This window comes from Bos grunniens, chromosome X, assembly GCF_055505025.1.
Source record: "Bos grunniens cultivar Pamir isolate PY7600 chromosome X, Bosgru_T2T1.0, whole genome shotgun sequence".
Classification (NCBI taxonomy): Eukaryota; Metazoa; Chordata; class Mammalia; order Artiodactyla; family Bovidae; genus Bos; species Bos grunniens.
Window position 1 is genome coordinate 144,374,597 of NC_141194.1, and position 144,179 is coordinate 144,518,775.

Here is a 144,179-nt window from a genome sequence, read left to right on the forward strand (position 1 = left end):
TGTCAATATTTTCTTTATGGCCTCTAGATTTTGTGTCCTGTTTAGAAAAAGTCTTTTCTTCACTTTGGGATATTTAAAAAAAACTCCCACTTTTTTGTCATTAAAAAAATGTTTAAATCTTTGATCAATTTAGAATTATTTTGAGGTAAGGAGCAACTGGTCCCATTACTTCATGGCAAATAGATGGGGGAAAAAATGGAAACAGTGATAGATTTTATTTTCTTGGGCTCCACAATCACTGCGGACAGTGACTGCAGTCATGAAATTGAAAGATGCTTGCTCCTTGTAAGGAAAGCTATGACAAACCTAGACAACGTATTAAAAAGCAGAGACATCACTTTACCAACAAAGATCTGTATGGTCAAAGCTATGGTTTTTCCAGTAGTCATTTACAGATGTGAGAGTTGGACCATAAAGAACGCTGAGTGTCAAAGAATTGATGCTTTCAAACTGTTGTGTTGCAGAAGACTGTTGAGAGTCCCTTGGACTTCAGGGAGATCAAACAAGTCAATCCTAAAGGAAATCAATCCTGAACATTCATTGGAAGGACTAATGCTGAAGCTGAAGCTTTCTTAAAAACTAATTCTCTCTGCAATACCATAATGTTAAGTAAATATATATATATATATATCCTTAAATATATATAAGTATATATATATATCCTTAAATATATATAAGTATATATATATATATATATATCCTTAAATATATAAGTAAATATATACTTATATAGTTTATTAAGAATATTTTAAATCAGCAGTGGATGTTGAATTTTGTCAAATGCCTTTTTGGCATGTGTGAAATGATCTTATTCTTTTTCTCCCTTGATCTGTTAACATAGTGAATTATATTGATGGATTTCCTAACGTTAAAAAAAAATCCCTGCCCCCAGAAGTAAATCAGCTTGGTCACTGGTGTGTTATTCTTTCAATGGGCTAATTTTGTTTTTTTGTATTTTGTATAGTATTTTTGCATTGAGATTCATAAGTGTGATTGAGCTCAAGCTTTCTTAAAATTTGAAGAAGATACTTTGGATTCTTTTCTGTGCTATTAAACAGGTGATATAACTTGGAGTTATTCAGTATTTGGAGATTTGGTAGAATTTATCCGAGATTTCTTGGCTTCATACATTTGACAACATTTTCAATTTCTTTTATAGTAACTGGTTTGTTTTCATTCTGTTCAGAGTTAATTTTGGTGATTCCTAGGAAATAGGCCATTGACCCAAGTTTTCAAGTTGACCTGTAGAGAGTTGAGTAAACTACTGTACAATAATTCTTTTTACTTAATCCATCTGTGGTTGCTTCTCTATTTTCAGTTTTGTAACTTTCCTCTTGATTTGTATAAAATGACTTTTTAAAAATGTCTTTCATGATATACTTCGCATTACAATTCACCCATTTAAAGTGTACACTTTAGTAGGTTTAGTATGTTCACAGAGATCTACACCCAGCACCACAATTCATTTTAGGACACATTCTACATTCTCAGAAGAAACTTTGTAGTCATTAGTAGTCATTTCTAATTTCCCTCCAAGAACTTAGAGGCCTAGGCAGTCACTTATCTCTATCTGTATAGATTTTCCTAATCTGGACATTTCATATAAATAGAATCGTATAGTATGGTCACACATATGGTCTTTTGTAACTGACGCTTCCCTGGTGGCTCAGTTGGTAAAGCGTCTGCCTACAATGTGGGAGACCCGGGTTCAAACCCTGGGTCAGGAAGATCTCCTGGAGAAGGAAATGACAACCCACTCTAGTACTCTTGCCTGGAAAATCCCATGGATGGAGAAGTCTGGTAGGCTACAGTCCATGGGGTCGCAAAGAGTCGGACACGACTGAGTGACTTCACTTTCACTTTATTTCACTTAGCATGTTTTCAAGGGTCATCCATGTTGTTGTAAAGTAAAATTTAAAATATAGATCTATACTGGTTTTACAATTTTCCTTATGAGTTTACCATCTGTATTAATTAGCTGGGGCTGCCACAACAAAATACGACTTATTGGGTGGTATTTTAAACAATAGGAATTTATTTTCTCACAAATCAGGAAGATCAAGAATTTCAAGATCAAGGGTATTGGGTGGTATTTTAAACAATAGGAATTTATTTTCTCACAAATCAGGAAGATCAAGAATTTCAAGATCAAGGGTCAGCAGGATTGGTTTCTTCTGAGCATCTCTCCTTGGCTTGTACATAGCCATCTTCTGTTGTTGTTAGTTGCTAAGTAATGTCTGACTCTTTGCGACCCCATGGACTACAGCATGCCAGGCTTCCCTGTCCTTCACCATCTCCTGGAGCTTGCTCCAACTCATGTCCATTGAGTAGGTGATGCCATCCAACCATCTCATCCTCTGTCACCCCCTTCTTTTCCTGCCACCTTCTGGCTGTATCTTAATATGGTCATTCTGTGTCTATGTTCTAATCTCTTCTTATAAAGACATCAAGTACACAGGATGTACTTACCCTAATGACCTCATTTTAACTTAATTAGCTCTTTAAAGGCCCTATCTCAAAACATAGTCTCATTTTGAATTACTGGGGATTAGGGCTTCAAAATATTAGTTCTGACAGGACACAATTTAGTGCATAACACCATCTTAAAGAGAAAAATCAAGTCTGTATAGCCTAGCCTGTTTCTACATCTATTTTTGATCAATTTGACCTAAGTCAGTCAAAATGCTCAGTTTCTGTGTGTGTGTGTGTGTGTATTTGTGTGTGTGCAAAATCTAAGTGTCTTAAAAATAATTTAGAAATCATTTTCCTCATTATGAAATTAATATATGTACACTATATGAGATTCAAATGCTGTAGAAATACATAAACTGAAAAGTGAAAGTCTTCTTTAGCTTCCACTGTCGCTAGCTTACAGCTTATTCCTCTAATTTTTTTTCCTGACATACTGATACCAACTGTGAAAATGGATCATATTCAACATAGCATTTAAAAAATTTTTTATTGGAGTATAGTTGATTTACAATATTGTGTTAGTTTCAGGTATAGAGCAAAGTGAATCAGTCTGACTCTTTGCAACCCCATGAACTGCAGTATTCCAGGCTTCCTTATCCTTTACTGTCTCCCAGAGTTTGTTCAGACTCATGTCCATTGAGTTGATCATGCCATCCAACCATCTCATCTTCTGTTGTCACCTTCTGTTCCTGCCCTCAATCTTTCCCAGCATCAGTGTCTTTTCCAGTCAGTCAGCTCTTCGCATCAGGTGGCCAAAGTATTGGAGTTTCAGCTTCAGCATCAGTTCTTCCAATGAATATTCAGGACTGATTTCCTTTAGGACTGACTGGTTTGATCTTGCTGTCCAAGAGACTCTCAAGAGTCTTGTCCAACACAACAGTTTGAAAGCATCTATTTTTCAGCGCTCAGATTTCTTTATGGTCCAACTCTTACATCCATATATGACTACTGGAAAAACCATAGCTTTGACCATACAGACCTTTGTTGGCAAAGTGATGTCTCTGCTTTTTAACATGCTGTCTAGGTTTGTCATAATTTTCCTTCCAAGGAGCAAGCATCTTTGAATTTCATGGCTGTAGTTGCAGTCCACAGTGATTTTGTAGCCTAAGAAAATAAAATCTGTCACTGCTTCCAGTTTTTCTCCTTCTGTTTGCCATGAAGTGATGGGACTGGATGCCATGATCTTGGTTTTTTTAATGTTGAGTTTCAAAACAGCTTTTTCACTCTCCTCTTTCACCCTCATCAAGAGGCTCTGTAGTTCCTCTTCACTTTTAGTTATACATATATGTACTCTTTTTTTCGATTCTTTTCCCATAGAGTTCATTACAGAGTACTGAGTCAAGTTTCCCATGCTATACAGTAGGTCCTTATTAGTTATCTATGTTTATATATAGCAGTGTGCAACGCAGCATTTTACAGAATACTTTTTTTCAATTAATATCCATGTACATCTTCCCATGGTGATACTGATGAATCTGTCATTAACACACACACACACACACACACATATATATATATTGCATTTTGTGTGCATATAATGATTTATTTAAATATGTCTCTATTGTTGAACATTGGGATTGGTATCAACTTTTAGTTATTGCACAAATCATGAACAATAGTGCAATGAATATCCTTGTACATTCATCTTTGTACTCTTACAAGATTCTGCAGGATAATTTTCTAGAAGCTGAAAAACTATATTCAAAGGTTATGAACATTTGTTCATAGCACTTTTTGACCTAGAGGCAATTCCTGTAGGTGAATCAAAAAGGTGTTTAGAGGTCCATGGTGGACCCTGTTCTGTCTGGTCTTTTTGAGGGGCCCATTTTGGGTAATTTCCATATCCATTTTTTGGAAATGCTGATATAAAATTATCTTTTAAACTTTGGCCACTAGGCTTAAAATTTTTTTAAAAGAGAAGTGTACTTACTTGAAAACCTATAGAATTAACATTGCATTGTTTGATGCATGTTCTTTTTTTTTTTCCTTTTTGGTCTTATAGCAATTAGCATATGACTCATTTCCATCTCAGTAATAGGATTATGAATTATGATTATGGCAATCCCCCTTATCCATTAAAGATAATGTACCCACTCGTGGGTACATTTTATAAAACACATTCACAATGATGTTGCCACATAGTGCTGAAAGAGTATAATTATTCTATATCTCTGTTATGTATGATATATATTATGTTTAAAATATGTTCACATAGCTTACATCTCAGAACTCTGATTTATGTTTAAAATTAGCCTTCACATACAATATGCATGTAGTCATATATTCATTCATGATCTATGCTAACGTTTTTATCCTTGCAAACATAACAATATGTATATTAAATATGAGCATACTTGCAAACCAATGTATAGTAAATGATACCTGCCACTGGCATAAGACACAGGCAAGAGAACTATTCCAGTCTCTCATTACATTTTGTTTTTTTCTTTTCCTGTTACCATGCCAGCAATCTAACAGTTTTGTTGTCGCTGTAAACTCCCTAGATTAGCCTTCCACTTCAAATCACCCAAGCCAGCATTATCCAATTACAGCCGAAGAATGGCCTAATCTTCCAGGCCAGCTGCCACAGGATGGCATAAGCATCTCTTTCCTCTAATTTATAGCATCTTATTCTTTCATTTTTGCCCATTGCAGTAATGAAATTGCTGAGCAAGAATACACGAAAATATCTACATTTTTCATTGATTGGTTAATCGTTTCTCCCAGCATTTCGGCACAATGTAGCATAACACTCCATTCAGAGAAGGCTTGCTTGAAAACAGCATTTTCTGCAATATTCTTTTTCTTTTGTTTTAATTCTTGTTGCATTGAGTTTTCCTAATGAAGACTAAAGGTGTGTTCAGATTCCCTTGATTACTTTTTTTTATTGTTTCTACCTAAAAAAAATATTTCTACTGCTTACAGTAGTAATATCTGCTTATTGTAAAACAAAGTAAACAATTGCAATATATAACAGATAGTGAAAGTAGGTTGCAATCCTCTCCTCTAGAGACACTCTGAAGAGTTAAGCATATAGTTTTTGCATGCTTCTTCCAACATATGTTATTTTAATTATTCATAAATATATACATATGAATGATTTTTAAACCATTTTTTTTCAATTTTATTTTTTTTTATTTTTAAACTTTACAATATTGTATTGGTTTTGCCAAATATCAAAATGAATCCGTCACAGGTATACATGTGTTCCCCATTCTGAACCCTCCTCCCTCCTCCCTCCCCATACCATCCCTCTGGGTCGTCCCAGTGCACCAGCCCCAAGCATCCAGTATCGTGCATCGAACCTGGACTGGCGACTCGTTTCATATATGATTATACATGTTTCAATGCCATTCTCCCAAATCTTCCCACCCTCTCCCTCTCCCACAGAGTCCAAAGACTATTCTATACATCAGTGTCTCTTTTGCTGTCTCGTATACAGGGTTATTGTTACCATCTTTCTAAATTCCATATATATGTGTTAGTATACTGTATTGGTGTTTTTCTTTCTGGCTTACTTCACTCTGTATAATAGGCTCCAGTTTCATCCACCTCATTAGAACTGATTCAAATGTATTTTTTTTAATGGCTGAGTAATACTCCACCATTTTTTAAAATTGAAGTATAGTTGATTTACAATGTTGTGTTAGCTTCAGATATACAGGAAAGTGATTCAGAGACTGAACCTGCGTCTCCTAAATTGGCAAGCATATTCTCTACCACTGAGCCACCTAGGAAGCCTGTATATGTTATTCCCAAAGTCCTAATTTCTCTCTCTCCTCTCCGCTGTTACCCCCTTTTATAACCATAAGGTTTTTTTCCCCTACATATGTGTTTTTTTATGTCTTGCTCTTCTTTTTAAACCTATTTTTTAAGGTAGGAATTATTTCTAACATAAAGACAAGAATAAATAATTAAATAATGAATGCCTGGGCACCCACCACCCACATTCATAAAATCTTGATATTATGTTTTAATATTTAAAAATATTTATAAAATAGAAATAAAAATGTAAAAGAATTGAGAGACCCTATGTATCTATCCTTTCTTGATTTCATTCTTTTTTATAGAGATAATTGCTATCACAAATTTTGAATATATCATTTAGGTACCCAGAAACAATAAGCAGTATTGTTTTCTGGGCTTTTAAAACTTCATATGAATTGTATTATTATATATATATAAATTATATATATATTATGATATATATATTATATGTATATATATATATGGATTATATTTTTTTTGGAACTTGCTTCATTTCACTTAGTTTAGGTTCTGCTTACCAACAGTTTTTTTCTTGCTTCTTTTATTCCCTCCACCTCCACTTTCCAATCTTCTGGTGGATTATTAAGTTTTCCTTGTTCCCTTTATTTCTTCTTCTGGTTTAAAAGCTATATATTATATTTTTGTCTCTTTAAGATATTTCAGCATTTTATGATGCATACTTAAATATACTTTTTAAAATAAAGTCAACAAATTATTCTGTCCTTCTTACTATTAATACCACAAGGATCTTATTTCACAATACCCTCTGCATTTACTATTTCCCCTATATTGTTACTGTTTCAACTACTTTCCCACACATGCACAGCCTCCTCCACTGTAAACATCCCCAACCAGAGTGGCATACTTGTTACAACTGATGGACTTATATTGATGCCTCATAATCACCCAAAGTTCAGTTTATCAGTACATTTGGGTTCACTCTTGGTGTTGTACATTCTGTGCTTTTGGCAAAATGTATAATGACATGTATCCATCATTATAGTGTCATACAGAATATCTGTTTTACTGCCTTAGAAATTGTTCATGCTCTGACTATTTGTCCCACTCTCTCCCCTAACACCTGGAAATCACCGATCTTTTTACTGTCCCCATAATTTTGCCTTTTTCAGAATGTCACATAGTTGGAAAGGTACAATATGTTTCCTTTTCAGGTAAGCTTTCACTTAATGAATTTAAGGCTATCCATCTTTTCATGGCTTGTTATCTTTTTTTTTTTTAAAGTGGTGAATAATTTTTCATCGTCTGAATGTATGACAGTTTATCCATTCAACTACTGAAGGATATCTCGGTTACTTAAAAGTTTTGGCAATTATAAACAAAGCAGCTATAAACATCCGTGTGCAGGTTTGTGTGTGTGTAAGCTTTTGACTCCTTTGGATAAATACCAACGAGCACAACTGTTGGATCATATGGTAAGAGTATGTTTAATTTTGTAGGAAACTGCCAAAAATTTTTACAAAGTACTATAGCTTTTTGCATTCCCACCAGCAATGAATGAGAATTCTTATTGCTTCATGTTCTAGCCAGCATTTAGTATTGTCAGTATTTTGGATTTTGACCCATTCTAAAGGTGTATAGTGAAATCTCATTGTTGTTTTAATTTGCAGTTCCCTAAGCTATATGATGGGCTTCCCTGGTGGCCTATACGGTAAAGAATCTGCCTGTAATGCAGGAGGCCTGGGTTCAATCCCTGGGTTGGGACAATCCCCTGGAGAAGGGAATGACAACTCACTCCAGTATTCTTGCCTAGAGAATCCCATGGACAGAGGAACCTGGCAGGCTACTGTCCATGGGGTTGCAAAGAGTCAAACATGACATAACACTTTCACTTTGAAGATATATGGTATTGAGCATCTTTTCATATGATTATTTGGATATATATGGTATATCTTTGTTCCTTTACTTTTTACCTATATGTGTCTTTTTATCATTATTAATTTTAATTTTTTTGCCTGCACTGGGTCGTCTTGCTGCACGTGAGCTTTCTCTACTTGTAGTGAGTGAGGGCTACTCTCTAGTTGCAGTGTGAAGGCGTCTCATTGCAGTGACTTCTCTTGTTGCAGAGCACAGCCTCTGGGCATGCAGGCTTTAGTAGTTGGGGCACACAGGCTTAGTTGCTTCATGGCATGTGGGATTGTCCCAGACCAGGGATGGAACCTGTGCCCTCTGCATTGGCAGGTGGATTCCTAACCACTGGACCACCAGGGAAATTCCCTGTATGTATCTTTATATGTAACCTGGGTTTCTTGTAGACAACATATACTTAGGTCTTGTTTTTTATTCCTTTGACAATTTCTGCCTTCTATTAATTATTTTACCTTTAGACACTGATATTTAAGGTGATTATTCATATAGTTGGATTAATATCTACCATATTTATTCATGTTTTCTCTTTTTCCCTGTGCCTGTTTTTGTCTTCTATGTTTTATATGCCTTCTGTGGTTCTGATAATTTTATATGATTCTGTTTTCTCTTCTTTTTTAGCATATTAGTTATACTTTCTTTACATTTTTCTTAGATATTTTCTTTTATAGTTTTATTTATATTATCCTAGAGTTTGCAGTATACTTTTACAACTAATCCAAGTTCACTTTCAAATAATACTATACCACTTCATGGGTAATATGAGTACTTTCCAATAGCAAAATAATTAATTTTTGATTAATAGGTTTTAGTGGTATGGTGGTAGGTGTAGGGGTATAGCAAGTGTTCTATGGAACTATGATTAGGTCTCAGGCTTCTAGTGAGCCTATATTGTGGGCTGTGAACTTCACAAGCGCTTCACAGTTTTGTTCCCCCTTAAGTGGTACAGGATGTCTAGAAAGTGGGGTTAGTTACTAGGGCACTAACAATAATAAAAGGATGACTATTTCCTAGATTGCCCATTTCTTGTTTTGCAAATTGCCCTTCATTAGGCTCTCATTTTAGAATCAAATTATAAGATTTTTTTTTCAAAATTCTCTTTAAAGGCTCATATAGCTTTCACAGGTCTAGCCCTGGTTGGGGGGTGGGGAGTGTAGAAAGAGGGTGTTAATTAGCTATATCTCTAGATCTGACAAAAGCTAGTATGAAACCTAGCTTGTTATGTATATGAAACCTATACATACTGTTTTCCTTCCCTGGGTTGGTTAGACTCTTATTATCAAAGACTCCAGTAAGTTATGTGCTGGTGCTAAGTTGCTTCAGTTGTGTCCAACTATGTGTGACCCCATGGACTGTAGCCCACCAGGCTCTCTGTCCATGGGATTTTCCAGGCACAAATACTGGAGTGGGTAGCCATTCCCTTCTCTAGGGGATCTTCCCAACCCAGAGACTGAACTTGTGTCTCTTGCATCTCCTGCATTAGCAGGCAGGTTCTTTACCTGGGAATAGTGCCACCTGGGAAGCCCTGTGTGCTGGTGAAACAGTTTATTTTGAAGGCAGGCCTTGTTAAGAAGAACAGAGTTACCTTGGTATATTTCAAATGGTTACTTTCCTGCCCTAAGTCCTGGAGGATTTTTCTGAGATATTCACTGTGAGAACCTGCTAATGTTTCTGGAAGTAAAATTCACAAAGTGTGGGGACTCCCCTATGACCAGGCCCCTCTGGATTTTTAACTTTTAGACTAGTCCACACTTAAACTAGCCTCCAGCAATTTGTCAGTTGTAGTACAGGTTTTTCTTTCCTGGCACTACTTCCTATAGAGGTTTCTGTTTATAGGTTCTTGCCCCAGTAAGTTGTGATTCTCTATATTCGCCTATTAGTCTCTAATTTGGGGGCATCAGTTTGGCCTGTGACCTCATTTCTCTGATGGATCTAAAAGAGTTGTTGATTTTTTAGTTTGATCAGCATTTTACTTAGAATGGAGTGATGCCTTCCAAGTTCCTTATGTTCCTGACTGGAAACTGGAAGTGTCTCATCCCATTTTAATATGGGATTATTTGTCTTGATTATTCAGTAGAAGAATCATCCATATATTATGGCTTTAAGTTCTAGTTTATTTTTGATTTTGTGGTTCTTTTAGCCTTGTAAATTGGTTTCTTTATTTTGGGATGGTCATTTATAATTCTTTTATGTTATGGCTTCATGTTTTGTGCCATGTTTAGAAAGACCTTTCCAACTTAAAAATATGAAAAATAATCACCCACATGTTCTTCTTGTACACATATTATTTCATTTTTATTTTTTATAAATTTATTTATTTTAATTGGAGGCTAATTACTTTACAATATTGTAGTGGTTTTGCCATACATTGACAAGAATCCACCACAGGTGTACACGTGTTCCCCATCCTGAAGCCCCCTCCCACCTCCTTCCCCATCCCATCCCTCTGGATCATCCCAGTGCACCAGCCCTGAGCACCCTGTCTCATGCATTGAACCTGGACTGGCAATCTGTTTCACATATGATAATATACATGTTTCAATGCTATTCTCCCAAATCATCCCACCCTCACCCTCTCCCACAGAGTCCAAAAGACTGTTCTATACATCTGTGTCTCTTTTGCTGTCTCGCATAGAGGGTTATCGTTACCATCTTTCTGAATTCCATATATATGTGTTGCTGCTGCTGCTGCTAAGTCACTTCAGTCATTTCCGACTCTGTGTGACCCCATAGACAGCAGCCCACCAGGCCCCCCGTCCCTGGGATTCTCCAGGCAAGAACACTGGAGTGGGTTGCCATTGCCTTCTCCAATGCATGAAAGTGAAAAGTGAAACTGAAGTCGCTCAGTCATGTCCAACTCTTAGCGACCCCATGGACTGGAGCCTACCAGGCTCCTCCATCTGTGGGATTTTCCAGGCAAGAGTACTGGAGTGGGGTGCCATTGCCTTCTCCGATATATATGCATTCAGTTCAGTTCAGTTGCTCAGTCGTGTCCAACTCTTCGCGACCCCATGAATCGCAGCACGCTAGGCCTCCCTGTCCATCACCAACTCCCGGAGTTCACTCAGACTCAAGTCCATCGAGTCAGTGATGCCATCCAGCCATATCATCCTCTGTTGTCCCCTTCTCCTCCTGCCCCCAATCCCTCCCAGCATCAGAGTCTTTTCCAATGAGTCAACTCTTCGCATGAGGTGGCCAAAGTACTGGAGTTTCAGCTTTAGCATCAGTCCTTCCAAAGAAATCCCAGGGCTGATCTCCTTCAGAATGGACTGATTGGATCTCCGTGAGTCCAAGGGACTCTCAAGAGTCTTCTCCAACACCACAGTTCAAAAGCATCAATTCTTCGGCACTCAGCTTTCTTCACAGTCCAACACTCACACCCATACATGACCACTGGAAAAACCATAGCCTTGACTAGACGGACCTTTGTTGGCAAAGTAATGTCTCTGCTTTTGAATATGCTGTCTAGGTTGGTCATAACTTTCCTTCCAAGGAGTAAGCGTCTTTTAATTTCATGGCTGCAGTCACCATCTGCAGTGATTTTGGAGCCTAGAAAAATAAAGTCTGACACTGTTTCCACTGTTTCCCCATCTATTTCCCATGAAGTGATGGGACCGGATGCCATGATCTTCGTTTTCTGAATGTTGAGCTTTAAGCCAACTTTTTCACTCTCCTCTTTCACTTTCATCAAGAGGCTTTTTAGTTCCTCTTCACTTTCTGCCATAAGGGTGGTGTCATCTGTTAGTATACTGTATTGGTGTTTTCCTTTCTGGCTTACTTCACTCTGTATAATAGGCTCCAGTTTCATCCACCTCATTATAACTGATTCAAATGTATTCTTTTTAATGGATGAATAATATTCCATTGTGTATATGTACCACAGCTCTCTTATCCATTCATCTGCTGATGGACATCTAGGTTGTTTCCATGTCCTGGCTATTATAAACAGTGCTGCGATGAACATTGGGGTACACATGTCCCTTTTGATTTTGGTTTCCTCGGTGTATATGCCCAGCAGTGGGATATCTCCAATTGATATCTCCAGTTTTCTTGAAGAGATCTCTAGTGTTCCCCATTCTATTGTTTTCCTCCATTTCTTTGCATTGTTCACTTAGGAAGGCTTTCTTATCTCTCCTTGGTATTGTCTAGAACTCTGCATTCATTCATTTGGGTATATCTTTCCCTTTTTTGCTTGCCTTTTGCTTCTCTTCTTTTCTCAGCTATTTGTAAAGCCTCCTCAGACAACCAGTTTGCCATCTTCATTTCTTTTTCTTTGGGATGGTTTTGGTCACTGCCTCCTGTACAGTGTTACAAACCTCTGTCCATAGTTATTCAGGCACTCTGTCTACCAGATCTAATCCCTTGAAACTATTTGTCACCTCTTCTGTATGATCTTAACGGATTTGATTTAGGTCATACCTGAATGGCCAGCCTAGTGGTTTTCCCTGCTTTCTTCAAGCCTGAATTTTGCTATATAGAGCTGATGATCTGAGCCACAGTCAGCTCCAGGTCTTATTTTTCCTGACTGATAGACCTTCCCCATCTTATAGGCTTGGTATAGGCTTGATTATAGGCTGCAAAGACTATAATCAATCTGATTTCAGTATTGACCATCTAGTGATGTCCACGTTTAGAATCATCTCTTGTGTTGTTGGAAGAGAGTGTTTGCTACGACTGTCCTTTGTTTGTTCCTTTAATAGAGTATATTGATGTACTTTAAAGTTTTTGTATTTTCAGTGGCATGTCATGTTATTTTTCAGATAGCAGTCAGTGACTTCCATTGTGAAATCTAATGGAACTTTTACTTCTTATGGCACTTATTTTGTATTGTAGTCATCTGGAGAAATGGGAGAAGGGACTGTGTTTTTTTCCCCTCAACTTATAGCACTAAGCATAGTCTGGCCCCTCAGTACATTTTTTTAATTGATAAAAAAAAAAGATCAAACAATCATTAAGAAACATCTGATCTTACTTTGCCCATTCTGACATCACCTATTATTTTGACTTTGTTTTGGTCACCCCAAAATGAAAGTCAAATGACTGAGTTTCTTTTTTTTACAGGACACAAGCACATGAAATGGAAAGTTGCTTACCATGAGACACAGGTATATGGTTTATCCACCACTCAAGTTACTTGTCACATTAGTTCAGTTCAGTCACTCAGTCGTGTCTGACTCTTTGTGACCCCATGAATCGCAGCACACCAGGCCTCCCTGTCCATCACCAACTCCCAGAGTTCACCCAGACTCATGTCCATTGAGTCAGTGATGCCATCCAGCCATCTCATCCTCTGTTGTCCCCTTCTCCTCCTGCCCCAATCCCTCCCAGCATCAGGGTCTTTTCCAATGAGTCAACTCTTTGCATGAGGTGGCCAAAGTATTGGAGTTTCAGCTTTAGCATCAGTCCTTCCAATGAACACCCAGGACTGATCTCCTTTAGAATGGACTGGTTGGATCTCCTTGTTACATCAGTTAGTTGACCTAAAAATTTCAAACATTGAAAACAATGTCAGCAACCTGAGATCAAAATGCACCACTGACCTCTTAGTGGCAGGATAAATTTATATGCAGCTCATCTTGAAGAAATCTCATAAAACTGATAAGAAACAGGTTCACTAGGGCTCAATGTTCAGAGATGCACCAAACTATTGGCTTGGCCAAGAAGTTCATTCAGGATTGTTCCATCTGATGTTATGGAAGAATCCATGCAATTTTTTTTTGCCAGCCCAATAGTGGATAATATGCATTGCTGCTGCTGCTGCTAAGTCGCTTCAGTCGTGTCTGACTCTGTGCGACCCCATAGACCGCAACCCACCAGGCTCCCCCGTCCCTGGGATTTTCCAGGCAAGAACACAGGAGTGGGCTGCCATTTCCTTCTCCAGTGCATGAAAGTGAAAAGTGAAAAGTGAAGTCGCCCAGTCATGTCCAACTCTTAGCGACCCCATTAGCATGGACAAAAAAATAATCATAGGTCATGATTTGGATATTGATATGCTCTTTACTGTTCTATTAATTTAATGATTTTCTGATCATCCCAGACTCCATTTTTGTAACTCTTTATTTTAAATAGCATTTGATTACAAACTTCTTTTGTTGGATTGGGCACAGCTTGACTCTATTGTGCAGTGTTGGGAAATGTGCTTGCTGATCTTAGGTTTTTAAAATTTTTTTTTTTTTTTCTAATGGGAGTTCCCTTGTATATTATTTGCCATTTTCCCCTTGTTGCTTTTAATAGTTTATCTCTGTCTTTATTTTTTTTTTAATTTTATTTTATTTTTATGTTTTTGTTTTTTTTTTTACCATGAGGTACTTCAGTTATTTTCAGTATTCATCCCACTTGCATAATATCTAAGACAGAACTATGTCATACCATATTCTTTTTTTTTTTTTCTGAAAAATTTCACAATATAATGTTGATAGTTTACCATGAAGAAATTAAGAAAAGAGAATAGTTTCTAATGTTTATCCATGTATTGACTGTTCGTAGTGCTCTTTACTCCTTCCTGTATTTCCCAGTTTTGTTTTGATATTATCATCATTCATAAAGGACTTTATCATTTTTTATAGCTCGTGCATGCTTCCTTAGCTTTCATTTCTCTGAAGGTGTTTTCACCCCCATTTCAAAAGATACTTTCAATGAATATCTATTACAGAATTGACAGCTTTAATTTTTCAGCACTTTATTTATTTTTTTTATTTGATAAATTTAATGCCTTTTATTGCCATACCTCATTTTACTGTGCTTTGCTTTAGTGAGCTTTATAGATACATGTTTTTTTTTTTTTTTTCCTTGTTAATTTTCTGTTTAGTTGATCTATCCATAAGTGTGAGTGGGGTACTAAAGTCTCCCACTATTATTGTGTTATTGTTAATTTCTCCTTTCATACTTGTTAGGATTTGTCTTACATACTGCGGTGCTCCCATGTTGGGTGGATATATATTTATAATTGTTATATCTTCTTCTTGGATTGATCCTTTGATCATTATGTAGTGACCTTCTTTATCTCTTTTCACAGCCTTTGTTTTAAAGTCTAATTTATCTGATACAAGTATTGTGACTCCTGCTTTCTTTTGGTCCCTATTTGCATGGAAAATCTTTTTCCAGCCCTTCACTTTCAGTCTGTATGTGTCCCCTGTTTTGAGGTGGGTCTCTTGTAGACAACATATGTAGGGGTCTTGTTTTTGTATCCATTCAGCCAGTCTTTGTCTTTTGGTTGGGGCATTCAACCATTTACGTTTAAGGTAATTACTAATAAGTATGATCCCGTTGCCATTTACTTTATTGTTTTGGGTTCGAGTTTATACACCATTTTTGTGTTTCCTGTCTACAGAATATCCTTTAGTATTTGTTGGAGAGCTGGTTTGGTGGTGCAGAATTCTCTCAGCTTTTGCTTGTCTGAAAAGCTTTTGATTTCTCCTTCATACTTGAATGAGATCCTTGCTGGGTACAATAATCTGGGCTGTAGGTTATTTTCTTTCATCATTTTAAGTATGTCTTGCCATTCCCTCCTGGCTTGAAGAGTTTCTATTGAAAGATCAGCTGTTATCCTTATGGGAATTCCCTTGTGTGTTATTTGTTGTTTTTCCCTTGCTGCTTTTAATATTTGTTCTTTGTGTTTGATCTTTGTTAATTTGATTAATATGTGTCTTGGGGTGTTTCTCCTTGGGTTTATCCTGTTTGGGACTCTCTGGGTTTCTTGGACTTGGGTGATTATTTCCTTCCCCATTTTAGGGAAGTTTTCAACTATTATCTCCTCAAGTATTTTCTCATGGTCTTTCTTTTTGTCTTCTTCTTCTGGAACCCCTATGATTCGAATGTTGTAGCGTTTAATATTGTCCTGGAGGTCTCTGAGATTGTCCTCATTTCTTTTAATTCGTTTTTCTTTTATCCTCTCTGATTCATTTATTTCTACCATTCTATCTTCTAATTCACTAATCCTATCTTCTGCCTCTGTTATTCTACTATTTGTTGGCTCCAGAGTGTTTTTAATGTCATTTATTGCATTATTCATTATATATTGACTCTTTTTTATTTCTTCTAGGTCCTTGTTAAACCTTTCTTGCATCTTCTCAATCCTTGTCTCCAGGCTATTTATCTGTGATTCCATTTTAATTTCAAGATTTTGGATCAATTTCACTATCATTATTTGGAATTCTTTATCAGGTAGATTCCCTATCTCTTCCTCTTTTGTTTGGTTTGGTGGGCATTTATCCTGTTCCTTTATCTGCTGGGTATTCCTCTGTCTCTTCATCTTGTTTAAATTGCTGAGTTTGGGAGTCCTTTCTGTATTCTGGCAGTTTGTGGAGTTCTCTTTACTGTGGCGTTTCCTCGCTGTGTGTGGGTATGTAGAGGTGGCTTGTCAAGGTTTCCTGGTTAGGGAAGCTTGTGTCGGTGTTCTGGTGGGTGGAGCTGTATTTCTTCTCTTTGTTCAGTCGCGCTATGGGGAGGGAGGGAGGGATGCTGCAAACAAATGACACTGGCGTGCGCTCGCAGTGCCTCAGCCACACTGGGTCTGCCCCCGCTCACGGCGCGTGTAGCCTCCCTGCCCACACTGCTCAGGCTCTAGGTTGTTCCGCCGGGAACAATCCGAGGCTGGCCCTGGGTTGCATGCACCTCCCAGGTCCAAGCCGCTCAGGTTCAGGCACTCAGGTAGTCCTCAGAGGCGCAGACTCAGTTGGGGCTGTGTTTTGTGCTCTTCCCAGGTCCGAGCAGCTCAGGTGATGAGGTGTTTGGCGAGCGCCAATGCTGCGACTTATCGCCTCCCCGCCACTTGGTTATCTGGGTGTAAAACCGGCGCACCTTCTCAGGCAGATGTTGACTGTCCAGACCCCCAATAAGTTTTAGTTAGCAAAGAAGCCAGTTTTATAGATAATGTCTCTCTGGGGCTGCGATTGCCCCCTTCCGGCTCTGGCTGCCTGTCACTGGAGGGGGAAGGTTTGCAGCCGGCTACCTCTGTTTAGTCCTTTGTTCCGTGCACGGGCTGGCGGTGTCTTAGGTTAGGGCTGGCTTTTCGCATGGTAGATATCCTGCAGTCTGGTTTGCTAGCCCAAATTATTTCGCTCAGATAGCGCTCAGGGTATTCAGGCCAGATTCTTACTCTCAGTGATGCAGCCCGCGCCGCGCCTCCCTGCCCAGCCCCCGCTTGCTAATGGCGGATGCAGGCGTCTGCGCTGCTTCTCCGCTGGAGGAGTTACCGTAGGGCTCGCAATCTGTGAGTTTTAATTGTTTATTTATTTTTTCTCCCTGTTATGTTGTCCTCTGTGCTTCCAAAGCTCGGCACGGATTCGGCAGTGAGAAGGTTTCCTGGTGTTTGGAAACTTCTCTCTTTTTAAGACTCCCTTCCCGGGACGGAACTCCGTCCCTCCCTCTTTTGTCTCTTTTATTGTCTTTAATATTTTTTCCTACCTCCTTTTGAGGAGTTGGGTTGCTTTTCTGGGTGCCTGATGTCCTCTGCCGGCATTCAGAAGTTGTTTTGTGGAATTTACTCGATGTTTAAATGCTCTTTTGATGAATTTGTGGGGGAGAAAGTGTTTTCCCCATCCTACTCCTCCGCCATCTTGGCGCCTTCCCCGGTTTTTAAAATTTGAATTGAAATTATTTCTATCCATATCTAGGTGTTATTAAACTGAATCTCATACTAATTTATTGTAGCTAATATAAAGTATCTCTTAGGCTTTTAGATGCCTTGTATAGTGTATACATTACAGCTGAAGTTAAAAAAAATGTGCTCCATTTAGTTTTGGTGTATTATGGGTATCTTTCCTAATTCTAATCATGTTCTCAGTCTTACTCGGTTTATTGAATTGATTTCCCTGTAACTGTTAAAATAAAAGCTTATAATCTTGGGCTGTGAGATTATCTATCACTCTTGCTTTGTACCACTACATGTTATATTTTTATTACAGTTGCTTCGGTGGTAGGATTCAAATGAGAAAGTTATATATAGGGACAAACGAGTACAATTTCTTTCCTTGTTTAAGTAACTAAAGCTGGAGTTCATCGGCCAAAGATCATTACACAGTTTTCATACTAGCTTTTCTCAGATCTAGAGATATAGCTAATTAACACCCCCTCTCCCCCACCCCTCCGCCCAGGGCTAGACCTGTGAAAAGCTATATGAACCTTTAAAGAGAATTTTGAAAAAAAAAATTTTGTAATTCGATTGTAAAATAAGAGCCTAATGAGGGGCAGTTTGCAAAACAAGAAATGGGCAATCTAGGAAATAGTCATCCTTTTATTATTGGCAGTGCCCTAGTAAATAACCCAAATTTTAGTGCTCAAAGCAATGCGGACACTTTAGACACTTATGTTGAAGTGGCAAAGGACCTCTCTTTGAACATTTAAACCATCAAAAGAGTGACCTGTAGTGATACCGGTTTCATTACTGGTCATTGTGATGTTCTGAACTAATTCCAAATATGGCCATTGTGCCTCCAATGCTGCTTAAAGGTTGCCCCATTTAGATTTGATTTGACAAGGGATTAAATGTGAAGAGATGAGGCAGGTGAGGTTGACAGAGCTGGACTGATTACCTCATTTCTGGATTCCTGGAACATGCTTCTAATAGATTTCCATGCTTCCGGTTTTCCTCCTTAGTCAATTTTCTCTACTACTACTCCCATTCTACCAGAATCTACAACATGGCTTTTGTTTTCATCCTCTTGCTTTCCTGCTTAGAAACTTCACAGACTTCCCACTTTCTGTAAATTTGAGTCCCTAGTTCATAATCTGATATTCAAGGCCCTTCATCATCTTGCCTAACCACCCATTTCATGCACATGTTCTTGAGTGTCCCCCATTGGGCCAGAACACCTAGGTCAGAACATTGCCAGAGCAGAGTAGAATTTTAACTGGGAAGTACCAAAACCATGACCTGGGATTCAACTATGTGTATCCAATTCCAAGACATACTTAGAGGCAAAGACTATTTGAAATCTCTTTGTGGAAGACTGAAGAGAGATAGAATGGGGTGGAAGGTGTGTGTCAGGCTGGGAAGGGAAGTTCAGAAAATAGTAACTGAACTAAAACTTTGATATTAATTATTGGCAACACATTTTATATAGTGCGTGCTGTGTGCTCAGTTGTGACTGACTATTTGTGACCCATGGACTGTAGCCCACCAGGCTCCTCTGTTCACGGGATATCCCAGACAAGAATATTAAAATGGTTTTCCATTTCCTCCTCCAGTGGATCTTCCTGATCAAGAGATTGAACCCACATTTCCTGCATCTCCTGCATTGGTAGGTGGATTCTTTACCACTGAGCTACCTGGGAAGCCAATGATAGTAATTATTGGCAACACATTTTATGTAGCACCTAGAACCTATTGGTAGGAATAGGTAGAGCATGTGTTTTTTTTTCTTTTTAAATAAATTTTTATTGGCGTATAGCTGCTTTACAGTGTTAGTTTCTGTGCTGTGCTAAGTCACTTCAGTCGTGACCAACTCTTTGTGAACCCATGGGCTGTAGCCCACCAGGCTCCTCTGTCCATGGGATTCTTTCTTTATGCAAGAATACAGGAGTGGGTTGCCATGCCCTCCTCCAGGGGATCTTCCCAACCCAGAGATCGAACCCACATCTCTTAAGTCTCCTGTATTGGCAGGCGGCTCTGTACAGCAAAATGAATCAATCATACATATTCATATACCCCCTCCCTTTTGGCCCTCCTTGCTATTCAGGTCACCACAGTGCATTAAGTGGTAGGTAGAGCATGTTAAAGGAACCACATTGAGCGAGTCGCTACTTCTTATCCCTCGTCTGCACCCTGCCCCCTCCATGCCCTGTGCTACAGAGTGTGTGCTCCTTGGGCTGTGCCTCTACTCAGGTCAAGATACTTCAACTGACCTTAGTAGTGACAGGAAGATTATCAGAGTTATGGATAGGAACAATGGTGGTTTGCTGGACATAGGCAGCTACTTGGAGGCATTTCCAAAATGAGTGTAGAGGGAGAGGTCTGGCTGGAGATGAGCTGGGAAGTTACCCACATGTGCTTGTAATCCAGGGAATGGGTGATATCCTCCATGGAGAATGTGTGGGATAAAAGGAGAAAAGAACTCTGGGGAATACTAACACTTAAGGGATGGATAGAGGCTGAGAGAAAAAGAAGCCAGTAAGAGCAATAGGAGAAGTGGCTAATAACAGTGGTGTGGTGACTGGACTGAGAATGTGTTTCAGTAACGAGGAAGGCATCCACAGATCCAACGGTTACAGAGAGACCAAGATAGATGTGGCTGGAATTGTGTCTACCAGATACGGCCATACAGAGGTCAGTGGCAGCCTCGGAGAAAGTGTTTGGGTAGTGATGAGATCAGTGCATGTGGTGAGCAAGTTGACAGAGGAAATCTGGATTATTCATTTCAGGTATTTTCCAGAGAAGGACGAGAAAGAGAAAAAGGAAGTGGCTAGAAGCCTGTGTGAGGAAAAGGAAGGATCTTTAAAGGAAAGGAAAGCCTTAAGCAGGTATATTGGTAGAGGGGGATGGATCAGAGGAGTGAGAGAGTTGAAAGTAAAAAAAACAACCGAGGGTAGGTGGGCTGGAGGAGATAGGAGGGATGGAAGTTTGAGTACAGGGTGGGTGGGGAGGCTGGATAGCCATGTCCCTTCCTCTGGCCAAAAGAAAGAGTGGGTTCCAGGTACAGGAAAGTTTGCACAGTGAAAGGAAATCGAGACTGGGCACATCTCCTATCAGCTACCTCTTCCTCACCAGTTCAGATCCTCTGGGCCTGATTGTCTCAGGGGCCTTTGGCTATTGCTTTGTTTCAGCCCATTCTCTCAATGGGCTCAGACACACTGACAAGGTGTAACCCTGCAGCTTCTTAGCTCTGGGCCCTGGCACTTTTCCTGCAGACATTGAGGCTTGAGACAGGGCGGGACAGCCTGGAGCACCCATGCATGGTGTAGCCTGGAAGAGCCTGGAAATGTGGAGGAGTTAATGCAGCCCAGGGGTGCAAACTTTTAACAAAGAAAACCTTTGTATTGACTCTCATTCCTTTGTGCTAAGTTGCTTTAGTTGTGTCAGACTCTTGAGACCCCATGCACTGTAGCCCACCAGGCTCCTCTGTCCATGGGATTCTCCAGGCAAGAATACTGGAGTGGGTTGACATGCCCTCCTCCAGGGATCTTCCTGACCTGAGGACTGAACCCACATCTCTTTTGTCTCCTGCATTGGCGGGGAAATTCTTTACCACTAGCACCACCTGGGAACCTTCCCTGGGAGTGCTCTCTAATAACTTACCAGGCTGAATCTTATGGCTTCTGTCTGTCAGAATGGCTGAATTTCAGCACTTTCTTATGATTCAACCAAATAGCACATAAAGCATTGTTCTGCCTTTTGGGGACCTCAGTTAAGAAACACTTAATGGTCTTATCAAAGTAGGAGGTATAGTCACCTACTGAACAGGAGCTCTCATTTTGTTTTTTTAAAGATCATGTTTAAGCATTTTTATGTTCTATTTTTTGGCCATGCCATGTGGCATGCAGGATATTAGTTCCCTGACCTGGGATTGAACCCATGCCCCGTGTAGTGGAAGCATGTTGTGTTAACCACTGGACCGCCAGGAAGTCCCATAAGCTTATCAATAGCTCTCATCTATTCAGCAATTCGTGAGTATCAGACAGTATGTTAATTGTTTTACATACATAATCTTATTAAGATATAAAGTAGGTATTATTTTTCCCATTTTACTCATGAGGGAACTGAGACAAAAAGAATTTAAATAACTTGTTCATGACCATACAGCTAGTAAATGGTGGATCCAGATATCAAACCCAAGTCTGTCTGGATTCTAAGCCTGCAATCTCTGTACAGAATTATGTTGTCTTGCCTAATATAAATGTGATAGACAGTTACAGGAAGACTGTTAAAAGGGATATACTAGAAGTTGTGAGGGCCCAGCTGGATTTAAAATTATGAGTTCATAGTGGCTCAAATATATATAGTGGTACAGGGCTTCCCTGTAGCTCAGATGGTAAAGAATCTGCCTGCAATGCAGAAGACCCAGATTCAATCCCTGGGTCGGGAAGATCCCCTGGAGAAGAAAATGGCAACCCACTCCAGTAGTCTTGCCTGGAGAATTCCATGGACAGAGGAGCCTGGCGGGCTACAGTCCATGGAGTTGCAAAAAGTCGACATGACTGAGCGATTAACACAGACAGACAGTGTTCTGCAGCTGTGTTCAGCCATTTGGCCATAGGATCAGAGAAGGCTGGTAATTAAATTTATTCAGAAATGGTGTATGGTTTTGATAGTGAACAATGTACAGTGGAAAGAACAGGGAGCAAGGGGATTGAGGATAAAAGAGAGTGCAGTGACTGACCATGGCATCCAGACTGGGTAAGTGAAAAGTGAGGCTCAGTGGAGGCAAACTAATAGGGAGGCAATGGAGGGGTTGTGAGTTTAAAGATCAGATTTATTGGGGAACAAACAGTTGGAAAGTCTGCAGGATAAGAGTTGTGGGGAGAGTGGCAAATTGGTTTGAAGGTGTTAAAGGTGGAGTGAAAATCCTTGGGCATGAGAAAGTCATGGCACTGCGAGGCCATGGCAGTGTATTGATCATCCTTATGGTCAAGTCTGGCCTCGCTGCCTGTTTTGTCCATAAAGTTGTATTGGAACACAGCCATGTCTATTTGTTTGCATATTGTTGATGGCTGCTTTCAAGCTACAACAGTAGAGGCAGGTAGTTGCAAAAGAGCCAGTGTATCCTACAAAGCCTAAAATATTTACTGTATGGTACTTAAAGATGTTCGGTGACCATGGTTTCAAAAATGCAATGGGGGAGTAAGGTGAACGGTGACATAGCTCTCCCTAACCCTCACCTTCACCCCGCATGTAGGCTGTGGAAGAGAATACAGCCTTGAGATGGCTTTATGGGACATGGTGCTGTAGGTGGGGAACCACCTTTCAATCAGCAACAGGAGATGGAGTGAATGTTCAGGGAAAAAGTGGACACATAGAAGTGGACTTTGTTTACCATGGTTAGAATTCCAGACTGTGCAGTGGAAATGTTGCGAGAGAGAGGAGGAGTTAAGACATTGGATAGAAAAGGGAGGAAGAGAGGATTGGCATTGAGATAACTGTTGGATTGTTGATGTCTAGCCAGAGCTTGCAATTTGGGTGGTGCCCAAGGATCACAGGCATAAAAAGGGAAGGAGGAATTTACCCAAGGTTCTCATTTGGGTCAGGCTGAGCTACTTCCAGATTGCCTCTAGTTAGTTACGAATTCCAAATTCCAAAGGCAAGCTGCCCATGGCATGGTGGCTTCCAGGACAGCCCTAGGCCTCTCTAATTTCCTTGTTTTGGCGGTCTGAGAGAAATGTCATCTGGTAATTTTTGAATATAGAATAAAATCCTGTTTTTCCCCTAATGGAATATTCATGGATTTTGCTTTCTGTCAGTGGAATTAGAAAAATTGTAAATTAACTTTTTGGTCACCTAGTCAGAGAATGTGCATGCTGATAACTTTTGTTTTAAAGTAGTAAACTATTTTTTAAATATATATTAAATTTTAAAAATGTATATCTATATATATAGAAGGCATTCCTAGGTCAGAGTCATCTCCTTTCTCTTTTCTATCTTGAATAGTGTTCAGAACCATAAGTTCCATCAAGGCAGGGATCATATTTGGCGTTTTCATTGTTGTGTCCTTACAGCCTAGGAATAGTAAAAACTCAATAAATTTTTGTTAGGTAAATAAGAAAAATGGTTTTTCCCTTAATGGAGTATGACTTAGGTGTTAATGCTGAAAATATTGGAAAATATGGTTTATGATTTTCCATGAAACCTAGTGCTTGCTCAAACTGCACAGAAAAAAAAAAAAAACGTATAGATTCTACCAGGTTTTAAAAAAGTACCACATGAGACATTTTTAAAGAAATAAATGCTTTAGGAAAAATTCTGGTTTGAATTATATTAGCATTGGTAAATTTTTATGTATGTGTCCTTTTCAAAATGTTATTGTAGTATAGTTGATTTACAGTGTGTTAATTTCTACTGTACACCAAAGTGATTCAGTTATACATGTATATATTCTTTTCCGTTGTGTTTTATCACAGGCTATTAAATATAGTTTCCTGTGCCCTATAGTAGGACCTTGTTTATGGAAATACATCATTTTCAACATGATTTTAAATGAAAGATGTTTGAGGGACCTGAGGTAAAATAGGAGGAAAAGACAGAAAATCTAAGTTTTCCGTGTCTCAGTCCTTTGGGGCTGCTATCATAGAAAAATCATAGACTGGGTGGCTTAAACAACAAACATTTATTTCTCACAGTTCTGGGGGCTGCTGGCAAGTCCAAGATCAGGTGCTGAAAGATTCAATATCTTCTGGGCACCTGCTTCCTGGTCCATAGATAGCCAACCTCTGGCCATGTCCTCACACAGTGGAAGGGGCAGAGAGAGAGTGCATTTTATAAGTGCACTAATCTGATTCATGAGGGCTCCACCCTTATGACCTAAGTACCTCCCAAGGTCGGTCCCCACTTCCTAATACCATCGCATGGGAGATTAGGTTTCAACATGTGAATTTTGGAGGGATGCAAACGTTCAGTGTATAGCGCTCTACTACAATACTTTATAGTCAAAATCACAAATAGAATCATTGCGAAAGTTGGGAAGGAACATAGGTGATAAGCCAAAGAATTACAAATCTGGACCACCATGAGAGGAATAGAAATTGAACCAGGGATCTTGTCTTGCCTTCATCTATGAATATTTTGAGAAAGAATGCGTAAGAGAATGGCTTCAAGTTGTTTGAGAGAGACCTTACTGAATTTGAGCTTTAGAAAGAGGCAGTATGGCATGGTGGTTTAGAATCTGGGCTAGTGTGTCTCGGCTCTACCACTTAGTAGCTGTGTGGCCTTGAGAAATTTATGTACCTTCTCTAGGCCTCAGTTTCTTCATCTGGATACTGGAGTTTATAATTTTACCTCTCTTATAGGGTTGTGTGAGTATTAAATTAGTGTGTATATATATATTGGAGAAGGGCATGGCAACCCCCTCCAGTATTCTTGCCTAGAGAATCCCATGGACAGAAGAGCCTGGTGGGCTACAGTCCATGGGGTCACAAAGACTCGAACATGACTGAAGCAACTTAGCATATATATATATATATACACACACACATACATATATAATATTATATTTATTATATATTTATTGCAAATTTTAATATAATAAATATTAATATAATATTTAACATTAATAAAAATTTAATTATTTATTATATAAATTATATTATTTATATATAAATATATAAATGTTTTTATATTTAAAATGTTTAAATAAAAAGTTTACAAAATTTAAAAACTTTTAATAAATATTTTAATACATATATAATATATAAATATATTATTGTATACACATTTATTAATATTGATAATAAAATATTTAATAAATATTTAACATGATAAATAGTATATATTTATTATATATTTATAATATATCACATATATATTATATATATATATATATATATATATACCATAATCTGGTTCATAATAGGAACTCAAGAATCATTATGATGATAATGATAATGTTTGGTATCAAGTAAAAAGGACTCTTGTTTTACCAATTTAGTACCCAGTTCAATAGCCAAGTGAAAGATTTTGCTTAATTTTAACTTGGCCTTGGCCATTTTGGCACTTTGAGCATATCATGGAAGAGGATTTACAATTTGTTGGGGGAGGTGGTCTGTATTTTTTAATCCTTTTCCCCTCTGAGTTTCTAAGTGAAGTGAAGTGAAAGTCATTCAGTCCTAGTCTTTGCGATCCCATGGACTATACAGTCCGTGGAATTCTCTAGGCCAGAATACTGGAGTGGGTAGCCTTTCCCTTCTCCAGGGGATCTTCCCAACCCAGGGATCGAACCCAGGTCGTCTGAGCCACCAGGGAAACCCAAGAATACTGGAGTGGGTAGCCTATCCCTTCTCCAGCAGATCTTCCCGACCCAGGAATGGAACCAGGGTCTCCTGCATTGCAGGCGGATTCTTTACCAACTGAGCTATCAGGGAAGCCTGTCTTGAGTTTCTGCTGCTGCTGCTAAGTCACTTCAGTGGTGTCCGACTCTGTGCGACCCCATATACGGCAGCCCACCAGGCTCCCCCGTCCCTGGGATTCTCCAGGCAAGAACACTGGAGTGGGTTGCCATTTCCTTCTCCAATGCATGAAAGTAAAAAGTAAAAGCGAACTCGCTCAGTCGTGTCCGACTCCTAGCGACCCCATGGACTGCAGCCTACCAGCCTCCTCCGTCCATGGGATTTGCCAGGCAAGAGTACATTTGAATCAGTTCTAATGAGATGGATGAAACTGGAGCCTATTATACAGAGTGAAGTAAGCCAGAAAGAAAAACACCAATACAGTATACTAACGCATATATATGGAATTTAGAAAGATGGTAACAATAACCCTGTGTACGAGACAGCAAAAGAGACACTGATGTATATATCAGTCTTATGGACTCTGTGGGAGAGGGAGAGGGTGGGGAGATTTGGGAGAATAGCAGTGAAACATGTATAATATCATGTATGAAACGAGTCGCCAGTCCAGGTTCGATGCACGATACTGGATGCTTGGGGCTGGTGCACTGGGACGACCCAGAGGGAGGGTATGGGGAGGGAGGAGGGAGGAGGGTTCAGGCTGGGGAACACACATATACCTGTGGCGGATTCATTTCGATATTTGGCAAAACTAATACAATATTGTGAAGTTTAAAACTAAAATAAAAAACAAGAGGACTGGAGTGGGTTGCCTCTAGGACAATTCTACAAGCCGTGGCCTTTCCTTGGCGCACTTCAAAATAGTGCCGTAAGGTGGAGCTCTTCCCGTACTCTAGAATCCCGAATGGCGGGACTAAGACTGGACTCTAGAGAGAGTAACGGAAGCCGCTTAAAATTATGGTCTTGGTACACCAAAAGTGCTCCTGTATTTTAAAACAATAACATTATAAAAGTTCAAACTTTAACTATCGCACAATAGACAAGTACTTGCTTCTAGAAAAATCAAAACATGCATTTGAAGATTTTACATTCAAATCAGAGACATGAGAAATTCTAAAATATTAGGCAATCTAAAATGAAATGCATAATATAAAGCACTTTACATAGTGAATGCCTAATGTATGTGTGTGTGTTACACATCTCAATCTCCTAAAGACTGTTAAAAGGTCTCAAATTGATGTCTGAATGTGCTTGCTCTTGTGAGGACTGGGTAAATCCAGGTCAGTTGTCTGAAGTCATTTGCTTTCATATTGCAGGTGTCTATCCCGGGTGTCTAGCATGGCTGTAGGCCTTCAGTGCTGATGAGGATGATGGATCCACCTATATACCTTGTGACCAGCACATGGTGAGAGATAGAATGCCAAATATTCTCACCCTGTTTATGACAAAAGTTCTGGATCCTCATTCAGGTTCAAGCAAACCAAATCTAATCACAGGGAACATCAGAGGCTGGTACAACTTGGATGGATGGGGTTCCTCAGGGCTTAATCAGGAAATCTTAGTTCAGTCAGAAGAGGGTATCAACTGGGTAGTGGGATTGTGAATAATTTTTTTGTATATATGCCAGTGCAGGAGATGCAAGAGACCTGGGTTCAGTCCCTGGGTTGGGGAGATCCCATGGAGGAGGTAATGGCAACCCACTCCACTATTCTTGCTTAGGAAGTCCAATGGACAGACGAGCCTGGCATGCTACAGTACATGGGGTCGCAAAGAGTCAGGCACAACTGAGGACACACACACTCGGTTTGTCATTGCTTGCCTTCCAAGGAGCAAGCGTCTTTTAATTTTATGATGGCAGTCACCATCCACAGTGATTTCGGAGTCCAGGGAAATAAAGTCTGTCACTGCTTCCACTTTTTCCCCTTCTATTTGTCATGAAATGATGGGACCAGATGTTGTGATCTTGGATTTTTTAATGTTGAGTTTCAACCAGCATTATTGTCACTCTCCTCTTTCACCCTCATCAAGAAGTTCTTTAGTTCCATATGTATATATTCTGATATGAACTGAAAATCTTTTATAAAATTGGCGGATATTTTAGAAAAATTCTTGGTGTTGACGCCCGAGAATCGGAGACAGTCCCAGCTGCGGGGTCGCAGCTCTTCCAGCCACCTGACAATGTCGTCTCACTTAGTAGAACAGCTGCCGCCCCCGCACAACAACAACAATAACTGTGAGGAAGGTGAACAGTCTTTGCCACCGCCTGCTGGCCTCAACAGTTCCTGGGTGGAGCTGCCCATGAACAGCAGCAATGGCGATGCGAAGAATGGGGGACTAGAGCTGTACCCTCCTCATCCTCCATCCACAATGGAGACATGAAGATTCTTTTGGATGCACAGAATGAATCCAGACAGAGCAGTTCAAGAGGCAGTTCTCACTGTGACAGCCCTTCCCCACAAGAAGATGGGCAGATCATGCTTGATGTGGAAATGCACACCAGCAAGGACCATAGCTCTCAGTCAGAAGAAGTTGCAGAAGGAGAGAAAGAGGTGGATGCTCTGAAGAAAAGTGTAGACTGGGTGTCCGATTAGTCCAATAGACCTGAAAATATTCCACCCAAGGAGTTCCACTTCAGGCACCCTAAATGTTCTGTTTCCTTAAGCATGAGAAAAAGTGAAGCCATGAAGAAAGGGGGGATCTTCTCCACAGAGTTTCTTAAGGTGTTCATTCCATCTCTCTTCCTCTCCCATGTTTTGGCTTTGGGGCTAGGTATCTACATTGCAAAATGACTAAGCATGCCTTCTGCCAGCACCTACTGAGGGAAGAGAAGAGCCCCTGGGCCAGCATGAGACTTGTGAAGTGGTGTCTTGTCACAGTAGTTTATTTGAACTTGAGACCATTGTAAGCATGTCCCAATCTCCTCCCTCTTTTTACATATCCAAGTTCCAGTAACTCTCAAATTCAGTATTTTATTCCAACTCTGTTGAGGCTTTTTACTAACCTCCTTCCCTTTTTGGCCTGTAAAACACTTCTGCTGCTTCTACTGCTGCTAAGTCGCTTCAGTCGTGTCCGACCCTGTGCGACCCCGTAGACAGCAGCCCACCAGGCTCCCCCATCCCTGGGATTCTCTAGGCAAGAATACTGGAGTGGGTTGCCATTTCCTTCTCCAGTGCATGAAAGTGAAAAGTGAAAGTGAAGTCGCTCAGTCATGCCCGACTCTTCACGACCCCATGGACTGCAGCCTACCAGGCTCCTCCATCCATGGGATTTTCTAGGCAAGAGTACTGGAGTGGGGTGCCATTGCCTTCTCCATAAAACACTTCAGAATTTCCTAATAAGAGTTTACTGGTGTTTAGAAATTTGGAAGGGCTTCTTTACCGCAAACGCCACCAGCAGATTTAACTTTGTCAAGAATGCCGTTGTCTCCTCTCAGTACCACCAGACCTAGACCTGCACCATTCATGGTATAAATCTTACTCTTTCAAGATAACTCCCACCTGTCTCTTCCAATGAGACCATGTTGCAAATGATAAGAAAGCTACATGTTGTTTTGTTTTTCAAGACAAAGGGACACTTGAATTTATAGTTATGAAAAGAGAAAACAAAAACAAATAAAACAGACAAAGTACGACACAAGGAAAAAAAATATCCTGGGCAATAAAAAGTTATTTTAAACCAAAAAAAGAAAATGAAAAATTCTTAAAAATGAATATATAGTATTTTCGTAATCAAAATAAAGTAACCCAATCTCATTCTGGAAGAATGAACAAACAAAATAAACAAAGGTGAAAACTAGATGATATCCAAAGCTCTGGTCTTGGAGGGGAGCCCATAGTATCACCAAAACTAAAATATGGGCTAAATATGGGTGTTAACACTGGGGTATGGAGCCAAGAGTCCAGGTTCTACGTGATGAGAACAAACATAAGTTGATTTGACAACAACGCATATAGTGGTGGTGAGTGATTGTGAATAAGTGCTTAGAGAGAAAGGAATCCACCCCTTCAGGATGAGCAAAGCCAAGCCTTCCCAAGATTATCTGGGTGCCTGACAAGTTCTGTGGTGTGCGTGAGGTGGGAGACAAGCTCCATGACTTGGGTCCTGGTCCATTGCCTCTGAATTGTGGTTGGGAGGCCAGTAGAGTTAGCCTTCTGTGTGTGCGGTTTATTCATCCTAACTGTGTATTGAAAATGTTTGGGGGGAAAAAATTCCAGAAAGTTCCAAAAAGCAAAATTTGAATTTACCATGCACTGGCAACTATTTACATAGCATTGACATTATATTATATATTATATTTAATCTAGAGATGATTTAAAGCATACAGGAATATGTGTATAGGTATATGCCAATACTGAGCCATTTTATATAAGGGACTTGGGCATCCATTTGGTGGGGATGGGGTTGTCCTGGATCCAATCCCCACACAAGCTGAGGGATATCTGTACTCAGTTTCCTGGTCTGAGGTTGTTGGGGTAGCTCAGGGTTGGGGAGTGGCAGGTTAGGTTTTGATGGGCCAAATGCAGGCCCCTTCCTTTTCTTGGATTTCTGGACCATTCTCAACAGGTGACACTCTAGAGTTATAAATGTATCGGCAGCACTCCTGTCCTGGCATGCAGTGTTATATTCATGAAATATAACAGCGAGGAAGGCTGCATAGTGCTCCAATGGGAAACTGATTGGTGAAGAAGCATCACTTTGGTTAAAGGAGAACCTGAGAATGTTCATCTGCCTCCTTAAGCCCAGACCAGCTGTGAGTCCTGTTAGTTTTGCCTTAAGTAAAGCTACTTGGTCCCATCACTGCCTTTTTCCTCACAGTGCTTTTGTCCCAGGAATAAGAAAAAAGGTGCTTCTACCATATTCCCCAGGTGCTTGATGGAAAGCACTGGAGGCTGCCAAACCCGCTGGAGTTCCCCCTTTTCCTGTGTGTGTGTGTGTGTGTATGAGAAAGAGAGAAAGAGGGAGAGAAAGAAAGAATGAGTAATAAACACAAAAGAGCCAGCAAAATTGATATGTAGGCCAGAAAGGCAAGATTCAAAAAATTACTATGAACGAGACACCATGATTTATGGGATTAGAGGCAGCTATCAAAGCTGAAGTACACATTTAGGATTCTAAAGTTAAGGAAACAAGAGAAAATTGGTGGGAAACAATCTCGATGACCAGGAATCTAAAGGACAGATACTAGCAATTGTTATTTTATACATCTGTTTTTGGTGTTAGTTATATAAGCATATACCCCTTTGTTAATTAATTGTATCTTTATAGCTGTGTTATATTAGGCAATTACTTGACCTATTTGTTTTCCCAACTCTACTAAAATTTTGCAAGAAATGGAGTGTCATCAGATAAAAGAATTGACCATAAAGGTAGATCCATCATTTTGCCTTTCTCACCACTGAACAGTGCCTCTGTGTTTGCATCAGAAAAGAAAGATATTAAGGCCCCAGCTTGTTTTTCTGTTTAGATGAGAAATATCATGTCTTTGTGTAATTGGCTTTGTTTTGAAACACAGATTTTTTTCAGGCCAGATTTTTTCTCTGACCCAATTTTTCCCTCTCTTCTGTCACTTGGCTTATTTAAAATATGAAACTGGGAATCAGGCACTTGAGGCCTCATGATGACTGTGTCACTGATTTGGTATGTGATCTTGGCCAACATACTTAACAAATGAGGCACAGAAAGGTTAAATGGGGTTCGAAGGACTGTAAATACTGACCTGCCTCATTATGATATTGTTTAGGTCTAGTACTTTTTTTAAACCAAAACCCAAAGCAAAGCAATTTAAAGCAAAGCACACAAGTTTTTTCTACATTTTTCCTACTCCCTTTCCCTTTCTTACTCCCTGCTCCCCTCCTTTCCCATATCTGTTGATTGAGTCCAGAGTAGAGATGGTCCCTTTTCAGAATGTCTCTCATCCCTCTTTGTCTGGGCTGTTAAGCAATCCAGCAGCATCTTTTGGGTGTGCTTTTGGGTATTTGGTCTTTGCAAATGGGGAAAGAGTTCTATTTGGGGAAACATAAAAATTTGTTTTGAATCATATGGCCCTTGCAAATCAATACTGGGTATGTTGAGGGATCTAGGCTTAACCTCAGTTCCATCCATGATTAACTGTGCACTCAGGCCCCATTTGAGGGGTAATAGAAGGGAAACCTGGGGTCACCAATCTGTCTGGGAAAAACATACTTACTTGCTAGAAAGCCCAATAGAGGACTTTGTGTTTGAAGCCATCTGAGAAACCCTATGACCATGAGCATTAATTTGTTCTTGACCTTATCAAAGGCTCAGTGGTAAAGAACCCAATTGCCAATGCAGGAGATATGGGTTCAATTCCTGGGTTAGGAAGATCCTCTGGAGGAGGAAATGGTAACCCACTCCAGTATTCTTGCCTGAAGAGGAGCTTGGTGGGCTACAGTCCATGGGGTTGCAAAAGTCGGACATGACTTAGTGACTAAACAACAGTCAATAAAATAACTACTAAGTTATTTACGTACTGTATAGTTCATATGTATATCATGTATATTAGATTAAAAATGATAAGGACAGTCATGTATTTTAATTTCTTGGAAATATAATTTCAAAGCATAGTCATAATAAAACAGGGCTTTATAACATCTATTTGAGGATCTGGTGATATAGACTGTGATTCCTGATAATGCAGTCTGTAATGGGACTCCAAATGGCTCTTTTCTAATTCTCATTTCTATGTTTGCATGTATGCATGCTAAGTTGCTTCAGTTGTGTCTGACTCTTTGCGACCCCATGGACTATAGCCTGCCAGGCTCCTCTGTCCATGGGATTCTCCAGGCAAGAATACTGGATTGGGTTGCCACGCCCTCCTCTAGGGGATCTTGCAGACCCAGGGATCGAACCCACATCTCTTATGTCTCCTGCATTGGCAGGCAGGTTCTTTACCACTACTTCCACCTTGGAAACCCCAATTTCTATGTGTAGCTATAACCAACTCTACTAGTAGGACTATATTAGTATCTTCTGAATTGTACCAAATGGGTAAACTACTTTAAAATGCTTCTGGGTTCAATCCCTGGGTTGGGAAGATCCCCTGGAGAAGGAAATGGCACCCCACTCCAGTATTCTTGCCTAGAGAATTCCATGGATAGAGGAGCCTGGTGGGCTACAGTCCATGGGGTCGCAAAGAGTCAGACATGACTTAGTGACTAAACAACAACTTAGAATGCAGAAATCTACACTGGAGTATATTGGTTCAGTTGCAAATAAAAGAATAATTTCTCTCTCAACCATACATGCTGGAAAACTTGCCTTTCTTGACACCTTTTCCTTTCCTTTTCTCTCCTTCTCCACCTTATGACATTTTTTTTTTTTTTTTGGCAGCACCATGCTGTTTGTAGGATCTTAGTTCGCAGACCAGGGATCAAACCTGAGTCGTTGGCAGTGAGAGCATGAGTCCTAACCACTGGACACCAGGGAATTCCCTCTCCTTTTCAGTCTTATGGATTTCACCTTCTGTGGTAGACCTTGCCAATTACCTCCCAAATCCATTCTTCCTTTTTTTTTTTTTTTTAAATAAGAGAAACTGGACTTTTAGCTGAACACATGTTAATTCAGTTTTCCTTGTATGTGTCCATGTGACTAAGTTCTGGCTGATGAGGTACACGTGGGTGTGTTGTGTGATCATTTCAGCAAGTCGAAAAGGTAGAGATCACACATTTCTTCTCGTCTTCCTCCAGCACACAGTCTGGAACAAGGATGTTATGGCTAGAATTCTAGCATTCATTTTCATACTCCTGGCAGAATGTATACAACTAGGAGTCTTGATTCCTGAAGATTTCCTGGTGCTGTCATACTAGTCCTGGCCTGCCTACTTCTGAAGTTCTTATTTAAGCTACCCTTGTTTTGTGGTGATATGCACAGAAAATAGTTTTCAGGACAAAGATAATGGGTTTGATTTGGGGTATGTGAAATATGAAGCATTGGCAGGTTACTCAGGGAAAAATGTACAAGAGTCAGGGCTGTGGAGAGATGGTAGGACTGAATGAAACCATGCAGCTTTCTCTGCTTCTGTTCTCCTGCTATCTGGTATACTTGTTAAAATCCAGAGGAAATAGCATTAGTTCCACAGAGCTACGTTGGAAAATGTTGGCTTATACTACAAGGCCAGTGAGCATCTAACTGGTCTTTCAGTCACTCCCAGTTCTTGCCTTTTGAAAGTATTTTATACATTTTTCCCAAGGAACTTCTTTTTTTAAAAAAGAAAACTTCTTAAAAAATAATTAGTTGTTTTTTTTTTTTTTTTTTGCCACACTGCATAGTGTGTGGAATCTTAGTTTCCTGACCAAGGATCGAACCCGCACCCCCTGCATTGGAAGCATAGAGTCTTAACCCCAGGACCACCCGGGGAAGTCCTCCAAGGTAACTTCTTGAAACTATTTTGACCTGTGCCTACTGACTAGAGTTTGATTTACTTATGGTGACACTCACGGCCCTCCACAATCTGGACTGAATCTACTTTTCCAATTTGTTTTCATTGTGTCTTTTCATGCACCCCAAGCTTTTGTCAGACTGATGTTGACAGTCTGTCCAAATAGACTCCCTGTCCTATTTATGCTCCAAATTTTCTCTATTATGCCTTTGTACACACTCAGGATCATCTCTAGCCCATTTTGGTATGAAGCAGAAAAAGATGTCTCTTCCTCAGACACTTACTTCCATCTGTCAAAAAATTGTTGTTGTGTACTGATTGGTAGAAAATGACATTTTCCTGTGATCTAGTAGAAAATTTTTGTAATAAATGTACAAATCACTCACCTTTGAAGTAACAAGAAAGTTATTAAAATATGAACATTTTCAACTAATAGGGGTATTAACAAGGTGGACAGTGCCCTCTTAGGTGTAGTACTTTTGCAGCACGCAGACTGAAGAACCATGAGGGAGGCCCTACTTGTATTGTTCCCTCCACCTGAAATTTTACCCACCATCTTCGCATGTCCAAGGGCTACTCAAATGCCACTATCACAAAGCTTTTCCTGATTCTTCAAGGTGAAAATAAGTCTCCTCTCATCCTGAAAACTTGAGAAGGCAATGGCAATCCACTCCAGTACTCTGGCCTGGAAAATCCCATGGACAGAGGAGCCTGGTAGGCTGCTGTCCATGGGGTCACCAAGAGTTGGACACGACTGAGTGACTTCACTTTCATGCATTGGAGAAGGAACTGGCAACCCACTCCAGTGTTCTTGCCTAGAGAATCCCAGGGATGGGGGAGCCTGGTGGGCTGCTGTCTATGGGGTCGCACAAAGTCGAACATGACTGAAGTGACTTAGCAGCAGCAGCAGCATCCTGAAAACGCAGTATGTTTTATCTGGACCTCTCTTAGGGTATTTATCACTTTCTATTAGTATTCTGTTTATGTTGGTGTCTCCTCACTCTACTAGACTTAATGCTCTTTGGGGACAGGATGCATTTATGATTTACTTTTTAACTTCATAATACTTGGCAAAGTGTCTTATACTTAGGGTTACCATATGTCTCAATTTGCTTGGCCAATCTGGTTTATGTCTAGTGCTCTGACATAAGCATTAATAGTGATCCCCTTTCATACTCAAAATGTCCTAGTTAGAATGACAAATTGTATAGTCACTCTGCATGCATGCTGAGTAGCTTCAGTCATGTCCAACTCTTTGCCACCCTATGGACTGCAGCCCACCAGGCTCTGTCCCATGGGATTCTCCAAGTGAGAATACTGGAATGGGTTGCTATTTCGTCCTCCAGGGGATCTTCCCAACTCAGGGATCGAACCCACATCTCCTGCTGACTCCTGCATTGCAGGCAGATTCTTTACTGCTGAGCCACCAGGGAAGTCCAAAGTCACTCTACATATGTGGTATTCATTCAGTAAGTAATTAATGAATGAAGACATGAATAAATGACAGTGATTGAGGAGCCATTCACATAGAGAAGATAAGTGAATATGTGCAATTGGTAAGCTCATCAAAACAGAGAGAATACGAAAGATAAGGGCCAAGGACAGGGCCAATGTGGAATGTTTACATTGAAGGGATAGAGGAAGAGTCAACCAAGGATTCAAAGCAAAAGAAGTTGGGACTTCCCTGGTAGTCCAGTGGCTAAAACTCCGCACTCTCAATTCAGGAGAGCTGAATTTGATCCCTGGTCAAGGCAATAGATCCCATGTACTACAAATGATACCATATAATTTAAAAAGGAGTAAAGTAGATAGGAGAAAAATCAGGGTCATGTAACAGAAGCCAGAGAGAGAGTTTTAGGAGGGATGAAGTGGTCAGCATTGGTAAAAAGCTGTGGCTAGATCAAGCAAGGTGAGTTTTAAGAAAAAGCCAGCCAATCTGCCAGTTATTAGGCCATTGCTGACTTTCAAGACAGCAGTTTCAATACAGTGTCTTTAAGGTGGGGTGGAAGCTTGGTTGTGAGGAGTTAGTGGTGAGAAAGAAGTCAGTAAGCGTTGACTACATTTGTTAGAAGTTTGACTTGTGAAAGGAAGGTGATTGATAGGGTGGTAACTTGGGTCCAAGTCAGAGGAGCTCTGAGTGGGATTATAGACCGTAGGGAAGGAGCCATTAAAATAGCTGATGGAACAATTTCTTCCTGGGGTGGAGAGGGAACAAGATCAAGTATCCAAATAGACAGCATAGCCTAGGCAAAAAAAAAAAAAATAGACGTGGTTTTCTTTGAGACTCAAGCATTGTGATGCAGGCAAAAGCACCATGCATCATGCAGTTTGAAGAAAAGGGGGATGAAGGAGCCTACACGGTCAGTCTTTGTGGTGAAGCGGGAGGTGAGATCATCTTTGAGAGGACGGACAGCTGGGGTAGGACTGGGGACTGGAGAGCAGTGGAAACAGTTTGGATTTTGAACAACTGTTCTAAGAAATTCTCGAGGGAGTCAACAAGAGGCCTGCCAAGCTGCAGTGCAAGCCCAGCTGAGGTTCAACTTCCCAGAGTGAGTGAGATAATTTATTTCCACAGAATCCAGAGAAAATGTATTTCTCAAGCTTATTATCAAAATAGGCTTTTTGTTTCCACCAGGAAGAGAATAAAGGAAAACACGCTGGCAGTTTACAATGTGACAGAGGGTTATGAGCATTTAGTCTTTCCCAAAAGTTGCTCAGCCATCTGGAAGACTTACAGCACCCCAAGTGAAAGCGAACACTCCTACAGGTTGTTAGTGGGCGGTTAAGAACAGAGACCTAAAATCAAGCATCTTCTATTTTCAGAGCTACTCCGGGATAAACCTTGAGTTGCTATGCCCAGTCCTGAGCAAAGGCAAACACTGACATTTCTGTGAGATGGAGCATGAAGTTGCAAATAGCCTCTGCAATAAAACCCACTTTAACCAGGCAAAACCTTTAAGCTTACAAGCGGCCTGTTAAATCTACCAAAGACCAAATGTCAGGAGTTGCCCTTTAAAGCCCAAGTAAATGACCACAGTACTGGTGGCTTAAAATGAGAAAAGTTAAACATCTCACATGCCCACAGGTAATCTTTCCAAATGTCGTTTCATCATATATTCATAGTTATTACCGTGTTCTTGAAGGAGGTTAACATTTGGAGACAACTGTTTGGCCAAAGTGTTAGGCGTTATTTTCTTGAAAACAGAGTTTGCTTCCTTTGTTTCAGTGGGGAATCAAGGTGGCATTGGTCCAACAGCACAGCTGCCCAAGTGCATAAACAAGTGACTCCAATTCTTTTTCATCCACCTCTCTAACCAAAGTGTGCGATCTACGCATATGCACTTGATTAAGGCTACTTTCGTGTTTGTGTTGCCAGGCTCGTCCAGAGACACGCATTTGAGAGATGAGCAGTAAACCAGAATACAGGTCTTAAGACATCTATGCATAAGGCACCATAAGCAATTTCACTTAGATGCCTGTAAATTACTCACAGTTTCCCTCTTTTGTTTACTCAGTGAAAGGATTGTTTATTAAGCACCACCTGCATTAAATTATATGAGTATTCATTTCCTTTGGAAATAATTAGCTTGTTGTTTTTGCATCATTTTTTTTCTCACCAATTGTGGTACCATTTCAGGGGCACTATGGTGGGGGGAGGGTAATAGCATCTCTCCATCTGAAGAGTATGGCTGTCTCACTTCAGCCTGAAAGAGTTCCCTTTACTAGCTCTGCCATGTACTTCTTTTTTTTTTTTAATTTATTTTAATTGGAGGCTAATTACTTTAAAATTTTGTGGTGGTTTTTTGCCATATATTCACATGAATCAGCCATGGGTGTACATGCGTTCCCCATCCTGACCCTCCCTCCCATCTCCTTCCCCATCCCATCCTGCAAGGTCATCCCAGTGCACCAGCCCTGAGCACCCTGTCTCATGCATTGAACCTGGACTGGTGATCTGTTTCCCATATGATAATATACATCTTTCAATGCTATTCTCTTAAATCATCCCACCCTGGCCTTCTCCCACAGAGTCCAAAAGTCTGTTCTTTATATCTCTTTGGCTGTCTTGCATATAGGGTCATTGTTACCATCTTTCTAAATTCCATATATATGCATTAATATACTGTATTGATGTTTTTCTTTTTCTTTTTTTTTAAGTTTTCTTCTTCAGTGTTTTTTTTTCCTCTCAGTTTTATTTATGTATTTATTTTTACTTTACAATATTGTATTGGTTTTGACATACATTGACATGAATCCACCATGGGTGTACGTGTGTTCCACATCCTGAACCTCCCTCCCACCTCCCTCCCCATACCATCCCTCTGGGTCATCCCAGTGCACCAGCCCTGAGCACCCTGTATCATGCATTGAAACTGGACTGGCGATTCGTTTCACATATGATAATATACATGTTTCAATGTCATTCTCCCGTATCATCCCGCCCTCACCCTCTCCCATAGAGTCCAAAAGACTGTTCTATACATCTGTGTCTCTTTTGCTGTCTCGTACACAGGGTTATTGTTACCATCTTTCTAAATTCCATATATATGCGTTAGTATACTGTATTGGTGTATTCCTTTCTGGCTTACTTCACTCTGTATAATAGGCTCCAGTTTCATCCACCTCATTAGAACTGATTCAGATGCATTCTTTTTAATGGCTGAGTAATATTCCATTGTGTACAGGTACCACAGGTTTCTTATCCATTCATCTGCTGATAGACATCTATGTTGCTTCCATGTCCTGGCTATTGTAAACAGTGCTGCAATGAACATTGGGGTACACGTGTCTCTTTCAATTCTGGTTTCCTTGGTTTATATGCCCAGCAGTGGGATTGCTGGGTCATATGGCAGTTCTATTTCCACTTTTTTAAGGAGTCTCCACACTATTCTCCATAGTGGCTGTACTAGTTTGCATTCCCACCAACAGTGTAAGAGGGTTCCCTTTTCTCCACACCTGCTCCAGCATTTATTGCTTGTAGACTTTTGGATAGCAGCCATTCTGATTGGCGTGAAATGGTACCTCATTGTGGTTTTGATTTGCATTTCTCTGATAATGAGTGATGTTGAGCATCTTTTCATGTGTTTGTTAGCCATCTGTATGTCTTCTTTGGAGAAATATCTGTTTAGTTCTTTGGCCTATTTTTTGATTGGGTCATTTATTTTTCTGGAATTGAGCTGCAGGAGTTGCTTGTATATTTTTGAGATTAATTCTTTGTCTGTTGCTTCGTTTGCTGTTATTTTCTCCCATTCTGAAGACTGTCTTTTCACCTTGCTTATAGTTTCCTTTGTTGTGCAGAAGCTGTTAATTTTAATTAGGTCTCCTTTCTTTATTTTTGCTTTTATTTCCAATATTCTGGGAGGTGGGTCATAGAGGATCCTGCTGTGGTTTATGTCGGAGAGTGTTTTGCCTATATTTTCCTCTAGGAGTTCTATAGTTTCTGGTCTTACGTTTATATCTTTAATCCATTTTGAGTTTATTCTTGTGTATGGTGTTAGAAAGTGTTCTAGTTTCATTCTTTTACAAGTGGTTGACCAGTTTTCTCAGCACCACTTGTTAAAGAGATTGTCTTTTCTCCATTGTATACTCTTGCCTCCTTTGTCAAAGATAAGGTGTCCATAGGTGCGTGGACTTATCTCTGGGCTTTCTATTTTGTTCCATTGATCTATATTTCTGTCTTTGTGCCAGTACCATACTGTCTTGATGACTGTGGCTTTGTAGTAGAGCCTGAAGTCAGGCAGGTTGATTCCTACAGTTCCATTCTTCTTTGTCAAGATTGCTTTGGCTATTCGTGGTTTTTTGTATTTCCATACAAATTGTGAAATTATTTGTGCTAGTTCTGTGAAAAATACCGTTGGTAGCTTGATAGGGATTGCATTGAATCTATAGATTGCTTTGGGTAGTATACTCATTTTCACTATAGTGATTCTTCCAATCCACGAACACGGTATATTTCTCCATCTATTTGTGTCCTCTTTAATTTCTTTCACCTGTGTTTTATAGTCCTCTATATATAGGTCTTTAGTTTCTTTAGGTAGGTATATTCCTAAGTATTTTATTCTTTTCATTGCAATGGTAAATGGAATTGTTTCCTTAATTTCTCTTTCTGTTTTCTCTTTGTTAGTGTATAGGAATGCAAGGGATTTCTGTGTGTTGATTTTATATCCTGCAACTTTACTATATTTATTGATTAGCTCTATTAATTTTCTGGTGGAGTCTTTAGGGTTTTCTATGTAGAGGATCATGTCATCTGCAAACAGTGAGAGTTTTACTTCTTTTCCAATCTGGATTCCTTTTATTTCTTTTTCTGCTCTGATTGCTGTGGCCAAAACTTTGAAAACTATGTTGAATAGTAGTGGTGAGAGTGGACACCCTTGTCTTGTTCCTGACTTTAAGGGAAATGCTTTCAATTTTTCACCACTGAGGATAATGTTTGCTATGGGTTTTTCATATATAGCTTTTATTATGTTGAGGTGTGTTCCTTCTATTCCTGCTTTCTGGAGGTTTTTTTTTTTTATCATAAATGGATGTTGAATTTTGTAAAAGCTTTCTTTGCATCTATTGAGATAATCATATGGCTTTTATCTTTCAATTTGTTAATATGGTGTATTACATTGATTGATTTGCAGATATTAAAGAATCTGTGCATCCCTGGGATAAAGACCACTTGGTCGTTTTTGTATGATTTTTTTAATATGTTGTTGGATTCTGTTTGCTAGAATTTTGTTAAGGATTTTTGCATCTATGTTCATCAGTGATATTGACCTGTAGTTTTCTTTTTTTGTGGCATCTTTATCAGGTTTTGGTATTAGGCTGATGGTGGCCTCATAGAATGAGTTTGGAAGTTTACCTTCCACTGCACTTTTCTGGAAGAGTTTGAGTAGGATAGGTGTTAGCTCTTCTCTGAATTTTTGGTAGAATTCAGCTGTGAAGCTGTCTGGTCTTAGGCTTTTGTTTGCTGGAAGATTTCTGATTACAGTTTCAGTTTCCGTGTTTGTGATGGGTCTCTTAAGATTTTCTATTTCTTCCGGGTTCAATTTTGGAAAGTTGTACTTTTCTAAGAATTTGTCCATTTCTTCCACGTTGTCCATTTTATTTGCATATAATTGCTGATAGTAGTCTCTTATGATCCTTTGTATTTCTGTGTTGTCTGTTGTGATTTCTCCATTTTCATTTCTAATTTTGTTAATTTGATTTTTCTCCGTTTGTTTCTTGATGAGTCTGGCTAATGGTTTGTCATTTTTATTTATCTTCTCAAAGAACTGGCATTTGGCTTTGTTGATTTTTGCTATGGTCTCTTTTGTTTCTTTTGCATTTATTTCTGCCCTATTTTTAAGATTTCGTTCCTTCTACTAACGCTGGGGTTCTTCACTTCTTCCTTTTCTAGTTGCTTTAGGTGTAGAGTTAGGTTATTTATTTGACTTTTTTCTTGTTTCTTGAGGTAAGCCTGTATTGCTATGAACCTTCCCCTTAGCACTGCTTTTACAGTATCCCATAGGTTTTGGGTTGTGTTTTTATTTTCATTCGTTTCAATGCATATTTTAATTTCTTTTTTTATTTCTTCTATGATTTGTTGGTTATTCAGCAGCGTGTTGTTCAGCCTCCATATGTTGGAATTTTAAATAGTTTTTCTCCTGTAATTGACATCTAATCTTACTGCATTGTGGTCAGAAAAGGTGCTTGGAATGATTTCAATTTTTTTGAATTTACCAAGGCTAGATTTATGGCCCAGGATGTGATCTATCCTGGAGAAGGTTCCATGTGTACTTGAGAAAAAGGTGAAATTATTGTTTTGGGATGAAATGTCCTATAGATATCAATTATGTCTAACTGGTCCATTATATCATTTAAAGTTTGTGTTTCCTTGTTAATTTTCTCTTTAGTTGATCTATCCATAGGTGTGAGTGGGGTATTAAATTCTCCCACTATTATTGTGTTATTGTTAATTTCCCCTTTCATACTTGTTAGCATTTGTCTTACATATTGTGGTGCTCCTATGTTGGGTGCATATATATTTATAATTGTTATATCTTCTTGGATTGATCCTTTGATCATTATGTAGCGTCTATCTTTCTCTTTTCATAGCCTTTGTTTTAAAGTCTATTTTATCTGATATGAGTATTGCTACTCCTGCTTTCTTTTGGTCTCTATTTGCATGGAAAATCTTTTTCTAGCCCTTCACTTCCAGTCTGTATGTGTCCCTTGTTTCGAGGTGGGTCTCTTGTAGACAACATTTATAGGGGTCTTGTTTTTGTATCCATTCAGCCAGTCTTTGTCTTTTGGTTGGGGCATTCAACCCATTTACATTTAAGGTAATTATTGATAAGTATGATCCTGTTGCCATTTACTTTATTGTTTGGGGTTCGAGTTTATATACCCTTTCTGTGTTTCCTGTCTAGAGAAGATCCTTTAGCATTTTCTGGAGAGCTGGTTTGGTGGTGCTGAATTCTCTCAGCTTTTGCTTGTCTGTAAAGCTTTTGATTTCTCCTTCATATTGAATGAGATCCTTGATGGGTACAGTAATCTGGGCTGTAGGTGATTTTCTTTCATCACTTTAAGTATGTCCTGCCATTCCCTCCTGGCCTGAAGAGTTTCTATTGAAAGATAAGCTGTTATCCTTATGGGAATCTCCTTGTGTGTTATTTGTTGTTTTTCCCTTGCTGCTTTTAATATTTGTTCTTTGTGTTTGATCTTTGTTAATTTGATTAATATGTGTCTTGGGGCGTTTCACCTTGGGTTTATCCTGTTTGGGACTCTCTGGGTTTCTTGGACTTGGGTGATTATTTCCTTCCCCATTTTAGGAAAGTTTTCAACTATTATCTCCTCAAGTATTTTCTCATGGTCTTTCTTTTTGTCTTCTTCTTCTGGGACTCCTATGATTCGAATGTTGGGGCATTTAACATTGTCCCAGAGGTCTCTGAGGTTGTCTTCATTTCTTTTAATTCTTTTTTCCTCTCTGTTTCATTTATTTCTACAATTCTATCTTCTACCTCACTTATCCTATATTCTGCCTCCATTATTCTACTGTAGGTTCCCTCCAGAGTGTTTTTGATCTAATTTGTTGCATTATTCATTATATATTGAGTCTTCTTTTATTTCTTCTAGGTCCTTGTTAAACCTTTTTTGCACCTTCTCCATCCTTGTCTCCAGGCTATTTATCTGTAACTCCAGTTTGTTTTCAAGATTTTGGATCATTTTCACTATCATTATTCAGAATTCTTTATCAGATAGATTCCCTATCTCTTCCTCTTTGGTTTGGTTTGGTGGGCATTTATCCTGTTCCTTTACCTGCTGGGTATTTCTCTGCCTTTTCATCTTGTTTATAATGCTGTGTTTGGAGTGGTCTTTCTGTATTCTGGCAGTTTGTGGAGTTATCTTTATTGTGGAGGTTCCTCACTGTGGGTGGGGTTGGACAGGTGGCTTGTCAAGGTTTCCTGGTTAGGAAAGCTTGTGTCGGTGTTCTGGTGGGTGGAGCTGGATTTCTTCTCTCTGGAGTGCAATGAAGTGTCCAGTAATGAGTTTTGAGATGTCAGTGGGTTTGGTGTGACTTTGGGCAGCCTGTATATTGAAGCTCAGGGCTATGTTCCTATGTTGCTGGAGAATTTGCATGGTATGTCTTGCTCTGGAACTTGTTGGCCCTTGGGTGGTGCTTGGTTTTAGTGTAGGTATGGAGGCATTTGATGAGTTCCTATCAGTTAATGTTCCCTGGATTCAGGAGTTCTCTGGTGTTCTCAGGATTTGGACTTAAGCCTCCTGCCTCTGGTTTTCAGTCTTATTCTTACAGTAGCCTCAAGACTTCTCCATCTCCTTTTGAAGACAATGGCCTGCCTTTCTGGGTGCCTGATGTCTTCTGCCAGCATTCAGAAGTTGTTTTTTGGAATTTGCTCAGTGTTCAAATGTTCTTTCGATGAATTTGGGGGGAGAAAGTGGTCTCCCTGTCTTATTCCTCTGCTATCTTCTGGTGTTTTTCTCTCTGACTTACTTTGCTCTGTATAATAGGCTCCAGTTTCATCCACCTCATTAGAACTGATTCAAATGCATTATTTTTAATAGCTAAGTAATATTCCATTGTGTGTATATATATACCACAGCTTTCTTATCCATTCATCTGCCAATGGACATCTAGGTTGCTTTCATGTCCTGGCTATTGTAAGCAGTGCTGTGATGAACATTGGGGTACACGTGTCTCTTTCAATTTTGGTTTCCTCTGTGTGTATGCCCAGCAGTGGGATTGCTGGGTCATATAGCAGTTCTGTTTCCAGTTTTTTAAGGAATCTCCACACTAATGGGACCTAATTAAACTTAAAATCTTTTGCACAATGAAGGAAACTATAAGCAAGGTTAAAAGGCAGCCTTCAGAATGGGAGAAAATAATAGCAAACGAAGCAACTGACAAAGAATTAATTTCAAAAATATATAAGCAACTCCTGCAGCTCAATTCCAGAAAAATAAGCGACCCAATCAAAAAATGGGCCAAAGAACTAAACAGACATTTCTCCAAAGAAGACATACAGATGCCACATGCTTCTAATTGGCAGTTGGATGGGGATGACAGAGCCTGTAGGCAAAGGAATCACCCTTTACTCCTAGAGAGCCCAGACACCTACTTACCTCAATAACAGGAATTATGATTATTATTACCAAGCATGTATTAAATGCCGTGACTACCAATGGTGGTGCTAAATGTTCTTTCTGTTATTTCATGTGATTTTCACTATAGCCATGTGGAGTGATTAGAAAGGTTTTTTTTGTGTTTTTTTTTTTTTAATGAGAAACTTGATATTCACAGAGGTTAAATGATTTCTATCCCTCACCTAATATTCTCAGTGGTTAATTGAGGGAACACATTTTAAAGTTTTGGTATTCCAGAATCAGAAGTGCCCCTGAAGGCATGTCCTTTTTCCTCATGAAAGGTTACTGAGCAAGTGCATACTTCTCTCTATGGTGGACTCTCCTTTTTCTGCCTGTAGCTAGAACTGTCTTCATTTTGTGCCTTTTTTACATTCACTGACAAATTTGCTTTTCCTTAACTATTACTTGTTCATCTCTGAGTTCTCATAGAAGTGTAAAAGGACAAGTTTACAGTCTAAAACTATTGATGCAGTTTACACAAATGGCTACTAAATTCCAGAAGCGCTCTGATTTAACCAGATAGTAATTATAGACTTAGCTATGCCCTGAGCCTAATCACAGTTGCTGAAACAGAACTTCCTACTGCATAAGCCTGATCAAAGATAATTAGAGACGAGCACAGGTGGTAAGTCTGTCGCCTGGGAGAAGAATTAGAGCTAGTTTCCACCATACAGTACCCAGAAAAATTTATACGCTGGCATGCTCCAGGCCAAACTCGCAAAGGCCCCAAGTCTCTTTCTTAGCATCAAGCTGCTGCTGTCTCTGCCTTACTTTTTAATTTTAGTTCTGCCATTATCTATGCAGTGGAGGGCAGCACTCCTCAGTGGGTTAGGGTGAGACAACAGGCAAAGACTGAGGGGTACCTGACACATTCTTCATCAGCTTGCTTGATTCTCCCCATGGCTGACTCAGTGCATCCAGCATTCTCCAGGATGTTTCTGGGTCCCTGGCCATGTTATTGATACAGAGGATGTATTGACGTGATTGTTCCACATGTGTTCCTGCTGGATTGTATTTACCCATGTAGGTATTAAGCTTTTAGATCTCTGCATCCATTTGGTAGCTCCAAATCCTAATAGATTTCCCATGGAATATGGACCTAACATGTAGTCTGATCTATGAAAAAAAAACTTTGCTGGAGGCATGAATCTAATACCAAATCTGTGAACTCTAGACCTACATGTGATTGGCATACAGAGACCTTAAAGTGATGCAAGACCAAGAATAACAAACCAATGCCCTTTCTAAAATTATACTATTACTTACAAACTGTGGAAAATTAACAAATGTGGGGCCAAGTCATTTAAACAAAGGGCAGCCTTGGAAAAGACTGTGGAACCAAAAATTCACAGTTCTGGAGCACACATCTGGTCCTCAACAATTGAAACATAGAGCACAGGTTTCTCTTCCTTCTGATTTCCCATTCATCCACTAGTGATGGTTTCATTTTTTGTTTTCCTCCATTGTAATGTATTAAATGAAAAGAATAGCCATATTTTAAACCTATCACTAAATACCAATTTTATGCTGATTTATACTGACATAAAGCCAGACAAAATGCAAAGACTAAAAGGGCCACTTCAAGTCTAATAATCACAATTACCTAGATATGGGAAAGTGTCTGAATTTACATCCTCATAAGAATTGAGACAACACAAATACTGGGGCTAAGTGTATGCATTTTAATTATGATCAATCAAAAGGAACATTAGGAGTCCAATTCAAGTGTTACTTTATACATAATAGAGAATACAAACATGCTTGGAAATGAATATGAGAGAAAAAATGTGCTAAAGTGAAGAATTGCAATTTGATACATGTACATCAATTACATTTATGTTGCAAAAAGCAATGTTCACCTAAAAAAATCTTATTTTTTTTTAGTTGCTTCTATTTCTAGATAAGATGGATACTTAATTGTTGAGAAGATTGACTATTTAAACATTGGATTTAATTACTATTTATGAAAATCCCATTGGTAACAATTTGATTATGCTTTTTGTGTATTTTATTCCCCAAGTTACAGCCCTTTTCCTACTTCTTTACATATATTTTAAGTTTTATTATTGGAATATTAATGCATGTGCAAAAGGAAAAAAAAAATCAGAGCAGGATTTCAAACAGATATTTACATCTCTGTTGGGGTCCTTTAATGGACCGGGACCTGGCGGTCCGGAGGCAACGATAAGAAAGTGAAAGAGAGAAAGAGGCTGATACTCCCTGGTTTACGCAGAAAACCAAAAAAGTCCTTGACACAGGACTTGCATCTCTCATGAAGGCACCAGGCGCCCTCTCGAGGGGGGTGAAGGCACAGGGTGCCTTCTCAAGAGAGTCTTAGAAGCCCAGGCAGGAGAGTGAGCAAGACGGGTCTCTGCACTCCAAGGAATCAGCTCAGAAGAGTGAGAGAGAGAGAGAGAAAGAAAGACAGACACAGGGACCCAAGCTCTTATGGAGCAAAGGTGCTTTAATTATTTTTCTGTGAGTATATATAGGCTGTGGTACAAGAAGTTTCTTACAACTATGATAAAGATCAGAAAACCAAGTGTATAGCAACTGTTACCAAGGGAACAAGGGATTAATAATGGTCACAAGGTCAGAAGACCATCCATATCTCAAGAAAGCAGATTGGGACTAAGCAGTTTTGTCATAAAGAGAATGTTTACTAAAGGAGATTCAAGCCTGTCTCACACAATGACCTTGGTTCCTGGGAGCAGCGTGCTGCTCTGCTTAAAAAGAAACAAAGGACTTGTGAGAAACACCACGTAGGAATCCTGTTAAACACTCCCCAACACATCTCCATGTTCATTACAGCATTATTGACAGTAGCCAAGAGGTGGAAGCAACCCAATGTCCATGGATGGATGAATGGATAAACCATATATGGTAATAGATGCAATGGAATATTATTCAGCCTTAAAAAGAAGGAAATCCTGTCACATGCTACAACATGGATGAACCCTGAGGATATTATGCCAAGTGAATCAAGCCAGTCATAAAAAAGACAAATATTATATGATTTCACTCATGAGAAAGGAAAAGTAGTCAAACTCATAGATAATGAAGTTAAAATGATAGTTTCCAAGGGCTGAGGGGAAGAGAAAATGGGTATGGAGTTTCAGTTTTACAAGATGGAAAGTTCTAGAGATCTGTTACACAATAAGGTGAATATACTTAACACTACTGAACAATATACTTTAAAGCGGGTAAGATGGCAAGTTTTATGTTATGTTTTTTTAACCACAATTTAAAATTTTTTAAAAGTTTAAAAATGAATACTAATACTAGAGTAGGGTGGGCCCCTAATCCAATATAACTGGTGTCCTTATGAGAAAATGGCCATGTGAAGACACAGGCACCAAGAATCTGTGTGAGGATGGAAGCAAACCAAAGAACACCAGGTTGCCAGGCAACCACCATCGGAAGCTAGGAAGAGGCAAGAAAGGATTCCTCTACAGGTTTCAGAAGGAACATGGCCCTGCCAGCATCTTGATTTTGGATTCCTAGCTTTTGGAACTGTGAAATAAATCTCTATTGTTTCAAGCTACCCAGTTGATGGTAGTTTGTTACAGAAGCTCTAGGAAATTAATACAAACAGGGATGATGTCTTTTTGTTCACTGCTGTATGTTCAGCATCTAACCCAGGGTCTGGAACATAGTAAGTGCTCAGTAAATATATTTGTTGAATTTAAAAAGCACATACAAAAGTAGAATAGCAGTGGTGTGCTCATAAGCATTTTAACATCCAACTCTTGGGGGAGGGAGCTGATGTGTGGCATGTACTGATTTTCATGATGGAAATACTTCCACCATGGCCAATTTCAAGATACCAGTGTGGTGTCAGAATTTCTGAAAATTAAAAAATAGGCTCCCCTGAGTAGGTCTTAGCCAGTTTCAGCACACCACTACTAGTATAATAGGCCCTCATTACCTGCTTCAACAATTATCAACTCATGGCCAATCTTGTTTCATTTCTACACTCACCCATTTCTCTCCGCTTATATAATTTCAAGGCAAATAATATTTTGATGAGTCAAATTTGACTAAAGAAAGTTCATCAGTGACATCTCATTATATGTCTCTAAAATATAAGGACACTTAAAATCACAATACTGTTATTGTACCTATGGTGTTATAGTTTCTTAATATAATCAAATATCAGATTAGTGTTCATATATCCAGTTGTCTCATAAGTACCCTTTTCTTGCATTGCTTGTTTGCCTCAGGATTTAAAAGAGGACCATACAGTGCGATTATTTCCTAGGTGTCTTCATTGACTTAATTTTTAGGTTTCCTCTTTATTTCTTAATTTATTGTTACTTATTTGTTGAAGAAACTGAATCCTTTGTTCTGAAGAGTTTCCCACTGTGTGATTTTGTTGATTTTTTTTTTATCGGAAAGCACCTAAGGTCTGGTTCTCTCTTTTAGAGTATTAGCCACCCACCACTTATGATCAATACCTAGATATATTAACTCACTGTGGGTTGCAAAATGATGACGTCCTGACATTCATTCTTCATTTATTAGCTGGAATATTTTTATAGAGAATACAAGTCCCTTCTATCTACTCTTTGGTTATGCTGAGCTCCAGTGTTTATGGGAAAAGCTGGATAAAATGCATGAATTCTTCCCTTTGTTTACCATTTTTCAAAATAATGAATTGGTTTACTAGCATCCTTCAACAATGACCAGTTGTTTTTTCTTTAACCTAATCATGAACCCCTGGATTTAAATATATTTGATGGATTTCAGTCTACTGCAGCTAATATTTTCACTGACTGTAATTATCCCATCTTTGTAGATTGAGACCATTCAATCTGACAAGATCTCAGTAATCTTTTTCTTTTTTTATATTCTTTTTTTCTTTTTTTTTAATTTAATTTTAGTTTTAAACTTTACAATATTGTATTGGTTCTGCCATATATTGAAATGAATCCGCCACAGGCATACATGTGTTCCCCATGTAGCTGCTTTTCAATGATCCTGGTAGTCTTAGATAGATGCCTTAGTGTCTAGTAGGACAAGTTGTTCCATTCTCAAGCTTCTAGACAGGATGTTAATGTCTTCTATCTTCTATCTTTTTACTTTGCTTATGTGTTTTTTTTTTTTTTTTTGACATGCAAGTTTTAAATGTTTCTATGTCATTAAATTTATCTTCCCTTTTTGCTTTTGGATTTTGAGTCGTAGGAGAGATTTCCTCATTCTTGGGTTATAGAGGAAATCACCAATATTTTCTGTACTGATAAATGTTTGCTTGCTTGCTTCATTTAAATTTCTGATTCAGTTGGAAGTTATCTTGTTTATGGCATGAAGAATAGATCCAATTTTATCTTTTTTCCTTATGGCTCTCTAGTTATCCCAATATAATTTATTAGTAAGCCCAGTAGTCATGTACAGATGTGAGAGTTAGACTACAGAGAAGGCTGAGCACTGAAGAACTGATGCTTTCGAATTGTGGTGCTGGAGAAGACTCTTGAGAGTCCCTTGGACTGCAAGGAGATTAAACTAATCAATCCTAAAGGAAATCAACCCTGAATATTCATTGGAAGGACTGATGCTGGAGCTGAAGCTCTAGTACTTTGGTCAGCTGATGCGAAGAGCAGACTCATTAGAAAAGACCCTGATGCTGGGAAAGATTGAAGGTAAAATGAGAAGGGGGCAACAAAGGATGAAATGGTTGGTTGGCATCACTGACTCAGTGGACATGAATTTGAGTAAATTCTGGGAGATAGTGGAGGGCAGAGGAGTCTGGCGTGCTGCATGGACACAAAGAGTGTCCATTAGGTCACAAAGAGTCAGACATAACTTGACAACTGAACAACAAAGCCCATGTTTTCCTCTCTGATTTGAAGATTTGCCACTTTTATTTTAAACTAAATTTGCATATGAAATTGGGTCTCTTTCTGGATTTTATATTCTGTTATTGGTCTGTCTTATCATTCTATTTTATTTATAGAGGCTTTATAGTATATTTTATTATCAGATGAGTCTAGTGGCTCCTCTCAGGAGCTCTTATTTTTCAGGTTTTTAAAATATTCTTACTTGTTTGTTCTTCCTGATTAACTTTGTAATTATTAATTACAGTTTTTAATAAAGTATGTTTAACCATCTTACAAGCAACCTAACGTTACTATTTTTTATTAGAAAAAGAAGCTAAAGTTATAACCCACTTTCAGCTAAGGGGGTGAGAAAGAATTTACTTTAAATAAATAATTTCAATTTTTACATTGCAATCTTCAATCTATTTAGAATTTATCCTGGTTTGTGGTGTGAGGAATGAATCCAATTTTATCTTCTGTTTGGAATATTGAAAGGCAAGGTAGGCTGTAGGAAAGAGGCTTCAAACAATTGCTGGAGATATGAGTCAATAGAATCATTGTGAAATTTCATTCACAGAAAACACAATTAGACCTACTACTGCTGTACCATCATTATACCACCGCTATTTATGCTCTGTACTCTACCCTCATTGGCAGGAAATACTGCTCAACAGGAAGCCCTATAATCTAGTCACTTCTGGAGGTCAAGCTGAATGTATATTACTAAGGCAGGGCATGTTGACCCAAAGACTCGTTGATAGTACTTTTACTGTGTGGTAATGCATTGGATGTGCATAGCTCTCACTTTCTGGAGATACTGATTAATAGTTATCCATTTGAATCTTTATTGGACAACTAAGACTACTTATATACGATAAGTGTTAATAAGCAGAATTGTACTAACAGAAATAGAACAGTTCTGGAGAACAGAGTCCTGGGGCACACACAGTCTTGACTTGGGAGGTTCCAGCTTCTATTAACATTTTGAGCAAAATCACTAGTCTTGCTGTAAAAGCAAAAAATATACATACATGCACACAAGTTGCCCCTTCCAACCAGCAGCATCAAGTGATAAAATGTATATCATGTTCCTTAATTTTCATCACCCTGGCCCTCACCTTTCTGTTAGATAAAGCATACCATCATCCCCAACTCTATACCAATATTGTGTTTAAGGCCCTCGCCAGAGAACTCCATCTTGAAATGACTCCTAGTCAGCTTGTGTCAAAGAATAGTTGAAGATATTTAAGAGCTAGCCACTAAAATGTTAAGCATACATTCCCTCATGTTCTCTAAATACAGTTAGATATAGTACCTGTGACCTGCTTTTGAGAGATAGTATTAAGAAATGGTCACATGAAGCAATTCTGTATCTTTCAGAGAATTATTTGTTGAAAATTATTGCAATACTCATTGTCTTTTAACTAAGAACGCTTAAGAAAACTGCCGTCTAGAATGTAGTACCAGGCAAAAGCTTGTTTCTATGAAAGAAGTGGAGTTGAGATACTAGGAGCTATACATTTTTTTTTTTTTTGACTTGATTTGGCTGGTCTTGGTCTCAGAGTACTCAGAAGAAAACTGGATGCTCAATTATGGTCATTATTTCACCCCTGGTTCCTAGTAAATTCTCTTTTCCTATCTCTCGAGTTTTAATATATGTAATTTATATCTTTATTTTCACCACCTGTGGCACATAAATCCTTACATTTATTTATTTTTACTCTACATTATATAAAATTCTTTAGAAGCAAGTAGGCTATAAATGGGGCTTCCCAGGTGGCGCAGTTGTAAAAAGTCCACCTGCCAATAATGCAAGAGACTGGAGAGATGTGGGTTCGATCCCTGGGTTGGGAAAATCCCTGAGGAAATGGCAACTCACTCCAGTAATCTTGCCTGGGAAAGCATGGACAGAGGAGCCTGGTGGGCTACAGTTCATGGGGTCAAAAAGAGTCGGATATGACTGAGCACACACAGCATACAAGGCTATAAATAGGAAATAAATAAATGTAAAATAAACAAATGTAAAATAAACAGTCCAGACCTCTTCTAGTGTGACATGAGATTTGAAAGAAAGTGAAAGTCCCTCAGTCGTGTCTGACTCTTTGCGACCCTGTGGACTATACAGTTCATGGAATTCTCCAGGCCAGAATACTGGAGTGGTTAGCCATTCCCTTCTCCAGGGGATCTTTCCAACCCAGGGATCAAACCCAGGTCTGCTGCATTCCAGGCAGATTCTTTACCACCTGAGCCACTAGCGAACCAATTATCACATGTATTTGGTACTTGGCTGGACTGCTACTCTTATTAAACTCTTGACTTGGGCATCGCAATCTGCAGAAGGATATTTTTATGCTTACTCAATTTATAGGCTTCTAAATCTAGAATGGAGCAAAGACTTTTCCTGTTTTTGGTGGGGGGGATGGAGTGGGATGGTAGATTGTTATTGCATCTTTAAAGTTGGTCTCTTTCATGATCAATTTACCTTCAGTTATAGAAAATTTGTATGATGCAAGAAGACCGAGATAGTGTCAGAGGGAATTGCTGAGTGTTCATATAAGCAGCTTGCATCATGTACCATTCTAATGTGGCAAAGAGTTAGTATTGCAACAGGTGATTTTAAGCATCAAGAAAAAGATAGGAAAGGTGTGAGGGGGGTGAGAGCAAGAACACTGGCAGTAATAGTTAGCAGGTGGGAACAGATTAAGAGGAGAATTGAAGGCCCTAGGCATGGTGCATGGCAGAGTGACCCAGGTGTGAGAATACATGCACTGAAGTAAGCAAGTAAAATAACAAAAGAGCATTAATAAACCCTATTCACATAGAGTACTCCCACCTTTCATATTCCAGCTCCAAACAACCTCCTCCTGAGTTAAGCATCTCCTCCTCTCTTTCCACAGGCATTTAGAAATAATCTCTTCTTTGTCTGACATTGTGTAGTACATCATTCATACTGATTTTATGGCTCTTAGCACTTTTTACTGTGTTTGTGGGTTTCTGTCCTTCCCTCCTTGAGGGAAATTTGTTCATCTTTACTTCTTAGATGCCTGGCTATGCTCCTCGGCTGTATATAGAGTCGTTAGCAGTTTGTTGAATAATGAATGTCATGATGAGTAACAGTGCAGACTGAATCCATACTGTCTGTTCAGTGTTGATTGTTGTCTTAAACACTAATGGCCCTGACTGTTGGCCTATAAAAAAGTTGGATGCTTTGAAACCACAGCTCTCTCATTTAAATTGAACTTCATGGAGCCCCTTTGGTGTAGTTAAAGATCTCTTGATGCTTTGAAAGCGGTAACCCTTGTGTGTTGGTGAGCATCAGGCTTTGGGGAAGGAATATAGCTTTCCAGGCCAATGTCCCACATTTTAACCAACTGGTATGCCAAGGACAGACTGAAATGCCTTTCTCCCCACCTTCATGATGACCTCACTTCAGAAGAGGTGACAACTTTTGTGTTGATCATAACTTTTCTAAAAACTCTGTTGAGTGAAAGCCTCCTGTCAGACTTTTCTTACAATGGGACCAAGTAACTTGGTCTTCCTGATTGTCACTCTCCACTTTTGCCATGAACTCTGGCTGTCTCTATGTGGCCACTCTGGTGGCCGTGGATGAGCCTAGTCCACATTTCTTTCTCCTTTGGTGGAAGACAACCACCTTCTTTTTAATCCCCAGTGGTGCTTCACTGGAAAGGTACAAAAGTGGAGGGTCTTATGAAAGGGGCTTCCTCAAGAGGTGAGTGGTTGTCTCCTCACATGACATTCTTCCCCAGAGTCACTGTTTCAAAAACAATAATGTTTTTGTTTTTATCATAGTATTTCCGGAGATCTTCAAAACCCCTTTTTCTCATACTGGGCTAGCCATCGGGACCTAAATGAAACTGACCCAGTCATATGTGTTACTGGCCTCTCCCTCAGCAGAACTTTATGCCCCTAGTCCCTCAAGCATTCAGGCTGTTTCTTTTGGCTTACCAAGATATGCTTGCAGGATAGGCTCTTGTATAAGTTATTTCTTATTTGCATTAAGGTATCAAACGTCATCTTTTTTCAGAATTATTTTCATACTGTCATCTCCATTTGTTTAGTAAAATAGCATCCCACTCCCTGCTTTTATTATCTTTTTATTCAAATTCACATGTGAAGAAATAATTAGGGTAGAAATTGGGAGGTAGGTGGTAATTCTCTGGGTATCTTTGACATGTTAATTTGGCCATTTCATATTCCATCTAAATGCCCTGTTAAGATCTCGAATAGGAGCCAGATTTCCTGAACCTCAGGATAATGTCCTATATACCTCATAAAGTACTGAGTAAAAATGCAAGTTTTGGGGTATGCCTGCCCCCTCTGGAATGTCCTTATAATTTAATTGATCACTGTAAGCTGGACACTCATTCAAGATAAGCAGATGCTGCCATGTCACTGAAGAAGGGATTAAGCCTCTGCTGACATCTTGATTTTAAGACTTCTGACCTCGAGAAGTATAAGATAATAAATGTGCAGTATTTTAAGCCACTGTTTGTGATGATTTGTTACAGAAACCAAAGAAAATTAATACAGATCTCATGCTTTTGACTACTTGGCCTTGGTGTCTTGGTGGTGGTGCAGTCACTTCAGTCATGTCCAACTCTTTGCAACCCCATTGACCATAGCCTGCCAGGCTCCTTAGTCCACGGTGTCTTAGTGAAAGTGAAAGTTGCTCAGTCCTGTCCAACTCTTTGCGACCCCATGGACTATACAGTCCATGGGATTCTTAGACATCTACAAAAGGATGGCATACCAGTCCATCCTAAGGGAAAAAAAAAAAGCCTTTCAGTGGTTCCAAACCTAACCAGTAAGTATATATGTGTAGCTCAGACTTACCAGTGGGAGACACTTAGTTTTGTTTTCACCTTGAATTGTGATCAAAAGCTCTTAGATCATCTTTAGAAAGTGTAAGAGAGAGATTGACTTTACCCAAAACTGATTCTTTGAAAATAGTAGTTACTGTGGTATCTGGTCTCCATCCACTAGATGTCAGGAGAGACAATGCCAAGGCTCCTACTGACTGCTTCAACTTTCTACTAGGGTAGCGTTCCTGATTGGAGATGGCAGTGGCACCCAACTCCAGTACTCTTGCCTGGCAAATCCCATGGGTGGAGGAGCCTGGTAGGCTGCAGTCTATGGGGTTGCTAGGAGTCGGACACGACTGAGCGACTTCACTTTCACTTTTCACTTTCATGCATTGGAGAAGGAACTGGCAACCCACTCCAGTGCTCTTGCCTGCAGAATCCCAGGGACGGAGGAGCCTGGTGGACTGCCATCTTTGGGGTCACACAGAGTCGGACATGACTGAAGTGACTTAGCAGCAGCAGCAGCAGCAGCAGCAGGGTTCCTGATGAAGCTGAAAAGCAAACAGTTGCAGAAATTATGTAGTAATGGACATGTAAAATTCAGACAGGATACAATAATACTCTAAAAATTTTTTTGGAATATGTACAGCAAAATATACTAGTCTGTGTTCTCATGATGCCAAATGAAATATTGCCAGCTCTTTTAAAGAGTTTGTGGTAGCCCACAGAGGATTTCCTGGGCATTTCCCACTGGCCTGAGGCTTAACCTGTACTTTTTGCCCTTTCAAACAGCACTTTACCTAGAAAGCTTCTTAGCAGCTTAGCACAAGGGAATCTTATTTGTTGGTTTTGTGTAAAGTAGATCATTTCGTGGCTCTGAGTGTTCATGCAAGGGAAGGCATTATGTTTTTAGGAACACTTGATTTTCTTTTTCAGAAGATTTAAGCAATTTGTTCTAGATCCTGTCTGCTCTCTGTTTTCAAACTGACCAACTTGGTTCTGACTGACTACAATTTTCTCTTTAAGTTCCACTTGTTTTGATTCGCTCCTGGGTCAGACAGGGTAGGTATAGTAAGAAAAGGTTAGACACAAATAAAGATCAAAAATAACAAAGGTTAAAGGCACTAATGTCAGATGATTTATCAGCATGGCAACTGGGGTCAAGAAAGCAGAAACAGAAACACCAAAAAAAACACAAAAAGTACAGCACTTCTTGCTGATTGTGAGTGTGTGTATGTGTGTTTGTGTGTGTGTGCATGCACATGGGTTGGGTGGATTCCTAGGGTAAAAAACAAATCACAGATTTGTTCATGGGATACCTGATCACAAATCACCCAAGAACTGCCTGCTGGTTATAGAAACAGCCTGGATCAATAAATTGGACCAGAGCTCCTAAGCAAGTTATGTCTATTCTAAATACAGTGGAAAGCTGACCTTTTTATTAATAAGTTCTGTTATTCCACCTCAGTGTCCCTAGAATCATGTAGTCTTTTCAGATCCTGGTGGCTCAGACAGTAAAGAATCTACCTGCAGTGCAGAAACTACAGGAGACCCAGGTTGGATCCCTGGGTTGGGAAGATCCCCTGAAGAAGGAAATGACAACCCACTCCAGTATTCTTGCCTGAAGAACTCCATGTGCAGAGGAGCCTGGTGGGCTACAGTCCATGGGGTCGTAAAGAGTGGAACACAACTGAGGGTCTATCACTTTCACTTTCTTTCACCATACTTTTTAGGCCTTCTAATGACATAGTATAGTTTTTTAAGCTTTCTTTCTATTCATGAATCTTGCTGAATATGTCTTACTTTGTATCTGTAAAACTTTCTGGATTTTCTTTCTTCTTAACTTATGCATGCTCTCAGATCATCATTGTTTTATTATTATTATTTTTTAATTTTTTACTTTACAATATTGTATTGGTTTTGCCATACATCAACATGCATCCGCCACGGGTGTGCACGTGTTCCCCATCCTGAACCCCCCTCCCACCTCCCTCACCATTGTTTAACTGTCTTGAGTCATCTATGATAGCTTAACATTCTCTTCTTATATTTTCCCTATATTCAGCATCAGTATGCTGAAGCTTTACATTCACCCAAAGCTTGTTGAGAGAGGGATATTTTGAGCTATTATTCCCCTATATCTACATTGTTAGTGCTCTTTTAACTTTTATTCATTGTAAAGTAATTAATTTTTGAATAAGTAATACAGGCATATGGTGAAAACTCAAACACTAAAAAGACATAAATATGTTTTGGGAAAAAAAAAAACCTAAAAAAGTGAAAAGTTTCCCTCCCATCATAACCCCAGCCATTCCATACCCTTCCCCAGAAGCAATAACTACTACCAGTTTCTTGTTTATTCTCCAAAGGTATTCTAAGCATTTATACAATATACACAAATAACATACTTTACATATTCTTCTACACCCAACATTTTTCATTTAACATTATTTTAGAGGTAGTTAATATCACTGCATGTAGAAATGCTTGATTCACCGTTTGAATTAACCATAATTTATTGATGAACATCTAGGTGGTTTCTAATCTTCTGTTATTATAGTATTAGTCATTCAGTTGTGTCCAGCTCTTCTGCGACCCCTTGCACTGTGGCCTGCCCAGGCTCCTCTGTCCATGGAATTCTACAGGCAAGAATACTGGAGTTGGCTGCCATTCCCTTCTCTAGGGGATCTTCCTGACCCAAGGATCGAACCTGGGTTTCCCATGTTGCTGGCAGATTCTTTACCATCTGAGCCACCAGGGAAGCCCCTTGCTATTATAAACATTGCTCTGATATGTATCTTTGTAGTCTTTCTTTTTTAATTTATCTTTTAATTGAAGGATAATTGCTTTACAGAATTTTGTTGTTTTCTGTCAAAGTTCAACATGAATCAGCCATAGGTATACATATATCCCCTCCCTTTTGAACCTCCCTCCCATCTCCCTCCCCATTCCACTCCTCTATGTTGATAGAGAGCCCCTGTTTGAGTTTCCTGAGCCATACAGCAAATTCCTGTTGGCTATTTTACATATAGTAATGTAAGTTTCCATGTTACTCTTGCCATAGATCTCACCCTCTCCTCCCCTCTCCCCATGTCCATAAGTCTATTCTCCAAGTCTGTTTCTCCATGCTGTCCTGCAAATAAGTTCTTCAGTACCATTCTTATAGATCCCATATATATATGTGTTAGAATACAATATTTATCTTTCTCTTTCTGACTCACTTCACTCTGTATGATAGCTTCTAGGTTCATCCACCTCATCAGAAATGACTCAAATGCGTTCCTTTTTATGGCTGAGTAAATATTCCATTGTGTATATGTACCACAGCTGCTTTAACCTTTCATCTGTTGATGGATATCTAGATTGCTTCCATGTTGTAGCTATTGTAAAGAGTGCTGCAATGAAAAATGGTATACATGTGTCTTTTTCAATATTGGTTTCCTCAGGGTATATGCCTAGGAGTGGGATTGCTGGGTCATATGGTGGTTTTATTCCTAGGTTTTTAAGGAATCTCCATACTGTCTTCCATAGTGGCTGTATCAATTTATATTCCCACAAACAGTGTAAGAGGGGTCCCTTTTCTCCACACCCTCTCCAGAATTTATTGTTTGTAGACTTTTTGATGATGGCCATTCTGACCTGTGTGAGGTGATAACTCATTGTAGTTTTGATTTGCATTTCTCTAATAATGAGTGGTGTTGAGCATCTTTTCATGTGTTTGTTAGCCATTTATATGTCTTTTTTGGAGAAATGTCTATTTAGGTCTTTTCCAAAAGACTTTTTGATTGGGTTGTTTGTTTTTCTGGCATTGAGTTGTACAAGCTGCTTGTATATTTTGGAAATTAATCCTTTGTCAGTTGTTTCATTTGCTATTGTTTTCTCCCATTCTGAGGATTGTCTTTTCACCTTGCTTATAGTTTCCTTTGCTGTGTAAAAGCTTTTAGGTTTAATCAGGTCCCACTTGTTTACTTTTGTTTTTATTTCCGTTACTCTAGGAGATGGGTCATAGAGGATCTTGCTTTGATTTATGTCATCGAGTATGTTTTCCTCTAAGAGTTTTATGGTTTCTGGTCTTACATTTAGGTCTTTAATCCATTTTGAGTTTATCTTTGTGTATGGTGTTAGGAAGTGTTCTAATTTCATTCTTTTACATGTAGCTGTCCAGTTTTCCCAGCACCATTTATTGAAGAGGCTGTCTTTCTCCATTGTATATTTTTGCCTCCTTTGTCAAAAATAAGGTACCCATAGGTGCATGGATTATTTCTGGGCTTTTTATCTTATTCCATTGGTCTATATTTCTGTTTTTGTGCCAGTATCATACTGTCTTGATGACTGTAGCTTTGTAGTACAATCTGAAGTCAGGAAGGTTGATTCCTCTGGCTCCATTCTTCTTTCTCAAGACTGCTTTGGCTATTCAGTGTCTTTTGTGTTTCCATCTGAGTTGTGAAACTTTTTGTTTTAGTTCTGTGAAAAATGTCATTGGTAATTTGCTAGGGATCACACTGAATGTAGACTGAGTTTGGTAGTATAGTCATTTTCACAATATTGATTATTCCTACCCAGCAACATGGAATATCTCTCCATCTGTTTATGTCGTCTTTGATTTCTGTCATTAGCGTCTTATAATTTTCTGTGTCTTTTGTCTCCTTAGGTAAGTTTATTCATAGATATTTAATTCTTTTTGTTTCAATGGTGAATGGGATTGATTGTGTAATTTCTCTTTCTGATTATTCATTGTTAATGTATAGAAATGCAAGTGATTTCTGTCTATTGATTTTGTATCCTGCAACTTTGCTAAATTCACTGATTAGCTCTAGTAATTTTCTGATAGTATCTTTAGGGTTTTCTATGTACAGTATTATGTCATCTGCAAACAGTGAGAGCTTTACTTCTTTTCCAATATGGATTCCTTTTATTTCTTTTTCTTCTCTGATTGCTATAGCTAGGACTTACAAAACTATGTTGAATAATAGTGGTGAAAGTGGACACCCTTGTCTTGTTCCTGATCTTAGGGGGAATGCTTTCAGTTTTTCACCATTGAGAATAATGTTTGCTGTAGGCTTATCATATATGGCCTTTACTATGTTGAGGTAGGTTCCTTCTATGCCCATTTTTTGAAGAGTTTTAATCATAAATGGGTGCTGAATTTTGTCAAAGGCTTTTTCTTCATCTATTGAGTTATCATTTGATTTTTTTCTTTCAATTTGTTAATACAGTGTATCACATTGATTTATTTGCATATACTGAAGAATACTTGTATTCCTGGAATAAACCCAACTTGATCATGGTGTATGAGCTTTTTGATGTGTTGCCGAATTCTGTTTCCTAAAATTGTGTTGAGGATTTTTGCATCTATGTTCATCAGTGTTATTGGCCTGTAGTTTTATTTATTTGTGTTGTCTTTGTCTGGTTTTGGTATCAGGGTGATGGTGGCCTTGCAGAATGAGTTTGGAAGTGTTCCTTCCTCTGCAATTTTTTGAAAGAGCTTTATAAGGATAGGTATTAACTCTTCTCTAAATGTTTGATAGAATTCTCCTGTGAAGCCATCTGGTCCTGGGCTTTTGTTTTATGGGAGATTTTTGATCACAGCTTCGATTTCAGTGCTTGTGATTGGGTTGTTCATAATTTCTATTTCCTCTTGGTTCAGTCTTGGAAGATTGAAGTTTTCTAAGAATCTGTCCATTTCTTCCAGATTATCCATTTTATTGCCATATAGTTTTTCATAATAGTCTCTTATAATCCTTTGTATTTCTGCATTGTCTATTGTAACCTCTCCTTTTTCATTTCTAATTTTGTTGATTTGATTCTTCTCTTTTTTTCTTGATGAGTCTGGAAAAAGGTTTGTCAATTCTTCTCAAAGAACCAGCTTTTAGTTTTATTAATCTTTACTATTGTTTCTTTCATTTCTTTTTCTTTTATTTCTGCTCAGATCTTTATGATTTCTTTCCTTCTACTAATTTTGGGGTTTTTTTTTTTGTTCTTCTTTTTCCAGCTGTTTTAGGTGTAAAGTTATGTTGTCTATTTGATGTTTTTCTTATTTCTTGAGGTAGGATTGTATTGCTATAAACTTCCTTTTTAGGACTGCTTTTGCTGCACCCCATAGGTTTTGAGTTGTAGTGTTTTCATTGTCATTTGTTTCTAGAAATTTTTTGATTTCCCTTTTGATTTCTTCAGTAACCTGTTGGTTATTTAGAAACGTGTTGTTTAATCTCTGTGTGTTTGTGTTTCTTACAGTTTTTTTCTTGTAATTGATATCTAGTCTCATAGCGGTGTGGTTGGAGAAGATGCTTGATATGATTTCAGTTTTCTTAAATTTACTGAGGTTTGATTTGTGAGCCAAGATGTGGTCTATCCTGGAGAATGGTCCATGTGCACTTGAGAAGAAGGTGAATTCTTCTGCATTTGTATGGAATGTCCTGAAGATATCAATGAGATCCATCTCATTTAATGTATCACTTAAGACTTGTGTTTCCTTATTAATATTCTGTTTTGATGATCTGTCCATTGGTGTGAGTAGGGTGTTAAAGTCTCCTACTATTATTGTGTTACTGTCAATTTCTCCTTTTATGTTTGTTGGTGTTTGTTTTATGTATTGAGGTGTTCCTATGTTGTGTGCATAAATATTTACAATTGTTATTTCTTCCTGTTGGATTGACCCCTGGATCATTATGTAGTGTCCTTACTTATCTCTTGTAATATAAGGTCTACTTTGATAATGAGGATTGCTACTGCCACTTTCTTTTGGTTTCCATTTGCCTGGAATATATTTTTCCATCCTCTCACTTTCAGTCTATATGTGTCTTTAGGCCTGAAGTGGGTTTCTTGTAGACAGCATATATATGGGTCTTGTTTTTGTATCCATTCAGCCAGTCTGTGTCTTTTGGTTGGAGCATTTAATCCAACATTTAAAGTAATTATTGATATATATGTTCCTATTGCCATTTTCTTTATTGTTTGGGGTTGATTTTGTAGATATTTTTTCTTCTCTTGTATTTCTTGACTGTATAAGTCCGTTTAACATTTGTTGAAAAGCTGGTTTGGTGGTACTGAATTCTCTTAACTTTTGCTTGTCTGAAAAGCTGTTTATTTCTCCATCAATTTTGAATGAGATCCTTGCCGGGTACAGTAATCTTGGTTGTAGATTTTTCCCTTTCAGTATTTTAAATATACCCTGCCATTCCCTTCTGGCCTGCAGAGTTTCTGCTGAAAGATCAGCTGTTAAGCATGTGGGGTTTCCCTTTTATGTTACTTTTTGCTTCTCCCTTGCTGCTTTTAGTATTCTTTGTGTTTAGTCTTTGTTAGTTTGATTAGTATGTGTCTTGGCGTGTTTCTCCTTGGGTTTATCCTGTTTGGGACTCTTGGTGCCTCTTGGACTTGATTGACTATTTCCTTTTCCATGTTGGGAAAATTTTCAACTATAATCTCTTCTAACATTTTCTTATACCCTTTCTTTTTCTCTTCTTCTTCTGGGACCCCTATAATTTGAATGTTGGTGCATTTGATATTGTCCCAGAGGTCTCTGAGACTATCCTCAGTTCTTTTCATTCTTTTTACTTTATTCTTCTCTTCATAAGTTATTTCCACCATTTTATCTTCCAACTCACTGGTTCATTCTTCTGCTTCAGATATTCTGCTATTGATTCCTTATAGAGTATTTTTAATTTCAGTATTGTGTTGTTTGTCTCTGTATGTTTATTTTTTAATTCTTCTAGGTCTTTGTTAATTGATTCTTGCATTTTCTCCATTTTGTTTTCAAGGTTTTTGATCATCTTTACTATCATTATTCTGAATTCTTTTTCAGGTAGTTTGCCTATTTCCTCTTCATTTATTTGGGCTTCTGTGTTTCTTCATTTGCATAACATTTCTCTGCCTTTTCATTATTTTTTAAACTTATTGTGTTTGAGGTCTCCTTTTCCCAGGCTTCAAGGTTGAATTCTTTCTTCCTTTTGGTTTCCACCCTCCTAAGTTTGGTCCAGTAGTTTGTGTAAGCTTTGTATAGGGTGAAATTTGTGCTGAGTTTTTGTTTGTTTGTTTTTCCTCTGATGAAGGCTGAGTGGGGTGGTAATCCTGTCTGCTGATGATTGGGTTTGTATTTTTGTTTTGTTTGTTTTTTAGATGAGGTGTCCTTCACAGGGTGCTGCTGGTGGTTGGGTGATGGTTTCCTTTGTGTGAGTTCTCACTATTTGATACGCCGTAGGGTAGTTCTCTCATAGTCTAGGGTCTTGGAGTCAGTGCTCCCACTCTAAAGGCTCAGGGCTTGATCTCCAGATCAAATTCAGGAAAGTTGTGATGCTCACTGTTCTTTCAGGAGTCCATATTTATGAAGAACCAATTTATGAAGAGGAACTGTGGGAGAGTCTATCAGTAGCCACTATGTCTTGGGTGCTCTGGATGACCCACAGTCTGGGACCCTCCACTCAGCAGTCTGATGTGGCTGGAGTGTCAGAGACCCACAGGCCGGGTGCTGGCTCCAGAGACTGTAGTCTTTTTGGCACATGTGGGAATATATCTGTGGCATAAATCCCAAGAAAGGGAATTTCTGGGTCAAAAGGTAGGTACACTTTTAATTTTGACAGAAATTGCCAAATTGTTTCCATTGTGATAAAAATATGAAGCCCATAAGCAGTATATGGGAATGCCTATTCCCTCACACTCTTGCAAAAGATTGTATTATCAAAACTTTTTATCTTTCTTTATCTGATATATATCATAGATCTATATGTTCTAGATTTAGTTTGCATTTCCTTCATGTATGAGATTGAACATATTTCATATGTTCAAGAGAAATTTGTGTTATGTCTATTGCTCGGTTGAAATGGATAATGATCAAGGTTGTTGACTTAAGTCTTATTAATTTGCAGGAGCACTTTATGTATTAAGAAAAGTAGCACTTTTTTGCTTTTTGTTCCTATTTTTTCAGTTTGTCTTTTGATTTCCTGTTAATGATTTTGTGTGTGTGATGCAGTGTTTTTAGATTATATAAACTAATCAATCTTTCCTTTTATGGCTTCTGAGTTATATGGCATCTTATCTTTCCCTCACTGAAATTATTAAAACTTTCACTCATACTTTCTTTTAGTATTTTTATGGTCCTATAATTTGAGATTTAAAATTTTAATTCATTTGGTATAAGGAATGACATAGTGATTTAATTTTCCAAATATACTTTTTAACCTTAATTTCCCCCAATTATAAAGAAATTGACAGATAAAGGAAAGAAAAAAGAAAAATCACCTATCATTCTATTTCCTAGAGATAATTACTGTTGACCTATTATATTTCCTTTTTCTTTTTTTCTATGTATATGTAGAAATGCAGTTTTTTCTTGTGAAAATCAGGATCATATAGTTCATATAGTTCAATATCTTGTTCTTTTTTCAACTCAATATCACATAGTTCATATAGTTCAATATCTTGCTCTTTTTTCAACTCAATATCATATCATGAGAAATTTGCCATGTCAAATATGCCTACTCTTTTTTTAAATTTTAATTGGAGGCTAATTACTTTACAATATTGTGGTGGTTTTTGCCATACATTCACATGAATCAGCCATGGGTGTACATATATTCCCCATCTTGACCCTCCCACCCACCTCCCTCCCCATCCCATCCCTCAGGGTCATCCCAGTGCACCAGCCCTGAGTGCCCTGTCTCATGCATCGAACCTGGACTGGCAATCTATTTCACACATGATAATACACATGTTTAATGCTATTCTCTCAAATCATCTCACCTTTGCCTTCTCCCAGAGTCCAAAAGTCTGTTGTTTAAAATATGCTTACTCTTGAAATATGAGTACTTTTGTTCTCTGTCTGAGTCTGTCCCATCTACATCTATTTTGAGGCTTAGATTAAAAACTCTGGAGTAATAGAAACCATTTCTGTACAAATGGAAGTCTCATTTTTTGATGGACATCTAGGAAATGCTCATTGATAATATCATGCTTTTCCTTTCATTATTTTAATTCTTGATTAGAAGTTAGGTGCAAGCATATTTAATATGGGACCAACTTCTATTTTCTATATAATGCTCCAAAAATGAATAACAGAGCTATATGTCCACTATTCAATAATATTTCAATATAACTATTCAATAATATTTTGATACTGAACCACACCAAATCTTTATTTTCTGTGAACAATTTACTGTTAGGTATGTATCACTTAATGGGGTAATCATCTAATAATTGCTTTAACCAACAATACAAAGGGAACAGAGTGGGAAGAGATTTGATTTCTGGTGGGTAATAAAAGTCTTTGTGGAACAACTGATATTTATAGGGCTGGATGGAATTTGATAGATAGAGATAGAGGCAGGAAGGGCAAGACATTTCTGGCAAAGAGGATAAAATGTGCTAAAATCTAGAAGTGGTAAGCTACCAGGTATGTTCATTGAATTGTCAGTCCAGTTTGGTTGGGGTGTGGGTTACATGAATAAAAATAGCGGGCGATTAGGTTTAAAAATTAACCACACAAATGCAAAGCTTAATGAAGGTTTTGAAAGACAGACTGAAGAGTTGCTACTTCTCTAGGCATTAGGATGATGAAAGGTTTTTGACTTTTTATTATGAAAAATGTTAAACATATACAGTAAATAGAACTATTGCTGATTCTTTATGTGGCCGTCAGCCTACTGTAGCAGTTGTAATCTTATAACCACTCTTGTTTCATCTACATGTCCCATTTTCACCATATAATTTTGAAAGAAATCCCAGATGTCCTATCCTTTTATATACAAATATTTCAGTATATATCTCTAAAATATAAGGATTTTTTTTAAAAAAACATAATCATGATATCAAAATATAACCACACCTAAGAGAACTGATGATACATATTTCCTTAGAATGACTGAAGAAAGGCATGCCATCACCAGTGCAGTGCTCAACCCAGAAAAAAATCATGGTTGCTCCCCCAAGTATAAAATATTGTGTTATTTAATTGAATGAACTCGATGTTGTATAGAGAGTTACCTAAATGCAGATAACAGAAATGAACCATTTTTTATGAGTGGTGAATGTGATAAGTCACTTCACTGACACAGAGTCATTTAAAGATTTTTTTTAAAAACATGCAATTACATCAGAAGCAGAGCTTGGAAACGATGCTTCTCAGAAGGGAAAAGGCATCATCAATTTCCATTAAAATCAAACTGACAAAATAATTTCCTCAACTTTTAAAGTCTTTCATAGAAATAACAGAGCTTTATTTCTTTCAGTCTTTGGTACCTTTGCTTGAACTGCCCAAGAAAGAGTGATTTTTTTTTTTTTAAAGACTAAGGTTAAAGAGACATAATTAAAAGAAAAGAAAAAATTAAATAGTTCAGCGTCCCAATAAATTGTGTCCTCCTAAGGAAACTACATTATATTAGAATAGATTATTATTTGGGGGTTCATTGGGAAAGTGCTGCTATCATGGTGGAAATGCAATTACATTGTGTTGTATGTTGATGAAGAGAAGGCCATTGAAGCCCAAAAGCCTCCTTATTCCCCTGTGTGCCTTTATCCCTGTGACATGAGCCACCTGGAGCCCTGTTTGTTCAGTTGCCCATCTGATAGAATCTCCTCATTTCCTGTGTGGTGGAAAATTCTTTTATTCGGCAAGTGATTGAATCCTTCTTTGGAATGGAAATCACTGATGTGTTTGAGACAATGTATTTGGCACAAAGCACAGATGAGTTCTTATATTCCTTTTTCTAGCAGACCTTGCCCAAAGCCTGCTGTGTTTTTTTTTTTTTTTTTTTTTTTTAAGACAACAGAAGTGCTAAATGGGTTAGGTAGAGCGGAGATTGCTTTAGAATGTAAATGGTTTCTTTATTTTAACTTTATTTTCTGAAGACTTATTCTTCTCTAATGGGAGAAAGATGGGAGAGAGGGGAAAAAAAGCATCTCTTAGAACAGCTCAGTTTAAGATGTGATTCAGCCCTTCTGTGAGGTCACAAAGCCATTCAAATCTAAGGGGACAGTTGCACATTATAGCGTGATGCTGGTGCTTGTGCTAAATGACTTTGCATTCAAGATGGTTAAAAGTGGGATATGTGCACTGTAAGAAAATTTGCCCTTTCTTTGAAATATAGTAATCCCAATGAGAAATAGAGACTTCTGAGTGTAGGAGGCTGAACTCAGCATATATTTTATCTTTCCTCATTTTCTTGTTCTAACAGGCCTTGCTTTTGCTCTTTGTGTTGAATGGGTTATGGCTTGTTCTCTATTATTCTGTCACTAACTCTAAGTTTATTCAAACTCAGTTCCTTTAGATCATAAGGCTCACTCATCCTTCTGCCTAGCATGGAGATGAGCAAAATTTGACCAGATCAGACTAGATGTCAACTCTGGTCACAGCCCCTTTATCTATAGTTTGGACTTCCAGCAATCTTAACTGGGCCTCTCTGGAAGATGGCCAGAACCTGGAAAGAAACAAAGAAGGCCTTTGAGAGTTGGAAAGAACTATCACAGATGCCATGGACTGTACCCTGTAGGAGAAGCACCAGGAGAGACAGGCAGATCCTTTAATCAGTAACCTTATTTGGTACACGGTTCTAATAGACTTCATCATCTGGCCTGCTGGCGCTCAGCAAATTATATGAGAGGCTATTAGCAGCAGGTCCATTGAGAGCCAGAAGAAATAATAGCCAAAGCTTGGAATGCAAGGGAGGAATAGAATTTTAAAAGACATATACAAAAACCCAAAAAAATCTCAGCAGTCTGAGGCCATTGAATGAAAAGGAAAACAGCTGTGTGGGCCACCAAAGCCCTAAGCACGTCTCCTTTAAGACTAGGAACTGTCTTTCCTCTCTGTCTATATGTATTCCCAGCACTTAAGTCCATAAAGTTTATAAGATAGATTCTACTCACTCCATTCTGATTAAGAAGGCAGGAAAAAAAAATTCATCCTTTAAAAAATGTAATTAAAAGACATGTGAGTAAATCCCTGACCACAGGATTACTGGATCTTATGGTCTGTTTATGTTTAAGTTTATTACAAACTGCTAAACTTCTCCAAAGTGACTGTACCATTTTGCATTGCCATCAGCAATGTTTCAGTTTCCATTCCTCATCAGCATTTGGAATTATTAGGCTTTAAGCATTTTAATATTCTTATACATCAGATCAGATCAGATCAGATCAGTAGCTCAGTCGTGTCCGACTCTTTGCGATCCCATGAATCGCAGCACGCCAGACCTCCCTGTCCATCACCAACTCCCGGAGTTCACTGAGACTCACGTCCATCAAGTCAGTGATGCCATCCAGCCATCTCATCCTCTGTCGTCCCCTTCTCCTCTTGCCCCCAATCCCTCCCAGCATATTATTTTGGTTTTAATTTATATTTATCTAACCACTTACGATATGGAGTATCTTTTCATGTGCTTATTTGCTATCGGTTTATCTTCTTTGGTGAGGTATTTGTTCAAATATTTTGCCTTTTTAAGAATTGGGTTACTTTTTTCTCTTTATTATTGAATTTTCAGAGTTCTTTATACATTCTGGGTACAAACCTTTTATCAGATCAGTATTTACTCAAGTGAAGTGAAACTTTATATTCACATAAAAACCTGCATATAAATGTTTCTAGTGGCTTTATTAATAATTGCTGAAAACCGGAAACAATCCAAGTATCTTGCAACTGGTGAATAATTTTTAAAAAATTGTAGTACATCTGTAAAATGGACTGCTACTCAGCAATAAAAATGAGAAAACTCCTGATTGACACAACAATATGGATGAAACTCCAGTGCCTTATGTGAAGTAAAAGAAGTCAGGTTCAAATTGCTTTATATTGTCTGATTCCACTTATGTGACATTCTAGAAGAGGCCAAAATATAAGGGCAGAAAACAGATCAGTGGTTAGGAGCTGTGGGATGGTAACAGGGGTTGACTACAAAAGGGCAAGCAGGAAGGACGTTTGAAAGGTGACAGAACTATTTGTTATTAACATATTGATTTTGTTGGTGCTTTGTCAACACTCTTAGATCTAACATGACAGAAGGTGAATTTTATTCTGTATAAATCATGCCTCAGATTTTTAAAAGGACAAAAAGAAGAGTTGCAGGTATCAAAAGGAAGTAAGTTTTAAAGTCAATTGTTTAAGTATGAAGAGAATGCTAGATTTCTAATTTATATTCACTCAAGACTTTGATATAGTTCCATTTACTCTGGCATTTAGTATTACTGCTGAAAGTGTAGAAAGTTTATTATCTTAGTGATTTTTTTTTCTAAAAAAGTTTTTTTGAATGAGGCTTGAAACTTCTACTTTAATTCTGAGAATGTGAAGAAATACGGTGTCATAAAAAAAACTGGAAATTAATATATGATACAGTATTATTAACTAAAGTATAGATTTTGTTCAAATTTCACAAAAATTTTATGCTAGTGTCCATTATTTGTTTTCATACCCTATTCAAGATTTCATATTGCATTTAGTTGCATTGGATAGTTTTAGCTGCATGTAACAAATTCTAATAAACTCTCTTTTCATTTTTATTCTGTTACAAATATTTTCTAATTTTCCTTGTTATGGCTTCTTAGATACACCCGTCATTTAAAAGTGGACATTTAATTTCCAAATACGAGGGTTTTTTAAAGTATCTTTGATATTAATTTCTCATTTGGATTTTAATTTCTCATTTAAATGCTTTCTTGTCTGTAATCACCTTCTGTGTTTTTTCAGTCTTTTAACTTTATTGAGGCTTTCAGTGGCTAAGTCAAAGATCTCTCTTGGTAAATGTCACATTGCACTTGAAAATATGTGGATTATTCACAAATATCTTTTGATACTGATTTCTAACATAATTCTACAGTGATAAGAGAACAGACTCTGTATGATTTCAATACCTTTAGACCATGAAATTTTTGCAGCTTACTTTATGTCCCTGGATATGTTCCTGGTTTGTAGTCTATGGGAATTTGAATAGAATTTGTATCCTGCTGTTGTGTGAAAATTGTATAAAACTTGATTATGCTAAATTGGTTCATAGTGCTTTTCAGGTCTACTATATCCTTCTATGTTTCTATCTATTCATTCTATTAATTTTTGAAAGTTTAATCTTATTCAAATTTAATATTGAAAATCCAAATAAAAATCTTAATTTATCTATTTAAAGAAATAAATATAATATATAGTGCAACCATATGTAACTTTACTCTGTATTTTCCAAATCTCTTGTAAATGTGTTATCATACTTTCACAATTTAAAAAATAAAAAAGAAATAAAAAATTGTGAAAGATACACTACTGTGGCTACCTTTCAAGGGGTGTTCAGTAAGCTAGAGTATTAAATGGTCATTAGAATTCTATAAGAAGTTTAATCCTGTTTTGAGGGGAACAAAAAAAATGTTAATTACTTGATTTGGACTTGCAGGGAATTGTGAATGCAGCAGCATTAGGCCTTTGCTTAGCAGCGAGTTATTCATGTGATGGAAACATAGTTATGGTAGAAGAAGGGAGGAGAGAAAACTGGTCATCAAAAATAATCATCGGCTTCTCTGATTTTTCCTTAGTTCATGTGTGTACAAACCACAGACATGAATTACACTCTATTTTCCCCTTTTCTTTCTTATCCTCCTCTTCATCCTAGACCCATCCTTCATCAGACTTCACCAGTCCATCCTTCAGTTTGGAGCCGCGTCTCTGTGATCCAGGCATATAAGCAATAGCTCAGGCTCACAGTTTTACTTATTTCCTATGAATATTCCTACCCATGTGAATTTGCTCATATTGGTCCCTTTGCCTAATATGCACTGCCCCTGTGACTCTAATCTCTGATAGGCAAAATATATCTTTCAAGATCCAACTGAAAACCTGCCTCCTGCGTGATCAATCACCCCATTTATAAGTGAATTTTCCCTGTATGTACTTAGTAGAGTTGCAAAGAATGTTTATTGCTTTGACTCCAAAGGTAGGAAGTAAAGTAAAAGAACAAATACGCGCACATTACAGATGCTAGAGAAATGTTGAATGATGAACCCGGACCATTTGTTTGAAGCAATAAAGTGTAGTAGTTAATACCATGGAGGTGCCACTTTGCTTAAGTTTGAATATAAATACTACCAGCTCTGCGGTATACTGCAAGAATACACAGAAGAACTGTACAAAAAAAATCTTCACAACCCAGTTAATCACAATGGTGTGATCACTTACCTAGAGCCAGACATCCTGGAATGTGAAGTCAAGTGGACCTTAGGAAGCATCACTACAAACAAAGCTAGTGGAGGTCATGGAATCCCAGTTGAGCTGTTGTAGCCACGCGTTCCAGGAAACAAACTCACTCAGAAGGACAATGCAGATAGTGGAGTGCAGTTTATTACACCGGCGGGCCCAAGGCAGAGTCTCCTCTTAGCCAAGGACCCCGACCAGTTTTTGTGAAAACCTTATATACCCTAAGCGTATGTGCCTAAACCCACCTCCCCAGATTCCCTGAAACTAGTCTGAACAAAGGAAAAAGAAAGATACACTCAAAGTCAACCTGTGATTCATATGCCTTAAACCAAGGTAGTTAACAGTGGACAATTATCAATAGGCTTGTGGTCATTCCCCAATAAGCATAATAGAATGTATGATTCTATTTGGTCACACAGATAATTAGGGTATTCTTTTAAGCATGGAGAGCTCTGGGGCTCTTCCTTCCAGGGTTCTGGTTTTCCAGTTGGTATGTCGTTTCCGTAGATACTGGGCATATAGCTCAAAGTCCACAGTCCAGCCCAAGATGGAGTCCTGCTTTCAAGATAGAGCCTGTTCTGTTTCCTCCTTCAGAGCTATTTCAAATCCTAAAAGACGATGCTGTGAAAGTAATGCACTCAGTACGTCAGCAAATTTGGAAAACTCAGCAGTGGCCACAGGACTGGAAAAGGTCAGTTTTCATTCCAACCCCAAAGAAAGGCAATGCCAAAGAATGCTCAAACTACCGCACAATTGCACTCATCTCACACGCTAGTAAAGTAATGCTCAAAATTCTCCAAGCCAGGCTTCATCAGTACATGAACCGAGAACTTCCAGATGTTCAAGCTGGTTTTAGAAAAGGCAGAGGAACCACAGATCAAATTGCCAACATCCGTTGGATCTTCGAAAAAGTAAGAGAGTTCCAGAAAAACATCTATTTCTGCTTTATTAACTATGCCAAAGCCTTTGACTGTGTGGGTCACAATGAACTGTGGAAAATTCTGAAAGAGATGGGAATACCAGACCACCTGAACTGCCTCTTGAGAAACGTGCATGCAGGTCAGGAAGCAACAGTTAGAACTGGACATGGAACAACAGACTGGTTCCAAATAGGAAAAGGAGTATGTGAAGGCTGTATATTGTCACCCTGCTTATTTAACTTCTATGCAGAGTACATCATGAGAAACACTTAACTGGAGGAAGCACAAGCTGGAATCAAGATTGCTGGGAGAAATAATCTATAACCTCAGATATGCAGATGACACTACCCTTACAGCAGAAAGTGAAGAACTAAAAAGCCTCTTGATGAAAGTGAAAGAGGAGAGTGAAAAAATTTGCTTAAAGCTCAACATTCAGAAAACGAAGATCATGGCATCCAGTCCCATCACTTCATGGCAAATAGATTGGGAAACAGTGGAAACAGTGGCTGACTTAATTTTGGGGGGCTCCAAAATCACTGTAGATGGTGATTGCAGCCATGAAATTAAAAGACGCTTACCCCTTGGAAGAAAAGTTATGACCAACCTAGATAGCATATTGAAAAGCAGAGACATTACTTTGCCAACAAAGGTCCGTCTAGTCAAGGCTATGGTTTTTCCAGTGGTCACGTATGGATGTGAGAGTTGGACTATAAAGAAAGCTGAGCACCGAAGAATTGATGCTTTTGAACTGTGGTGTTGGAGAAGACTCTTGAGAGTCCCTTGGACTGCAAGGAGGTCCAACCAGTCCGTCCTAAAGGAGATCAGTCCTGGATGTTCATTGGAAGGACTGATGTTGAAGCTGAAACTCCAATAATTTGGCCACCTGATGCAAAGAGCTAACTCATTGGAAAAGAGCCTGATGCTGGGGAAGATGGAGGGCAGAAGGAGAAGAGGACGACAGAGGATGAAATGGCTGGATGGCATCACCGACTCAATGGATGTGAGTTTGGGAGTTAGTTAGGCTTCTGGAGTTAGTGATGGACAGGGAGGCCTGGCATGCTGTGGTTCATGGGGTCGCAAATAGTCCGACACAACTGAGCGACTGAACTGAACTACCAGCTCTGCGGTATACTGGCTATATTGGGCAAATTAACCTCAAAGTCTCAATTTTCTTATCCATAAACTGGCACTAATAATAGCACCTACCTGGAGTTGTGAATTAATCCAGGTTGCTCAGTGGGTAAAGAATCTGCCTGTAATGCAGGGGACTCGGGATAAATCCCTGAGTCGGGAAGATTCCCTGGAGGAGGGCATGGCAACCCACTCCAGTATTCTTGCTGGAGAATCCCATGGACAGAGGAGCCTGGTGGGCTACAGTCCATGGGGTCGCTAAGAGCTGGACACGACTGAGACAACTGACCACACATGCACTATGTTACATGGCTGGCGTATCGGTATCCCCATGTAAGTGTTGGCTTTATTATTTTGAAGGTAACTTTAGTACTTGGAACTAATTCGAATCAGGCTAAATTGTCAATTCAAAGGATGTGTTTGTTTTCGAGGGAATATTGCCATTAGGAGACATAGAAATATAAGATGGCATTTATATTCATCCCATCCAGGTGTGTCAGAAGGATCATCACCACTGGTTCCATTATGGATTCTGACCTAGTTGCTCAGTCATGTCCGAGTTTTTGTGACCCCATGGACTGTAGCCGGCCAGGCTCCTCTGTCCATGGGGATTCTCCATGCAAGAACACTGGAGTGGGTTACCATTCCTTTCTCCAGGGGATCCTCCTGATCTAGGGAACCAACCCGGGTCTCCAGCATTGCAGGCAGATTCTTTACCATCTGAGCCACCAGGGAAGCCCAAGGATTCTAACCTAACTTGATGAAAATATATCACTGCAGCCCTTCGTAATAGGACTTTAAAGGGGGTTGCACTGGTGGAGGCAGGGTTAGGGGTAAGTCAGCTGCTATACCGATCTCTCTGAAGAGAGCCCTTAGAGCTGAACTGTTAAACTTGCAGCCATTTGATATTCTAGGCAGCTGCCTGAGACTGAACTTTGGTGCCCCACAGTGTAATTAACAGGCATACACACAGCTGCCTTGTCACAATTGGCCAGACTTGGCAGTGCACGCTGCAGAGGCGGGGTGGTGGCAGGGAGCACCCAAGATATGTTCACCACCTTAGGCATGGAGTTTTCCCATCAGCTCCATAAATCACACTGCAGCTGCACCCTGAGCACTTCTCAAGGCAGTGTGCCTGCTCATTTCTTAGAGTGGACCACCTACATTCCTCAATTCATAATGGGTTTCCTTTCTCTAGCTTATCCAACAACAATCCCACTAGCTTGAACGCCTCCTCGATGCTATCAGTGTCAGCTGTGACTGGCTCATTAGCTTTTTTTGTTTTTAATTCCCCTCTAAACCACACAAGGACAAGATTTTTCATCCTTGTTACCACAGGCCAGATAAATCTTGCTCAGGGAAGGAAGTGTAAGAGGAAGGGTGATGTCAGGAAAAAAGCACGGGACTTGGAATCAGGAGACCTCCCTTGTTGTTTTAGCTCATTAGTTACGTGACCTTGAGAAAGTTGTTTGTTCTCTCTGGAACTTTGTACCTTAATGTGTACAATTAAGAAAGTTAAGGTTAGAGAGGGCTTTATGGGATATTTGTGGCTTTGGGTTTCCACTACCTTTAAACCATTTCAGCAACTCTGGATCTTGGATCCCAGGTGCAATGAAACCCTGTATAAGAATCTCAGAACTGTCCCTACCCTGAAACTGCTCCTTGCTAAATAACCAACTCTTTTGTAAACTACGATTCATGTCTTTGAAACTTCCAGTTTACTTTGCTTTCTAGCCTTTCTTAATGGTGCTGCATAATCCTAACATGGGGCTGTATTCAGAATGCTTCAGCAGCTTTTGCTGAAACTCTCAAGAATGACAAGATCAATTCTAAGCCCAGTTTTGCTACTCCATTTAGGGTATACTCCTACCCTGGTCTTGCTCATCTATGTTATGGTTTTGACTTTTTATCTGTGTCAGCCATCCGGCTTCTAGTTTGAGAAACATTGTGTTGATTTTAGCTAGGCTCATTTAGCTTATTTCCCTTGTGGGGAAATGTCTCACACTAGGGGCCTCCCCTAGAGCCAGAGAAACTGGCCCCTCCCTGACAGTCTCACTCAGCGACCTCTGCACATCCTTACCCAATTGAAATCAGGTTGGGAGTGCCTGAAAAGGAGATCAACAGCCTTAGGGTGTATGTAGTCAGAAGGCGGAGACTCAGTAGACTCTAGAACTGCTGATTTTTCCTTGGGGGGTGAGAGATGTTTGTGGGTAAGAGCCAATTATGTGCATCTCTCCCCAGCTGCTTTCAGTCATACCTGAATTGATACCTGTATGTTGGCGAGGGTGGAAGTATTTTCATTATGGAAATCGGTAAACTTTACAAATCAGGGATGTTTATTTTTTCAATCTTTTTTCTTTCTTTTGTTCAGATTAGATAATTTCTGTTGATCTGTCTTTTAAGTTCATTGGCTCTTTGCTCTGTCATCTCCAGTCTGCTATTATTGATCCCTTGGAGTGAATTTCTAGTTTTGGTTATTGTGTTTTTCAATTCTAAACTTTACATTTTCTTCTTTATGTCCTTTCTTTCTTTTTTTATTTTTTTGAGACTTTCCCTTTTTCCAGTTGTCTCAAAAATATTCATGGCTGCTTGCTTCCAAGACCATTTTTATAATAGCTGTTTGAAAGTTACTATCAGATAATTACATCTGTGTTATTTTGACACTGGCATCTGTTGATTGTTTATTCTCGTGTGAATTGAAATTTCCCTGGTTCTTTGTATGCCTAGGATTTTTGGATTGCATACTCAACATTTTGACTGTTATAAAACCCTGTGACAGATGTTAATATTTTAGCAATCAGCCTGGTTAGGTTTGGTATACAATTTCCAATCCACTTCTGTAGGCTAGTAGTTCCAGTTTCAGTTCGATTTTTCAAAGCCTTTGTATTGGTATTTGGATCTGTCCCAGTTGTGTACCACTCAGTGGTCAGTGTAGGACCTCAACAGTAATTTCTCTTGTGGTTCAGTTCTCAGAGTTTTTGGCATGGTCATTGAGTTAAAGGTGATTAGGATCAGATCCACACATGCTCCCCCAGCGGGTGAGCCCAGGAGCTTATACAACAATCTCATGGGGTCACTTTCCAGGAGTCTGCCCTCTATGTAATCTCCTCAATACTTTCTGGCTTCCAGGACTCCATTTTTAGTCTTCAAGACAGAAACTAGGGACTTTAGCTCTCCCTCTGCTATGCACATCTATACTTATGTCCACTTCCCAGGCCAAGCTGTAGGAAGAGAGAAGAGCACAACAACAAAAGAGGAATGGGAGTTTGCCCAAGAGGGTCAAGCTGTACTGATCAAAAATTATTTTGGCTCATGAAGGTTGCTCTGCCACCACTGCCCCTGAGCTGCTTGGGGTCTGGGCCATGAGATAGTGGAGAGAGATAAAAGAAAACTACTTTGATCATCAGGAGTTTCTTTCCCTGGTCTTAAAGTCAGGATTAGAGTTTCTCCTGCAACTTTCTATGTTCGTACTGATGTCTACTTTTGGGTTTTAGGCTATGTTGTATATAGCGTGGGGGATACCACAGGGGGACAATGGTAGGTAAACTTGCCATCAGTGGGGTGATACTTCAGATTTTTGTTTTCTTCCTCAATCTGCTTGCTACTATTTACTTTTCCTGGGGCTCCCAGGTGGCTCAGTGGTAAAGAATCCACCTGCCAATGCAGGAGACACAAGAGATGTGGGTAGTCCCTGGGTCAGGAAGATGCCCTGGAGGAGGAAATGGCAACCCACTCCAGTATTCTTGCCTGAAAAATTCCATGGATAGAGGAGCCTGGAGAGCTACAGTCCATGAGGATGCAAAGAGTTGGACATGACTGAGCACGCATGCACACGTTTACTTTTCAGCATCTTCAAATAGCTGCTTCATGAATCTGTCCAGGTTTTATAGCTGCATTAAGTGAGAGAGACAGGCTGGATTGCACTTACTCTTGCCTGCCTGGAGCTGAGGGCCCTTTGTTTTTTCCCTGAGATCCAGTGGTTAAACATTAGTCAGCACACTACTGGCTGATTGTACAAAATGTGACTCTAAGTAAGGTCACTCCTTATGCAATCTCTCACCTTTCAGACAGGCCTACCATTTTCTCTCTGTGTGACTCTGAACAATTAGTTACTCTGCCACTCTTGGCTTCAATATTCTCATTGTAACTTGAGGATAATAAAAGTATATGCCTCATTGGTTTGTCATGAGATAATGTAGCACCTGGCATATAATACATGCTCAATAAATGGAAGTGATACTATTAAGAAATTAAAAAAGAACTTGTGTTTCCATCTCTCTCAGAAGAAGAGAGGTATGTATTTGGCCAGAAACAAAACCTAGACATGGAGAGGCCTTCTAGCTAAAGATTTATTAGAGCTTGGACTTTGGAGCCAGCAGGCAAGTCTGAAACTAAGCTACATACGAGCTATGTGACATTGGGCAAGTCATTTCACCTTTCTGTGCCATCAGTAAAATGAGTACAATGATAGTGCATACTTTACAGAGTTATTGGAAGGGTTAAAGGAGATAATACATGAAAAATGCTCATTAAATATTGGCCTTATTAATACTGTATCAACTGAATTTAGTGTCTACTGTGATCTAGGCCCTGTAGGGCTATTTAATGGGTAGCTTATAGATGAGATGCCTATAGACAATGTGTGTGTGTGTATATGTACATGCACAACACATATTGTGTACATATAAATACAAAGGAATTTCATGTCATATACTGTATTATATGTGTATGTGTGTATATATATATATACATACACACACACACACGGTCATCTATACAAACACACATACAATCATCTACATATTTATAAAGTTCCCATTAAATGGCCCTGTAGGACCTAGCTCACAGTAGACACTACATTGTCCCCCGACCCCTCACACACACACACGCATGTTAAGGTGGCATTTTGGAACTTACCGTCAGCCCCCTTTGTCTTCCTAAGACACTTCCCAGTCACCTGGTCTCTGCAGGATTGCAGGGCCCACAGCCACTGCCACGATCCACTTTAAAACACCTCACAGTGCTTACTGGACTGTAACAAAGTGAAATTAGTGGGAACACAGCTCATCTTTCCAGATTGACTTAGGGCTCTGTCACTTCCTGCTTAGAGCTGTGGTCCTCAGTTCCCTTTGAGTTAAGAGCTTGTGATTCTTGGGCCTGCCCTTTCCACGCCATGGGCCGACTGCTTGCTTACCCAGACTCTCCACGGGAGCAGCATGTGCATTGTTTCTGTGCAAATGGTGGCCGAAGCTAGAATTTCGAGAAGTGGTTTTGCTGATACATTGTTCTGTGGTTTGTCTAACACCCTCTTTCCAGAGCAGCACATTGCCTCTAATTTTCTTCTTTGGGTGTCTGGTTGGATTTAAAATTTTCGCTTTATACAATCCTTGTCATTTAAAATTTTCTCTGTGCTCTAAGGATGTTGAGATTTCATTTTACAGCTTTGACAAAGAGTGGCAAAATTGAATGTTTAATATTCAAAGCAGCAGCAACAGCCAGAGCCCTTCACGTGATAAGATCCTATTCTCTGTGTCTCCAGCATCTGCCACCTTTGGGGAGAGAGCATGGTACAGTAGACAGAATTCTGCACTGGCAGTCCAAACACTGATGCCCAGTCCTGGATCTGACCTTCACTGCCTTGGAGTCATAGGGCAAGTCATATCACTGCTCAGAGTGTCATTTTCTGTCGTCTGAATACAGGCGGGCTCGGGATCACAGCCACAGAGCTCAGCTAAGGCCAGAGTGGAGCAGATGGAAACCAGCAAGAGCACATGATGCCCCGGGGGCCCCCCGCTGGGGAAAGCAAATAATTTAAGGAGCTGGTCTCCAGCCAATCTCCTTTGCTCTTCCTGCCTCAGGCTGATAAAGCTCTGGAAAGATGCATTCTCTATGAAACATGGAGACTTGAGCCAGATCATTTTGGAGGCCTTTTAGTTCCCAAATTGGGAGATTATCATGGGAAAGACTGGGTATTAAAGCAGGTAGGGGAATATTGCTGAAACTGCTGCTGTTATGCTTGGGGGGTCCCAAGCAGGAAGAGAGAAAAATCTAGTCATTTAACGTTGTGGTTTTTGTTTCCTCATTTCTGAAAGGGGATAATAATATCTCCTCTGCTGAGTGCTCAGGGCAGCTGTGAAGAGCAAAGGCGATGATGCTGTGGCTGTGGTCCTGGGAGCACTCTCAAGCAGAAATCAGCTGCATTCAGGCCCCACGTGGGAAAATGTGTTCCTTCCCTGGCCTTCCCACACTGGGCACCAAAATCTAACTGCATCTGCCAGGTGGCATCCACGCAGTCCAGTCGACAGTCCTTGAAGACCCCAGAAAGACTTTACCGAAAGAACTCAATGTAGGCAAGGATTACATAGAATTTAGTGTAATTTAAACTGAGGTGTAAAATTTCTCTATCAATCTATAGGCTACCCTGGTGGCTCAGTGGTAAAGAATCTGCCTGCAATGCAGGACTACAGGAGATACAGGTTCGATCCCTGGGTCAGGAAGATCCCCTGGAGAAGGGCATGGCAACCCACTCCAGTATTCTTGCCTGGAGAATCCCATGGACAGAGGAGCCTGGTGGGCTACAGTCCATGGGGTCGCAAAGAGTCGGACACAACTGAAGTGACTTAGCACGCAGTGTTAATTTCCAGTTTCCTCTTCACTAAGGAATTGGGGGAAGCGTTTAGCTCAGTATAGTTTTGAAACTGTTGAGGTTCTGGGTCTCTATGCTATTCTCCTCATCTAAGTCCTCCAGATCCTTTTCTTTGTGTCTTATGCTGTTTTGTCTCCTGCTGAGCTGCTCTGGGAAGAGTGCTTCCTTTGTATCAGAACCTTCATGAATCGACACAGGAAATTCACAATCACTTGGCAAATATTTATAAAGTGTTGGCTCTGTGTCAGGTAATGCACTAAACTGGAGAGTGGGGACACAGAGTTTTTAAAATAAGTTCCTATCCTTTAGAAACTCAGAGTTTGGAGCAAAGGAGCCAAACTATTCAAAAAGTGAGATAAGCGCTTGGATAGTTTCATAGAGGAGGCCAGGGGAGCCTCACCCAGCGTGGTTGAGAGTGCAGGTAGGGCTGGTTCAAGGAAGACTGCCATCTGAGCTGAGGATCACAGGGGTAGTTGGAGCTTCCCTAGAGAAGGCAGTTGGAAGTAGGATTTTCCAGGCAGAGGAAGTAGTGTGCATCAAGGCAATGGGGGCATAGGCAAGCATGGCATTTGCAGAGAGCTGCAGTAGCTTGGTTGACTCAGAGAAAGGGATTAAGGGGTGGAGATGAGGCTGGAAAGATAAGCAGAGGCTGGATCAGGAAGGACCTTGGGCATCATGCTGAAAGAAAGCTAGAAGGGTTTTAAGAAGGGAATCAACACGATTGGGGCTATGTTTTTGAGAATACAGTATTGAAAGAGAATTCAAGATTCTCAAGCATGATTCAGGGAGACCAGTTAGGACATAGGGCAGAAACCCACAATTTCCAATATGGCAGGCAGTTGAATTAAGGCAGTAGCAGTGCAGATAGAGATTCGAACTTGCCTCTGCTGAAGCAGTAGTAACTTGGGTCTAAGGGTGATGTTGGCTAAGTGCTCTAAAATTCAAGGCATTTAAGGACTGGGGAAAAAGCCCTGGATCTGTCTCAAAGGAAGTCACTGGTACCAGGACCAAGAATCAGGATAGCAGGAAGTGATGATGGCAATGCTGTCATGCGCAGAGTCCAGAAGAGCTTTAGCAGTACTGTATATTGAGGTCAAGTGCAGGTCAGTTGGTATTTTTATGTTGCTTTGCTTGTATCAATATTAAAAACTAGTATTTGTGTCTTGTTGGCCTATACAACATTCTAAGCATTTTGAGTAGACAGTTAAAAACCAGGAGATTGGGACTTCCCTGGGGGTTCAGTGGTTAAGACACTGTGCTTCCAATTCTGGGGGTGCAGGTTCGATCCCTGGTTAGATCCCTCCTGCTGCATGGTATGCACCCCTGTCCCCCGCACCAAAAACAAGCCAGGAGGTTTTCCATTTTGATAATCCAGGTTTCTGGTTTCTCTGGAGAATCCAGAAGCTCTGGCTGCACTGGGCCTGCATTCATTCATGGTCATGATCAGCTCAAGCTGAGTAGCTACTGCTGCCTTTAGAGGTAGTACTGCTTTTCAATCTGCCATGAACCTGCCCTCACCCTCTTTCGTGGCCTGATTGGCCAGTATAAACTTTCAACTTGTGATCCCCAGGTTATCTCAGGCTTGGATTTAAAGGGAGCTCAAAGCAGCTGGATTGCTCATACAGGACAGTCTTTATCTTCATACAGAAAAGAAGAGGCATTCCAAAAAAATCCAGTGACTAGACTTTTAAATGTTGTCTTGATAAGAAACATATTCAGTTCAGCTCAGTTCAGTCACTCAGTCGTGTCCGACTCTTTGTGACCCCATGAATCTCAGCACGCCAGGCCTCCCTGTCCATCACCAACTCCCAGAGTTCACACAGACTCACGTCCATCAAGTCAGTGATGCCATCCAGCCATCTCATCTTCTGTCATCCCCTTATCCTCCTGCCCCCAATCGCTCCCAGCATCACAGTCTTTTCCAATGAGTCAACTCTTCGCATGAGGTGGCCAAAGTACTGGAGTTTCAGATTTAGCATCATTCCTTCCAAAGAAATCCCAGGGCTGATCTCCTTCAGAATGGACTGGTTGGATCTCCTTGCAGTCGAAGGGGACACCTTGCAAGAGTCTCCTCCAACACCACAGTTCAAAAGCATCAATTCTTCGATGCTCAGCTTTCTTCACAGTCCAACTCTCACAGCCATACATGACAACTGGAAAAACCATAGCCTTGACTAGACGGACCTTTGTTGGCAAAGTAATGTCTCTGCTTTTCAATATGCTATCTAGGTTGGTCATAACTTTTCTTCCAAGGAGTAAGCGTCTTTTAATGTCATGGCTGCAATCACCATCTGCAGTGATTTTGGAGCCCAAAAAATAAAGTCTGCCACCGTTTCCCCTGTTTCCCCATCTATTTCCGATGAAGTGATGGGACCAGATGCCATGATCTCGTTTTCTGAATGTTGAGCTTTAAGCCAACTTTTTCACTCTCCACTTTCACTTTCATCAAGAGGCTTTTGAGTTCCTCTTCACTTTCTGCCATAAGGGTGGTGTCATCTGCATATCTGAGGTTATTGATATTTCTCCCGCCAATCTTGATTCCAGCTTGTGTTTCTTCCAGCCCAGCATTTCTCACGATGTACTCTGCATCTAAGTTAAATAAGCAGGGTGACAATATACAGCCTTGACGAACTCCTTTTCCTATTTGGAAACAAACATATTAGGCTTTTAAAAAGATTCCTTAAATGTGGAATCTTTTCAAAGGCCTTTTATGAAATATTTTTGTATTGCTCTGTATTGTGATTGTTTACATAGATATCTTTCCCACATATCTTGTGATTCTGTGCCTTTTCCTTAATGATGGGTATGAAATTTTAAAAGGTGCTGAATATACACATCTGTTGAAAGAAACAAATGGGGGGAGGTAAGACTGCTCCTCTTTCTTACTGGGGACACCAGATGAGACTATGTATGTCAAAACACATAGCACAAAGCCTAGCACGCAGTATATGAGCAGATCAATTTTTCCTCCCTGTGTAAAAAAGTGCTTAAGGATCAGACCTTTGGCAAAAGCTGGTTTCCTTCCTTCCTTCTTCCGCTTCTCTGGTATCTATGTTCCTTTGACCATAATAGCAGGGCTCTTACATGCAATCTCTCCCACTCAGAATGGCACTGTATTCAATTCATTGATTGTATATTATAAGCCTATGACGTATACAGCTCTGTAGTAGGGACTGCAGGGTTACCAGGGTTGTTAGATTCAGTTCCTCCCACTTGCTTTTGCTTGGTAGGGGAAATTGGACATATAATCAAGGAGCTGAATATACACAAAGCAAACTGTTCTGTGTTCCACAAGACAGGCGAGACAGAATGCCCCCACCGTTTTTGAGGGAGGTTGGAGGAATCAGAAGAGGCTTCCTGAAGGACGTGAGACCAAAGATGGCCCTGAAAAGAGAAAGATTTCAGCACATAGAGGTGGACTGGCTGCAGAGGCGGCTCTCCACCTGCAGGAAATGTTTCCCTTGGAATCGTGCCTGGTTGTCAAAGGCCTTTTGAAAGTCTAAATAAAGTAGACAGACTGGTTCCTTTTTTGCCAAGAGGTATATTTACCCTCTGAGAATTCTGTAGATGAATGATGCAAAAGCAAACAAAAACCCCAAAGTATCACACTTAACTAGGTCATGATACCATGATATTTGAACTATTGAACTGATATTTCTTTGCTTATAGCTGAAACTCATCCTGCAAATATTTATTGAGCATTTATTATGTGCCAGGCACTGGCCCTGTTGCAAGATATTGGGGCATGTTAAAGTGAATATGATACAGGCTATGCCCTCAAAAAGCCTCTAATTTATTGAGACAGATATGAAAACTATGCAATGTGGTAAGTAGTCTAAAAGGGGTCTGATCAGAGTATTGTGAATATGCAGAGGAGGCAATAATTAATTCTGTAGAGAAGGTGAGGCAAAGTGTCACGAAAGAGGTGATTTTTTTTTTTTTTTTTTTTGTGGACCTTGATGAATAAGTAGGATTTCTCAAGACAGAGAAGGGGGGAAAGAAAGAATTAATATTAATCAGAGCCAAGAACTTTGCACTTAGCCCTCAATGAAATTTGTGATCCAGGTATTACTGTTTCTATTTTGCAGATGAGGAGACCAAGGCCTCAAGAGACTAATTGCTCATTTGAGGCCACACAGCTAATCAATGTCTGGTCAGGGTTGGAGACAGGCTTTGAATTCAAGCCTCTGTGGCTCCACTATACCAAGCTGCCTTCATGATGAAGAAGCTGGTGCCAGTGGGGATATGGAATGGTATGCTGGGCAAAAGCAAAAGTTTTGCTGGAAATTGACAGAATTTGCGTCCGTGTGGTCTCACTTCAGCTGTGACTGTGATTGCCTGACTTGAGAGCACTTTAGGAATTATTATCTTCTTTTAGACCTGTTTTTGAAATGGGAGTTGTTCAGTGTCTGCTTACATCCACTGTAACATTCAGTTCAACAAGCACTTATTGACTGAACTTCAGCACAAGGGGTTTGGGGCCGTTTGACCATCTTCAGGATCATTTGTACAGTGATAGATTGGAACGATTCTTGTAAGACTCTTTGTAGCCAAAGTCACCAGATTGATGATGCTATTTCCTGGTCCTTAGAGACAGAGAGACATGGCCTGAAAGTAAAGGCTGCAAGAACTTATTTTTTAAGATGTCACTCTCTTGAAAGTACAAAATGTTATCTATTTAATAGCCATTTAAAATCATTTCTTCAACAAGGGAAGGTATAAATAAATAGGTATCTATTTAAATATTAAGGTATTTAAATAGGTATCTGAATAAATATTTCAGTTTAGTTCAGTTGCTCAGTCATGTCCAACTCATGCGACCCCATGAACTGCAGCACGCCAGGCCTCCCTGTCCATCACCAACTCCTGGAGTCCACCCAAACCCATGCCCATCGAGTAGGTGATGCCATCCAACCATCTCATCCTCTGTTGTCCCCTTCTCCTCCTGCCCTCAATGTTTCCCAGCATCAGGGTCTTTTCCAATGAGTCAGCTCTTCGCATCAGGTGGCCAAAGTATTGGAGTTTCAGCTTCAACATCAGTCCTTCGAATGAACACCCAGGACTGATCTCCTTTAAGATGGACTGGATGGATCTTCTTGCAGTCCAAGGGACTCTCAAGAGTCTTCTCCAACACTACAGTTCAAAAGCATCAGTTCTTCAGTGCTCAGCTTTCTTTATAGTCCAACTCTCACATCCATACGTGACCACTGGAAAAACCATAGCCTTGACTAGATGGACCTTTCTTGGCAAAGTAATGTCTCTACTTTTAAATATGCTGTCTAGATTGGTTATAACTTTCCTTCCAAGGAGTAAGCGTCTTTTAATTTCATGGCTGCAGTCACCATCTGCAGTGATTTTGGAGCCCCCCAAAACTAAGTCAGCCACTGTTTCCACTGTTTCCCCATCTATTTGCCATGAAGTGATGGTACCAGATGCCATGATCTTCGTTTTCTGAATGTTGAGCTTTAAGCCAACTTTTTCACTCTGTACTTTCACTTTCATCAAGGCTCTTTAGTTCTTCTTCACTTTCTGCCATAAGGGTAGTGTCATCTGCCTATCTGAGGTTATTGATATTTCTCCCGGCAATCTTGATTCCAGCTTGTGCTTCTTCCAGCCCAGCGTTGCTCATGATGTACTCTGCATAGAAGTTAAATAAGCAGGGTGACAATAAACGGCCTTGACGTACTCCTTTTCCTATTTGGAACCAGTCTGTTGTTCCATGTCCAGTTCTAACTGTTGCTTCCTGACCTGCATACAGGTTTCTCAAGGGGCAGGTCAGGTGGTCTGGTGTTCTCATCTCTTGAAGAATTTTCCACAGTTGATTGTGACCCACACAGTCAAAGGCTTTAGCATAGTCAATAAAGCAGAAATAGATGTTTTTCTGGAACTCTCTTGCTTTTTTGATGATCTAGCAGATGTTGGCAATTTGATCTGTGGTTCCTCTGCCTTTTCTAAAACCAGCTTGAACATCTGGAAGTTCACAGTTCACATACTGCTGAAGCCTGGATTGGAGAATTTTTAGCATTACTTTACTAGCGTGTGAGATGAGTACAATTGTGCAGTAGTTTGAGCATTTTTTGGCATTGCCTTTCTTTGAGATTGGAATGAAAACTGACCTTTTCCAGTCCTGTGGCCACTGCTGAGTTTTCCAAATTTGCTGGCGTATTGAGTGCAGCACTTTCACTTCTTTCAGCACATCTTTCAGGATTTGAAATAGCTCCACTGGAATTCCATCACCTCCACTACCTTTGTTCTTAGTGAGTAAGTAGTAAGGCCCACTTGACTTCACATTCCAGGATGTCTGGCTCTAGGTGAGTGATCATACCATCATGATTATCTGGGTCCTGAAGATCTTTTTGGTACAGTTCTTCTGTGTATTCTTGCCACCTCTTCTTAATATCTTCTGCTTCTGTTAGGTCCATACCATTTCTGTCCTTTATCGAGCCCATCTTTGCATGAAATGTTCCCTTGGTATCTCTAATTTTCCTGAAGAGATCTCTAGTCTTTGCCATTCTATTGTTTTCCTCTACATCTTTGCATTGATTGCTGAGGAGGGCTTTCTTATCTCTCCTTTCTATTCTTTGGAACTCTGCTCCGATGCTTATATCTTTCCTTTTCAACTTTGCTTTTCGCTTCTCTTCTTTTCACAGCTATATGTAAGCCCTCCCCAGACAGCCATTTTGCTTTTTTGCATTTCTTTTCCATGGAGATGGTCTTGATTCCTGTCTCGTGTACAGTGTCACAAACCTCTGTCCATAGTTCATCAGGCATTCTGTCTATCAGATCTAGTCCCTTAAATCTATTTCTCACTTCCACTGTATAATCATAAGGAATTTGATTTAGGTCATACCTGAATGGTCTAGTGGTTTTCCCTACTTTCTTCAATTTAAGTCTGAATTTGGCAAAAAGGAGTTCATGATCTGAGCCACAGTCAGCTCCCGGTCTTGTTTTTGCTGACTGTATAGAGCTTCTCCATCTTGGGCTGCAAAGAATATAATCAATCTGATTTCGGTGTCGACCATCTGGTGATGTCCATGTGTAGAGTCTTCTCTTGTGTTGTTGGAAGAGGGTGTTTGCTCTGACCAGTGTGTTCTCTTGGCAGAACTCTATTAGCCTTTGCCCTGCTTCATTCTGTACTTCAAGGCCAAATCCAGGTGTTTCTTGACTTCCTACTTTGCATTCCAGTCCCCTATAATGAAAAGGCCATCTTTTTTGGGTGTTAGTTCTAGAAGATCTTGTAGGTCTTCATAGAACTGTTCAACTTCAGCTTCTTCAGAGTTAATGGAAGGGGCATAGACTTAGATTACTATGATATTGAATGGTTTGCCTTGGAAACAAACAGAGATCATTCTATAATTTTTGAGATTGCATCCAAGTACTGCATTTCAGACTCTTTTGTTGACTGTGATGGCTACTCCATTTCTTCTAAGGGATTCCTGCCCACAGTCATAGATATTATGGTCATCTGAGTTAAATTCACCCATTCCAGTCCATCTTAGTTCACTGATTCCTAGAATGTCGATGTTTACTCTTGTCATCTCCTGTTTGACCACTTCCAATTTGCCTTGATTCATGGACATAACATTCCAGGTTCCTATGCAATATTGCTCTTTACAGCATTGAACCCTGCTTCCATCACCAGTCCCATTCACAACTGGGTGTTGTTTTTGCTTTGGCTCCATCCCTTCATTCTTTCTGGAGTTATTACTCCACTAATCTCCAGTAGCATTTTGGGCACCTACCGACCTGGTGAGTTAATCTTTCAGTGTCCTATCTTTTTGCCTTTTCATACTGTTCATGGGGTTCTCAAGGCAAGAATACTGAAGTGGTTTGCCATTTCCTTCACCAGTGGACCACATTCTGTCAGACTTCTCCACCATGACACGGCTGTCTTGGGTGCCTAAATAAATATTTATTTATTTATACAGATATTTATTTGTTTATTTGAATATATATCTGTATAGAGGACAGAAACAACATTTATCTATAAACCTGCATGCATGCATATATGCATGTGTGCTGGGCTTAGTCACTCAGTCATGTTCAACTCTTTGTGACCCGATGGACTGTAACCCTCCAGGCTCCTCTGTCCATGGGGATTCTCCAGGCAAAAGTACTGGAGTGGGTTGCCATGCCCTCCTCCAGGGGAATCTTCCCAACCCAGGGAACAAACCCAAGTCCCCCACATTGCAGGATTCTTTACCATCTGAGCCACCAGAGATGTATATGTGAGTACTAACTCATTAGAATTTATATAGTAGCTTAACTGACAAAAATTACCTAAAAGCAATGTCTACTGTAATTCCCCACCTCTCTTAACAAAAACAAAAATTCTTCCCCCCTTTCTCCTTTGAGCAGATGAAATGTTTGACTCATGACTGAAGAGGTTGTTAGTGAAGAGAAAAATGACAGAACCCTGCCTACTTTGCTGATGTGAAAAAACTTAGCAAATATTAGGAGACAGAAACCTCATGGCTACCAACAACAGCAGCATAGAGCACGCAGCTAAAGAATTTCCCTACATCTCTCCATGGGGTGATCTTGGCCAAAGAATACAAAGTTTCAGTAATGTAAGATGAATGAGTTCTAGAGATTTAACGTACAGCGTGGTGACTATTGTTTAACTGTAGAATGACAGTTGTGTTATTAGTTGATTGTGGTCATCATTTCACTATATATATGTATATATATATCAAACATGAAGTTGTACACCTTAAATGCATACAATTTTTTGTTGGTTATACCTCAATAAAGCTGAAAAAACTCCCACTGGTTAAAAGCTTTAAAGTGGTGTGTGTGTGCACACGTATGGACCTCCAGATTGTCAAGTCCTCTCAGTCCCTTATCTACAATAACTTTAAACTGTATCCTCTCCTATTATTCTCTGTTTCTAACTGGTTTCAAATCTATTCCTGCATAGCTGTTCAAAATTGAACACTACTTTTTTCTTCCCAATTGTCTTTTAGAAAATAGATTTATTCTTTTTCTGATTAGATAACTAACATGTTTATTATTCAAAGTGCAAAAATAAAGTACAGAAAAATACAAGAAATAAAAGTAAAACATCACTTGAAATCTCACCACCCTGAGGTAACCAGCTTTATATGTTGGTTACCATCCTTTCATTCATCTCTTGTATGTATTTACATACAAATACAATTTTGGTCATTTGCATGTCACCCTCCATTGCATAACCAGTGCTAACAAAAGGATGTATATATCCTTCATCTCCTTCTTCAGGTCGTTATAGCTATGTTAAAAATAAATACTCATGTATACATATAGGGGTTTAAAAACCATTATTCATTTTTGAAGAAGCGTCTTGCTTTTCTTATTCAACGGTGGAATCTCCAAGTTTACTGGAACAGATCTAGTTAATTCCTCTGAATGTCTGCACAGTATTCCATGGTATGGATATATAATTTATTTACTTATTTCTCTGTTACAGGGCATTCTTCTTGCTACTAGCTTTTTGCCATGATAGGAGCAATGTTGCTGTAAACATCCTTGTGTATGGATTTGTGTCAGTCACTTCAGTTCAGTCGCTCAGTCGTGTCCGACTCTTTGCGACCTGTGGACTGCAGCATGCCAGGCTTCCCTGTCCATCATCAACTCCCGGAGCTTGCTCAAACTCATGTCCATCGAGTCGGTGATGCCATCCTACCATCTCTTCATGGAATTGTGTAAATCTCCTTATACTGTTATTTTTATTTCTTTGAGATACATTCACACCAGTGGAATTGTTGGAACCAAAGGTATGCGTGGTTTTCATTTTTATATATATTCCTAAATTGCTTTCCCAAAAAACTATGAACAGTCACAGTACTGTAAGCAGTGTGATGAATGCTTCCTTCCCATCCTGCCAAGAATAGTTGTGAGTACTTAAATATTGGCCAATCTAATGGGTGAGAAAGAACTTAAGAATTTTTTTAAATTTACATATTCTCAAACTGCTGTTGTTAAAGACCATTTGGTGTCTTGCAAAACCAATACAATATTGTAAAGTAATTAGCCTCTAATTAAAATAAATAAATTTAAATTTTAAAAAAAGACCATTTGGATTTGCGCTTCATATTCTTCATTTTCCTACCGTGTATTTTTGTCTTATCAGTTTGAAGGAGCTAGTTGAGTATTATACATTTTAACCTTTTATCTGGCAAATGTATTTGTAAGTTGTATTTCTCAACGGATCATCTGTCTTTTGAATTTGTTTATGGAATTTTTCTATAGAAATGTTTAAAAAGAAAATTACATTGTCAATATGTTTAAGTTTTCCTTTGTAGTTTCTGGGTGTTCTAGCTCAAATAAAAGATCTCAAAACCACTAAGTTACACATATATTTGTCTAAAAATTCTTGGGATTTTTCTTGTTTTATTATTGAAACTTATGTTTTTAAGTTTAAATAAATTTACCCTTAACAGTGGGGTATTGTAGAGAGATAAAATTAATTTTCTTGTAGATGGGTAACCAATTGTACCAGACTTTTTGTTAAATAAATTGCCCCTTTCATACTGAATTGAATTACCACTTTTGTCACATATCAACGTCTCTGTAATAGTTCCACTGACCTAATATTTGTCTATTTGTATGTTGATATCATACTATTTTCTTTATAGTGGCTTCAAGATATATTTAAATTTGGCATATGCAGATTCACATACTATTTTTTATAACTTTATTAGTTTAGACTTAGATTTTTGTTTTTCTATCTAAAGCTCATGTGTGTGTGTGTGTGTGTGTGTGTGTGTTAGTTGCTCAGTCGTGTCCGGCTCTTTGAGATTCCATGGACTGTAGCCCGCCAGGCTCGTCTGTCCATGGAATTCTCCAGGCAAGAATACTGGAGTGGGTAGCCATACCCTCCTCCAGGGGATCTCCCCAACCCAGAGACTGAACCTAGATTTCCTGCATTTCAGGCAGATTCTTTACCGTCTGAGCCACCAGGGAAGCCTTAAGTTCATGTACTCTGTTATAAAACGAAGTAGTACAAAAATTTATGGGATTCTACTTGTAATTGCTTTGAATTTATATATTCATTTGAAGAGAATTACCATTTTTATTATAGTTAGGCTTTCCATCCAAAATTATGGTGTGTTTTTATTTTTACAAGAAAGCTAAGTTTAACATGGCTTACATTCTAGTCAGTGTTATAAGCCAAGAGTCAGAATAAGCCATCTAGTTGTTGAACCAAGTGAATACAAAAGTGATCATTATTTACTGATAACTTTGATTTCTGTCTGTAAACTATAAGAGAATGAACTGAAAGTCAATTAGCACTAGTTATAGATACTAGAAATGTGGTAAGCACAAAATAAATATAGGTAGTTCTCACTCTCACTATCCAAATAGTTGTTAGATTGACAGGAAAACATTACAACCAAATTTTGCTATGTGTTTCTTACACCTGCTGTAAGAGACCCATATGTGGCAACATTAAAAACCTTTACTGCTAGATTTATTTTTATTCTTCTAAATGTCATTGTAACAATTACAAATCTTTAATATATTGTTTACATTGATGTATGTAACTGCTGCTGTATAGAAGGAAAATAATTGCATGTGATATTGTATAGTTTCATTGTGTATTACATGCAAACATATCCACTAATGAGGTCCTTAAGGGTTAAGTTATTCAGTAATTGTTTTATGTTTTAAATACTTTAATTTTTTAAGTACCTTTTTGTCTGTGCTGGGTCTTTGTTGCTGCAGGCTTTTCTTTAGTTGTGTAAGCAGGGGCTACTCTCTATTGCGGCACTTGGGCTTCTCCTTATGGTGGCTTCTCTTGCTGTGGACAAGGGCTCTAGAGTGTGTGGGCTTAGCTGTCTTGTGGCATGTAGAATCTTCCCGGCCCAGGGGTTGAACCTGTGTCCTTTGCAATGACAGAAGGATTCTTAACCACTGGACCACCAGGGAAGTCCTGTAATTACTGTTTTACATGCTTTTTATTATGTTGAAATCTTTGGTGGATGGTTATATAGATATATATCTAAGAGTGCTTTAGTGATATTTGTGGAAATTGATTGGAATTACTGGCAGGGCTGGGGACATTTTATTTCTTTTAAAAATGTACTGTAGGCTCCTGCTTTTATAAAATTTCTTAATCAGCATGTTTTCAGGTATTGAATAGATTCTGATAATGAAAGAATGATAATGAATGATACCTGCCCACCCCACCCCCCAAATAGATTTCCTCTGTTATACCAGAAAAAGCAATCTGGAGATAAAAGGAGGAACGATTCCCTCACAAAGGTCAGTGATATGGGGATAGACCCTACCTATGATTGGCTGTCTCTGAGATGGCTCCCAATGATCCCAGCTTCCAGGTATTAGTGCCCTTTTGTGACTACCTACCATTGCATATGGCTCAACCTAATGACTTGCTTCTGATGAGCAGAATGTCACAAAAGTGATGGATGTAACTTTTGAGATTAGGTTACAAAAAGACCATGACTTCCTTCCTGCCTCAGCCCTCCCTCTGGGGGAAGCCAGCTGCCGACTTCTGAGTTGCCCTATGGAGAGATCTATGTGGCAAGGGCCTGTTGTCTCTGGCCATCAGCCAAGGAGTATCTAAAACCTTGCCAGTAGCCATGCGAGAGAGCTTGGAAGTCGATCCTTCCCTAGTCAAGCCTTAAGGTGACTGCAGCCCTGGCTGACAGCCTGGCTACAGCTTCGGGTGAGACCCGAGACAGAGACATCCAGCTAAGCCACAATCAGATTTCTGATCCACACAAACTATGAGATAATAAATGTTCGTTGTTTTAAACCACTGTTTTTTTTTCAGTTTTGTAAATTAAAAAAAATTTTTTAATTGAAAGATAATTGCTTTATAGAATTTTGTGGTTTTCTGTCATATATCAACAAGAATCAGCCATAGGTACACCCATGTCCCCTCCCTCACGAACCTCCCTCCCATCTCCCTCCCCATCCCACCCTTCTAGATTGTCACAGAGCCCATGTTTGAGTTCCCTGAGTCATACAGCAAATCCCCATTGGCTATCTGTTTTACACATGGTATTGTAAGTTTCCATGTTACTGTTTCCGTACATCTCACCCTCTCCCTCCTCCCCTTTCCCTGTGTCCATAAGCCTGTTATTTATGTCTGTTACTCCCCAATGTTCATTGCAGCACTATTTATAATAGCTAGAACATGGAAGCAACCTAGATGTACATCGACAGGTGAATGGATAAAGAAGCTGTGGTAACCATATATACGATGGAATACTACTCAGCCATAAAAAGGAAAGCATTTGAGTCAGTTCTAATGAGGTAGATGAACCTAGAGCCTATTATACAGAGTGAAGTAAGTCAGAAAGAGAAATATAAATATCATATACTGATGCATATACATGGAATCTAGAAAGATGGTACTGATGAATTAATTTTCAGGGCAGCAATGGAGAAACCACTAAGTTTTGAGGTAATTTGTTAGGCAGCAGTGATGAATAATACAAAAGTAGAATGCAAGAGATGTGAAGAGAGGCACTGAGAGTGTCTGGTTCACCACTCTCTCTTCCAGCATGTAGCACAGAGTGCAATGCAAAGCAGGCTTTCAATAAATGTTGTTTTGAAGATTGTTTTTTGATGTAGAACATTTTAAAAGTCTTTATTGAATTTGTTACACCGTTGTTTCTATTTTATGTTTTGGTTTTTTGGCTTTGAGGCATGTGGGATCTTAGTTCCCTGACCAGGGATTGAACCCGCACCCCCTGCACTGGAAGGTGAAGTCTTAACCACTGGACCACCAGGTAAGTCCCTCAATAAATATTTTTTGAATGAATGAATCAACAAATGAAAAGGCCAAGAGAACTGTCCTTTCCTCAACTCTCTTACATTTTGTCATCTGGGTCTTAAGCATAGAATCTTATAAAATCTTTTCTGAAAAGAGTTGCAGTAGACTTCTGACTCGCTCCTCTAAGCAGAAGACCAAAAATGAGTTCAGAGAACCAGGCAGGGAACTGGAATTGTGTCACCTCTCCCTCTTCCTCCAGAAACACATTTTCTCCCAAAGTATCCTGGTCCACAGAGATGTAGCCTGCTTCTAATAGAGGGTACCTTTAACATCACCACCCCTAAATGAGGAAATCAGATTCTCATCTCCATTTCAGAAGACAGTCTTTGTTTAATGTCTACTTAAAGGGTCCAATTGGGTTTTTTTCCCCCCAGAACAAAGGGGGAGTCTGCTTTAAAGGAACATTGGCATCTCCACCAATTAATTACTAGAAAGACTTTGCTTGGAGTACAGAAATGACATTTTGTTGTTGCCATTTTTCTTTTTCTTACCAGTGTTTAAAAACATATCTCAAAGGTATACAGTGCTCTGTGACATCCTAGAGGGGTGGGATTGGGTAGGGGGTGGGAGGGAGGGGATATAAATATACCAATGGCTTATTTGTGTTGATATATGTCAGAAACCAACACAATATTGTAAAGCAATCATCCTCCAATTAAAAATTATAAAATGTCAAAAAATGTATCTCAAGGATTTGGATGTTCACACTGTAGCCCATAGACCCTGTGCTACCTACTGATCAACCAGGCTGGCTGTTTCTCCCCTAGGTTGTATGTACCATTATATCATAAACACTTGTTTGCTCTTAAAGCCCTGTGAGAGGGTAGGTGCATTCACAATGCCAAATATTTAAAACAAAACAAAACAAAAAAGGACGTTAAAAATGGAGGCTAATTCATGTTACCACATCTGGCCATGGATCCCTTGGAAAAGACTTAAAATTACAAGTGATCATATTTTCTCCTGGCTATGAAAATGAATCTTGAATAAAAGAACCCAGCGAGTGCTTGCTTCGGCAGCACACGTACTAAAATTGGAATGATACAGAGAAGAATAGCATGGCCCCTTGGCAAGGATGACATGCAAATTTGTGAAGCATTAAAAAAAAAAAAAGAAGCCAGTGAATTGTTTATTTGGTACTTTTCATTATTTTATTAGTCTTCCACATGAATAGCAAAAAATGACCTTGAACAATGCCAACTCTTACTTGTTAACCACCTAGTATTGTAGCTTAGACTTATTCATATCTAAAAAATTGTACTTTTCTGTTCTAATTTCATCTAGACCGAAACATGGTCTCTTTCAAGATAAATGTGGATATAAGCATTTCAGTTTTGTTTACATCTAAATTCAAAATTTTCTTTGATAAACTTTTAAAGAGTCTACTATGTATACATATTTCCTGTCTCAGGGAGTTTATAATCTTTTAAGAATTATAAGAGGTGTGATGATAATGACATCTTTTATTGAGAGCTCAGTAGTACCAAACACCTTTTCTCCAGATGACTTCCTTTGGTCCTCAGAAGAAACTATTAAACTAGTAGTATTAGTATCTTAATTGTATACATAAGTAAAGTGAGTCTTGGGGGAAGGGGTCAAATAAAATGACCAGTCACAGAACTTACAACAGTGGCATGGGGGATAAAGGCCAGGACTGTCTGATGCTGGAGTTCTTAACTGACAAAACATCATAACACAAAGTTTATTAAAGTGACTCTGGTGTGAAAACCTGTTGGTTAGCCTCCAAGAAACAAAAGTCTGGGGGTCCCTTGGGATAGGGGAATAGAGAAAGGGTTGCAGAGTTGGCAGGTAAAGGAACTGATGAAAGGGCATCAGCAGGTGTGGAGCCTGAGGCTGAATTTTACTCATGGGTAGAGACCTCACCTAGTTCAGTTAGAGCAAGGACTGACAGACCGCTAGCTCTTGTGATTCTGTAGGATATGGTGAGTGACTGTTTTAAGTCAGTAGTGATTTAATTGATTAACCCCACTAACAAATGAGATAAGACAGAAGAGGGTAAGTAGCATAAAGGAGCTTTGCATAAAATGCCATTGGGATTCAGATAATACAAAATAAGGAAAAAAAGCTTTCATTTCCAGAATGCTTTCTCTATGCCAAGCATTGTGCTAAGTGCCTTACATGCAATCACTTAATCCTCACAGTGCTTATCTTATGAAGTGGTATCTTTTCATGCCCATAGATAACTTTGAGAAGTTGTGTTTTGTCAAGGCCACACAGTTAGTAAGCAGTGGAGCTAGATTCAAGCCCAGATCTGTCTGGTTGTATCTCAAAGGGTATCTCAGTGCATGACTCAGGACAGTCATTATGAAGCAGGTGGCCCTTGAGATGGACCCTAAAGAAAGGTAGGTGGTCACAGGCAGAGACTGTCCTAAGTAAAAGGACAGAGCCAGAACAAAGGTGCACATGTGGGGACGCGTGGAGCTGAGTGCAGAAACAGCAAGTAGTACAGTTTGCGTAGAGCTTCATTTGGTTGCAGAACTACAGGGGAGGAGAAGATTGAAGAGAGCAGTTGAGACTACATTTTGGATGTCTCTGAATTCCAAACTGAAGAATCTGTACTATGTAGTTGTGTTGGTTTGCTAGGGCTGCCACCAAGTACCACACACTGGATGGCTTAAAGAACAGAAATGTATTATCTCCAAGTTCAGGATGCTAGGAGGCTAAGATCAAGGTGTTGATGGCAGGGTCATTTCCTTCCGACAGCTGTGAGAACAATCTCTACCAAGTTTCTCTCTTGGCCTGTAGGTGATCTTTTCTCTGTGTCTTCATGTTGTCTTTCTTTTGTCTGTGTCTGTGTCCAATATCTCCTTTTCTTATAAGGATACCAGTCAGATTGAATTAGAGCCCATCTTAATGACCTCCATAAAGACCCTGTCTCCAAAAGGGAGCCCTCCTCAACTGTTGGTAAGGATGTAGATTAGTATAGTCACTATGGAAAACAGCTTGGAGGTTCATCAAAAAACTAAAAATAGAGTTACCATATGTTTCAGCAATCCCACTCCTGGGTCCAGGGTGTATATCTGGACAAAACTATAATTCAAAAAGATACACGGACCCCAATGTTCATTGCAACAGTATTTATAATAGCCAAGATATGGAAACAAAGTAAGTGTCCATTGACAGATGAATGGTTAAAGATGTGGTACATATATGCAATGGAATACTACTCAGCCTTTAAAAAGAATGAAATATTGCCGTTTGCAGCAATGTGGATAGACCTAGTGATTATCATACTAAGTGAAGTAAGTCATAAACAGAAAGACAAGTGCTATATGATATCACTTACATTTGGAATCTACACTGTGACACAAATGAACTTACTTACAAAACAGAAACAGACACAGAGATCAGACTTGTGGTTGCCAAGGGTCGGGGGTGAGGGGGGCTGGATTGGGAATTTGGGACTAGAAGATACAAACCATTATATAGAGAATGGATAAACAACAAGGTCCTACTCTATAGCATAGAGAACTATATTCAATATCCTGTAATAAACCATCATGGAAAAGAATATGAAAAAGAATGTATATATGCGTATGACTGAATCACTTTGCTGTACAGTAGAAATTAACATGACATTGTAAATCAACTGTATTTCAGTAAAATAAATTTTTAATAAAAGACCTTGTCTCCAAATAAGTACCTTATATACTGAGGTACTAAGTGTTGAGACTTCAGCATATGAATTGTGGGGGGTGGGGCACAGAATTCAAGCTATAACACTAGTCAGGCAGCTGGTTCAGTGGTTTTAAGGCATCTGCTTTATTTTGAGAAAACTGTTGTTTAATGTCAGACTTTCAAACGGGGTATATAAAATCAAGTGATGCAAATCATATGAAATAAACAGGGTAATAAATCTCAGAGGCATCAGTGTGGTGAGAAGATAAAGAAAATCTTTCTATTTTAAACAAGAACCAACTATGGACATTTTTACATCACAAGAAAGGGCATTATTCACATCCAGGGAGATGCTTCTTTGTTTTGGAAAGTGTCTTGATGGCATATTTGAGTTTGAATGGTGAACTCCATATCTCTCACTCCAGCCCTGGGCATTGTTGGAAAGAGGAGAATAAGACAAAGGAAGGATTCAGTTTATCATTATCCTAAAGGTTGACTTTAAAAAATAGTAATCAGATGATGATGTAAGGCAAAAGGAAGATGCAAATACTGAGAGAAGGGATAGGGAAGAGCAAGGAGAAGTAAGACAGGACAGTAGGAAACATGAGGAAGGAAGTTGGACAATTCGATATCAAAATGGGAGTGGACAGGCGTGTGTAATATTCAGTTTTAAGTTGTTTATTATATTTCAGTAATGTGCTGCCCTCCTTTCAAAAGGCTTCTTCTACATGTAAGATCCTTTGATAGTGGTGTTTAGGGGAGATGAATGGAAAAAGAGCTGAACGCTTTAATTAGATCTACATGGGAAAAAGAAAAAAATGACCAGAGAAGGCAAGATGTTCCTGAGATCAAGAGCTTAGTGGAAATAAAATCTCAGAGTTCTGAGATTAGGCCAAGTGGGGACCACCGCTACTTATTAACAGTGTGGCCTTGAGGGATTCAACTAACCTCTTTAGCCTCAGTTTCCTCATCTTGAAAGTGGGAACAAAAAGAACTTCTGTGCCACTCTTAGTGTATATTATTTTCAATAGATGCTTATTTTAAGCTTGCTGTATTCACAGATTAAATGAGACAATGGTTGTGAAATGTTTGGACCACCACCAGACACGTAATTAAGAGTGAGATAAGTATTAGCTGTGGGAAGGACCAAGGGACTGCTAGCAGTACTTGGAATGGAGGCTCAAAGTACTTTTTTTCTAACAATTGAAAGGAAGGATGAGGCCAAAAGGAGGGAGGTCTTGGGAACACCAAAGCTGGAAACATCTGGGTTCCTCTGGGAAGTAAGGGGAGGTCTGTAGGAGTGTAGTATGCATAGGAAGAATAAAATGGACAAAGTTCCTGGAAGAATATCAAGGGAAAATATCTCTTGTAATTAATTCAATCAAGGATGGGTGCTCCCCATCTCACTGTTGCTCTTTCGTTCTGTGTGGCTCACAGTTTGGCTCTGTTTTTAGCAACTGTGCTGCTGAGTGATTGCCTCCTCCGTGCCCATTCATGTTTTGTTTTGACAAATTGCAAGGATGCAGAGAAAAACCTCATAGACACCTATGTGCCCACCACCCAGTTCTAGTAAATCTTTACATTCTGCTTTGCTTCCTTCATTTCTGTTTATTTACTTCTTTTTGAGAAATTAGACATTATAGGTACAATGGAAGCCCCTGGATTCTTCTTCCTCCCTTTTGGTCTGTAATGCCTCTCCCTGGAATCCAGTTCCCTGGCATACAGTGTGGATGAGTCTCAACAGTGGCCCAGGACCCTGAATTCAGTGTTCATCTTTCTTATGTATGCCGTTGTACTTTTAACACTTAAGACTGTAGCTATAAACAATATTCTTTTATAGATGTACAGCATATTGTTTCAAAATTTTATAGATTATACTCCATTTATAGTTATTATAAAACATTGGCTGTATTTCCTGTGCTGTACAATATATCCTTGTAACATATATTTCATATTTCAGTTTCTACCTCTTAATCCTCTACTCCTATCATGACCCTTCCCTGTTCACGCTTCCCAGGGGTAACCACTAGTTTGTTTTCTGTATCTGTGAGTATGTTTCTTTTTTTTGTTATATTCATGGGTTTATTTTATGTTTTAGATTCTACATATAAGTGATTTTATGCTTTTAGGTTTAATGAGGCTCCATTTATTTATTTTTGTTTTTGTTTCCTTTGCCTTGGGAGACAGATCCAAAAAAATATTCTTTCACATGTAGCTGTCCAGTTTTCTCAGCACCACTTATTGAAGAGACTATCTTCTCCATTGTATATTCTTGCCTCCTTTGTCATAGATTAGGTGATCATAGGTGCATGGACATGGTATGCATGCATGCATGCTAAGTCCCTTCAGTCGTGTCTGACTCTGTGCAACCCTGTGGACTGTAGCCCACCAGGCTTCTCTGTCCATTGGATTCTCCAAGCAAGAATACTGGAGTGTTTTGACATTCCTTCCTCCAGGGGATCTTCCTGACCTAGAGATTGAACCCACGTCTCCAGTGGCTCCTGCACTGCAGGCAGATTCTTTACTGCTGAGCCACTGGGGAAGCCAGACATGGTATAGTATTCTCTTTTAATGTCCTTCTTTTGTTTTTCAGTAAAGTTTTATTATTTCCCCTTGCCCCCAAAGTTTTGTACATATTTTGTTTGATTTATTTCTAGGTACTGTATTAGTCAGGGCTCACCAAAGAAATAGAAATAATAGGATATAGCTATATCTGTATCTGTATCTATCTATATATGTAGATACAGATATGCTTCCCTGGTGGCTCGGTGGTAAAGAATCCACGTGCCAATGCAGGAGACTTGGATTCAATCCCTAGGTCGGGAGATCCCCTGGAGAAGGAAATGGCAACCCACTCCAGTATTCTTGCCTGGGAAATCCCATGACTGAGGAGCCTGACAAGCTAGTCTGTGGGGTGGCAGAGTAGCACATGACTGAGTAACTAACTCATTCACTTCACTTTCAAAAGGAGATTTGTTATAGGAATTGGCTCTCATGGTTATGGAGGCTGAGAAGTCCCACAGTCTTCTGTCTGCAAACTGGAGAGCCAGGACAGCCAGTGGTATAATTCAGTCTCAGTCAAAGACCTGAGAACAAGATGGCTGCTGGTAAAAGTCCCAGAGTCTGAAGGCCCAAGATCCAGGAGCTCTGATGTCCGAGGGCAGGAAAAATAAATGGATATCCAGTTCAAGAAAAAAATAATTTGTTCTTTTTTTTTTTTTTTTTTTGCATTTTTGTTCTATTTGGGCCCTCAACAAATTGGAAAATGCCCACCCACATTGGGTGACAGCAGATTGCTTTACTCAGACTACTGATTCAAATGCTAATCTCTTCTGGCAGCACCCTCATAGTCTCACCCAGAAATAATGTTTTACCAGTTATCTGGTCATTCCTTAGCCCAGTCAAGTTGGCATGTGAAATTAAACAAAATTATAATATATTATATTATAAAATTAAATTATATTATAATATAAATAAATAAAATTAAATTATATTATAAAAATTTTGTTTCATTTTATTTCATATATTTTATCTGCTTCTTGTGTATAGGAATGCAACACATATTTTTATTAAATCTTTTACCTAACAACATTGCTCATATCTCTTACTAGTTCCTTATATGCAGAGAATCCAATCATGTCATTTGAATATAATATAATATAATACAATATTTTGTATTATATTCAGTATTACAAATTTGAATATAATATTTTCCCTACCTTTATATCCTTTAATTTCAAATACTATATTTTTCAATTTTATAATTGTCATTTAAAGGAGTGTGTGTGTGTTTCAACCCTGGTGAAATTCTCCCTTTTTTAATCTGTCTTCTCCATTTTTTCCTCTATCTGATTAAATATATTCATGATAGATATTCTTGGGACACTGTTCTGGGCAGGTCCCAAACTCTAATCTTTATATAGTGAGTTTTATATTGCCTTTCACAGCCTTGACAGATATCATAAAATGTCCTGAGGACAAAATCAGCTATGTGCTTGAGATCAAACTTCCTGCCAAGTCTATTCCTAAAGTTTATTAGTCTTCCCAGAGTATAAGCTTTTAGTTTTGTTGTACATCTTTACTATATTTTTAAAAATTGTTTTACTAACTTCTGCAATCTTTATTACTTTCTTAGCTTTCTAACTTTTTGAGTTGTACAACATGTTCACTAATTATTTTACATCTTCCTTTCTGAGATTAGTATCTGTGGAATAAATTTACTTGAACTGCTGCTTTAGTAGGGCTTCCTCGGTGGCTCAGCAGTAAAGAATCCACCTGCCAATGTGTGTTCAATCCCTGGGTCAGGAAGATCCCCTGAAGAGGGCATGACAACCCACTCCAGTACTCTTGCCTGGGAAATCCCAAGGACAGAAGAGCCTAGCGGGCTATAGTCCATGGAGTCACAAAGAGTCAGACACAACTGAGCAACTAACACAACTGCTTTAGCTGTATCCTCCTGGTTTGTGATACGTAGTGCTTTCACTTTCAGTTTTGTGCATTGGATAATTTCCATTATGATTTCTTCCTTTTGGCCAGTGAGTCATTTAAAACTGTTTTTCATTTCCATTGTGTGTTTTAGAGTTGTTTTTATTATTCTTTCCCATGATGTCAGTAGGATATTGATACTTTGGTGTGTTCTGAGACTTGCAATTACCTATTGCAGCATCAATTTTTAAATAATTATTCCCTATGTACTTGATATAAATGTGCATTTTTAATTGTTATGTGCAACATTTGTAAATGTCTTTTAGAAAAGCTACACTTTTTGCTCCATTTCTGTATAATTACTAAATTATAAAATTCTAGTTTTGAAGTCTTCTTTAGATATATATATATATATGTATATATCATCATGTCATCTCTGTTGACCACAAAATATGTAATTTATTTAAGTTTCTAAATATTTTTCTTTCAATGCATGCATGAGATTATTAAATACACTGGCCAAATTGTCTTTTAACTATCTATGCTTTTGTATTATTTCTTATAATAACACACTAAGGTAGGGAGAGCATAACATTTATCTTTCCATCATAACATTTTCTCTTGGACTCTCTGGTATTTCCATACCACATTTTGAATCTTCACAGCATTGCTAAAGCCTTTTGCTCTCTCCTCCCATTATAAGAATATTAAACAGAGCTAGAACATGAAGTGAAAATTTAGTGAAATAGAAACCTCCAGAGCATCTCCTGGGTCTTATTAAAATAAGATAGCAGGTGCTGTTGCTTTAGCGCTCAAAGGCCATGCTGCCTTAAATTGCAGCTCTGTTACATGAGGCTCAAGTGTCTATAGACCCCTGATTTAACCGTTACTGCATTGTATGGAACATATATTATCAAATCAGGGTGTCCTAGAAATGTGAATATGAAGGAGTCTTGGCTGAATACCCTTATTTGGCTTACTTGAAAGGCCTTAAAAATGAGTTGGTGTTCTCGGACCCAATTTAATTTGTAATGAGTCAAAGAAACTAAAGAATCATTACCATGGGGCCCCAGAATGAAATCAATCTTTTTTTGTTATTATTACATTTTGCCTCTGTCTTTGATGTGATGCTTTTAAAGTGAAACAGAGACTATTAACCGGATGCAAGCAAATGGAGACTATCACATTTCAAAATCTAAAAATTTCCCAGCTGCCACCAATTGACATTTAAGTCCTAAATAATTCCACATATTGCTTGGAAATTTAGAGCGTTTGCAGGGAGGGGTTGTTTCCCCTGGAGAGATGCTCAGTGTGTATAATAACAGTGCTGGCTTCTAGTTTTTAGAGAGTTGGTGAGTATTATGACTTGCTCTGTGGTAGTCAGAATTTGGGGCATTAGTTCCTGAAGCAAGAATCTTGGTCTTCCTTTTACATCACAGAAAGAGAATCATTATTTTCTGATATTTGAATATAGACAAAGAAGTGATGTTTTAAGTCATTTGAGGAGATGCTGAAGGGTAAGAATATGTAAGCCTTGCTTAGGAAAAGACCTCAGGAAGATAATTTCAGATTCCAGCTTGCATAAACCAGAATCTAAAATCTCATAATTGACCATTCAGGCAGCCTTTACATTTATAAAAGGGATCCATTCCTACATTTTCTAAGTGGCATGTTTGGAATTTGGCATTTAGCTTCTCATACAAACGATGGTATAATATTTGATTAGACATCAAGGTAGGCCTACAAAACCCCAGTGCAACACAGAGTGTGACTGAAATATGGTTACATTTATGATTTTTTTCTTTTAAGCTTTACAAAGTATATTTAAACATACAAGATATCTTTAAAAGATACTGAACACTTAGGATGCTAACCAGCCTGGCCCATATTTAGGAACTCAGCTGGGGCTTCGTACATTGCTCAGTCCCCCAAATGCACCGCTAGGAAATAATGAGGTTCCATGAACCTTAAAGTGCAATGAAACTCTTAATGCTTCAGTTTCTACTTTTCCCCATCTCAGGAGTCAAAATGCGTGTCCCATGAAGAGGAAGGAAAATACTGAGGTGGATACTGGCGGCACATCGATGAGCTCCAGATATCAGCTAACCACCTAAACAACCAGATGGAGCCTTAGCTGGGAGCAGCTGGAAGCAGGGGAGCTGGCTTTTCCATCAGTCATGCTGGAGTGTGGACTGAGGAAAGCTCCTACAGAGCTCCTGCAGCTGCATGCCGGCCCCAGCAAGAGGGGAGGAAAGTGAGAAAAGCAAAGGTCAGTTCATTAAGATACCGACTGATTGGCATACCACCAGCAAAATCCAGACTGGGAAATGCTATTAGTCAAAGTGCCTGGGTGTTTCAACAGATAAATGATAAGGAAAAGCGAGGGATGGAGGAGAAGCTGTAGATTAAAAGAGAGTTAAAAATAGATCTAATTTTTAAAACAGGCAAGATGAAAATATAGGGATGCACATTAAGATAATAAAACTTTTTTTAAGGCAAGGAACTATAAAAGTCATAGTTAAATATTATAGGAAAGGAGGAGGCTTGTGATCTGGACAGTGCACATGGAGTGGCTTCTTGGGTAGCCAATAAAAATCTACATAGTTCTTAATCTGATAATGGTTATAAAAATGTTGAATTCATTAAGCCACACATCTGTGTAGTTTCCTTATATGTTTTGCTTTATAATAAAAATCATTAAAAAAAAATTAAAACAAGGGCATAAGGGCATACCCATGGAGTCAAAGTGCAACTGTCGGGGGTGTGGGGGGCTGACATTGTTCTAACCACTGAATTGTATTTTTAAGCTACAATTATATTAAAGAAGAAATTTCCCACATCAACTCTATGGTTATCCTGAAGTACAGTTCTTATAGGAAAGCTTAGGACAAGTACCTGGCTCTTGCCTTTTACTTATCAATTTTCAGAATGATTTGGTGTCCTAGGAAGCTCCAATGGTGACTAATGTGTTTTTATTATCTCATTATGAATTCATGGACTTTTATATATTTGATATGCTTCAATAAATCACAGTGACTTTTCCCTTGAATACCCAAATTGTTCCATATTAGGCCAATGGGAGCCCCATTAAAGTTGACTTCTGAGGCCTTCTGACATGACCACAGTAGCTACTGATAACGTACTTGTTTTCTAGCACAAGCAGACAGACATGCCAAGTGCATCTAGTGCAGCTCCTGCCCGGGACCTGGAGGGAGTCACTTCTCTAAGGAGTCCTGGTTTTATTTAGTGGGAAATGATTTTCAGAGATTACAATTTGTGTTGTGTGTTGTTTAGTCACTAGGTCATATCTGACTCTTGCGACACCATGGACTGTGGCCCACCAAGCTCCTCTGTGCATGGGATTTCCCAGTCAAGAATACTGGAGTGGGTTGCCATTTCCTTCTCCAGAAATTTGTCAGGTTGCTTATTGCTATTTGATGAACATTGCTTCTAGGTCTTTTCAGTAGTCAGGCTAGAATAAAACTACCCTATGATCCAGCAATCCCACTACTGGGCAGGTACCCTGAGAAAACCATAATTCAAAAAGACACATAAGCCCCAATGTTCATAGCAGCACTACTTACAATAGCCAGGACATGGAAGCAACCTAGATGTCCGTCAACAGATGAATGGATAAAGAAGTTGTGGTACATGTACATGATGGAATATTACTCAGTCATAAAAAATGCATCTGAGTCAGTTCTAATGAGGTGGATGAACCTAGAGCCTGTTATACAGAGTGAAGTAAGTCAGAAAGAGAAAAACAAATATCATATACTGACGCATATGAAATCTAGAAGGATGGTACCTAACTACAGGGCAGGGATAGAGACACAGACACAGAGAGCAGACTCTGGACACAGCAGATAGGAGAGGGTGGGATGAATTGAGAGTAGCACTGAAACATATACATTACCATATGTAAAATGGATAGCCAGTGGGAATTTGCTGTATGACACCAGGAACTCAAATCTGCTGCTCTGTGACTACCTAGAGGGATGGGATAGGGTGGGAGGTGGGGGGCAATTTCAAGAGGGAGGGGATATATGTATACTTATGATTGATTCACACTGTTATATGGCAGAAGCAAAGAGAATATTATAAAGTAATTATCTTCCAATTAAAAATAAAATTTAAAAAATGAGTTATAGTGATATTTCCAATTCAAATTTAAGATAACAGGATTTTTACTTAACTTCTTTGAATTTATACTTCTATCTCCTTTCTCTTATTTTGAGCATTTTGGTTCTTAGAATTGACATCAGTTCAGTTCAGTTCAGTTCAATTCAGTCGCTTAGTCATGTCCAACTCTTTGCAACCCCGTGAATCGCGGCACGCCAGGCCTCCCTGTCCATCACCAACTCCTGGAGTTCACTCAGACTCACATCCGTCAAGTCGGTGATGCCATCCAGCCATCTCATCCTCTGTTGTCCCCTTCTCCTTCTGCCCCCAATCCCTCCCAGCATCAGGGTTTTTTCCAATGAGTCAGCTCTTCGCATGAGGTAGCCAAAGGATTGGAGTTTCAGCTTCAGCATCAGTCCTTCCAATGAACACCCAGGACTGATCTCCTTTAGGATGGACTGGTTGGACCTCCTTGCAGTCCAAGGGACTCTCGACTATGGAATGAAGCAGGGCAAAAGCTAATAGAGTTTTGCCAAGAGAACGCACTGGTCATAGCAAACAGCCTCTTCCAATAACACAAGAGAAGACTCTATACATGGACATCACCAGATGGTCAACACCAAAATCAGACTGATTATATTCTTTGCAGCCAAAGATGGAGAAGCTCTATACAGTCAGCAAGAACAAGACTGGGAGCTGACTGTGGCTAAGATCATGAATGCCTTATTGTCAAATTCAGACTGAAATTGAAGAAAGTAGGGAAAACCACTAGACCATTCAGGTATGACCTAAATCAAATCCCTTATGACTATATAGTGGAAGTGAGAAATAGATTTAAGGGACTAGATCTGATAGAGTGCCTGATGAACTGTGGACAGAGGTTCGTGACATTGTACAGGAGACGTGGATCAAGACCATCCCCATGGAAAAGAAATGCAAAAAAGCAAAATGGCTGTCTGAGGAGGCCTTACAAATAGCTGAGAAAACAACAGAAGTGAAAAGCAAAGAAGAAAAGGAAAGATATAAGCATCTTAATGCAGAGTTCCAAAGAATAGCAAGGATAGATAAGAAAGCCTTCCTCAGCAATCAATGCAAAGAAATAGAGGAAAACAATAGAATGGCAAAGACTAGAGATCTCTTCAAGAAAATTAGAGATACCAAGGGAACATTTCATGCAAAGATGGGCTCGATAAAGGACAGAAATAGTATGGACCTAACAGAAGCAGAAGATATTAAGAAGAGGTGGCAAGAATACACAGAAGAACTGTACAAAAAAGAGCTTCAGGACCCAGATAATCACGATGGTGTGATCACTCACCTAGAGCCAGATATCCTGGAATGTGAAGTCAAGTGGGCCTTAGAAAGCATCACTACGAACAAAGTTAGTAGAGGTGATGGAATTCCAGTTGAGCTATTTCAAATCCTGAACGATGATGCTGTGAAAGTGCTGCACTCAATATGCCAGAAAATTTGGAAAACTCAGCAGTGGCCACAGGACTGGAAGAGGTCAGTTTTCATTCCAACCCCAAAGAAAGGCAATGCCAAAGAATGCTCAAACTACCACACTATTGTACTCATCTCACACGCTAGTAAAGTAATGCTCAAAATTCTCCAAGCCAGGCTTCAGCGATACATGAACCATGAACTTCCTGATGTTCAAGCTGGTTTTAGAAAAGGCAGAGGAACCAGAGATCAAATTGCCAACATCCACTGGATCATGGAAAAAGCAAGAGAGTTCCAGAAAAACATCTATTTCTGCTTTATTGACTATGCCAAAGCCTTTGACTGTGTGGATCACAATCAACTGTGGAAAATTCTGAAAGAGATAGGAATACCAGACCACCTGAACTGCCCCTTGAGAAACCTATATGCAGGTCAGGAAGCAACAGTTAGAACTGGACATGGAACAACAGACTGGTTCCAACTAGGAAAAGGAGTATGTCAAGGCTGTGTATTGTCACCGTGCTTATTTAACTTCTATGCAGAGTACATCATGAGAAACGCTGGGCTGGAAGAAGCACAAGCTGGAATCAAGATTGCTGGGAGAAATATCAATAACCTCAGATATGCAGATGACACCACCCTTATGCCAGAAAGTGAAGAGGAACTACAGAGCCTCTTGATGAAAGTGAAAGAGGAGAGTGAAAAAGTTGGCTTAAAGCTCAACATTCAGAAAACGAAGATCATGGCATCTGGTCCCATCACTCATGGCGAATAGATGGGGAAACAGTGGAAACCGTTTTTGACTATTTTTTGGGGCTCCAAAATCACTGCAGATGGTGATTGTAGCCATGAAATTAAAAGATGCTTACTCCTTGGAAGGAAAGTTATGACCAACCTAGACAGCATATTAAAAAGCAGAGATATTACTTTGCCAACAAAGGTCTGTCTAGTCAAGGCTATGGTTTTTCCAGTGGTCATGTGTGGATGTGAGAGTTGGACTGTGAAGAAAGCTGAGCACCAAAGAATTGATGTTTTTGAACTGTGGTGTTGGAGAAGACTCTTGTGAATTGTTCTAAAATAATATACTAGTATTACTTTTAACAATAAAACTACTAAATGCTGTTTCAGATCAGTTCAGTCACTCATTCGTGTCCGACTCTTTGCGACCCCATGAATCACAGCACGCCAGGCCTCCTGTCCATCACTAACTCCCGGAGTTCACTCAAACTCACGTCCATCGAGTTGGTGATGCCATCCCGCCATCTCATCCTCTGTTGTCCCGTTCTCCTCCTGCCCCCAATGCTGTTTGCCCCCAGAGGAAATGCTGTTTAGAATTTGCTTATATTTCTCTATGTCCTGAGAATATATCCAAGTAGGGGTGTGCAGTCAAAATTCTGTATTTCAAAGTCAAGTTGAAATAATTCTTTTCTCTGTATGGGTTTGTCACCAATGTAGTATAAAGTTAAGGTTGTTTCAGTTTGCTTTCTACTTTTAAGGTTTTCTCCTTTTTTGTTAATTTTATTTCAAAGTCAAATATATAACAAGGGTATATTAAGGAAGTCTCAAGACCACCCTTCTCTTCTAACCTGGCCCTCCCTCCCGCTATTGATAAACATCTTTATTAGTTATTGTTCTACTCCAACCTTTGTTTCTCTTTGAAAGTATAAGTGGCTGTATATATGTGTGTTTCCCGTTAGTGTTGGCTACTCAAAACGTAGCATACAAGCATTGTTTACTCCTGCTTTTCTCAAAATAAGAGATGGTAGAGATCAATCCTATCATTATATAGAAGTCTCCCTCATTCTTGTATTTTCTTAAACAGCCGTATGATGCCCATTGTGTGGTTGTACCATAGTTTATTCAAGCAGTCCCTAATTTGTGCACATTTGGTTTCTTTCCAGTCCTTTGCTAGTACAAATAACGCTGCATTGAATCCATATGCTGTTTTCTATTGTCAGTGTGTCTTGTCAGTGACAACATGGATATAATTTTTAATGTGAGTTCCAGTTGAACAAGACTAGTTCCATATGCTAGTGACTGGTCAACAGTAAAAGCTCCTTGCTTAATCTAGTGTTGATGTATGCTGTGAAAGGAGAAATCCTGAACAGAGCAGATATATTCACGAGTCATTTCTAATTCATTGCCCCTCATCTTTCCCCAAACACATCATACCACTCCAGCCTCTGGACCTTTGCTCTTCCACAGACCACTAGCCCCAGAATACTTTCTCTCCTTCATGAATTCTAATTTGAACATTTCCTATCTTTAGGCCTGTTTTCTCTCATCTCTGAAAGTATTTTAAAACTTTTAAGTTTTTAGTTTGAATATTCAAGAGGTCTTTGAAAGGATGCTTATCTTCTTCCTGCAATTAAGGTGTACTAATTGCTAGATGTGGATCTTCCCTGGTGGCTCAGTGGTCAAGAATCCATCCGCCTGCCAATACAGGAGACTCAGGAGATGCGGGTTCGGTTCCTGGGTTGGGAAGATCCCCTGGAGGAGGAAATGGCTACCCACTCCAGTATTCTTGCCTGGGAAATTCCTTGGACAGAGGAGCCTGGCAGGCTGCAGTCCATGGGGTCACAAAGTGTCGGACACGACGGAGCATGCAAGCATGCACTGCTAGATGGCAGAAGTATCTTGGTTTTGTTCACATGCTCCCAAACCCCAAAGCCTGGGCAACTTGGGTGAGTTTCTCTGAGCCAGTTTCCTGATTTGCAAATTGAAAGGAATGGGTTCGGTAATTTCTAAAGTTTCTGTCTCTAACTAGGATGAGTTTAAATAATTTCCTAAATGTTTCAGTTTGCTCTGACCACCTCTTTTATTTCCTCTTGGCAAGAGAGAAAAATGAGATCCAGGCCTTTCCTAGACTGAGGGCATAATACTCAGGAATTACCACTAACTGAACAGGAAAATTAAAAAGAAAATTTTCCATGTTGTTTTCACCAAAGAGTGAAAATCCTCCTCTTATTTATCAATCTTCTCCCCCTCCCCACTAGCTGCTGGCTAGGCATTACTTGAATCTATGTTTATGCCATTTGATATTTTTTTTATTTATTCAACCAACATTTATATAAAGTCTTCTATGTGCCAGGCACTACTTGGTCATTATTGGTTTTGCTATTTTGGTTGTTGTTTTGTTTTTAGCAGTAGCTTGAGCTCAAAATCTGTTTTCTTTATTTGGAGCTTCTAATTATAAATGCAAACAATTCCCAGAATAGCAACTTCTGAATAACCAATTGAAGCAATTTTCTTGACTAAACTATAAACCAGATTAATCATCTCTTTAAGTAGGTGGTAAGGGTGGTTCTCATAAGTTGTGAGTTAATGGGCCAGCAAAATTAAAAGAAAACAACTGAATGGCCTAGAGTTGCCACTTTTTTGTTTTGCTAAGTGAAGGTGTTACAGAGAGACAACTGCCACCATAAAATAAGGAGCTTTTTGGGTTCCGAGGGAAAAAAAAAGCTAGAACAGAAATATTCATGAAAAATTTGTAGTAAAGGAAATTCTTTTAAACTGCATATAAATTTAAAGTCACAAAACTTTCTTTGGGTTTTTTTTTTAAAACATCTTGCCTTATGGAAACATTGTCACAGACTAATCAAAGTCTGTGGACCAGTGTTTGCGAATCACCATTTTAGGATGGGAATTTTATTCTGTATTTTATTCTGACTTGTGTTCCCATTGTGCTGGGCTCCAAGAAATAATCATCAGATTCAGCTGAAGTCTACCCTTAGAGTTAATACATTTTAACAAAAGCATTATTTTTGTGACTGAGGAAGTGGTGTGTTATGCTGTGAATGACACTGATGAAGTAAAAATGGCTTTGTACACGGTTAAATATTTGTAGCTCAGATTTTACTGATGATGAAAGAGACACAGAAAAGTTAAGTGAGCTAGCGCCCTCAACTCAGTGAGTCAGTAAATAGACAAGAATAGAACAAGACTCTGGACTTTTGGGACCATATATCCACTCTACCACAATAAAAAAGTAGAACAGATTAACTATGTGGTGTTCAATAGCTTTGGCTGACTCATTATCCTAATGATACAGCATGACTCTTCTAACAAATATGAATAAGTTTATACCTTACTCCCAGACTCAAATTAGCTTTATTCCTGTTACACTTGGCTGTGGAATAAATTCACCTTTTGCTCTAGCTAGTGAGAAGACCATGAACTTTAGTAGTGGTTGTCCAATGTCCCACTTAATAAAATTCTGTGAAGACGCCTAGACAAATAGGATCTTGACAATCGATGATTTTCCCCAGCATTCTCACAGTTCACTAATGCAAACAGGACTAATCTTCAGCTGAGAGATCCTAGAATTCTATGATTTTTCTACCTCTTCTGATATACAGGCCAATACTGAGTCAACTAGATCAGGGATTGTCCATTTTAGCAAGATTTTCTAAAGATTTTGTATATAGTGTGTGTCCAAAGCCATTTTTTCAACAGTGGAGTCATAGGGAAAAATTTTTTCTTTGTTTAAATTTAATTTTCTATTTTGATATAAAAATAATGAGTTTGCATGGAACCACATTAGACTCCATTACATATTATTATTAGTAATCTCATATTATTCTTTCTAATCCTAATCTACTCATCCTCTGGATTAAATTTTATCCCCCTTTTTGAAAGAAAAAAAGCTGAGGCATAGAAACAAAATCCAAGTGGTCCTGGACAACTGTAGGGCTGTCAACAGATGCAGTTGTTAAACAGTGACTAACACGGTGTGATCCCAGCCTAGTCATCACAGAAGACCGGCCCTTTAAGGCTAGGAGAGGCCACAAGGGAAGACCTGAGCCAAAAACCTGGCCAAGATCTACAGATTTTGTTAACACAGCCTAACTTCTGAGGAGAACTCCTCGAGGCTATTGTGTGTGACTAGGCTCCTGCCTTGCCATGGTTTCCACTTCCCTGTCTCCTCTCTGTGTCTGCTACAGCCCTGATTCCAAATTTCCTGCACCAGCCTGCTTTATTACGGAATTTGGTTTACTAATCTGTCTCACCCTCCCCCCCCCCCATCAAAGCACATTTACCTTAATTTACCTGACTGAAGTCTGAATCAGTTCCACCTAGCAGTCACCAGCCACAGCTGATATTTGCTTTTGTCAGCCTAAGAATCTTCTGTTACCATTCTTACCTTGAATCTACGTATTCACTCTCACCTCTTCAAGCTGTGTTCCCTTTATCCTAGTCCTGCTACTGCTGCTGCTGCTAAGTCACTTCAGTTGTGTCTGACTCTGTGTGACCCCATAGACGGCAGCCCACCAGGCTCCCCCATCCCTGGGATTCTCCAGGCAAGAACACTGGAGTGGGTTGCCATTTCCTTCTCCAATGCATGAAAGTGAAAAGTGAAAGTGAAGTTGCTCAGTCGTGTCCGACTCTTAGCGACCCCATGGACTGCAGCCTACCAGGCTCCTCTGTCCATGGGATTTTCCAGGCAAGAGTACTGGAGTGGGGTGCCATTGCCTGTCCTTATCCTAGTCCTAGGCCTTATCTAATTTCCAGTAGATTTGGGATTATAATTGATTATATGACTTGTCTATTCTTTGACATTTATTCACTCACATCCAATGCATTCAAAATATAATCATTGAGTGTCTACTACTAGTCACTGTGATAGATACTAAGGATAAAGCAGTGAACAAGACAGACATGGTCTCTGCTTCTGTGGAGTTTAAAATTTAGCAAGAGAGATAGTCATTAATAATCACAGTAATGAATGTGCTCAGTAGCTCAGTCGTGTACATCTCTTTCCAGCCCCATGGACTGTAGCCCACCAGGCTCCTCTGTCTATGGGATTCTCCAGGCAAGAATACTGGAGTGGATACCCATTCTTTTCTCCAGGGGATCTTCCCTACCCAGGGATTGAACCCGGGTTTCCTGCATTGGTGGGCAGGTTCTTTACCATCTGAGCCACCAGGGAAGCACCCATGACTGAGTACAGCAGGCGTACTAAGGCAGACATGTGGACTCCTTTGTTGGACAACTTTGGCTCAAGGTCTTGCAGAAGTTTCCTTAGACTGCCTGGTAGTCTCAACTGCTTCTATCCAAACTTTTCTCTTCTTTCCCTCCTTACCGGTCAGGCTTCACTCACAGCTCCTTCTCTATTTTCTTTCACACAATCATTTCTCCTAATAAAATCTTGCCGTGTTTAATCTTGTTTTGACAAGATCTTCTTGGAGGTGTAGAATAACATAAGCAGAGTGGGTATTTGAGATTCAGGGAACAGTGTTTACTTCCTAGGCCTAGATCTGAGTCACATGACTTGATAAGAAAACCCAAAGCTGTGAGGCTTCAAGAAAACTTAGTGGTTGGTAGCTGTATATGCATGACCAGGCTATCAGGAATAATAAAGTCAAGAGGGGTGAGGAGGAAGATGCTGGGGCACTGGCTGCAAGCCCTGCTGTTGCCTTCTGCCATCCAAAAGCTGGGGAAAGATCTCTGAGTGTCTTGGGGACGCTAGTATTTTCATTCGGCACCATCTTACATGGCTGGCTCTGGTTTGTCTGCCTGGCTTCAGATGTCACCCTTTTCCCCCACGATTACCAAGTGGTTGCTGCATCATCAAGTGAGGAAATACTGGGTAACACAGTAGATAATTTGGAATCCAGGCTTTACTTCTTTCCTAAAGATGATCTCATTTGGTCAAGGTCTGTCTTCCAACTTCCAAAAATCTCATTTTTCTTGGTTTGGGCTTTTCCACAAGTTCTTTGCTATGTCTTTTGTCTTTGTAAACATGAAATGTTTTATTTTCTTCACTCAATTAAAATGCCCTTGTGGGGACTTCCCTGGTGATCCAGTGGTTAAGACTTCACCTTCCATTGCAGGGAATATAGGTTAGATCCCTGGTCAGGGAGCTAAGATCCCACATGCCTTGTAGCCAAAAAAACATAAAACAGAAGCAATATTTTAACAAATAAAGACTTTAAAAATGGTCCACATTTAAGAAAAAAACTTAAAAAAATGATCATATGTTTTCAGCTCTCTTCCTTTTTTTTGAATTCTTTTTTTTTTTTTTGGTGGAGGGAAGTACCGTTGCTTTATAATGTTGTGTTAGTTTCTGCTGTACAACAAAGTGAATCAGCTGTATAGCTCTCTTCTTTCCTTAATATTTATTTATTTTTTTGTTTGCCCTGAGTCTTAGCTATGGCACACAGGATCTTCAATTTTTGTTGTGACATGTGGGATCTAATTCCCTGAATGGGGATTGAACCCAGCCCCCTGCATTGGGAGCGATGTGTCTTAGCCACTGGACCACCCAGGAAGTCGCACAGCTCTCTTCTTGAAGAGGCAGGTGTGTGTTCTGAAAAGAATGGGAACAGAGATGGAATGTCGACTCTACCACTTCCTACGTGTGAGACTTCGTGGAAGTTAATTTTATGAGCTTCGATTTTCTTGTTTATAAAATGGAGATAACACCACCTACCTCCCAGGATAGTTGTGAGGATTAAATGAGTTATGGTATAGAAAAAAACCTGGTACATAGTAGGTACAGAAAATATTAGCTCCCTTTTAGCTCCCATACCAGTGAAAGTCTTGGCAGAGCTAGTTCCATTTTGGTGTTCCCACATTTCATTTATCTGAGGACAAATAAGTCCTTTTTCTTGTGCATTACCTTTTATTATTCAAATCTTCAATGCATTCGAAACTCATATGGCAAATAATTGGCCCATCATAAAGACAAGGAGCTTACAGGGCTACAGAATGAAAACCTGAAAACTGCTAATTAGACTCCATTCATTCATTCACCTATTTATTCACCTAATATTTCTCCTATTATGTCTCCCCTGTGTGAGGCTAAGTGTCCCCAAGGCTTACATTTTCAGGATAGATCATAGCATGGAATTGGGAGCTATGTAAAATTTGTCAATCATATATCAGGATCCCAAGAGATTCTGGGCCACATCCCAATAGAGGAAATAGTTCAGTTCAGTTCAGTCACTCAGTCGTGTCCCACTCTTTGCGACCCCATAGACTGTAGCACGCCAGGCTTCCATGTCCATCACCAACTCCTAGAGTTTGCTCAAACTCATGTCCATCACCAACTTGATGGACATGAGAAGGAATATCATACTAGTAATTCAGTCTCTCTGGAGGCCCTGGTGACCCTCCATGCTGTGCGAGTCAGCTTTTCCTCTCCAGCTTTTCCACTACCTAGCTATAGAAGACTGGGCAAGTTACTTAGCCTCGAAGACTTTGTTTTTTCATTTGCAAAATGAAGTGAATATAAATATTTTCCCTCAAAAGTTGTTATGACAATTAAATGAACTATCCTGTATAAAGTACTTACCACAATGCAAGGCCCATAATAAGTACCCACTATCTATCACCTTTCACCACCATTATCACCGTCATTATTATTCAGGTTGTGTTAAGTCACTTCAGTCGTGTCCAACTCTGCAGCCCTTTGGACTATAGCCCGCCAGGCTCCTCTGTCCATGAGATTCTCCAGGCAAGAATACTGGAGTGGATTGCTATACCCTCCTCCAGGGGATTATTCAGGTTAAGTGACTCTAATAGTTTGTAGGCCCAGATTTTAAATATTCACACCATTTTCCCTTTTCATCTGGAGGAGGATGGGGATGACAAATGTGAATGCCAACGCTACCACTTAGTAGCTCTGAGACCTTCAGTAAGTCATTTAATATTGCTAAACCACAATTTTCAGATCTTTAAAACAAGAGACTAATGGTCCCTATTTCATAAGACTGTTGGGAATATTCCATGAGATAATGGAGAAAGGCACTTAGCCCAGTGCCTAGAAGAACACTTATTAGAAGTCAGCTATCAGAATCACAAAGTTAGTTTTCTATCATCTCCGACCTCTCTTCTTGTCCTCCTTTCCATCTCCTTTTTCTGGGGTGGGGCTCTGTTCAGAGGAGGGAAAAGATAATTGTGCAAGGGAACAATCTCTTTATCTCTAGAAAGACCTACTTTTACTTTATAATATAGGCAGTGAGACCTCCTTTGGCTAAATCTCTCCATTTCAGCCTATGCCCTGGGCTTTATCTTTTATCCCCAAAGTGTCCATAATCGTGTTTTACTGAAGAGAAAAATAGCATCCCACCACACATATACACACACACTCCCCAGTTAAATTCTGCTATCTTCTCCCTCATATGGCTCCTATCAGTTTTAAACATCAACTTTCCCTTCATGTAATACAATGGGTCACTAAATAAGAGATTTCAAGCATCAGCCTCAGACTAAGAAGTCTCATTGACTATACTGTGCGTGCTCACCACCTCCACCAATTTCAATCTAGAAACATCTCCCAGCCATTAATGTCAAATGCAATGTGCTCAGCCTCCTACAATCTCCACCAGTCTGTGTGAGGATGCTTTGGCACATAGGTGCATAAATGCCACTCTGATCTGCAGAAACCTTCAAATCAGCCCTGTGGGGAGAGAGGAGAAAACAATGTATGTAGTGGGGGATGGGGTGGAGTGGGGGAAGAGCAGAAATCAACTGAATTACAAAGCACTTACTTACCAGGTTATAAGAAACATTAAACTAACAGCTTGAACAGTCCATTTGCTGAAAAGACATTTAATTATTTCAGTGAGAACTAGTTAGAGATGAGAGCCCATAAAATAAACAAAGAGATATAGCGTTTGATTTTAATGTCTTTCTATTTTGCTACAGGCCACAATTTAATTAAAATTCTGAATAGAAATTTTAAGACGACACATTCTCCTCCGTAGCAGCCAGACAATAGAGATAAAATATCCCCAATATCTTCCTGGAATTTGAGACATTTTAGCTAAATGCCCACAGCTAGATGATCTTTGCCAAGTGTCCCCCCACCAGCCCGCCCCTTCCGCTGATGAGAGATGCTTGCTATCGTTAAGCTCCATGTTTTAAATCTGGGCCAAGTGCCCATGGGTCATAGAAACTTTGCTATTTATTTTAGAGAAAAATGCACAACTGATTATTGGAAAAACTAATCAAACGAGGTAGAGATGAGTATGGCTGTTGTGGGAGAGACGTGGGGTAGTTTTATTGATTGATTTTCATTGGCCGAGCAAGCACTGAATCAGAATTATGATTGTGGATTCTAGTCCTGGCTCTAAAAAATGTATTTTAAACTTCTCAACACTTCAACTTTGCCATCTGTGAAATGGGAAAGGATAGATTGGTGATTCTTTAAGGTTCCTCTGGCTCTAATATTCCATGTCTTTAATATAGTAAGCTAAATATGGCCTAGACTAGACATGGCAACAAATCCAAATAACATGGAAATGGCAGCGGTTCTTCTAACTGTGTTGATCAGGTTCCAGAAGGAATTACACAAATTGACACGTCTATTTCTTGTCCATGTCCAGTGTAAAGAATACACAGAAGAACTGTACAAAAGAGATCTTCACAACGCAGATCATCACGATGGTGTGATCACTCACACTTACCTAGAGCCAGACATCCTGGAACGTGAAGTCAAGTGGGCCTTAGGAAGCATCACTATGAACAAAGCTAGTGGAAGTGATGGAATTCCAGTTGAGCTATTTCAAATCCTGAAAGATGATGCTGTGAACATGCTGCACTCAATATGTTAGCAAATTTGGAGAACTCAGCAGTGGCCACAGGACTGGAAAAGGTCAATTTTCATTCCAGTGCAAAGAAAGGCAATGCCAAAGTATGATAAAACTACCACACAGTTGTACTCATTTCACATGCTAGTAAAGTAATGCTCAAAATTCTCCAAGCCAGGCTTCAGCAATACGTGAACCATGAACTTCCAGATGTTCAAGCTGGTTTTAGAAAAGGCAGGGGAACCAGAGATCAAATTGCCAACATCCGCTGGATCATGGAAAAAGCAAGAGAGTTCCAGAAAAACATCTATTTCTGCTTTACTGACTATGCCAAAGCCTTTGACTGTGTGGATCACAATCAACTGTGGAAAATTCTGAAAGAGATGGGAATCCCAGACCACCTGACCTGCCTCTTGAGAAACCTGTATGCAGGTCAGGAAGCAACTGTTAGAACTGGACATGGAACAACAGACTGGTTCCAAATAGGAAAAGGAGTATGTCGAGGCTGTATATTGTCACCGTGCTTATTTAACTTATATGCAGAGTACATCATGAGAAACGCTGGGCTGGAAGAAGCACAAGCTGGAATCAAGATTGCCGGGAGAAATATCAGTAATCTCAGATATGCAGATGATACCACCCTTATGGCAAAAAGTGAAGAGAAAGCCTCTTGATGAAAGTGAAAGAGGAGAGTGAAAAAGTTGGCTTAAAGCTCAACATTCAGAAAACGAAGATCATGGCATCCAGTCCCATCACTTCATGGGAAATAGATGGGGAAACAGTGGAACCCGTGTCAGACTTTATTTTTTGGAGCTCCAAAATCCCTGCAGATAGTGAGTATAGCCATGAAATTAAAAGACGCTTACTCCTTGGAAGGAAAGTTATGACCAACCTAGATAGCATATTAAAAAGCAGAGATATTACTTTTCCAACAAAGGTCCATCTAATCAAGGCTATGGGTTTTCCAGTGGTCATGTATGGATGTGAGAGTTGGACTGTGAACAAAGCTGAGCACCAAAGAATTGATGCTTTTGAACTGTGGTGTTGGAGAAGACTCTTGAGAGTCCCTTGCACTGCAAGGAGATCCAACCAGTCCATCCTAAAGGAGATCAGTCCTGGGTGTTCATTGGAAGGACTGATACTGAAGCTGAAACTCCAATACTTTGGCCACCTCATGCAAGAGTTGACTCATTGGAAAAGACTCTGATGCTGGGAGGGATTGGGGGCAGGAGGAGAAGGGGATGGCAGAGACTGAGATGGCTGGATGGCATCACTGACTCCCTGGACATGAGTTTGAGTGAACTCCGGGAGTTGGTGATGGACAGGGAGGCCTGGTGTGCTGCGATTCATGGGGTGGCCAAGAGTCGAACTGAACTGAATCCTCTTGTGAGGATTAAATGATTTAATATATGCAAGGAGCTGAGAACAGTTCTTGGCATATAGGAAGTGCTACAGAAGCATTCAGTTCAGTCCCTCAGTCATGTCCGACTCTTTGTGACCCCATGGACTGCAGCCTGCCAGGCTTCCCTGTCCATCACCAACTCCCAGAGCTTGCTCAAACTCATGTCCATCGAGTCAGTGATGCCATCCAACCATCTCATCCTCTGTCGTCCCCTTCTCCTCCTGCTTTCAATCTTTCCCAGCATCAGGGTCTTTTCCAGTGAGTCAGCCCTTGGCATCAGGTGGCCAAAGTATAGGAGCTTCAGCTTCAGCATCAGTCCTTCCAATGAATATTCAGGACTGATCTCCTTTAGGATTGACTGGTTTGTTCTCCTTGCTGTCTGAGGGACTCTCAAGAGTTTTCTCCAACACCACAGTTCAAAAGCATCAATTCTTCAGTGCTTATCTTTCTTTATGGTCCCAGTCTCACATCCATATGTGACTACTGGAAAAATCGTAGCTTTGATAGATGGACCTTTGTCGGCAAATAATGTCTCTGCTTTTTAATATGCTGTCTAGGTTGGTCATAACTTTTCTTCCAAGGAGCAAGCATCTTAATTTCATGGCTACAGTCACCATCTTCAGTGATTTTGGAGCCCAAGAAAATAAAAGTCTGTCACTGTTTCCATTGTTTCCCCATCTATTTGTCATGAAGTGATGGGACCAGATGCCATGATCTTTGTTTTTTGAATATTGAGTTTTAAGCCAGCTTTTTCACTCTCCTCTTTCATTTTCATCAAGAGGCTCTTTAGTTCCTCTTCACTTTTATTAATATTATTATTATGAGCATTATTGTAATATGATGTATCTTTTGGTGAGAACTGTGTTGGATACCTGTGCCAGTGGTCTCAGGGAGCATCTCAGGTAGGGTGAAAAATGATGCCTTTGGACAGATGCATAGATTGTGCAGGAAACCCAGCCAATGTCTCCATATTCACCTTAGGACTCTTGAATATCAGTTCTGCCAAGAGTAAGTGCATCTGAGCAATTACAGGTTCAGTTTACCTGGGCCACAGACAACAGTAGCTCCTTTTAGGAGCCATTGATTCCCTCCCCGTGAACAACATGTAATTATAATCTGCATAGACATGATAGAGCAGTGCTCCTCTGGACCCCAAATGGCCAAATATTTGCAACCTTCATGCGTAAAGATGTATATTTACTTTTCTGAAATTGTCATGACAACCGATGTTCATTCACTTCCTGGGGGAAGTGGGCCTCCCTTTTGTAAAAGGCTCTGGTAGGGTAGGTGTGATCACTAACAGACGTGGAAAATAAGTAAGAGAAGTTCAGCCTTCATTGTCAGAGAGCACCTGAAACTTGCAAAACCCCCGCCTCCTCCGTGGCTGTGTCAGGAAACCCAGCTCCCACTGATCTCTCTGCCTCTGATCTCCTGCTAGCACTGACTGCCACTCAGTTTGGCACTTAAGTAGATCCCACCTAAAGGGAAATCTCCCCTTGCCAATTATAGGCCCACTCCAAGAGTCCCCCTGTTCTCCAGTCAAAAGCAGCAGGAGACAGTTGATATTTGAGAGAGCCCCAGCTATTAAGTTAGCCATTTATTCCCCAGGATCCTCTAAGCCACATCCCTGTACCCAGATCACCAGATTAGCTACATAACTGGATAATTGCATGCGTGCATGTGTGCTAAGTTGCTTCACTCATGTCTGACTCTTTGCAACCCCATGGACTATAGCCCACCAGGCTCCTCTGTCCATGGGATTTCCTAGGCAAGAATACAGCAGTGGATTGCCGTTTCCTCCTCCAGGGGATCTTCCTAACCCAGGGATAGAACCTGTGTCTCTTGCATCTCCTGCACTGGCAGGTGGATTCTTTAACATTAGTGCCAGCTGGGAAGCCCGAATAACTGCATAAGGACATATATAGTAATAACTCCCATGTGGCGTTTGATCCCTGGGTCAGGAAGATCCCCTGGAGGAGGACATAGCAAGCCAGTAAAGTATTCTTACCTGGAGAATCCCATGGACAGAGGAGCCTGGTGGGCTACAGTCCACAGGGTTGCAAAGAGTTGGACACGACTTAGCATGCATGTAACTGTAGATAGGCTCTATAAGGAGCCATATTGCTTTTGTCTCCTCCCCATCCCCTTAAAATTGCCATTATAAAATTGTGTTTCATCACAAATGTTAATTTGTGTTTTAATTTTCCTGTTGTTGTATCGTGTTTTTAAGTGAACGTTCTCCCAAATCCATGATGGAAGGAGGAAACACATACATAAATCCTGTTTAGAGTGGACACAACCATCCCCATAATTTGAATTCCATAGTATGTGCTAATGAAGATGAAGACCTGGCAGTGTTTGTTTACTGGGTGGGCTGGGAGCAGGCAGGGAGAGAGTTGTAGGGAAATAAGGGACTTTTGGATACCTGTGGCTTCTGAAGTGTCAAAAAGTATAAAGGAGTTGTCAGCAGAGAAGCTGTGAATGTGGCAGGGTACTGGCTGCCTGAAAAAGGGGAGCCCTCCAGCTCAGCAACCCTAAATTAGCCTGCTGCGCTCTCTCTACTGGCTCCAGGACACCTCCTCCAGATACATTGGCTGCAGTTTCCTGGGGACTCTGGTGTATGTTTGCCTGCTTACACGTCGTCGACTATGCTGGCATGTGAGTGTCCGAAGCCATTTCGAATGCCACCTATGGCACAGGTGCCTGGCATCTTATTTCCTGGATTAGAATATCTACTTTTATCTCATATGTGATCTGTAATCTGTCTATTGGAATTAGGCCTAAAAATATCTTTGTGGCCAGCTCTGGACCACAGGATGGAAGCCTATTTTGATACGTCATAGAGTGGGATTCTGATCTGCAAGGCCCTTCCAAACTCTCTGGCACTATGAGTCCATGACTAGAAACTGAGACAGATCTTTGAGCTGATTATAGCTACATTATGGCAACATTCTGGCATAATCTATCCGTCATGATCTTGTGCTTCTGGGAATCAGTAGAAAATATGTTACCATTTTTTTCTCTTAAAGTAAAAGCAAAATGTGGACAGCATATTTCACAAATATTTTAATGGGTAGTTATTTGCTCTACAAAATGACTCAGAAATTCCTTTAAATAGCCAGTTCCTCTGGTGTGCTTAAAATATGGGTCAATTTATTTTTTAAAAAAAAAAGCCTTTTCACGTGCAGCACATTTAGAAATGAGTCTGTTATATAAAGAAAGATACATATGCATGATGGTTTGGGGTTTGGTTTTGAATTGAACAGACTTCACTTGTCCAAATGAATTCACTTCTATCTTTGTCCAGGAAAGTCTTATTTTGACTTTGGGAGCTGAAGGTAATTGGATTAGGATTGTTTTAAAAAAAAAAGTCAACAGAGAAGTACCATTCATCCTGTTTCCTGTGGTGGTCTCAGACAACCAGATTCTTGTTACAGAGGAGTCAATGGTCTCAATGGTCCTTTCTATGGACTTCTTCCCTGGGGGGGTGTTAGCAGAAAGTGTGGTATTTTTAATTTTTAGCTGAGATATGTAGACTTTCAAAAGAAGTCAGAAAATTCTGGTAGTATGTGAATCATATGGAAAAGATCTGTGATTTTTTAGACAAAAGCTGATCTTGAGCATCCCAGAAAGATTTGTATATAGCCTTAGATTCTTTTTGGAGTCAATGTCGAGACCTTTTGGAGTGTAAGTAGCTCTGAAAGTCAAGAGACGATCCTTACTTTACTGTCTTGTTCTGCCTTTTGAGTGAAACCTGTAAGTATTCAGCTGTGAGGCTTGCTGAGACTTGGCAGGAATGGGGGGAAGGCCAGCACTGAGCTGAACCAGGGTAAAGGCTCTCATCCGAGGGGGTGGCCAGCTATCCAAGTCCCAGCATCCGAGAACAAGGGGCCAGTTTCATCTTGCATTAGGCAGTTATGTCCAGAGGGTCTCATCTCATGGTTTGTGCCCAGTAGCACAGGTAGAGCTAAGAGCTAGGCACGTGGTGATAGAGAAGTGGGAAGGAGTGTCTGTCCAGCTTCAGGATGACTTCGGCTAGTTGCTAGGGAGAGAGGGACGGGTCTAATACAAGAGGAAAAGGAGTGATCCAGGCTGGATTCCGGGTCCAACAGAAGACATCAGGGAAGATTCAGGAGCTATTGAAGAAGCACGGTCATGCCAGTTATACTTAGAGCTGCTTTTTAGTAATCACTTACTGTATGTCACAGATTATTTAATCCTTGCAACAACTCTATGCGGTTTTCTCCTTTGACATCAAATATGTTGTATCTTTTCCAACACCAACCATTCCTCTAATCCTTTGACAGCAACTGGGTATCCCACAGTTGGATTCAGTTCTGATACTCACTACCCAGAGTCAGCCTGGATTTTCCTGGTTATGGGCTCAGTCCCACAAGATTGCCCTCACTTCAGAAGCCAGTCGCAAATGGGGTCCATAGGTGATCGGCACTTCTGCACAGCTGACTATCCAATTCAGGTATTCCCCAACTTCCCCCTTCAGGTTCGATAGTCCACTACTTCAGGTTTTGATAGGTCATAAAGAAAGCTGAACACCTAAGAATTGATGCTTTTGAACTGTGGTGTTGGAGAAGACTCTTGAGAGTCCCATGGACGGCAAGGAGATCCAACCTGTCAATCCTAAAGGAAATCAGTCCTGAATATTCATTGGAAGGACTAATGCTGAAGCTGAAGCTCCAATACTTTGGCCACCTGATGTGAAGAACTGGCTCATTGGAAAAGATTCTGATGCTGGGATAGATTGAAGGCAGGAGGAGAAGGGGCAACAGAGGATGAGATGGTTGGATGGCATCACCGACTCGATGGAGGTGAGTTTGAGCAAGCTCTGGCAGTTGGTGATGGACAGGGAGGCCTGGTGTGCTGAAGTCCATGTGGTCGCAAAGAGTCGGACACGACTGAGCAACTGAACTGAACTGAACAATGACTCACAGAACTCTTGCCTTACCTTGAGCGCTTTACTTTACATAAGCACTTTACTTATGGTTACTAATTTATTATAATGGATGGAACTCGGGAATAGCCAAATGGAAGAGATGCATAGGACAAGGGACCGAGCTGAGGAGCACAGAGCATCTGTGTCCTCTCTGGGTGTGCCATTTCCAAGCCCATCGATGTGTTCACCAATGTGTATGCTCTGTTTCCTTTTCCAAGAGGTGTTTTTTTAATGGGAAAAAACCAACACTTTAAAAAAAATTTATTGAAATATAGTTGATTTACAGTGTTAGTTTCAGATGTACAACAGTCATTCAGTTTTATATATATATATATATATATACACACACATATATATTTACATATATATATATTTTTTATATTCTCTTTCATTATAGGTTATTGTAAGATAATGAGTATAGTTGTTGGTTATTCCAAGAGTTTTTTTACAGAACTGGACCTTCAGTCCCTCCTTCCTTCCCCAGAATCCAGGCAGTAGGCCTGAAAGTTCCAACCCTCCAATCACTTTGGTTTTTCTGGTGACCAGTCTCCATTCTGCAATTATTCAGGGGCCCCTACCTGAAGTCAGTCATTTGCATAAACTCTGGTATTGAAAACCACTCATTAGGAATAACAAAAGTCACTCCTGTTTCTCACAAAATTCCTAGGGTTTTAGGAGCTTTACAACAAGAATCAGGGACAAAATCCAAATTTGTTTTTATTATACTACTGCTAGGTATTTTTATTCTTATCTTCAGTTCAGTTCAATTCAGTTGCTCAGTCATGTCTGACTCTTTGCGACTCCATGGACTGTAGCACACCAGGCCTCCCTGTCCATCACCAACTCCGGGAGCTTACTCAAACTCATGTTCATCGAGTCAGTGATGCCATCCAACCATCTCATCCTCTGTTGCCCCTTCTCCTCCTGCCTTCAATCTTTCCCAGCATCAGGGTCTTTTCTAGTGAGTCAGTTCTTTGCATCAGGTGGCCAAAGTATTGGAGTTTCAGCTTCAGCATTAGTCCTTCCAATGAATATTCAGGACTGATTTCCTTTAGGATTGACTGGTTGGATCTCCTTGCAGTCCCAGGGACTCTTAAGAGTCTTCTCCAACACCACAGTTCAAAAGCATCAATTCTTTGGCGCTCAGCTTTCTTTATAGTCCAACTCTCACATCCATACATGACTACTGGAAAGACCATAGCCTTGACTAGATGGACCTTTGTTGGCAAAGTAATGTCTCTGCTTTTTAATATGCTGTCTAGGCTGGTCATAACTTTTCTCCCAAGGAGTAAGTGTCTTTTTATTTCATGGCTGCAGTCATCATCTGCAGTGATTTTGGAGTCCCAAAAAATAAAGTCCGCCACAGTTTCCACTGTTTCTCCATCTATTTGTCATGAAGTGAATGGGACCGGATGTCATTATCTTAGTTTTCTGAATGTTGAGCTTTAAGCCAACTTTTTCACTCTCCTCTTTTACTTTCATCAAGAGGGTCTTTAGTTCTTCTTCACTTTCTGCCATAAGGGTAGTGTCATCTGCATATCTGAGGTTATTGATACTTTTCCTGGCAATCTTGATTCCAGCTTGTGCTTCCTCTAGCCCCACATTTCTCATGATGTACTCTGCATATAAGTTAAATATTTTACAGATAAGGAATCTTAGGCGCAAAGAGGTGAAGTAACTTGCTTAAAGTCACAGAGCTGGGAATTAAGGGGTAGACCTAGAAATTGAACCATGTCTTAGCTGCTGTTGAAACCCTGTACTTAACTAGCATCCTGCTTATAAACCACATAGTGGAAGTCAGGGCAGAGGCTAGAGACAAGGATTGCTGAAGCTCAAATGGCTCCCTGCATATACACTGCTGAGGACAGACAAGCCCTTAGGTATCAGACAATAGAGAAAATAAAATTCCCAAGCAAACAAAACAAAAATTAAAGCTCAGCTTTGCAAAAAAAACCACGACATAACAAAAAAGGTAGTAATGCTGAGGAACATTTTTACTATTATTTTTTGAAATTTAGGGATAACTCTAATCCGTATGACCCCAGTCACATGTCGGCAGGAAACTGGGTTTGGGGGAGGAGTTTCAAGAAGCAACGGGAAGCTGCATTCATCACACCTTTCTGAAGTGCATGTCTGCTATTTGCCACTCTGTTAACAATCCCCTTCCGCCTTTGGTAGCTCAGTCGGTAAAAGAATCTGCCTGCAATGCAGGAGACCCAGGTTCAATCCCTGGCTCAGGAAGATCCCCTCGAGAAGAAAATGGCAAACCACTCCAGTATACTTGCCTGGAAAATCCCATGGACAGAGGAGCCTGGCAGGCTACCGTCCATAGGGTGGCACAGAGTCAGACACGACTGAGCAACTAACACTGCTAACAATGCCCACAGAAGACAAAAGGTAGAATGTAAAAAGACATTAGTCCAGAGTTCATCAGGTCAAAATATGTCAACTCCTTAAGAGCAAAACAAGTCTCTTGGGCGCTCTGTCACCAGCCACAAGTCTTCAGCTTGTGGAATCAGCCTTGCCTGGTCTAATCTTATCTCCCCAGCTCCTACAGTTGTGTAAGTGATAGCAAGGTCCTGAGAATTGAGTCAGTCTAGATTGGAGAAGGCAATGGCACCCCACTCCAGTACTCTTGCCTGGAAAATCCCATGGATGGAGGAGCCTGGTGGGCTACAGTCCATGGGGTTGCTAAGAGTCAGACATGACTCAGTGACTTCCCTTTCACTTTTCACTTTCATGCATTCGAGGAGGAAATGGCAACCCACTCCAGTGTTCTTGCCTGGAGAATCCCAGGGACGGCAGGGCCTGGTGGGCTGCCGTCTATGGGGCCGCACAGAGTCGGACACGACTGAAGCGACTTAGCAGATTGGTTGGGATTCCCTGGTGGCTCAGACAGTAAAGAATCTGCCTGCAATTCAGGAAGACAGGATTTGATTTGATTTGATTTGGGTCGGGAAGATACCCTGGAGAGGGAATGACAACCCACTCCAGTATTCTTGCCTGGAGAATTCCATAGATAGAGGAGCCTGCCAGACACCAGTCTATGGGGTCACAAAGAGTCAGACACGACTGAGTGACTAACACATACAGATTGCCTGTTATCCAGGGAGGCATGCGGCTCCATTTCCACTGTGGAGACACAAACTTATAGCTCTTTCTTTGGTCCTTTGTTGTTGTGGTTGTTTAGTCACTAAGTTGTGTCCGACTCTTTGAGACGCCATGGACTGTAACCCGCACTTCTTACATCTTCTGTTTTGACAAGCAGGTTCTTTACATCTAGCGCCACCTGGGAAGCCCATTTGGTCCCTTAGTCTGCAGTAATTCACTGAATACTGAATGAGGGCCAGATACTGTGCTTGGCACATTCAGAGAGAAAATACAGGTTATTATCAAGAAGAAAATAATATTGTGTAGACATAAAGGTGTTGGAGGGTACAGAATGGGAGAAAGAAGTCAATATAGTTCAGAGTTGAATAGGGTATGGTCCTGTTATAAATGAGTCAAGCAGTTAAAAATGTAGCCTTTTAAGGAGGGCATGGCTGCTTAAAAGAGCCAACTCAAATTGTCAGACCAGCCATAGTAAGCTTTTTTAACACTCGAGCTCAATAGAGTCTCTTCAAGTGTAATGATAGTACCCCCAAGGTGTGTGGGGAAGAGCACTGGAGCACAGGAGCCAGAAGATTGGGATGCTAATTCAAGCTCTACCACTAACTTTTTGTATGATTTGGAGCAAATCACATAACCTCTCTGTCTTAGAGTCCTTCTCTGTAATTGGAAAAAAAAAAAAAAACAGGCTTGATTTTTCTTTTCAAACATCCAATCCAAACATGCAAGTAAAGCAGGACTTTAAACTGATTCTTGACTTCTGCTTTGCTCTTCCCCCACCTGCTCGCTGGACAAAGAATTTCAACACTCTTCTGGCCCACATGACAATCTTAAGTTGGAAAACCCTAAGGTCCCTTCCAGCTCTAAAATTTCATGATTTTTTTTTTTGTGGCAGTGTAAATGTGGGCTTTGGATACGTTAATTTGATCCTGTAAAGATTGATTGGCAGTCAGCCAGAAGATATGTTCTGGTCAGATATGGGAGTTAGTGCTGGCCAAGTAAAAAACTCTGCAGAGAAAACTGGAATGACAGAGAGGGCTGATTGTATTGAAGTTGATGGAAACACAGCAAGTGTGAGGATCTCATTTGCCCCATAGGAGAAAGATAAATGGAGAAAACTCATCATGATTATTACTATTGTTATATTTAAAATTTTGTTTTATTTTAAAATTTTAGTTATTTTTTTTTATTTTTGACTGAGCTGGGTTTTCATTGCTGTGCAGACTTTCTCTAGTTGCGGCGAGCGGGGGTACTCTCTAGTGGCTGTGCGTGTGCTTCTCAATGCAGTGGCTTTTGTTGTTACAGAGCGTGGGCTCTAGGGTGCGAGGGTTCAGTTTTCCCGTGGCATGTGGGGTCTTCCTGCACCAGGGATTGAACCTGTGTCCCTGCATTGCAAGGTGGATTCTTAACCGCTGGGCCACTGGGGAAGTTCTAAATTTTTTTTTATTGAAGTATAATTGATTTACAATGTTGTGTTCGTCTATGTGTATAGCAAAGTAATTGTTATACATATATGTATGTATATATATACATATGGATTCTTTTTCAGATTATTTTCTATTATAGGTTATTACAAGATATTGCATATAGTTCCCTGTGCTATACAGTAGGTCCTTGTTGTTTATCTATTTTTCACCATTTTATAATCACCCGCTGTGTGGCAGGCACTGAACCAAATTCTCTGTGGAAGTTCCACCTTTCACTCTCACAATAAAACAATGAGATATTATTGTTTTCTGGTCTCCATTTTTTTTTTCAGAGTAGGAAATTGAAGCTTAGAGAGAATGTAGACTTTTCCCACACAGCAGAGGAAAGGAGGCTTTTTAAGGTGCTGGCAGCTCCCAGAGCCATGTTAGATAGGGTTTGAGTAGTCAAGAAAGTATATCTTGGGTTTGAAAAAAAGGATAGAATCTAGAACCCTCAAAGGAGGGACTGAGTGTCTCCAGTGACTGGGTTAAGTGATAGCTGGTTAAGTTGGAGGAGAAACAATAAGAATTTGATGTTGAATCAGATATGTGAACGAAGGTATCACATTTGTTTGGTTTGGTCTTGTTTGGAGGCCCCGTCATTTTCTTCAAAGATTATTTTTTGTTTTCATTGTGAATTCTTCGTTAGTAATAGAATACATAAACTGGATGTCTAGGGCTTGCCCGTAGAGAGGAATGCTCTATTTCTGTACAGACACGTCTGCCCACGGAGATAAAGTGTCGAGTCTGATGATAATTCCCCTTTAGGGAGGCACTGTACTAAATTTATGGGCTGATTTGATGTTCACTTCAGTTGGAACCATTTGAATTCATTGATCTTTAAAGCTTGGTAGCCTATATCAGGGAAGCAATCAATAATTTTGTACTTGGTAAGAATTTAACTGTAACCGAAAGATGGAGTGCTTTTTTTGTCATGGCTCTTTATTGTAAACAGAATTTATGCTTTTTGGGTGGTAATCAGAATAAATGAAAAATGAGAGTTTTCTGTATTCCTACTATGCTCTCAGACAAGTCACAGTCACACTCATTCATAGTCAGGTTAAGAGGCATAGAATTCAAATTGTCATAAATATGAGATTCATGGTTTCTACTTAAGTATGATGGAAATGATTTATGAATATAGTACTCATCATGCTATTGTGTTTGAAAAGATCTTTTTAAAATCTTTTATTAAATATCAGTAAGAGAAAATTATATCTGTCTTGATAAGAATTTAATTCGAATCACTGTCTACGAGTATAAGTTAATACTGCTGTGTGTTTTGTTTTGCATACATTTCCTACAGAAACATATCTATTTTCTTAGATCTGTAATGGTTGCTAATTGGATGCTAACTATTAGTTTGATCACGTATTGATTGTAATGCAGCCTATATCCTACTTGTATAAAGCAATCCTCAGAATTTTCAACAAGATTATACAATCCTGTTGATCAGTTCAGCCTTGGTTACTCTGGAGTATTTTAAGAACTCCATTTGGGCCCACCTCTTCTTTTGGTCGCTCCTATTGACCCTCTCTTCTTGATCTGTTCTTAAGTTTCCACCATTAAAGTAACTCTGAAAGGCCATGCGAAAATATTCAGACCTGATCACCATGCTCTGTTTCAAGATGATTTATCAGATTAGTTAATTGTTACCTTGAAAGACAAATCTTAACCCTGAAAATATTGTTTGTGTAGTGAATAGTGGTTGGGAAGTCAAGAGATATAGGGGCCTAGGCTCTGCCCTGGGATAGGTCACTACCCCTTTCTGGGCCCCAAACTCCTCATCTGTTGCATTAGGCTGAATAATGCTACCCTCCCCAATATGTCCATGTTGCAAGCTTGGAATGTTACCTTATATGGCAAAGGGGACTTTGCAGATGTGACTAGGTTAAGGATCTTTTTTTAAATTGTGTGTGTGTGTGTGTGTGTGTGATCTTAGTTCCCCAACCAGGGACTGATAAGCAGCTCTAGTAGTTTTATGGTGGTGAATGGATAAGGAAGATGTCTTATATATATATATACACACACACATACATATGTATACACACAGACACAATGAAATACGACTCAGCTATAAAAAAGAATGAAAATTAGTCATTTGCAGTAACATGGAAGGACTTGGAGGGTATTATGCTTAGTGAAATAAGTCAGAGAAAGACAAATATTGTATATCACTTATATGCGGAATATAAAAAATAAAACAAGCTAGTGAATATAGGGGAAAAAAACAGACTCACAGATATAGAAAACAAACTAGTGGTTATCAATGGGGAGAGAGAAGGGATGAGGGGCAAAATAGGGGTTAGGAATTAAGAGGTACAAACTGCTATGTATAAAATAGATAGCTTACAAGGATATATTGTACAGCACAAGGAATATAGCCAACATTTTATAACATATGTATATATATTTATAATGTATGTATTATATCTTCTCTATCCATTCATCTCTTGTTGGACACTTAGGTCGCCTCTCTATTTTGGCTCTTGTAAATAATGCTGCTATGGACACTACAGTATGTGTTGTTGTTGCTATTTAGTTGCTCCAACTCTTTGCAACCCATGGACTGTAGCCCTCCAGGCTCCTCTGTCCATGGGATTTCCCAGGCAAGAATACTGGAATGGGTTGGCATTTCCTTCTCCTGGGGATCTGTCTTTTCAAATTAGTGTTTTTATTTTGGGGGGATTTATACCCAGGGGTGGAACTGCTGGGCCATATGGTAGTTCTATTTTCAGTTTTTGGAGAAACCTCCATACTGATTTCCACAGTGTCTGTTCCAATTTACATTCCTACCAACAGTGTACAAGGGTTTCCTTTTCTTCATATTCTCACCAACGTTAGTTTTTTGTGTTCTTTTTGATGATGGTCATTCTGACAAGTGTGAAGTAGTATCTCATTGTAGTTTTAATTTGCATTTCTCGAGTAACTAGTGATGCTGAGCATCTTTTCTGTGCCTGTTAGCCATCTTTGGAAAATGTCTATTCAGGTCTTCTGCCCATTTTTTAATCAAGTTGTTTGTTTTTTTGATGTTGAGTTGTATGAGCTGTTTATCTATTTTGGATATTAATTCCTTAACGGTCATATTATTTGCAACTATTTTCATTGAATAGATTGCCTTTTCATTTTTGTCAATGGTTTTCTTTGCTGTGCAAAAACTTTTAAGTTTAATTAGGTTCCATTTGTTTATTTTTGCTTTTATTTCCTTTGCTTTAAGAGACAGATCTAAAAAATACTGATTTATGTCAAATATTTTTGTAAATTACTGATTCAATTTCATTACTGGTAGTTGGTCTATTCACTTATTGTTGTTGCTGAATCACTAACTCATGTCCAACTCTTTGTGACCCCGTGGACTGTAGCTTGCCAGGCTCCCCTGTCATTCACTATCTCCTGCAGTTTGCTCAGATTCATGTCCATTGAGTTGGTGATGTTATCTCACCATCTTATCCTTTGTTGCCCTCTTCTCCTTTTGCCTTCAATCTTTCCCAGCATCAGGGTCTTTTCATATTTTTTCTTCCTGGTTCAGTCTTGGGAGATCACACATTTCTAGGAATGTGTCCATGTCCTCGGGATTGTGCATCTTATTGGCACATGGTTGTTTGTGGTACTCTTGTATGATCTTTTGTATTTCTGTGGTGTAGGTTGTAACTTACCCTTTTTCATTTATGATTTTTTGATTTGGGCCCTCTCTTTTTTATAGTCTAGCTAAAGGTTTATCCATTTTTGTTTATCTTTTCAAATCATTAGCTCTTAGTTTCATTGATCTTTTCTACAATAGGAAAAATAAAAATATGGATTTTTAAAAATTTTATTTATTTTTAATTGAAGGAACCAATATTGTAAAGAACTATGAATTTTTAGGTAAAATCTCCCACATTTCAGTTGTGTCTGACTCTTTGTAACTCCATGGACTAACTAGTAGCCTGCCAGGCTCCTCTGTCCATGGGATTTCTCAGGCAAGAATACTGTAGTGGGTAGCTATTCCCTTCACCAGGGGATCTTCCTGACCCAGGGATCGAACCTGGGTCTACTACACTGCAGGCAGATTCTTTACCATCTGAGCCACTAGAGGGTTGGCCCTAAAATCTCCCACATTTCAAATGTTAACTTTTTAAAAGTGATGCAAGTCACTGTGTGGGCCACACAGAACATGGCTGAAGGCCTCCAGTTTTCATCTTTTGATTTACATAATGTTATCAACTTTATCTTCTCTACTCCAGCCTCCATCAATGCCAGGAATAGTTGCCAATGTCTTACTCTGAAATGAGAGTGAGAACATAAGCCAGCCCCTTGTTAGAGATAAAGAATGAATGTGAAGAAAAGGAAATTAGAGAGGAAAAGAGAAAAAAAAGATACTATTGTCTGTCTCCTTGCCACATCAATATTGCCTGAGCTGTCTTTCTCATGTATAGATGTATGTCTAAGGAGAGTAATTGCATTTTATGAACAACAAATTGGTACAGATGATCTGACAGTGGAACATAATGTTTGAATGTGGGCATTTCCAGGACAATTAGGGAAACATGACAAGAGTCCTGAGAAAAATGCAAATAGAAGTGCCTCTTAGGGATTCACTATCTGGCCTTCTTTCTAGGTATAGCCTCCTGCCCCAGGGTCTTCTGTGTTTTTTTTGTTGTTGTTGTTTTTAATATTTATTTATTTAGCTGGTCTGGGTCTTAGTTGCAGCATGTGGAATCTAATTCCTTGACTAGGGATTGAACCCAGGCCCCCTGCATTGAGACCGTGGAGTCTTAGCCATTTGAACCACCAGGGATATCCCCTGTGGTTTCGTTTTCTTAATACCTCAGTAAGTAAAACCCCTGGTATGGACCCACCTTCTAGTAAATTGCAGATACACGGAGGCTCTGGTGCTCTGGCTCTTGTTCAGAGCACTGAAGAACCTAGCTGATTCCACCCCGGCCTGCAGTAGTCCCCTGTTGCTGTGCTTAGGGTGCAGGCTCACTTCAAACTGCTTCCTGTATTGGCTGGCGTGAAAGCGCACGGGGAGCGCTGTCAGGTCCAAGTCAAGTGCCTTCTCATTAAGTCCCTCCTCAGCAAAAGTTAGGACTGATTTGACATTGGGGTGGTTTAGTTTTGGAAAGCCACTAGAACCGAGCTGAGGCTGAGACTTGAGGGAATGGCTATAAAGGGAGGGAGACTGAAAGGCCACCTTGGCGTCAGGAAACACTCTGGTCTCTGAGTCAGCAAGACATGAACTGAATTAAGCCTACCTGCTACCCGTTGGAGCCCGGGCCTAGATCCTCTCTAGGAGCCCTCCAGCTCTGGCCCTGTATCATTTGCTAGTACCGTCCTTTAAAAAAAAGCCAAACTGAAAGGAGGTCAAGTGGCTGTGTGGCCAGACCACATCCAGAAATGCTGTTGTTCTCAGAGAAGATGGAATCGGAACCAAAGACTGGGCTTCATTCACATCTTTGCCATGCATGTTCTCTTGCCCTGCTGCCTAGACCCCGTGGTCTTCTTGACTTCTTGTTTAGATCCATACTAGCCACAGTAGCCTTAGATCCAAACATATCTAAATCAGTAAGTGTAACTGTTCATGTTCTGTTCAGTGCTTTCCGCTTCTCTGCCTGCCACTCTTGGGCTCGTGGGCTTAGATTTGGATTTGTTGATGGTCCCTTATTTGACTTCTGAAGTGCTGAAGAGTAATATTACTTCCGAATGGGGTGTGAGAAGGGGTGAGGCAGAGCTCTTTCTTGGACTTTGAGTTCTGGCTCCTGTCTGTTGAAAGTAAGACCGACGAGCAAGGTCCATTTGTTTAATGGGTTTCTCCCTGCCTACTCATTCACTCACTTCTAGTCCTTACATGTTGCTGGTGTTTGTTGACTATTGTAGAATATGTACATGCACTGAGTGGTTTGGCTGTGAATGTGGGTTTTATAGACTCACGGAATGTCAAAGACTAAGGAGCATTGGAGGGAATCTCATCCACCAAAGCTCTCATTTATAGGTAAGGAAACTGAGGCCCAGAGATGTGAAGTGGCACAGTGATTTCATAGCAGAGCTAGTAGAAGAGCTCAGAGCTCCTGTTATATATTTTTTCAATCTAAAGCTCTCCATCTTTATTATTTCCTAACATGTGCTAGCCACCTAGATCAGTTGTGAAGATCAACCATCTCCTCATTCATGACTCTGGTACTTTCCTTTCTAAGACTCTGATAAATATTATGAATTCAGCACAGGGACTTCCCTGGTGGTCCAGTGGTTAAGAATCAGCCTTCCAGTAGAGGGGACACAGGTTCTGTCCCTGGTTGGGGAACTAAGATGCTGTGGAGCAACTAAGCCGGCAAGCCCCAGCTACTGAGCCCATGCTCTAGCACCCAAGCTGTGCAACAAGAGAAGCCAGTGCACTGCAATGAGAAGCCCTTGTGCTGCAACTAGAAAAGCTCCCGAGCACCACAACTAGAGGAAAAAGCCTGTGCATTGCAATGATTGAGCTTCCCTGGTGGCTCAGCTCGTAAAGAATCTACCTGCAACACGGGAAACCTGGGTTTGATCCCTGGGTTGGGAAGATCCCCTGGAGAAGGGAGAGGCTACTCATTCCAGTATTCTAGCCTGGAGAATTCCATGGACTGTATAGTCCATGGGGTCGCAAAGAGTCGGACATGACTAAGCAACTTTCACTCACTCACTCACTGCAATGATGACCCAGTGCAACCAAAATCAATCAATCAATCAATCTAGCATGAATGATAGCTACTGTGGAAAATGTTGCAAGTGAAAATGATGCTTCCAAGTTACAAGATTATCATTATATCCAGTGGAGGCTCAGACTTACTAATAAGAGGAAACACTTAAAATGTACATATATTTTGCAACTATCACCATCTCTAATTACTATTAGTACAGTTTTAGTTGCTTAGATACCTATACTCATGGTAACTGTTTTTAAAAAAAAACCTCATGTTTAAAAAACTATGTTGTACTTTTTTCTTTTTAATCTCAGTATTGTGTATGGAGTAGATGCTTAATACATATGTATAGAATGAAATAAATGCTTCACCACAATTCTAGGTTTTGCTGTCCTATCCATTGGCCCAGGCCTCCCAGGGGAAGCTATTCTATCCATATGCTCTGAGCTGCAGGAAATCTGATGCTGTTTCCTAGTGCTGCAGGAAAAATAAAGGCTCTATGATGTATTTTCTAGTGGCAACTGTATATCATATAGAGAGGGCTTAGAATGTTCTTCCTCATCAGCACAAAGTTCCAGGCCAATGTTAAAGTAAAGTATTATTGTAAGGAGCCTACCTAGGTAAGTTTATGTTGTACTTTTTGGCCGTCTTGATGACACCTTTTATTTTCAGCTACTTCTTCCTCCCACCCGCATCTCTAGATATAGTGCTTCTCAAACAATTCTGTTTTTCTTAATGATGGAGAAAAGTAAATGTGGACCCTCTAGCAAGTCAACGAGTAGTTTAAAGTGGCTTCATGCAGATACCCAATTTTTGTTTAAGTTTGTGCTCAATTTTTTAAATTCATGAAAAGTTTTTATTCTGCTCCATCCATTGTTTCAATAGAATATCAGTATTTGCTCCCAAATTTGGGGGTAAAGTTTCTTCTCAGGAAAATGTGCCATGATTAGCTCATGTGGCATTCTTTGGGGACACTTGGGCCACATTGTCAGGGCCCAGATAGAAGATGATGGAACTAGAGAAGAACCTGATGTATCCATCCCCTGAAGCACCTCATCATTCTTAGCCTGAAGAGGTTATCTGCTTTCTTTAGATTTAGGGCAGTCATTTTCAGATAACTCTTAAAAACCCATTAAAGTAATGCTTTCTTCAAAAACAAGGCTGTTGAAAAACAAATATCATATATTGTTAATAATGCATGTATATGGAATCTAGAAAAACGGTACAGATGAACCCATTTAAAAAGCAGAAATAGACACACAGACATAGAGAACAAATTTATGGTCATTAAGAGGGGAAAGGAGAGGTGGGATGAATTGGAAGATTTAGATTGATATACATACCCTACTGTGTATAGAATAGGTAACTAACAAGAACCGACTGTATAGCTTAGGGAACTCTACTGAATGTTCTGTGGTGACCTAAATAGGAAATACAGAAAGAGGGGATATATGGACGCATTGAATATGTAAAGCTGATTCACTTTGCTGTACAGCAGGAACTAACACAACATTGTTAAGCAATTATACTCCAATTTTTAAAAAAGCAAAACAGAACAAAAACAAGGCTGTCACAAAAGCTAATATGTAAGATTTGGGTTTGCTCTGGTTAAAGCGTGGGACTGAGGGCCCAGAGTTTTACTCTCTTGGGTCCCTTCCCTTCTCCTTGTAATGGGTCACTGGGGGCTCTGTATGTAGCTTGAAAATCATTAAACTAGGGTGAATCCATTCTTCATCCAGATCAGCTATTGTTCATTCATTAAATATCCATTCACTCAACAAGCATTTGTTGAATGACTACTATGTGCAGGCAGTGTTCTGACACTACTGATACAGTGCTGAATAAAACCGATAAAATTTCCTGCCCTCATGGAGCTAACATTCTAGTGGTCAAACAACTAGCATGATAAATAATGTAAAATGCATGATTTCCTAGCTAATGACAATCCTAAGAAGAGTGTAAAACAGGGAAGGGAGACTGGAGATGTCAGGATATTTGTCTTGCAATTTTATCAAGTGTGGCTGGGGAAGGTATTGAGAAAGAGATGAGAAAATGAATTTTGAGTAAAGACTTGAAGGAGATGGAGAAGGTAGTCCTGCAGAGATCTGGTGAAAAAACCTTCCAGGTGGAGGAAAGAGCAAGTGCAGAGCCCTGAGGTGAGTGTGTGCTTGGCAGCTTCAAGAAACAGTGAGGCTTTCACTGTGAGTGAAATAAGAAGTCCCTGGAGGGTTTTGCTGCTAAGTCGCTTCAGTGGTGTCCGACTCTGTGCGACCCCATAGACGGCAGCCCACCAGGCTCCCCCGTCCCTGGGATTCTCCAGGCAAGAACACTGGAGTGGGTTGCCATTTCCTTCTCCAATGCATGAAAGTGAAAAGTGAAAGTGAAGTCGCTCAGTCATGTCAGACTCTTTGCGACCCCATGGACTGCAGCGTAACAGGCTCCTTCGTCTATGGGATTTTCCAGGCAAGAATACTGGAGTTTGGGAGGGTTTTGAGTTGATTCTAAGTTTCAACAATGTCACCTAGCTGCTGGGTGGAGACTAGACTGAACGTGGGGGAGGAGACAGTGGAGAAACCTAATAGCAGGCCATGTGATAATCCAGAAGAGAAAAGGGGGTGACCTGGGAAAGAATGGTGGCAACGGGATGGTGAACTTCTGCCCATGGGGCCAACGGGATTTCCTCTGGGCCAGAGGTGGAATGTGAGAAAAAACAAAAGAGCTAAGAATGATCTGAGCAACTAGAAGATTGCGGTTCTGCAGGTTAGTGGGACTATTAGGAGCTCATTTTGACTTGTGGAATTGAATACTTTTGTCATACACCTAGGTAAGAAAGTCTGGTAGGCAGTTGGACGTGTGAATCTTGAATTTAGGACCAAGTTCAGGCTGGAGATTTCACATTTTCCCACAGCGCTGTAGTAAGGATGTGGTGTATCAGAAATACATTGGCAAATCATCTTTCTACAAATGGCACGCATCCAGAGACTCCATGGTTTCCAGTCCCAGTCACTTGAGGCGACATTCCAGTTGGCATGTGTACAGACAATCTTTTGCTCTCACCCTTAACCAAGTGGGTTAGATAAACATGTCCACACTTTCTCTCAAGGACCCCTAGGGATGACTTGTGAAGCTCGGAACCACAGTTCCATGGAACTAGGGCTCATAATCTGCGATCCAGAGAGTTGCTTTTCAATGCCAATGGCCTCCTTAGGGGGCCACAAAAAACTTTGGAATAAAGCAAAGAAAACTTGTTTAGCTACCCAGGCTGCCTTCGTAGAACCTGGGGCAGATCACAAAGCTGGCTTTATCTCACATCATGAATGACTTTATCAAGAGGAAATCCTCTTCAAAGTAACGTCAAGGGCAGGGTTGAGGGGAAAATAAGTAGAACATGCAACAGGCAGCCCTGAGAGGAGGGGTGGCAGATTGGTTCTGCCTAGATCACAGAAGGAGTGATTTTTGTGACTTGTGTGCACAGGAGCTTGCACTTCATTTAGTAACAAAGGGCCAGGCCTCCAGCCCAGTGTGGCTACATCCTGGAGGAACTGCTCAGTCCCGGGTCCAAAGCATGGGAACTGAAACAAGGCCATTGGTCACTCAGTACTGACAGAGGAAAGCCCTGCTGCCTGTGTTAGTGTGGAAGGCAGGGGAAGGCAAGGAGCTTGAGATGGGAGGAAAAGTAGATGGAGTACAGGAAAAAGTATCAGGAATTCTAGGAAGTGAGCTGAGGGTGGATCCAGGAAGCTTTGAGGAGTAGTTGGCATTTGAATGGTCAGCAGGATTTGGCCAAGTGGAAAGGGGAAAAGAACAACCTTAGCAAAGGAAATGACACACACCGAGGAAGATGTCTTCAAGGAACGGTAAATTACAGTGGGCAGAGGGACTTCCCGGTGGTCCAGTGGTTAGCTCCTAGTGCAGATTCAATCCCTGGTCAGGGAACTAGATCCCACATGCTGCAACTAAGACCCAGCACAGCTAAACAGAGAAATAAACAAAGTGGGTGGAACTAGAGTAAGAGAAAGAGGCCATGGGAAGAGAGGTGATGCTATTGTGGTTTAGTAAGTAGTCTCTGGAATCAGGCAGAGAGTGAATTGAAAGTTAGCCCTGCACTTTACTGTGTGACTTATTTGATCCTCTGTTTCCTGTGTGTTCAATGTAATGAATAACATTAATTGTCTAAGAGGGTGTTTGCGAGTATTAAATGAGATCATCTATTTAAGTGCTTGGCACAGGCCTGTATAACTATCCATCTTACTATGAAAGGTAAAAGAGCAAAAGAAATTATAATAAAACATTGTAGTAGTCAGCCTTGGATGGAGGGATGTGGGGTAATTTTTCTCCATTTGGTTCTTTCTGTATTTAGTGTGTTTTCTTCTACATGTATTCTAATACTAGTAAAGTGGTGTACAGAGCATAACAAGTTTTCATTCTTCTTAAGACTGTGTGAAAAGCAGTAGGGGCCAAGTTCAGAAGAATAGAATGAAGCTAGATCACCAAGCATTTTTTTTATGGCAAGAGTTTCAACTTGTCTCATGAACTCAAAGATTCTATACACGTTTTAAGAGTTCCATAGATATTTAATTTTCTACATTAAAATATTTGTTGAAATATATAATTTGAAACTATAATACATTACATGTTTAAATATATAATACACAAATATTAACATATCAGAAGCATTAAAATTACTTATATGTTACCACTTATTTTGGTGCAGACCTTAGAGGAAAGCTACTTTTGCATTCTTGTGCAAATAAGATCTGTTAGAAGATGAACTATTAAAGCTGTTAGCATTTGCCTCTACTTGACTGTGTATGGCTTCCCTGGTGATTCAGATGGTAAAGAATGCGCCTGCAATGCAGAAGACCCAGGTTCAATCCCTGGGTCGGGAAGATCCCCTGAAGAAGGGAATGGCTACTCACTCCAGTATTCTTGCCAGGTGGTGTTAGTGGTAAAGAATCCGCCTGCCAATGCAGGAGGCTCAGGAGATCCAGGTTTGATCCCTGGGTCAGGAAGATCCCCTGGAGTAGGAAATGGCAACCCACTCCAGTATTCTTGCCTAGAAAATACCATGGACAGAGGAGCCTGGTGGGCTACAGTCCTTAGGGTTGCAAAGAGTCAGATACGACTGAAGTGACTTAGCATGCATACATGCATGACTGTGTATAAATTGTCTCAATACAGTAAAACCAAAATAAAAAATAAAATAAATGCAATGTTAGTATAAGAATGTAGTTACCTTACCCTTGATTTCAGACTTTTGTGTTTATCAGAAGAGCCTCATTTTTCCTCATTGGTTGATTTTGTGATACATAAATGTAATAATTTTTAACTTGGGAAATAAATTCATATTAATAAAATGTCCTTTTTATTTGTTTTATGCATTGGAATCTGTATCAGATTTTTGTCTATGAAACCATTCATCTGACTTGAAAAATTGTAAAGGCTGGTTCTTAGAGAAAGATGCAGTCATTGCTGCCTCCAAGCCCTGGTTCACTAGACCAGGAAACCATGCTGCAGCCTTGGCTTTTAAAGACTCCCCTGGAACCAAAAGTGGAGACTCATCGAATTAGAATGATCTTAACCAGCCCCAACACAAAATCTTTGTAGAAGCTGTATGCTGACTTGATCAGAGGCATGAAGAAAAAGAACCTCAAAGTAAAAGGACCAGGTGGGATGCCTACTGAGACTCTAAGAACAACTACGAGGAAAAGTCTTTGTGGTGAGAGGTTCTAAGACTTGGGATCATTTTCAGATGAGGATCCACAAGTGACTTGTTGTCTTGCATAGCCATTCTGAGATTTTTCAGCTTCCATCAGTATTGGGCCAGGAGTCAAGGTTGAAGTCACCATTGCAGATACTTAAATCAACCTTTTAAATAAATCGATAATCAGTGTTTTTTTTTAAAGCCTGAAAGCAAATATTCAATAGGAATAAGGGAGCCTCTGAAAGCTTTAGGGTAGAAGAGTATAAATCATAAATCTTTGCAGTCTATCTGGCAGCTCTGTGAGCGATGGATTGAAAGGGAAAGGGTGCAGGCCGAAATCAGGGAGACCAGTTAGAAGATCACTTCAGGGGGACGTTCCTGGTGGTCCAGTGGTTAGGAGTCTGCCTGCCAACGCAGGGGACATGGGTTCCATCTGTAGTTTGGGAAGATACCACATGCCTCAGAGCACCTAAGCCTGTCTGCCACAACTACTGAGTCCATGTGCCCCAATTAAACACGGAAGCCCAAGCACTCTAGAGCCTGTGCTTTGCAACAAGAGAACCCAGCGCAGTGAGACGCCTGCGCACTGTAACTAGAGAGTAGCCCCTACTCGCAACAACTAGAGAAAGCACGTGTGCAACAAAGACCCAGCACGGCCTAAAATACAATCACTCAATAAAAATTTTTTTTAAAAAGGTCACTTCAGAAGTATAGCTGAGAGTGAATAGGGTCTAAACTAGGGGATAAGACAGTAGACATGGGGTGGAGAAGATGGATGGGAGAAACGCTGAATGTGGGATTCACTTGACGGCTGATTAGGCCTGAGAGAGGAGAGTCAAAGATGAATGCTGAGGTTTCAAACAGAAGCCCCCAAGACAATGGCAGTCCTGTCCTCTAGATCTTAGACAAAGAGAGAGTGGCAGATTCGGGAGGTGATGAGTTCAGTTTGGGATACACTGATTTCAAGTGTGTGTGTGTACAAAAAGTGGGAGAGACATCCAATCAACAGCTGGATTATATGGGTCTAGAGCTCAGGAGATTGTTCTGGGCTGGACATGGAGCTAGAGATTTGGGATTGATCCACTGAGAATCCACAAAGCTCCAAAATTCCTACTGCAAACTGTAAATAGTAGTATAATTAGATTCTCTGCTGTCTGCTCAGTTGCTCAATCGTGTCTGATTCTGTGACTCCACAGAGTATAGCCCGCCAGCTTTCTCTGTCCATGTAATTTTCCAGGCAAGAATACTGGAGTGGGTTGCCATTTCCTTCTCCAGGGGATCTTCCCTACCCAGGGACTGAACCAGCATCTCATGTCTCCTGCATCGGCAGGCAGATTCTTTACCACTAGAGCCACCTGCGAAGCCCCATAATTAAATTATGTGTCACTATTTTGGTCAATACAAGTCAAAAGGCATCAGATCAGATCAGATCAGTCACTCAGTCATGTCCGACTCTTTGCGACTCCATGAATCGCAGCACGCCAGGCCTCCCTGTCCGTCACCAACTCCCGGAGTTCACTCAGACTCACGTCCATCAAGTCAGTGATGCCATCCAGCCATCTCATCCTCTGTTGTCCCCTTCTCCTCTTGCCCCCAATCCCTCCCAGCATCAGAGTCTTTTCCAATGAGTCAACTCTTCGCATGAGGTGGCCAAAGTACTGGAGTTTCAGCTTTAGCATCGTTCCTTCCAAAGAAATCTCAGGGCTGATTTTTTTTGTTTCATTTTAAATGAAAGTTTCTTGTGGTCTATTCCAAATAGTGATTTATTACTTGAAGTAGTGGTTTTCCAGCTTAAATTATAGAGTGATTATGGCAGAACCTAGGTAAGACCTTGTAAGACCCATGTCAGAGCCTTGACCTTGGAGAGCTGGGAAGCCCTAAGAGGATCATAGCTGAAGATAATACAACTATATCCCAAATCTGCCACTGACTACAAGAGGCTTATGTTTCAGTAGTAGGAATATTTATCTAGTGCCAGAATGATGTGAATTACAAGCATCAGACAAAAATCCCAGTGCTGCTAAAGAAAACTAATTATTTTCTGAACAGAGTTGTTTCTGTGATATGCTCACAAGTTCAAATCTGATAAATAATGGAACTTTGGAACTCAAATGGCATGTTATTCCAGCTCAAGTTTCTAATTTAACAATTAGCCCAAAGTTATACTTGGTAGCAGAGCTCAGTATTCAGGTCAGTCCACTGTGCTTCCCAAGACATCGTGTTTGACCTAATTCCATTCCTTTATTTTGCAATGAAATGGCATCCCACTCCAATATTCTTGCCTGAAAAATTCCACGGACAGAGTAGCCTGGCGGGCTGCAGTCCATGGGGTCACCAAAGAGTCGGATGCGACTGAGTGAGCACCCAC

General features: G+C 39.8%; 1 long non-coding RNA gene, 1 other non-coding gene and 1 pseudogene across 3 annotated transcripts; all 3 read left to right on the forward strand.

Annotated features, from left to right (window-relative positions):
- The first annotated feature begins 17,782 nt into the window (after window positions 1–17,782).
- Window positions 17,783–29,355, forward strand: LOC147341581 (BCL2/adenovirus E1B 19 kDa protein-interacting protein 3-like pseudogene; annotated as a pseudogene). The gene is made up of 4 exons (XR_015159146.1): window positions 17,783–20,389; window positions 20,485–20,583; window positions 21,604–21,726; window positions 27,372–29,355. The product of XR_015159146.1 is annotated as a BCL2/adenovirus E1B 19 kDa protein-interacting protein 3-like pseudogene (transcript).
- Window positions 29,356–34,342: 4,987 nt separating this feature from the next.
- On the forward strand, window positions 34,343–90,910 carry LOC147341582 (uncharacterized). The gene is made up of 2 exons (XR_015159147.1): window positions 34,343–34,443; window positions 90,026–90,910. It is a non-coding gene; the product is annotated as an uncharacterized LOC147341582 (long non-coding RNA).
- A 4,456-nt stretch (window positions 90,911–95,366) lies between these two features.
- Window positions 95,367–95,473, forward strand: LOC147341583 (U6 spliceosomal RNA). Its single transcript, XR_015160040.1, has one exon. It is a non-coding gene; the product is annotated as a U6 spliceosomal RNA (small nuclear RNA).
- Window positions 95,474–144,179: the final 48,706 nt, after the last annotated feature.